General features: G+C 34.6%; 1 protein-coding gene across 2 annotated transcripts; it reads right to left on the reverse strand.

The window, feature by feature from the left end:
• Positions 1–27,017: 27,017 nt before the first annotated feature.
• Positions 27,018–90,312, reverse strand: LOC149578520 (P-loop containing nucleoside triphosphate hydrolases superfamily protein). 2 transcript variants are annotated; one of them, XR_016364498.1, is made up of 14 exons: positions 90,042–90,293; positions 89,850–89,967; positions 89,572–89,693; positions 89,394–89,485; positions 75,368–75,464; positions 60,690–60,770; positions 60,355–60,587; positions 43,121–43,315; positions 42,847–42,937; positions 28,989–29,111; positions 28,742–28,892; positions 28,300–28,548; positions 27,515–27,796; positions 27,018–27,310 (listed from the first exon to the last, which is right to left on the reverse strand). XR_016364498.1 is itself a non-coding variant. In XM_089829590.1 (12 exons), the coding sequence occupies exons 1-12, from the start codon at positions 90,114–90,116 to the stop codon at positions 28,325–28,327; spliced, it is 1,602 nt and encodes a 533-aa protein (XP_089685716.1). In that variant the 5' UTR covers positions 90,117–90,312; the 3' UTR covers positions 28,135–28,324. The 2 variants fall into 2 exon arrangements, 1 of the variants encoding a protein (XP_089685716.1); XM_089829590.1 differs by lacking the exons at positions 27,018–27,310; positions 27,515–27,796 and having other exon boundaries at positions 28,135–28,548; positions 90,042–90,312.
• Positions 90,313–144,179: the final 53,867 nt, after the last annotated feature.

Raw genomic sequence — 144,179 nt, forward strand, 5'->3', positions numbered from 1 at the left:
CCCGACGAAAGGAAGAAATGACAAAGGAATTTCTTTATCAGGAAGAAATCTTAAAACATGGATCAAGTTAAGACTTAATTCCCAATGTCACAGGGGGATATTTGAAGACCTCAACTCAAAATTTGGACCTTCAAACTTCATGCCTAGTGTGTACTTAGTATTTTAATTTCATTGACTTTCCTGAGTGCAAGCCACCATGAGTATTCAACAATTTCATAATAATATGTTGCTAACCAGAAAGAGTTTCAAAATTATTTTCATGAAAAAACCTTCAATCATTGTATGACCAAATGCAAGAATCCATCCAAAGGGATCTTGATGAGACATCATTTTTGCCTTTTATGTTCGATGATCTATTTTTCAAACTCATAGAGCTCGCATATTTCCACCTGATTCTTCTTTAAAGTTTGTTTAGTTTACCGAGGCAATAGTTGTGTCATGTAGGACTAGCTTGATCATCAAAAAAAAAATTATGAAGTCCCTTTTGTGACACATTTTCTCTTTTTTTACTTTTGTATTTTTTCCTTTTCTTACACCCTACCTGCAATTAGACTATGCAGCCAAGAAGTGGTGTTCTTTATTTTTGCACTTTCATTAATTGAATGCCTCTTGCATTCCTCTTTTAGTGAACTTTTAGTAAATTCACATACCAACATGTGGTCTTGGTATAATCATGGGGCACCCTTTGTTCAAACTAAGGAGTTTCAAATTTCCCTTGGTTTCTGCCTACTTGGGTTGAAAGCAACTCAATCACTCATTTCTTTATGTGAGTAAAGTGTTGAGAGAAATTACCCTAGAATCTACATCAAGAGATGAGAATCACTTGTTTCCTATACATAACACTAGTATTTATTCCTTATAAAAAACAAAATTATTCAATTTCTTTGATTAAAAAAATACATCTTCCAAGGGTCAAGGTCAATTTGGATGATTCACTTACTAGGGGTGTCCCTGAATACATGTTGACTCCCAATTCTAACTAAAACAAGAAAAACATAACAAACAACCTAAGAAAATGGCTTAAAAGGAATATTTCTTTTTATTTTTTAATAACTAAGGCTTCAAAATAATTTTTGAGGAATTTTCCATTAACTAGAAATGGAATCCATTCCCCTTCCAATGTGCATAGCTTGAAAGTATTATTCCCTAGAATTTTTGGTATCTGGTAAGGGTCGACCCATAAGAATTTGAAATTGGTGTGGCTTTTGGGTTTCTCCTTAGCCTTATCCCACATGAGAATGAGGTCAAAGATTCTAAAAGCTTTTATTGTGGTTCTTTTATCATACTAGTATTTCACAACAATTTGGTGCTTCGACATGTGCTCTAATGTAGATTTATTTTTCTTGTCTAATTGTAAGAGGTTTATTAATCTAACTTGGACCTTACTGACATTTTCAACATATCCTCTCATAAATTTCAGCACTAGAATCTTGAGGTTGAGGGGAAAATTAGGTTCTTAGCCATAGGCCAACAAATAGGAGGATGTTCCCAAAGCATTCTTCACTCTAACCATGTTGGTCCATAAGGCATATTTCAATTGTTTGTTCCAATCTCAGGTTTTGTATGAGTAAGTGTTTAATAATGATTATCAATTTTTTTTGTGGACTCAGTAACTCCATCTCCTTGTAGGTAGTAATTAGATGATAACTTGATTATCACCTGATTTTCCAAGGCTTTTTGAGTAAGAAAAGTTGATGAAAAGGAAGATCTATTATTACATACCACAAAGAAGGGCATCCCAAAACTAGTGAAGCTATGTTCTTCCAGAAAGTTGGTAACCACTTATGTAATATGATTTTGAAATATTTCTTCTTTGTTCCACCTCATGTAATAATAGTGTCCATCAATATGAATGTGTGCCCAGTAGAAGATGGTGGGTTTATAGACCTAATGAAATCTAGCCCCCACTTGGCAAAAGGTTGTACCTTGAAAGATGGTTACAATTGTATGGTTGGGTTTCTTTCTCTATTGGCACAAGTCTAACAAACATGACATGAATGGATGTGCTCATGTGTATCCTTAAAAAGGGTAGGCCAGTAATAGCCCATCATCAAGATCTAATGAGTTTTATTTTATGTTGACTCATTCTTAGTACCATTTTTATCATAGTATTTCTCTAGCACCTGTTTAGCTTCTTCATGGTTTAGGCACTTAAGTACATTCCTTCATAATTTTTCTTGTAGAGTTTTCCATCTTGGAGCATATAAGACTTGCATTTCATCTTTACATCTTTGCACTGTAAACTATTCATTCTATAGAGACATCGATTTCTCATAAGATAATACATAATATCTTGATATCAAACATATAATATAATCCCCTTGCTTCTATATACATAAGAAAATATTCCATGCTCTTCATTGGCTACCATTAATTTAGTTAATCCTTAGCCTCCTACTAACATCATAGGTTGAATTTCCAGATCAAATTCTTGCAAGATACCCATCCATTTCCCCCTTCTTTCACCTAGTTCATTTTGCATCAGAAATAACTTGGTTGCAAGGTCAATTATTACAATATACACCTTACTACGTAGTATTTACTAGCAAAGATTCTTGATTTGTTTTACTAGAGAAAATGATTTCTTATCCAAATTAGGATAATTTAATTCAGCATTTTTTAGAATTAAACTCATGAATGCAAGGGGTCTCTCATCTTCACCATCCTTCTTTTATGTGAGAATGTGTGTCCATTAATGTTTGGAGGCAAAAGAGTAGACCTTGACTAGGAGTTGATAATCTAGACTTATGAGAAATAGAGTGATATAAATGGCCACTTTGATATCCTCAAAATAATTTTTGACCTCAAGAGTCTATTCAATCTTCACCCCTTTCTTCAACAAATCATTCAGGGGTCACACTATTTTAGTGAAACCACTGATGAATTTATGCACAAAGTTAATCTTCTTGAAGAAAGACTTTAATTATTTATGATTGTTGGGTGGTAAAAATTTAAATATTTCTTTTACTTTCTATGGTTCAATTCAAATACCATCTTTTAAAATTATGTGTTTGAGGAGCTTCCCCTTTGTGACCCCCAACAAATACTTCGTAGGATTGAGAGATATGCCAAACTTTCTACATTGATTAAGAACTTGTTTCAAATCAGATATGTCATTGCTCCTATTTTTTAAGAAAGTTGTAAGGTCATCCATTTAGATTATGATAAACTTTTTTACTAGTCCTTTGAATGTTTCATTCATGGCTCATTGAAATGTAGCTCTGATGTTTAATCAGTCTAAAATGCACCCACCTATATTTGAATGTTCCCTACTTGTTGATGAATGTTGTTTTCAATCTGTCATCCTTGTCTACCATTACTTTATTGTATGTTGAGTACCCACCTAAAAATGACATCATCTTGGATCCATTCACTATTTGAAAGACTTCATCAAGAAAAGGTAGCGAGTAGTTATCCCTCTGAGATGCTCAGTTCAGGTTCCTAAAATCAACACAAAGCCAAAACTCTCTACTCTTCTTTCTTACATGCACAAGATTGGCCACCCAAGTAGAGTGTTGAATTGGGAAAATAATCTTGGAATCCAAACATTTAAGGACTTATTTCATTATGCATGGTTTAATGATTGGATTCATGGGTCTTTTCCTTTGACGAAAAGGTTTGATATCGAGCTTGAGAGGAATATTGTTTTTGATGATGTTGCGATCATAAGTCTTGAGTTCTTCGTAGCTCCATGCAATAAAATTCATGTATTCCACGAGGAGACATAAAATTTCATCTCTTTCATGGACATTGCATACTTTCCCAATTTTAACCATTTCAGGATCATCCTTAGTACCCAGGTTGTAAGAATCACGTTGATCACTTCCTTTCTCTTTCAAGGTACTTTTATGGTGTGTCAATTGATCATAGTCAAAAATGTGTTCCAACTCTACCACCCCTTTGTGGATAGTTTTGGTTCTCATATTTATGATGTCATCTTAATCTTCTTCTTCTTCTTTTAGGTCTTCATCAGACTTGTTGTCAATTGAGTGCCCTTCAAGCTAGCCATTGCACATGATGAACTCCAGAATGTGTTGGTCATCTTGGAAGACTTGAAAATTAGTAATATTATCCATGATGGATGGATTGGTCATGATTTTTATAGAGAACCTTTTAAGTTTTGTCTTCTCAATGGTTTGCAATATGTTATCCAAGATAACAAGTGCACCAAAAATTGCATTCCTCCTTTCTAGGGATATATTTAACATTTAATACCTCAAAGTCAACCATCAAATCCCAAACTCTCTTGTGATAGGCCATCAACCTTTTTTCATTACAAGAGTAAATTTCTTTCACTTGTCAAATTACCAGTTGTAAATCTCCTTCTATCGCAAGCACCTTGACATTCTTCTCAAGTGCAAACAAGTGTCCTCACATGATGGCCTCATATTTTGTCACATTGTTGGTTCATATGAGCTACAAGTGATAGGCAGTATAATATATTTACCTCTAGGACTAATAAATTCAATTCCTGCTCTGACCCCTTGTTTGCATTTGGAACCACTAAACCAAAGAGTCTAGATATCATCTTCTTTCGGTGCCTTGGACTTATGTTTATACATCATGGCATTTTCTTTCACCTATTTTTTGAAAGACCTTTTCTTGAGGGCCCATTCCATCCTTTCTCAAGTTAGGCTAGGCATGTTGTTTATAGTTGCCTTGGATATTGGGATAGTTTGTTCATGTTTCTTATCCTATATTTCTTCAATCAACTTGGTGGTTTTGGGAGTTTGGGGTTCAAGATGCACTACCACTCAAATCCAAGCTTGTCCTTTTACAAAGTGTCACCTCCTAGCAAACTGTGACTATTCCCTCAAGAGGATAAGGCCCCTCCATCTAAGGATGTATCATTATATGATGCATCAAGATCCTCTTCAATTTCTTCTATAAGGACATCATCTACTGGATTGGGCTCTTCTTGTTAAATCAACATATTGTTAGCCTTTTGGATCCTTAGGAGTGTCATATGTGGTCTCATTGTTTATCGCCAAAATATTTTTGAGCTTAATGTTTGAAGGTTGAGACAATTAAATCAATACTCATGTAACAACATCTTGAAAACTTGAACATTTAAAATTAGAATGACTAGCATGATGTAATCTGTAAAATCTGGGGAGCAAAAGGATATTTGGATCTACATCATTTTTGAGATACTCTAGGTTGGCAACCATGTTACCCACAAATTAAGTGAAATGTTGATGCAGCCAAAATTCCTTAAATATTAACAAAAACATCAAAGAGAAAGAATAGCAAAATAAATATTAGAGCTCCTAATTCTTCTTTATTATTCTTCCAAATCCTCCTTTCCTACAATGAGAGAAATTGCATTAAATACAAATCAAAAATTATCATTTTTGGCAATTTTTTCATAAAGCTATTGTTTTGCCATTTTTGGTAACTTTTTAAAACAACTCAAGAAAAGATGAATTTTTTTGTGAAGTTTCCTAAAATTGAGATAACATGAACTATCAACTAAATTCAAAATTTGAAGTAATAGTTTGAGGTTATTAATAAAAATCAACTTTCTAAAAACAAAGAAACATTAAAATCCTTTTTAAAATACTAAAATTTCTTGCATCCAATAGCCACTAAAAGCTCCTGCATCATTCTCCTCTAGTTGAAAGAACGTAGCTCCTACAAGATGTTTTTTTGAATGCATACTTCTTTTTCTTCTTCTTTTAATCTAATGCTTCTCACTATATTGGATATGAGTTTTTTTTATCAAGATAAAAGAAAATTCAAGTCTTCTTGACTAGATGTTTGTTTCTCCTTTCCAGTCTTCCAATTATGTGATAGATTATCCTTCAACTTTGGAATTTTCACTAGATCCCTCTTCCTCTTATTCTTCTTTGCCCATATTACATTTAGCATCCTCTCAACCTTTAGTATCCAAAATTTTGTTTCTTTTGCATATGTTTTTGTACCGTCACCACTTATGTCTTCAACATATAATATATCAACATATCAACCATTTCCATAATTAACATAATACCTTGGAAACATTCATATACCTTAGTAACAAAAAAATCTAAAACATCTTCATTAGAAACTTCATATAAACAACTATTTTTGTTTGCTCATTTTGAACATAAGGCTGAAAATGACAAAAAGACTCTTCCACAACTATGTTTACCTATGTTATGTATGGTTTAAACTTTTGGTTTTAGGTCCCTATAAAAATTGGTTTGGATGGTTTTTAACTTTAGATTTTAGGTCCTTATAAAACTTGGTAGTGCTTTAATGTTTATAATGTTTATCTTTAGTTTCTTATAAAGGGTTTTGGGTCCCTTCAAAACTCGCTTTTACCGTAATCTAAAACTATGTTTATCTTGACTTCTTCAATTCTTGATGTCAAAATAGTGATTGGTATACTCACCATTTCATTTTTCAGCTCTTCCTTTATATTTTGTGTCTCTTCTTTCCTTTTATACTTCTGAATAGGCCATGTGATCTTCATCTTGACTGGTAGGTACTATTTTTACATTTCTGATTCCATTAGCTTTCTTAATTTTTGAAAACTTTGTTGCAATTCTCTTAGCATTTCTTTCAACTCTAATTGCCTCATCTCTTCTTCCTTCCTCTTCCTCTCTTATTCTTTTATTTTATTTTCTTCATTCCTCTCCTGCAAATACTTCATCATAAATCTAGCTCTTCAAACAAGTCCATCCTTTGCCACAAGTGGATCTTTTCTCTTTTCTACCTTGATTTTTGGAAACTACTTCCTCTTCTCAACCTGCATAAACATAAACTCATAACCACAGAAATACAGAAATGTTATTTTCCAAGACCTTCTGAGCTTTGATACCAAATGATGCAGCCAAAATTCCTCAAATAATTAATAAAAATATTAGAGAGAAAGAATACAAAAATAAATATTAGAAATCCAAATTCTTCTTTATTATTCTTCCAAATTCTCTTTTCCTACAATGAGAGAAATTACAATTTTAAATACAAATCATAAATTACCAATTTTTACAATTTTTCCATAAAGCTATGTTTTTTCCATTTTTTGGTAACTTTTTAAAACAACTCAATAAAAGTTGATTTTTTTCATGAAGCTTCCTAAAATTGAGATTACATGAGTTGTCAATTAAATTTGAAATTGGAGGTAATATATTGAGGTTATTAATAAAAATCAACTTTTTAAAACCTAGGAAACATGAAAAAAAAAATTAAAATACTAAAAGCTCTTGCATCAAAAAGCCACTAAAATATCCTGCATCAAATGTTCATCTTGTGAAGAAATTCTTTCAATCTTGTAGTCGAGTTGTCATTAGACATCTTCATCTAAAGCATGTTAAGCACCATAACTCTGTAGGGTCCCAAGTCTGACTGAAGAAACAATACTTTGTTAGGGGAATTCTATTATGTGATCATCTTCTTCATCTTAGGCTCATCTTTGATTTTAATTTGGTTATTTATTCCCTTCCATGGTAACCATAAGTGAGTAAAATCCATAGAAAATCATCACCTTATACACCTGGTCCATTCCTCTCTTAGAAGCAAGTCGTACGTCTAAGAGATGTCCACCACATGGATATCAATGATATCCTAGACCCTAGGGTATGTGGTCAATTGTATGTGTACATATTTCAACATTCAGATGACCTTTACCTCTATTTTTATCAAGATGGATCACCACTCAATTGGTAGGCTACGTAGTAACCCCTAGCCTTTGGGCTATTAAAAGTGACATGATGTTGCAGGAAGTGCCAGAATCAACGAGGCAGTTATGAATATTTTTCCCAATGATTTCAATGTTAAGTAGGAAATGAGGGTACCTATTCTTTATCTTTGAACATAGTGGGCATGGCTTTGGTTGGGTTGATCTCGAGAGTAGATGCCTTTGAGTGCTTGTGCCAAATCTTGCCTTAGTGTGACCAAGTATCTTTAACAATGCTTCTCTTTAGCTAGGACAACTTTGTTATCATATCATACATCAAGAAATTTTCCTTAATTTTTTAGCTATTCTACTGTGTTGTACTTTTTATCGTCCAAACTGGGTTCTTCATCATAACGGGAGTTTTTCCTAGTACTTGAGGTTGTTGTGTTTGGATGGGTAGGTGCATAGGCACATGATTAGCAGATCAGGAGTGGGTTGTAGCCTTGGAGAAATTTTGTCAGCCAAAGGCTCCTTCCAATTGTGCAAGTTGTAATTTTTTTGAATGTCATCGCAGAAGGAAAACATTTCAGTTGGCTCAAGCTTAGCTTCTTGGTTGAACGGGAACACAAATTCTTTGTTGGCTAAGTCTTCTCCCTTAGTATGTGGTGGGGTATAATAAAATTCCAATAACCTCATGTTGAACTAAAGGGGAGACATGTCATTAACATCATATGAATTCTGGCTCATACCTCAATTTCCTCCAAAGAACATGGTGTTTCTATCATTGAGTACATTTTGGTTTATTTCTATTTGATTGATTTTAGTAAACTAAACATATTTTTTGTTGTCAACTGGGATACTCCCATTGTTTGGGTGACTATTCTACTACTAGTTTTTCTTAGGAAGTTCATTATTATGGTATAAGTATTGCAATTATTTCCCATGGTGCTATTCCCATCTAAGTTGAAATTCTTTGTATGGTTTCTCCCATAACTTTTTTTATTTGGGGTTGCATTGGATCGATGAAATTTTTTGTTCTATCCTTATGATAATTGAAGATGGGTGATCTCATATGTTATTTGGGACATGGTCTTTTTCATCTCCTCTAATTTAGTTGTCATCCTTTTTGCTACCTCAGTGGGTTGTGTAACCTTCTACTCATAAAATGCTAATTTTAGAGGCTCATATCTTAGATAAGTTATGGCATGGGCTAAGATAGCAAGCACCTATTGCAGCAATACAAGATTTAGTGGAGGAAATTGATTGGGCACCACTTGTGCCCCTATGCAATAAGGTGGGACTATTGTGGTTGTGATAGTTGGAACCACCATGCTTCCTCCACCATTAAGATTAGCTTGTTTGGTGAAGGTAACTAACTCTTCGAAGACTTTCTCTAGTGTGTTAATATCTATAATGGGAATCCTTCATAGAAAAATAGATGTGAGTTGATCCATAAAGTTCAAGAAAATATGTATCATAGCGCTCAGTTATATAATTTAAGGGGAGTCCAAACTTGACTTTGTTATATAAAAATGATGGCTAAACTAAAAGATGGCTTCCTCTTGATAGACAAAAACTGGTGATGTAAGATAATTAGGTTGATGAATGTCTTGAACTGACCCAAGAATGATTTCATGAATGATGCCCAATTTGTGATGGATGTTGGTGATACGTTCACGTACTAGTTGAATGCGACTTCTCCCAAAGTGTATGGAAACAAATGGACAACTAAATCCTTATCTTGAACTTGCTTCCTATTGCATATTTCTATGAAAACCTTGATGTGGTCTTACACTATTTGTGTTTCACTGTAGATGAAATTTGGGCATAAATTCTTAAGATTCTTAGGAAGATTTTGGAGTAGACCCTACAAGTTAATTGGTCAATCCTAAGCATTCTTAAATAAATCCATGGGTGGAAGCAGTGTTGGTTGACTTTTCTATTGTGGAAAGTTGTGCAAAATAGTGGGAAAAGATTGTGAAGTAGATGATGATTTTGGATCTTGTGGTTTGAATGGATGAAGTTGACATATAACCTTTTTTCTATGAGGCTTGTAGAAATGGTTGATCCAAGAACTTGTGTTTTTGGGTGAAGACCTCAATGCTCACTAAAAGGGAGATAGTAGATTAAGATTTTCCAGTTTGTGCACCTTCACAATTGTGAAATTTCAAAGTGATAAAATTGCAGAACTTAGGTCTTCCCTCTAGCACCACTTTTGTTGAGCAATTGTTTTGCATGATGACAATGGCAGAAATCCTTATCCTTACATATTTCTTTCTTGAGAAGTTGATTAAGTTAACCAAATCCAAGGTTCTAGATGGTTGTTTTTCAACCTACTAAGTATATCAATTGAAGATGAATGCTTTTTGTCACAAGGAGGCCTTTGCTAGGATCTATAAATCTTGCAGAAATTAAAGAAATGTGAGTGCAAATCGATATATTTTTTTATTTCAAATTTTATGATGAATGCAAATTCTAACAATGCAATTATATGAATTACTATTCTAGCCATATGTTAAAAAGTAACTTATAGAGATAGGGTAACAAGAAATTATAGAAAATTTCTAAAAAAGAAATTCCTAATGTGTATAAGTGTCAAGGAATTAAATTTTCAAAAGGATCAAGAAGAAAACCAATGAAATCGGGAGTAGCACATCCTTAACTCCACTAGTGTAATCGCCAAATTAACTATTACAACCTAAATGATGTTTCACAATTCATTAGATCATGCAATTATGAAAATTTTGTATACATGAGAAAAATCACTATGCAAGTATTCAAAGGTGATCATTTCTCCAATTTATCATAGTAGAGGAATTTGTTAACAAATATGAAAAACATCTAAACTAATTGATCACACGAGCATTAGCATACAACAAAACCATTGGCACTACCGCTATTTACAAACATAAAATTTGTAAAGGAAATGCAAATACTAGCAAGAAACACTACATTGAGAATGAGAGCACCAATAGCATACTTTATTGCATCAAAATACTAGCCTTGAATACATACTACATATATGCATTTATAAATCCCATTCTTCATGTAATTTTGGATCTAGGGCATTTTCCTTGCAAAAAGAATTGCAAAACCACTAAGTTTAATCAATTAATGAACAAGCTATCTGCACTACCTATACTATAATACTAGTCATCATCAAAAATTTCCACACTAGTTGTGCTAATTGTTCACACTACTTATCTTCTTCAAAAATTTGGGCCAAAGTTCTAGCTTACATGTCTTCAATGTCCACATATAAGGCCAACATGACCTCATTCCCTAATTGTACCTTCAATCCAATCGTCGATCTTATCTATCTCTTACCCTATATAGACATTACGTAACATCTAGTATCTTTGGCCTTTTATTATCTAAAATCCCTCTAGGTCATTATTGTAGGTGGACACTTCATCAATTAGCTCAAAATCCTAGTTGATTATTATCACAAGACTCTCTGAATTCCTTTGTATGATATGTAAAAATTTCATGTTAGCCTCTATAATCTCTATTCCTTGTTCCTCAAAAATGTGGTGTCATCTCTTGCACACATCCAAAAATAAATTTCACTCAATTTGGAGGTTGGAGCTCATTTTTTAGAGCAATTGTTTGAGAAATATAAGGGTGATATGGTTCAATGGGATCTACCACCTCTTTTACAAATTCCTACAAGACATCATTTTGTCTTCTCAAAATTCAAAGCTCTTCTTCATTATTGTCCAAGTTTTGGAATATCCATTTGAGACCCAAAGTCTTCAATGCTTTAGTGGTGTCCTTGGTATGTTTCCTCAATACAACCTCTTGGATATATTAGTCTTGAGGTGCAATGGCCTCTAGATCGACATGGAGTGGAGGAATGGCTATGTGTACCACCATGTCATCTTGCCTATTCTATGAAATAAAAACCATTCTATGTAGCTTTCCCAAGGGGGTCATTGTCGTTCACACGACTTGTGTCAAAACTCATAACCTCTCCTGCAGAGTTTGTATCTCTCATGTTGAGTATCTATCACCTATGTCAACCATGTTGAAGTTATTCTTATTGATGAAATTTCCTAGATGGATGATGACACTATCATGAATATGAATCCCTTCCCCTTTTTAATACTCTTTGGGGTCTCCTCTACCCTTGTTTTTTCTACACTAGAAGTGAGCATTATCATTGTGGAATGGAGGAAGATAGTTTCACTATTGAGGGATTTTGTTCCCCTATTTTTGCTACCTAAATCTTTGTTAGTGCTTCCTCTGTGTGAACCAATAGTGTCTCCCCCTTTTCAACATTCTAAAATGTATTTCTAGCATGGGAGGGAGCACTTTCACATGTTCCTGCCTAGTGGAGGTGGAGGAGGTGTTTTTGGCCTTGGAGGTATGCCAATTGGACCCTATGGGAGAGGAGGTATGGTATTCTATATATTTCTTAATGCCTCCTAGCATGGTGTGTCCCTTATATATCCTTGCTCCAAATGCATCTTGATGGGCATCCAATCAAAATTACACAAATCAAACACATCTAATCCACTGCCCAATGTAGAATTGGACCATCCTTCATACTTTTGATCTATGGCATTATTGATCTGGATGGGTTGAGCTTGGGTGGTTAGGGGTGTTTGTGTCACGCTTATTTTTCTCTCCTCTTTAGTGGCCTATGCTAAGTGTGTCCTCTTATGAAGAGTGAGAGTATCAATCTCATTCTCTTCATGTCCTTCCTCAACCTATGGAATGGTTTCAAGAATCTGAGGCAAGGACGTGCTTTTTTTCTTCAATTTCCTCCTTTTTACCCCTACTACTATCATCTTTATTATGCTTTGTTTTGAGACCAAAGCAGAGGCTTCAGTCTTGACTGGAGGTTTTTTAGCTTGTTCATCTTCTTTATTCTCAGTAAAGTTCCTCTTCTTCTTCCCCTTGATCTTAGTGTCCTTTTGGATGTATTCCACATCCCTTGCATGTTAGTACATGGTCTCAAGCCTGGTTGGAGACTTCTAGAAGGTAGGGATAGTAACTTTGGTCTCTTTCATCTTTTCTTTTCTTGCAGGTGCTTGTAGAGTTGGCACATTATCTACTAAGTCCATATGGTAAGGATTATTTTTCCATTATTTTTCCATCTTGATCACATGCCTAGCCCGATGTTGTATTTCATCATTCTCTTCTCTACCCACCTTTTCATTCATAATGAGGTGCTCAAATATCTTGTCTCTATTTTAGATGAGGTCTAGGATATTTGGGATATACTTATTCCATACCTTAAGAGTATATGCAGCTTCAATGCCTTCTCTACTAGTGATAGACACATCCTGCAGTAGTTCCTTATTTGAACTTTGTATTCATCTACACAATTCAACCAGTGACCTTCGATGGTGGCATCTAGGGTGAACTCCTTTCCTATGATTTATTGAACCATCCCAATATTGTCAAAACTTGGCTAGGGCACTAGATAGTCCTCTAGAGGGTACTTTTCCCATTCTACCTCATAGGTGATGATGTCTTTATTTTGCTTCACCTCATAGGGCCCAATGGTGATTGGCCACACCAATGTCTTCATGTGCATTTTCTAAACTCTTTCATATGTAGAAGTCAATTGTCTAGTGATCTCCAAAAGCACAAGCCTATCTAATGGATAGTGTGGAAGCTTCTTGGGGCATGGGATATTTCTATCTAGTGAGATGTATGTGAATGTGTTAAATTGGATAAAATATCCACCCACTTGTGTTACTATGGTTGTAGCTTCCATGGAACTTAGCATAATCCCCTTCAATGATCTAGGTTATAGCAAAAATGAAGGCATCATTCACCAATATGTATTACAAGATGGGTACATAATGTAGGTTTAGTACTTTGTACCAATTATGGGTACACAATTTAGGTTCATGCATTGGGGTTTTCAATGTTTCCTCTTCTCACTAGACCTAGATAGTTCATTGGCCTAGTGGCCAACAAGTAGATCACACATAATGTCATGTAGAACTATGGGTGTGCTTGTACTGAAGTGAGTTGTTCATCCAAGGAACAACTGATGATAGTACCCTAATCAATTCTAAGGTCCCTTTTCCTACTTCTCTCTGTAAAATGGACCATCCAAGTCTCCAAATGACTTGCTACAAGAAGTCCCATTACTCTGCTCAATAGAACTATGGTTTAGCCCATATCATTGATCATGTACCCTTGGGTCATGTATACATTGCCTACTATCTTGTTTCCTAGGGTCCCAGTGATCAAGTATCTTTCTTGCACCAAGTCTTTAATTTTTTCCATTCATTCTCCCTATACCATCTTTCGGAAGTGTTATATGTGATCTTTTGATACTAGTCTCTGACAGGTGGGAGGAATACCTTCTTGATATTGTCTGGTTAGATGCCCAAGATAATTTGACATGTTACACTTCTTACCACTTTCTCCTCAGGTATATATTGTGGAGCTAGTGTCATTATTATCTCTAAGGATTGCACCAATACTAGATTTGATATCGCATTCACCAAACTGCTCAAATTCAATTATGATATCATCGTCGTTCTCTCATGTAGTTTATTGCAAAGTATGAGGAACATGTTCTAGTCTATATGTCCTAGTTTTATGTCTCGGATCTCAAAATACAAATCTATAATCTTGGACTTCTTGGCACTCTCTGAAACTTGAATATCACTAGTTTGGGAATGATCTTTATTGCTAAAGAGGATGAGGATGCCATTAATACTTGCACAACAAATACCCATCAGTATACTACATCTTCGAAGTCCAAACAATGTTCAATGATCAAAGAAAACTAATGAAAAACTGACAAACTCAATTGAAAACTAACAAGAGATGCAAGGTGTGCACTAGCGCACCTAGCGCACTTGTACAGGTGCACAAATTGAACTAGTGCACATGTATCCATCTTAGGGCTCATTCATTGAGATGTGCGCAGGTGCACTAGGTGCAAAATTATGCACTTGTTTGTGCATTGAAGTTGAAACAATATAGTTGAGTGGGGAAGAGGTTGTGCACCCTATGCACCTTTGTAGGTGTGAAGGGAACACATGTGCACCAACACTTTACCTTGGTGTTGTGGAGTTAGCACACAAAGTGCAAATATAGAGGATCAAAGTTTGCATAGTTGCGAAGGTGCAAGGGTATGTTGATGGAGAGCTTAGATGCAACAATGGTAAGGTCTAAATGGGAGGTCACCATTTATAGGCACGCACCCTCAAGTTAGTGAACCATGCACACCCATTCAATTTGTCCACCTATATAGGGTGTGTAAGTGCAAACCTTGATTTTGATAAAGTGATGTTTAAAGGTGTGCATCATGTGCAAGTGGGCACTTTGTCCTTGGTGCATCAAAATATCTTTCCTATCTTCCTGATCCTGAATGAGGTGAACCCACCTAACTCCTAACCCTAACCTACAAAAGCTTTGCTCCCCAAGGCATCTCGAAGGGTTCCTTGTTCTAGAGAGTGGGTCCCTATGACTCAAAGCAAAGAGATGGTCCCCATTTTTTAGTCAAAAATGGGGTGTGTGTTGTGAAGCCACAATAAGAACCAAGATTCACATATCTGGTGGGAAGTTTCAGTCCTAATTATGAAGCTAACTTCTATCAAACTCATATAGACAATTTTAAGGTAAATTTGAGCAACCTAGTTCAGTACATTAATGAATCTAGGGAAGTATGTTTATAAGAAGAAAGCAATTGATTATTTTAGATGCATTTTGATGGCACTTGAAGCAAAGTAGGTAATGGTGCAAGAGTAATTCTTAAATCCCCTTCTAAAAAAAAATCAAATATTGTTTTTTATGGAATTTTGAATGCACTAATAACATTGTTGAATATGAAACATTAATACTGGGATTGAATATGGCTAAAATGCATAAGATTAAAATCCTATTAGTCTTGGGACACTTTGAACTAATAGTGTCTCAAATTAGAAGTCATTTTACCACTAAGAATTCAAGATTGAAGCAATACAAAAATTGTGTCTGGGACTTGATTGAATGCTTTGATGCATTTTCAATAAAATGGAATGATAGGAGTGAAATTTTTTTAGCTAATATGATGGCCATCCTAGCTATCAAACAAGTAGATAACACTCTACAAGAGATGGTGCAAGTCGAAATGAGAAATAGCCCATTTGTACTAGACATTGTACATAATTAGCAAGTCTTTTATGATGACAAGGATTTCCTTGATTTTTAAATATGTGAAGAACATTATTGGGATCAAAGCATAGACTACAAGATTTTTGTAGAGAATCGGGATGATAAAGAAACCTTGTTTGGAGAAGAAATTTCTTAGCTTAGATCTAATAAAATCCCTAAATGATTTTTTATGAACATGAGAATCTCAAAACTTATAAACCTACTACTATACCAGAAGAAATTGATAAATTTAATCTTGGAAATGAAAATTCCCCAAAGGAAATATTTGTTGATAAAATATTGACTCTTAAAATCATATCAAACCTTCTCTTTGTTGAGAAAGTATAGGCATCTATTTGCATGATCTTATGATGAATTGAAAGCATAGAGAGATGATTTTTTCCAACATGAGATACCTTTAAAGAGAGATGCTAAGACTTTTAGATAGAAGCAAAGACCTATAAATCTAATTTTGGCACCAAAGATGAAGAAAGAACTGATCAATATGTGAGATGTGTGGATCATTAAACCTATTAGATGATCAACATGGTTTCCAATCTAGTTCCTATAAGAAAAAGGAATGGGGATATAAGGTTATGTTTTGATTTCAGAAATCTAAACATCTCATCACTCAAGGATAATTATGCTATTCCCAACATAGAGGCATTGTTACAAAAGGTAATAGGGAATGAACTCATTTTTGTGATGGATGGCTTCTCTGGTTACAATCAAGTCAAAGTGAGGGAATCAAAATAGTACAAAACTATTTTCACTAATCCATGGGGAAAATATGTATATGCAAGAATGCCCTTTGGTTTAACCAATTTTAACCAATGCAAGGGCCACCTTTTAAAGAGCTATAGATGTTTCTTTTTAAGGACTAACCGATTGCATTCTTGTGGTGTATTGAGATGATCTCACTACTTATTCAAAAGGAAGTAGAGGTTCATTGTAATCATTTAGAAAAGATTTTCAAAAGAGCCCTTGAGTATTGGAGTGTCTTTAAATCTAAATAAGTGTCAGTTTGGACTTACAAAAGGAAAACTCCTTGGACATATTGTATCAAAGTATGGAGACAATATATATTCTAAAAGAGTGATACCAATTGATAATATAAAGGTCCCTAAAACTGTTAAAACTATTCAGACATTTTTTGGGAAAAATAACTTTGTAAGAAGATGTCTCTTGCAGAGAGGATCAAACCTATTTTCAACTTGTTAAAGAAAGGAGCTAAGTTTATTTGGGATGATGAAGCATTACAAGATTTCTCTTATATAAAAAGGGCAATTAAGGAAGCACTAGTGCTAAAGGCTCTTGATTTTAAGAAATCATTTCAAATATTTTCCTTTTATTCATATTGTACAATAGCTTATCATGTTGCAAAAGAATGGGGAGGGATATGAGAAACATGTTGCATTCTTTAGTAAAAGTTTGAAAATTTCTTAATTAAATTATGCCATAAATGAAAAGCAAGCTTATGCAATAGTAAAGGTTGTGAAATCATTTAGGCTTTATCTATTTGGTGTTGAATTTATTGCATATATACCAAAAAAATTGTTAAAGACATCTTCATACTGACAGAGACTACTGGGAGATGTAGATGGATCAATTAAGTTCAAGAATTTAGCATAAATATCCAGATTACAAAGTTGGTAAGAGGTCAAGGATTGGAAAATCTTATGGTTGATGTTAACTTGGAAGCAATACAAGTTAATAAACTAAATCTTGAAAATATCATGGTTAGTATTGAGAATTGCCCTTGGTATAAAGGAGTTCTTTAATATTTAAGAAACATGAAATGTCATGATAATCTAGATGAGAATTAGAATAGGACTATAAAAATGCAAGCATCAAAATATGTTTTAAGACAAGGAAATATTTATTGGAGGAATAAGGATGGTGTACTACTCTTCTATCTGGATACATACCAAGTAGAAGCCACCTTGAAAGAGTTCCATGAAGGACTTTGTAGAGGTCACTTCTCAACTAGGACTATTTCCCATAAGATATTGCTTGTAAGATATTACTCGCCATATATATTCTAGGATTTCCATACATATGCTAGAAAATGTGAAGCATGTCAAAAGTTCTCTAGAGAACTAAAGTATAATGGAGCCCTTCCTTTAACAACCTTGCAAGATCAGGAACCTTTTCAAATGTGGGGGATTGACTTCATGGGGGAAATCTCTAATAAATCAAGTGGAGGTCACAGTTGGATCCTTGTGGCTACTGATTATTTTACTAAATGGGTAGAAGCTATACTTACAAAGAAGTCTACTATCAAGATTGTGATCAATTTTTTGATCGATAATATTATTACTTGGTTTGGAGTCCCTTACAAGCTCATTATTGATAATGGTATGTGATTTAGATCATATGAATTCTCTAAAAAAATTCCACAAATATGCTATAATTACTTCATATTCCTCTCCATATCACCCTCAAGGAAATGGTCTACAGAATCAAGTAAAAGAATCTACTAAAAATTATCAAGAGAATTTTTTGACAATAAGAAAAAGACTTGGGATAATAAGTTAAATATAGCAGTTTGGGCTGACAGAATTATAGTAAAGAAGTCCACATGTTATTCCACTTTCAATCTTGTTTATGATAAGAAGGCCAAACTTCCCTTGAACAATTTATTGCCAGTATACAAGTTTATGACTAAAAAATAGCTTGGAGGCATTGACTTCGTGGAAGAAAGGATCAATGCACTAGTTGAGTTGAATGAGATCAGAAGATCGGTATTAGAACACAACATTCAGAAACGGAAATAGATTAAATATCTTCATGAAAAAAGATCAACTAGGAGATCATTTAAAGTTGGAGATTAGGTGCTTAAGTGGAATGTAAAGGATTGGGACAAAGGAAAACATGGAAAATTTGATGCCTTGTGGCTAGGCCCATTTGTTATTTCTGACATGGCAGGAGGAAATTCTTATTTCTTACAAGAAATAGATGGAACCATTCAGGAATGCCATGTGCACGCACTATTCCTAAAACCTTTCTTTTGTTGGTTCAAATGGGCCTTTACATTTTTGTATTACTAGTTTTGTGTTCTTCTTTGTATCATATTTTCCTAGAAATAACTGGATTCTCGTCATATTCTAAAGCAATACGTGTCCCCAGAAAGAGCCATTGGTGGAGCCTCCAAATTTATGCCAAATTTGTTTTTCTATTTTGGAAAGATGAGTATAAGAGGTCTATGAAATAGTGAAAAATTAGGATTTCACAAACATGTAATGAAGGATGGTGTGGAATGAAAAAAATTTGTCATATCAAAATGTATAAGCAAGACAAATTCCCAAAATGCGATTTTTTGCTATTTCGAGAGAAGTTTCACATGAGAAGTGTGAAGTCACGATTTCACATTAGTGTCATAATGAATCTTGTGAAATGGAGAATTTTTGGAACTTCGTGTGGATATTGTTATTGTACACTCAAATTGTGCACTTCTCTAAACCATTATATCCAAAGAATCTCATAGATTGAGAAGCTTGGATGGCAGCCTAGAGCTCCCTAGTCATGGACTGCAAAGGGATATAATGAGCAATGATATGGCTCTCAACTAAGCCTAAGTAATGCAAACCCTTGTGAATAAACCATAAGATGGGAGATTCTAAGACAAGAGAAAGAATGCTAATGTCAAAGAATTTCCATAAAATACAATGCAAAATACAACTATGTCAAATGAAATGCAAAGGATGCAAGTACACTAGCAATATTAGAATGTTACAAAACCATTCTGATTAAACTAGGTGAGCAATTCTATTGCATAAAGGAAACTAAGCTAATGCATTATGAAACTAGACTAAGATGCTATGCAAGAATGAGAGAGAAAAGGTAGAAGTTCTCCACAAATGCTCCAAGAAACCTACAAAAAAACTTGCAGCATAACAATAATTCAAATTCAGATCCTTAGATGAGGAGAGAGCTCTTCCTTTTTAAGATGTACAAATGGTAGAGATCAAGATTTAGAGGCACATGATCAAGGGTGGAGGTTTACTTTTAGCATTATCAATGTGTAAGATCATTTCTACTAATAAGAAAGAGTTGACTTTTGCATCTCTATGTGAGACAAAAGGTCTTTTCTTTTATTTCTAAGTTGGGGAATATGTTTTATGTGTGCAACTTAGGAAAAGGGGTGAAAGGGGTTTTTAATTTAATTAAAGGGGAACAAGTTCCTTTTAATTAAATATGAACTTAGGAAATAGTGGTCAAACTATAGGATAAAATCAAATAAGTTAATTTTTAAAGATTTGGTCTAGGCAAATAATTAGATAATTTAGCCAGAATAATGAAAAGGGGGCTAATGGTCTAGATGACCATTTTTGAGTGATTACAATTATGAGACTATGAATTGGCAAATTTTTGACATTTTGGAATGCATAATGAAGTGATTGTGCAAAATAGTGATTTGTCCCCAAATCGCAGATGAGTCTAGAATGTGCCTCGAAGTGGAAAAAAAGGGTTTTACATTGCATTAATGGTCATCGCAATTTCAGATGGAGTAGCTAGATAAGCATGTGAAACAGAAAAATGACCGTTGTCAAGATATCTTGGAAAGTACAGAGCAAATTTTACAAGTTTTAATTGGAAAAGGCATAAACATTGTACATACACAAACCAAACATGTGTTGAATGTAGTCGATAAGATTTTTGAATTAAAAATGCGACTATTTTATTAAGACCTCATTACTAGTCGATTTTACAAGAAAAGTTCTAATGTACATTCTTTGATAAGTTCTTCAAAATTGCAAAGTTTTGGATTGCAAGTGTGAAAAATGGGCTTACTAGTACAAGAGCATCCAACAAGCCAACAACCCAAGCAAGTAGCACAGCCAGATCTTTCTCCTAAGGAAGAACACCAGTTTGATATTATTAACAGCATGTATGTAGTTACATGGGATCTCAGAAAAAATTATGCTAGTTATGTGAGTGACTTCCATGAGCTTGAGTTAGAGGAAGACAAGGTTGAGATTGAGAAAATATTGCTAAAGCAAGAAGAGAAGCTAGGAGATCATGCCTACCTTAATGATATGTTGGACATGTTTCGTGGCCTTCTTCAATAAGTGATTATGAAAGTCTCTTTTTGTTAATATGAAAATATTATCTCTGGTTGCAATTAGTTTAGCTAAACATTTTTTGAAAGGGTCTAAAGCTTTTTTTGCACCTCTTCACTTCCTATAAGAAAAGGTAACAAGACTCCAAAAATATATCGATTATCATATAGAAGAATATAGCTAATATATATACAAATTAGGGCATAGCATGGAATTGAATAATCTATGCAAATTTTGAGTGGATATTGTGACTAGCCACCACTTTGTTGTACTCTTTTTGATGTTAATAGAAAATTCTTTGTTTCCTTGCCAAGAATTGTGTAGAATAATCGTTCATCTATATTTAATAGATTGTCCTCTTGGATTCACATTGTCATTGATAGATTGAAATCTAATACAACCCTTCGATACTTAAAATTCACAAGCATTGTGTTTTTTATTCAATTGGTCTTTGAGATTGAAGATTAAAATAATTGAACTATGGTTTGTATTAAAGTTCTATGTCTGGTAATTGATGGTAACTGTGTGTTGTCTCTAAAGGGTTTTTGATGATCTTGAAGTTCATATTGAATTAACTCTATTTTGACCATCTCGAATAAGGAACGGGTCTAATTTAATTTCAAAACCTATTATGAAATGAAGTTGGTGTTCTTTGTCATACTCATGCTTTGCAATTCTTAGATTTACACTCATTCAAAACATTGAAAAATATTTTAAGTACTCGAAAGGGTTTTATTTCTCCTTGAGAATAACTTGTTATCTCGAGAGCGTCAATTAATAAAATTTGCATAAGTGATATTAAGAAGTCTTCATAAGTTATACTCGCCTAGGTTAGCATATCTTAAAGAGAAAAGGATTTAATTATCAAGTATCAATCCTAGTTGTTGGCCAAAATGTGTTGGATTACCCAGCATTGAGGAAGCAAGGCTCATAGGTATTCCAACCAATAATTTGAGGAACCAAAAGGTCCATATATTGTTACTAAAGTATTTGTGTCAGGCACATGGTAGTTATCAACATCCGAATGAGAACAACTTTGGGAGACTATCGATACCCTTCTTCTAAGGAAATTCTATAGCTAACATTCTCATAAGCTTTTGTATATATATTGAAGTTTTGAAAAAACATAAAAATTAGAAAAAGTCCTAAAACAAATATTATCATAGTGAAAACCTAGCAATAAGTGCCTTATAATATCAAAGACATCGAAAGATCAAAAGTATCAATAAATTAGAAAAAAAAACAAAAACAAAACAAAAATTTGAAGAAAAGCAAAAGGTGTCTTGATGAAAACCTAGCAAACCAGCATTCTAGTAGAAAAAATAGAATCTCTACCAAGAAGATGAAAACCTGGTAAATAAGTGCCTCTTGCACCAAAATATTGAATCTACAAATGTGTCTCTAGGTTATTTACTACTTTCATTTGGTTACAACTTTCTCAATTTCAAGTGCTTTTGCTTTCATGCATTTCCTACATTCATCCACTACTTTAGCTTGTATATAGCTCTGAATCACTTTTGTGATACTGGTGGTTCTTCCTAGAGCCTTCATGGCTTGAAATCGATCAAAGTTGTAGTCTTTGAAAAAAAAACCTATACTAGGGTCGCAATGCTCTTGCAGTTGAATCAAGTCATCCTTTGTGTCAGTAATCATATGTCCAATATGATTCAACTTTTGTCTCTTAACCACTAACGAGTTTTACACTAATACCTTGAACACCAATTATAACAAACAACTGAATCTATGAATTGAAAACAAAACTAAAACATATTAGTGCTTTGCTAAAAAAAAATTGTGTGTTTTCTTTTAATTGTTTTTCACTTGTTATTCCCCTTGAGTGACTATGGGATGTCTATCTTGACTAGATAAGCAATGATTAAGGGCATAATATTTTCTTTATTTTTTACATATTGGTTTAGTTCTGATGATCTGTGGTGTTAAAATAAATCAAGTTTCTATAGTGAGAGCCTTCATCGTGATTAAATGTCTGCATATACCTCAACTCATTTTATTTGGAGATTGTGGTGATGTTGGATCTTATCCTTGTATGTTTGAGTGATTTCTCATTGCTATTGTGATATGGGTACCTACTCTAGGATGTGAACATACAGGTCACCATGAGTAGGCAAAGCTCCATTATGTCTCAAGTTATGAATGTTAAAGTGTCATTACAGATAGAACAATCAAAATTACATACCATGAAAAAGATATCTCACGTGTCTAGTCTTCTTATATGCAAGAACCATTCTGGTGATCCTGGCATTTATGCCTAGGTGGTTATGCTTGCTTGTTAAAGGAAGGGATATTCTGGTCATCATGGCTTCTTGTGCCTTGATGCTTATGTTTACTTCCGACAATAAATCCATAAATGTCATATTCATATCATCCCAGTTGCCTCATCGGTGAGTGTTGTATCAACATTCCATGTCCAAAAAAAATTTGTGATAAAAATAAGCCAAAAGTTTAGTGACTAAAATCCTAAGATTGCATTCATTTTAGATTTGCATTTAATTCATCCAGTATAATAAAGTTACTCTTTAAATTTCATATGATAAATGAGGAGTCAGAGTCCTAATCATGTTACATTTTCATCATTTTCTCACAAGACAAACTTTAGTCCATTTTTGGAATCAAAATCAAAACCTAATAACATTGAACAAATCAAAATTGTGATTTAATTTTGTTTGGACCGAAGAGGCCAATTGCTTGCACATGTAATTCATCCACGAACATTACCAAATTTATTATGAATCAATTGTTCAGCATTTTCATGACAATTCAACATGAGTCAAACTTGGTCAACAAAGACCTTAATGCAAAATGTACTCCAAAATCTATGCAAATGATCTAAAAATCAAATCCAATAAATCTTATATCATTTCTAATCATCATTCTTCTATCATTATGCTTCAAATCGTAATATCTAGTCATATTTTGATTTTGCTCCCGAGGGGGCAAGATGATTACATCATCTGACAATCTTTCATGCAATCAATCAATCTACCAACCTAATCAAAACTTAAATCATCACTAGGGGCATTTCATCATCAAGAGCGTCTTAGTTTTATCAACACCTATATCAACATGAGGCTCTATGATCATTTATGTGCTTATCTCAACTTCATTGAAATCCATATCAAGTTCAGGTTAGTTGATCTTTCCGAATGAGTGGTTTCATCATAATCAATATCAAATCCCTTTGACAGACATCTAATTTATTACATCTCAATCAAATATCTAGGGGCATATCAAGTTCATCGAGACCCATTTCAACTTGATATTGTTAATCGGGCATATCAAGTTCATCGGACATATCAAGTTCATCGGCATCTCAATCAATCCAGTGATTGGCTTCATCAAGACCCATATCAAGTTAATTATCTCAATTAGTAACTTGACGGCAATCAAGTTTATCAAAAAACATATTAATCTGATTATTAGTTCAAATCAAATCCATGATATTGATTAATTTCATCAAATCCATATCAAATCAAATTATTTCCTCATTGTCAATGGGCAGATGCTCAATTTCATCATAATCCATATCAAATTGAATATTCTACTTTCTTTTCAATCAATCTTTGCTCCATCAAGTTGAAAGTTATCAATCGGTCTTCGTCTAATCAAGGTCGAAGTCGATCTCATCTTTCGATCTTTTGAAGAATACCATCATCAATCCACATCAAGTTGTCCTACATTTAAAATCTGAATTTTTTTGAATCAATGCATTGCTCGCACATCAATTCAAAGAGGGGCAAATGCAATCACATCAAATTGGTACTCTAGACCAAGTGTCCCTAATCTAAAATATCAATTAAAAAACATAAAAGTCAAACCCAATTTATATTATTCATCTTATTTATATATCAAAATACATAAATCATTAACATTTGCAATAATCATTGAAAATCAATTAATTCTTAATATTGACATTAATTGAGAATTAAATCATCCTAAATCAATTCTTAATTAATCATCCTAGCACATTAATTAAAAATTCAACTCAATTAAATCACTACGCAATTATTGAATTAAATATTCATGGATAGAGAAAATCTAATAAAAAGAGATAAATATTTGATTAATGAAAAAATCATATTCAATTAATTAATCAATAAAACAAGGGGGCAAATCAGTAAACACAATTATGCATAAATCAAAAAAGCATGGTAACTGAACTATGCACAATCATGAAAAAGTAATAAGTTGTTAATTGAACTTCTTATCTTTTAAAAATCACTCAAAATTAGAAGTGCTAATTATGCTTCCACCTCATAAAACAATCATTCAATAGGAGGTGCATATTTGATAATTCAATGTTGACTCACCTTTGGATTAATCTCAATTGATCTTACTTGTTGATTTCTTTGAGATTCTATAAAAAGAGGACTACACTCATTTCTCATATGCAAGTAAAATGTACAATTATTGTGTTGAATTTGCTCTAGAAGCATTGTGCAAATGTACAATTATTGTGTTGAATTTGCTGTAGAAGCATTGTGCATTCACTTGGGGAAATTACTTATTGATTATCTAAAATAGCTACATCTTATTTAGATTAATTAATCATGTTTTCAATAATTGCATCACCGTCTGCTCATCTAGATTAATTTCATATTATTGCATAGAAAAATACACAAATGTACATTAATTTGCATACAGTCAAATACTTCATTCTAGTCCTATCATAAAAATAGCACTCTAGTATTTTATTTTGTTTAGTCACTGAAAGCTTTAAAAATCTGAGAGCAATTTATATTTGTATTAGATAGTAGGCAGTAGGTTGACTCTTCATGATTTTGCGTAGTAATTTATCTGATTATTTATCTAAACATAAATGCAATGACATATTGCTGCTGACCAATATTCACACTCAAAAACTTCATTTACACAGGTCACTATTGTAAAAGAATTATTAAAGTCCTGGTAGTTTCTTGCAAGTTTTCCTTGTTGGTTACTGGTCTATAATAACATCTCATGTTGCATTCTGAGATCTTGAACTTTGTAAAGAATTCCCTAAATGTTCTAGGAATGAATTTCTTAGTCCTATAAATTTTTTATTTAATTCTCAGATTTACTTTAGTCTTAACTGATGTTCTTCAAGCTTGAAGCTAGTATAATTGCCTGGTAGTTTTAACTTGTGTAGTATAATTGCAACAGCTAAATAAGGAGTGAAACACTAGAAATTTTCCCTTTTCAAATCATATAAACTCACCTACTAGACTGTTAGGAAACATATATGCAGCTCACGTAACAGCAACAGCAAATAAACTGGTAATAGCATATTGCACAGTAAAAAAGATTACATAAGAAATTCCTCTTATAATTCTTAAGAAACGATTTCCAATGGAAGTATGCCTTAACAAGGAAAATTAGTAGTGAAACAAAGACAATGCCTCTAAAGGATGTGTCAAAGCTTCAACTATTGAACTGAAAAATCTTGTTCTCTCTAATGTTCTAAATTATTTTCCATCGTATTTCCTCCGTAGAATTAAAAATACCTCCGTTCTATGCGTTGCCTTCTATGTATTTTTTCTCCAAAAATGAAATTCACATATATAAACCGAATCTCTTAAATGCTTTAAAATTCCCCTCCATGTAATTTTCGTTGAGTTCCGTTCTTGCAAGGCGGTTTCCCATTCCAATTTGGACTGGATTCGATAGAAAATAATTTGTCCATGTCATGAATATGTCATGAATACGCCTGCCATATATTAAGGGCACTGTTTAAGCTCTTTATTCAGAGTCACGAGAACACTGATTTTTTCTCAATTTTTTTTCAAAATAGTCAAACTTTCTAATTCCCAGATTTTTTTTCAAGATTTTTGTTGTTTTCAACCACGAAACATGTAGATCATAAAGAAGAAATACTGAAAATTTCAACAAAATCCATTGTATTTTTGAATTTTTGAATTTTGGTCAGGGGTACAATTTGTCTTGAGCTTAGCCCCGTCCACAACTTGAGCAATCGTCGTTTCCTTGTACATAGGAACTACCTCATGGTTACGTTTAGTTTCCCTTAAGCCTTAGTATGCTCATAGCATTTTTAATACACAAATAAACGTGCATTAATACATATTCTTCTAAGTATGTTTATTGATGCATACTTGGATATTAAATTACGTAGGTTTAATCACATCTTGACTATATAGATGTGCACGTGTGTAACATTTCCCACATGTCCGCATGTGTACATTTATATATGTCAAATGAACTAAAGCATGGGTAATCGCATATCCATATAGGTATTAATATCCAAATATTTTATTTATTTAAGATTTGATGTCACATAAAAAATGATGAAATTTATTTAACTTCGTATAAATCATTTTGGTTAAAGACGATGAATCTACCAAGCTTGCCTTAACAGATATAAGTGATGACCAAGAGTGGGTCCTTAAACCAAAACCAATCAGTCTCCCTAAAGAATAACCCAAGGCATGACTCAATAACTCAAACAGCTTTAAATCCCATGACCAAATGTACATCCATGCCTAGTGATATCTTCCCTCCCCTCTCAAAGGACGATCATCTCCTGCAACCACTCAGTCAAGAATTTGGCACATAATCATCACCCTGATCATAATATATATGCAATAAATCAAAGTAAAACTCACAATATAGACATTACATAATAACATTTCATTTATACAATCTGAATACATGAAATATGTACATCGACGGTAACATAACAAAACATAATACAGTTTCGGTGAATGGGATGTGACGAAAAGCATACCCATTCTATTTCACTGCAAATACTTAGAAGGTAGCAGCCCCTTGTAAAGTAAGTAGAGTGAGTGCAGGACAGCACACTTTTAACTGTTGGCACAGCTTGTTGCTTGTTTGGGCCGAGGAATATAGAGTTAGGTGGCAAAACCTGTGGGGCAAAACCTGTGAACCAACAGCCCCCCCAAACAAACCTTGATGGCAACACATAATTGTCTTAATTAAATTGACGATGGAGTCGATACAAGGAATTGTCATTAACATGCCCTCATCTTTCCAGTTCGTAACTGTGCTGTAAAATGAGAGCAATTCTACAAGTAATTGAAAGTGCATTTGCCAACAGAAAAAATTCATTGACAACAACAAATAAAAATATATATAATGGAGACAATAATTCTACAAGGCATTCTCATTTTACTTAGCACTCTTCCTCCCTCCCATTTGATAGACCCCAATAGATTATACTCAGTATAGAAAGCTGTGATTACTTAAAATATATGAAATCTCGCAAATCCCTATTATATGAGTTTTCACAATGTGTTGAAAAAATTCACGAGGTTAGCACTCTATCCAAAAAAATCCTCAAATTGGAAGAGGAAAAGAAAGCAAAATTAGGTTGTACTAGAAATATTTACAAACTTAAAAATTTATTGCCAACAACCAGACAACTGTCTTCAAAATCTTTTATTGCTATAATAGAACATAAGCAGCTATACATAATGCAAAAAGGTCCTCTGAAAATTTGATAGAAGATTCCTTGCACAATAGCCTCTACAGCAATAAGAAATACTATACCGATTGACACACATTCTGAGTTGTCTTATGCAACCTTAGTAGATATCTGACTTTTAGAGGGGTTTGTTGAAATGGAATCTCGTAGAGGGCAATGTTTTCTCTTCCTCAGCTTCGGCAAAGTCAAAATCCATGAAGGGACTTCACAACCAGAGGCTACCATGACATTAGCTATATTACGCAAAAAGGCAACATCATCTTCTGTATACATGGTTATCGCTTCCCCTGTTCGCCCTGCTCTTCCACAACGACCTGCAATGTATGAATGATTATCATATTTGTTTAGTAGAACATGATTATATAAAAATAATAAAATTAGCTTGTTTAAAATAGTGCGAAAGAAACAAGGCTATGGATTACAAGCATTTATAAGATTAAACATTGAAAAAAGGTTAAATACATGCCCGTAATTAACTAACTTGGCACTAAAATGCATAGAAAATACCAATACGATGGATGTATGCAGCAGCTGATTCGGGAAAATCATAATTAATGACACAGTTGACACCCTTAAAGTCCATTCCTCGAGCAATGACATCAGTTGCAATTAAAACCCATGTTTTACCCTCACGAAATTTCTCCACCGCGCTTTCACGCTGCAGACTCCAAATAAATGGGTTTCCTTAGGAACTTACTTTTCTAGCTGCTGCATTGAAGAAAAGATAAACAGATTAATGACAGCATGTCCATACCTGTGCCTGAGTGAGATCAGCATGGATGTTGCCAACTTTTATTTGATCAAATACTAGCTCTTTGTAAAGTTCTTTTGCTCGTTCTTTACTTTGGACAAATATCAATATAGGAGGTCTCAAACTCTGCCAATGAAAGACATCTCATCTCCATTATTCCGTTTCATTAGGAAACTCGCTGAAGAATTTTAGATGTACACAGTATCATCTAGCAGATACCTTACATCTTAATATAAACTAAATAAACCATTAAAAGAAACCAAAATATTCCCAACATGATATATAGTCAATACTGCTACATGATATGATCAACATTGGAGTAAAAACAAACACACAATTTTTTTTTTAAAAAAAATTCCTTTGATTTCTACTTATTTACATTATAGTTTCCATTTAAAATATTTCCTCTTCAAACTCACCAATTGAAAGTTGCATGAATTCTATTGAACTTGATATGTCGGATACTGGAATTAGATTACAATTTCCTTTTAGTTGACTGGTGATGAATTTTTCTGGGGTTAAGCTATGGTTTTTAACAGAATTGCACATAACACAAGACAGCCCAAAACTATGGATTGATGGTGAATATATTTTCAGGTAACATTCATATTGCAGCAGGAGCTCATTTTGAAGCCTTGGGCATGTGACTGTACTAATGTAAGAATAGCATCCCAGTAAATGAAATGCATGCACCAGTATGTACATGTATATTAAGGTTGATTTTATGTGATCTTCCTAGACAGGTGACAGCTTTCCTGTTCACAACTTTAATTTTGAAATTTGACATGGGATAAGTAGCATTGATTGGATCATATAAATATTTCTGTTAATATGTGTAGGCATTTAGTATATATATGTTGAGCAATTCTGTAGAAAGAAAAACCATTTTCCTGTTCTTTTTTATAAATCAACTGTAGATTGGAGCATAACTCCAAAGATCAAAGAAACCTCTACCAACCTATTAATTCTACTCAACCAAATAATAAGAAATTTACAGAAGTCCATTATTATCCACAAACAAGGTGTGATGTGGAGAGACGCAGAAAGTTTATGAACTTGAGACAGTAGTTATAATAATATTGGCTTGCATTTGTTTTTACATACAGCTTCTACCCACTTTTAAGCTTAGTTGCCGATTCAGAATACGAATCCGATACTGGCATTTTATATATATATATTGAGCAATTCTGTAGAAAGAAAAACCATTTCCCTCTTCTTTTTTATAAATCAAATGTAGATTGGAGCATAGCTCCAAAGATCAAAGAAACCTCTACCAACCTATTAATTCTACTGAACCAAATAATAAGAAATTTACAGAAGGCCGTTATTATCCACCAACAAGGTTTGGTGTGGAGAGAAGCAGAAAGTTTATGAACTTGAGACAGTAGTTATAATAATATTGTCTTGCGTTTGTTTTTACATACAGCTTCTACCCACTTCTAAGCTTAGTTGCCTATTTGGAATATGAATCTGATACAGGCACGTGAATCGGATCCATGGATTGACAATTTGTTTTACCCAATTAGGATTATATACATGTTGCCAAGTTTTAGTCTTACCCCTTTAAAAGCTTTAAGTCTTTGGTATGAAAGTGAGTGTATGTCCAAGTGTGATGTCTAAGTGTCCTTTAGGTCACTTACTTCTCATCTTTCCCGAAGCACTCTGCTTTCTTTGTTTTCCAGGTCTCCCTTGCATTATCTTTACCTAATCTTTCTAAGCAAGTTTCCTGTTTTTCCGATATGCACAGGTTTAGGTGATCTAGGCATGGTTGGGGTGTGTTTTGGCATCCTCCTGACGAGAAGTAAGTGTTCCTTATTTCATTCTCTACTATCTTACCCTAACATTTCATATCCCACAATTTCCGAGCTTTCAAGTTGTTTTTCCCCTTGAGCAAACTCTATCAAGTGAGTATCCGAAGCACGAAGTCGTGACAGTGATTAATAGACTGTGAATATGATTATGTCATGCCCAAAGGCCTATGAAGCTATAATTCGAAGCCAGGATGAATCCCATTCAAATTCATGAAGGTAAAATCAAGTGTTGTGAGGGAACACAGGTCTATGGTTTTTCTGTTGCATATTCATGAAAATGAAGTTGTTCAGTTATGTTTCCAAAGCTATATGAACTTGAGCCAAATCTGAAGCCCAATGATCAAATTGTGTGAGCACGACGTTGAATGAATCATTTAGGGCTTTAATTGAAAATGGGTATATATGATTTTATTTCTTGTTTTAAAATATAGATATAAATGATTCTTATTTCTTGAATATATATTATATTTGTGAAAATCAATATGGTCCTTATATTATTAGGAATATTGAATTTGTGATAATTTTGTATTAGTCGATAAGGCTAACATCATGGAAGATTAAAGGGATCCATATCATGGGGTATGAGAGGCATTAAGGTCTCCATCTAACTGCCATGACTAGGATCAATAGATAATCTCCATGTGCCAGAATATTCTCATGATGTCAACATATGCATATGTGATTGGCCTTGGATAGAGGATGTCCCGTCCAAGAAGAATCTTAAGGGTTTCTCTTTAAGGAAGACAGTGGAATAACTAAGGGTGTTAGGAAACCCAATTTGGATATGCATTTAAGATTGGGGTTTAGGCTAAAGGGTAGATTAGTGTAGTTAGATTTATTATTTAAGTTCTAACATTTATTTTGCAAGTATTACTTGTCCCAAACTAATCCTAATAGTGGGGACATTACATACCACTTGGTACGAGCTAGAGTCGTTGCACCAAAGATCGACCTATCAATGCCCGATACAACCTCTAGACTTATAGAACACGGGAGGCAGTTAAACCATGTCACGAATCTCTAAGGGAACGTTGGCAATTAGTCCAACAAACTCTCTATTTTAGCTCTCTATGTTTCTATGCTATGGAAATTTCTTTATGTTTCAAAAAGCAGTTTAATCTTTTTTACTAAATTGTTTACTTTTTTCCAAATCTGATTCTTTCCCAACTTTTTCAAAAAAAAATTGTACTTTTGGTTTACCAATTTTATCCCCAAAGCTACCAAGCTTTGTACCCTTCCCTTAGAAAAAAGATGGTTTTAATTTTAGTTTGTTGTATTGCATATCTAAGATCCTTAGCTTCTAGGTTGGAAAGAAAGTTTCCTCGAATAACTTGAAGAATAGTTTTACTATATATCTATTTCATATTTTGTCGCATCGAAAGGTGCAAATTGAACATTAACAACCCAATACTACTTGTAGACTAGTCAAGTGTAGGTAATGGATATATTTCTTCAATAGCTCCAGTATCTTTTGGATCACAGTGTCTTATTTAAGTTTATGAATATGTCATGACAAAGTGAAGAGGATCAAATGAGAAATGATGCGATCACCATTCATAAGAAGGTACAAAAACAAAAGACTTTGTAACGTATCTTCATAAAGAAGTATCTCAATTAGATGGAGATAATTCTGAATTCGGAAGAACATTTTCATGAGCAACAAAAAAATAATGAGCTTGTCCTTGTTTTTTCCTAAATGATAATTCATGCCATCCTAAAACGTGGAAATCCTTGAAAATTTTGTGAAGGTCTTTAGGATGTGAGATAAGATTAAAGTCCTAAATCAAACAAAGGGATGGGTATTTATTCCAAGCCATTAATAGTTTTGTTTAGCTTCTTGCCCATAGGTAGGTGTTGCCTTAATCTAGATTCCTGATGCGATAATTTTTATTTCATATTGTATCATTTAAGTTTCATCTACTAAATGTTGGATGATGATAGATTTGACTCTACCACCCACAAAAAAAAAGATAATCAAATCAAAATATCTACTATAGGCTCTACACTTCACCTAAAATTAAAGGTTTTCTTACAGTCCCTACAAAGAGCCTACTGTTGCGAGCCTAAAAACTCAATTTTCATACTTACCTTCGCTCACTTTCATTAAAGTGGGCATCATTTGTGGACGACTCCCCTGGTCAATTTGAAAAGGTTGTCATGTCATGATCTTTATTCTTCAAATGACATCCTCTGCAAGATGACAATGATCACCATCAACCAATAAAGAATAATAACAATGTTTGAGATGATGTCCATGGCATCAAGAAACAAAAAGAATGGGAATATGGTTGTCTATTGTTTTCTATGCCTTGGCATGGATGAGTAGGACTTGCACCCAGCAACATAGGCAAGATAAAGTACTATCAAAGTTCTAAAGCTTTAATTGTCACATAAATAATGGGTTATGGGTACACTTTCTCTATGCTTGAGCAACTTGAAATCTCTGCCAGCAGTGTACGAGTGGCAATGGTCTTGACACACACCACTTGGATTTCCACCGTAGATTCATAAGTTGGCATAAGTATGCAATTTTCTGCCTTGACAAAAGCAGCCCAAAATTTGGCCACAGATAAGTGAGAAGTGGCAAAAGTAAGGTTGACCACACTTCTCTATAGTTATACCCTAGTGAAGAGGAGGAACATGTATCTCAAACCAGTTCCCCTTTCACAACTTTTATTGTGGGTGTTGCTGACTGGTCAATAAAGTTCATGGATAGTTTGTTGCAGCAATCACCAATATGAATCCCAAATTCATTCAACTTGTTCATTTTTTATACTACGATAGAACAGCATAGGGAACTGAAGTCAATAGAGGTAGAACATTCCCAGCATCAAAGATAAATGTTTCAATTCTATGCATAAAGTAAATAATTGCGTTGCATTTTCTTTTGCTTTGGATGTGTGCAACAGATTGTTCACAGCCATGCTGCAAATGAGATTTATAGGTATTGAGAGAAAAAAGCAAACTAATTGAAATACACATAATGTACACCTTCGAAATACTATGGTAAAATAATGAATGTGTTATATAAGACCAAGAGCTCAATGTATACATAAGAATAAAACAAAGTTTCCTTAGGAAATGATCGTAAAGAATAGAAACATTCTATTCTAGTGAAAAGAAAGCTAAAGAAAGCTAACGGATAACTACAGACCAACTAATATTAGAAACATTGTAATATTTACAATAGATTACAAAATAGATAACCATTAACTAATAATAGAAGCTTATCTACTATCGTAATACCCTTCCGTAATGGTTAATCTATCCACAACACCAGGCTGTCCTCTAAATTTAACAAACTTATCAAGACCAAGAGGCTTGGTGAGAATGTTTGCAGTCTAATCCGTGGTAGGAACATAATGCAAATCTTTTGTCCCGTCTTCAACCAGCTATCGTATGTATTGAAAACGAACATCCACATGCTTGTTTCGTTCATGGAAGACTGGATTATGTGCTAATTTGATAACGCCTTCGTTATCAACAAACAAAGTGGTTGGTCCTACAAGTGACATCTGCATATCCCCAAGCATCTGATGATGCCAAACAACTTCACGACCTACCTTGATTGTCCCTCTATATTCAGCCTCTGTAGAGGAGAGAGAAATTGTTTATTGCTTCTTGTTCGTCCATGTGATGGCACTGGATCCCAAACTGAACACATATCCAAAAGTTAACTATTTGTCATCAACAGAGACTGTCCAAGCTGAATCTGTGAACCCACTGAGTCTAGGATTAGAACTTTGAGAGTAAAGAAGTCCAAAATCTTTACTGCCCTTCACATAACGAAGCACACGCTTTGCTGCCATCCAATGATCAGCCTTAGGAGCTATCATAAAACGTGAGATATAGCTCACTACGAAACTGATATCAAGCCTTGTAACAGAGAGGTAAATGAGGTTGCCTACTAGTTGCTTGTATGTAGTATCATCAACGAGAGAAGAATCAAACTTGGCTAATAACCTGAGACCTTTCTCCATGGGTGTAGATGCAGGCTTGCAATCCTGCATATGGAATTTTTCTAATAGAGCCCTAGCATATTTGGACTAAGAGATGAATATACCAGAAGATTGTTGTCAAACTTCAACACCTAGGCAATAGTGCATGAGCCCAAGGTCAATCTTATCAAAAGACTGGCATAAATTTTGTTTGATTCCCTAAATCAAAGATGTCGAACTACCAGTGATGATCAAATCATCCGCATAAATAACTAGAAGAATGATGTCATTGTCGATAGTCTTGATGTACAAATTTGAGTTTGAAGAACTCCTCTATAAACCTTGATCACTGAGATACTTATCAACTTTCATGTACCATGCCCTAGGGGCCTACTTCAAGCCATAAAGAACTTTCACTAATTTGAGAACCTAATGTTCTTTACCGGCAACCATGAAACCAAGAGTTGCATCATATATACCTCTTCACGAAGATCACAATTCAGGAAAGCACTCTTGATGTCCATCTGATGGATCTTCTGGCCAAACTGTGTTGCCATGGCTAGGACTAATCTAATTGTGCTCATTTGTGCAGTAGGAGCAAAAGTCTCCTCATAATCAATGCCTTGACGCTAAGAAAAGTCCTTTGCAACTAAACGAGCTTTGTACTTATCCAAAGTACCATCAGATTTGTATTTGAAGTCTAACTCCCAAATCATGAACCTTCATAGGTTGGTCTGTTGGATCAAGAACAAGAGAAAAAAGAATGAATGGTCCCCACTGCTCATCAAAGACTACACGACCGTACAGGAGACAAGATGTCTTGGTGTCAATCAAGCAATGGGCTTTGTAAAGACTATTGTATCCAGCAAGCATGAGTTTTTTACTCTTAGTGTCCAACTTGATGTGTGATGCATCAAGGATCCAAACAAAAGCAAGAGAACCAAAAACCATCAGGTGAGTGATTTTGAGCTTGCTACCTGACCAGGCCTCTTCCAGAGTCTTACCTTTGACCACTATTATGGGTGACCGGTTCAAAAGATAAACTGCAGTGTTAATTGCTTCTATCCAGAACTTCTTCGAAACATGTCTATGTTCAAGCATGGATTGAACCATCTTGGTGATTGTTTTGTTCCAACATTCAATTAAACTATATTGTTGTGGTGTGTGGGGTGTGGTTAACTATCGTTTGATTCCATGAGTATCCAAGAAGTTAGAGAATTTATTAGAAAAAAAATCTCCCCCATTGTCTGACCTAAGAGTAATAACAGATTTCCCAGACTCTTTCTCAACTAAAGGTTTAAACTTCTGAAATACAGGAAATCCATCTAATTTCTTTTTAAGAAAATGTACCCACATTTTTCTATTGAAATCATCCACGAACAACAGAAAATACTTGGACCCAAGAAAAAAAGGAGTAGCCATAGGGTCGCAGATATCGACATGAAAAAGCTGAAGTACCTGAGAAGCTCGCCATGAATCGCCACTAGTGAGAGGTGTGCGATGTTGTTTCCCAGTCTGGCATGCATCACAAACTCCAAGTTGTTGGGTCTGAATCTCTGGCGAACCGAGGACAAGTGCTTCCCAAGCAAGCTAAGAGAGATAATGCACATTTAAGTGCCCATACTACTAACGCCAAAGTGTGATAACACAAGACCATCGAGCAGCCATAGCTAAGTGCTGAGAATCACCAAAATTAAAAAGTCAGAAAAGACAATGATCCTCACAACCCACTGTAACAATAGACTAAGTTGCCCTATCAGTGATGGTACACTAATGTGATCTAAAGGTGACATCAACGTGTGGAGAATGTTGCAGGGACTGACTAACTGAGAGTGGATCTAGTTCCATCCCTGGAACGTAGTATACATCGACGATAATCAAATTCCTCCCGATAGACTGAATCTGAATGTTGCCTTTGCCAACAACAGTGTCCTCTTCTCTGCCACCAAAAATAACAGAATCTGAATAAGGCCGATAGTCAATGAACCAATCTCTGCAGTGGGTGAAATGACAAGAGGCACCTGAATCAATGTACCAAGCTAACGACTTCACATGATCTACGAGTCTTTTAGCCATGAAGGCGTAAAAGGCAGATTCCGTCTACTCGGTGTGCTCTACACTATTTGCTTTGGGTTCTGAACCTCATTGCTTAGATTGTGAAGCTAAACGTTTCCGACATTCAACCATCATGTGACCATTCTTGTGGCAATAGTTGCATTGAATGTTCTTTTTCCTAGAGACTTTTGAAGCTGGAGCAAAAGACTTCTGCTAAGAAGACTATTGAGACTAGTCTTTATCCTTCCAAAAGGATTTTGCAGCACATGCTTGCTCTGTGGAGTTGGAGCTGAAATTGCTACCGAAGAGTTGTTTCCACTGATCTTGTTGAAGCAGAAGTGTGCAGAGATTTGTGAACTTCAGATCAACACTAGTAGAAGTGATGTGGAGAGTCTCGATAAAATGCTCGTACGACTTGGGTAAACTTTTGAGGGTTATGACCACAATGTCCTCTTCCTCCATCTTGCGTCCAATGGCAAGCAACTGATCACGGATTTCTTGAATCCTATTCAAGTGTTCCTAAAGTGATTTCCATTCATCCATGATAATAGAAAACAGAGCTATCTTGAGAAAGAAGGCTTTGCTTTGTCTGAAGTCTCATGAAGTTTCTTGAGATACTTCCATATCTCAGCAGTTGTCTTGTCAAATGGAATCTCACGGAGCTAATCATCGGCTATAGATAATTTGAGAAGCATCACCACCTCCCAATTATTTAGATCCAATACATTTTTATCAATACCAAGTGCAGTCAGACATTGTCTAACACCCAGAACAATCTAATCAATATCCTGATATTCAAAGATTGCTAGTATCCACTGCTTCCAAGTGTCATAATTCTGACCATTGAGTTTTGATTTGCTCTCAAGCGAAATATTAGTCAAAGATGCCATAGCACGCTTTCCAATGAAAAAGCGTGAAAAGTTGTAAAGGTGTGTACTTTGAGGCAAAAAACGAAAGACCCAAAAAAATTGAATGGGTACCCAGAAGAGAGCTTGAAAAAACCCAAAACAAATATTGTCAATTTCTAGATACGCTGGCTCAAAAATTGAGGCACCCAGAAAAATCTAATGAAACCCCAATTGAGCTATCAAAAACCCCACCAAGAACCTATGTTCAAAAAAAATTGAGCCCAAAAATTAGGGTTTCAAACAAAAACCTCCTGGGCTGGAAAAAGCTTGAAATTAATGGCAAATCTGCAACAAAAAACACAATTTATGGGCGCGAATCTGTTACTGAGGATTTTGAGAAACCCTTGGCATCACTCCCAACCCTAGATGTGCAGAAAAAATGGACGAAAATGCCCAAAAAAAGTCATGTTTATTCGAAAATGCTCAAAAAAGATGTGAATATTGATGATCAATATTCTTAGACAAACCCTAGTGCGAGGCAAATATTTTAGAAAAATAATTTTAAAAATAGGGTCTGATAATTTCAGAAGAAATTATGATTTTCAAAAAAATTTAAAGAAATGGCTCTAATACCATATTATGGTAAAATAATTAATGTGTTATTAACAGAGACTGAGAGATTAATATATACAAAAGAATAAAACAATGTTTCCTTAGGAAACTATCATAAAGAATAGAAACATTCTATTCTAGCTAAAAGAAAGCTAAAGAAAGCTACTAGATAACTACAAACTCACTAATATTAGAAACATTCTAATATTTGGAATAGATTACAAATAGAAAAACCATTAACTAATAATAGAAGCTTATCTATTATCTTAATACGAACTAGCTAAAATGGAGACCAACTAATTATTGAAAACAAGAATTGAAGGAATAACAACACATCGATAACACATGATTCCGTAAAAATTAAAATGTTAGGATGTACGCAAAGCAACAACCTAAGTAGATGGATAACCTCAATACAAAGCTTGATGGTAAACCCGCTACTAATTTAATTGATTGTATTATAAACATATGTTCAATAGTCAATTTGGCTTGAACAACAGTTTTCATAACAAAGCGTAGCATTCACTCGCATGTTACGATGAATAGATTTAAAAGATTTGAGGATAATAAGAAAAACATTTGAAGCAACCTCTACGTAAGCAAGAAGGGAGAAATACTTAAAAGCAGAGCAGTATTTTAACAAAACATCATAAATAAAACTAACTGAAGTGGCCCTAAAAAGAGCGCCGATCCACTGCTTGGAGATAGAACACTGGAAATAACCATTATCGTAAATAAATACTGTTAAAAATAGCAACATGCAGATACATCACTTTTGGATTATGAAATACTTCTCATACTGAAAATTTATGAATCCTCTCGATGCATTAATCACACTTCTTATTTCTTTGCTCACGCTATTACTTTGTTTCTTTGTTGACCAAATTTTAAAACAAAATTTTTCATGGACAAGAAAATTGTTTTTAGTCTTTCATCGAAATGGCTGCTACCAAAAAACCTCTTCAGACAATATAGTATGTCTTTACTTTAAGAATTGTTGCTTCTAGAAGAACAAACTAAATGAACTTGAGAGGTGTTTTAATTCAATAAAAATAAACTCCGAAAACAACAAAATTACCTTGCCTATGGGGGAAAAAACTGTCAACTGACAATAAAAACCAGCCAAATTCAAAAATGGCAGCTCACAAGATCTAATGACAAAACATCAATTTACATTGAAACTGGTGTGTCCCTGCTATTTGTGCAAATGAAGCCCCTCAATAGAAGCTCCTAAAGAGAAACAAGCACAATCTCCGCTGTTCATGTACACAATCTCTGATGCTAATGTATAAGTAGTTTGCAGACTCTGTGAGTACTCTCCGAATTGCGGAGTTCTCTCTAAGTTTTTTTGTTGGGCAAGTATTGACAAGTTTAACTCATGCTTTTATACGTGTACAAAAATATAGGTAAAAAATGTCAATGCAGTTAAAACACTGGTCAAGATGCATTTTCCACATGTTTGTTAGTGTTATTAAACTATGCACTTTCTCTATTGAGATGTCAAATTCTAATTTAATACATTTTGTAATTCAATTTTACAAAAAGAATGTTCCGTTAGGAGATTTTAGTACTTTCTAAGTTGCCAAGTTTATGCTAAGTTTTTGTTGAGTATATGCTGAGTTGAAAATTTTGGGCTTGTCGAGTACTCTCTGAGTCAGAGATTGCAAACTACGCATGTATATATTGCCCCTGGTAGAAAGTTGATCACTGCTGGATTCATGGAAGTTTAAGAACAGCTAGAGAAAATGCAATCACCAATGGAGGGTGAAAATATCAATTTTGAGTGTTTGCAGAATTGATTTTATATGACTTCAAAGAACTTATTTTTATCCTGGTTTGTTTCTTTATCTATATTTTAATGTCAGGTGCCTTATTTTTGAAGAAAATTCATACAATATTTATTTAAGAAACTGGAAGGTTTACACATCAGTTCAAAGGTAGGGTTTTAAAGACATCCTTTCCTATGAGCAACAGTAAGTAGCCCGACATGAGCCTCAATAGGAAAGAATCGTCATCTTTAAATAACAATACCAGTTTAAGTTTGATTGTCAAAGCCAAATTTTATTTGAAAGCCTTCAATTTTCATTACCTGTGAGGGAATGGTGCCATCCAGAAAAGTTGCCTTAAATCTATACCTCCATAAGACAGCAGTAGCAGAGAGACAGACAGTTTGATGAAAAGTTTTGCAGCTATCTCTAAGCAAAAAGAATTTCCTAAAAGAAAATTTTACCAAGAAAGAGGAACAACTAAAAGAGATTGGAAGCTAACTTGAAACCAGTTTCAAAAGCTCCTAGTAGTAGGAAATTTCCAGAAGATGTACTCAATCATCTTATCACCCCCACAAGTAACATGAGCAATGGAATAGACCAGCTTTTGCAAAATCTAATTATCACTAGAAAACCTTGACTTGCAAAGAAATGTCCCAAAACTGTGTTTGAAAGTAATTCTTTATTTTACTGGACCAGAAGCATCTTTGTCTACTCATTTCAGAATACTTCAGTTTATATTTATTGTTTCAGCAAGGGGTAATTGCTGTAATGCATCTCTTTAGTTATTGATAAACTTTGATTCATAATTAAGGGTGGTCATCCTGCCATTCCATTTCCAAAACCCTCTAATTTGATCCCACTCCTTGAATCTGCAACGTAAACGGCAACTTCATATTAATCATTCTCAAATGCTCCTAAAAAGCAGGTACATCTCCCATCATTGGTTAAGATAGCACTAAATGTACAACTTCTGTTTAGCTGTGTTTCTTCATTGTGCAAACAAAAACAGTCCTTTCCTTGCCAACCTAGTACCTATAAAGAAAGCATAATGACAACACAACCAACATAATGACAGAGCATAATTGCTCTAATGCATCTCTTTGGTTATTGATATAGTTTGATTCGTAATGAAGGGCGGTCTTCCTTACATTCCATTTCCAAATCCCTCTAATCTTGTCCCAATCCTTGAAGCTGGAACCTGAAAAGGCAACTTCCTGTTTATCATTCTCGAATGCTCCTAAAAAGAAGGTACATCTCCCGTGCTTAGATAGCACCAAGTGTACCACTGGTGTTTATCTATGTTTTTTACATTGAGCAAACAAAAACAATCCTTTCCTGCCAACCTAATACCTATAAAGAAAGCACAATGACAATGCAACCACAATAAGCCTGCAAAGTCCATACAGCTTATCCAGGTGAATAATCATTGCATGGCCCCTCATGATATCATTTGAAAATTAAGGATTTTAGAAAAAGGTTTCCACACATCCCATATTTACTTGTCATGTTGGTCTGATAGGTATAAGGCATTGGCATTGCCCATTATTATAATATCACAGATATGGTGGCACAAGAATCTTCCATGGAGCTTCACCTCTATCATTCTGACTATCCAAGTCCATTTAGAGCTGTTCCTCATGCTCTAATTTCAAGGTTTCCTAGTGCCTCATCATTCCTCTGACAAGTGAATTTATCCAAAGTTACACAGCTGAACTTTTTAACCCTCTTTGTTCAACCTAAACAAATTTCATATGAAACTATTCTAGTAGTTTATAAGCTGATTGAAAGAGGAAAATGAAAAGAGTAATAGTGGTATTTTCTCTGCTAAGATTCTACCAAATTAACAATCATAACTTTACAGGCAACCCAGGATCCAGGATATTGACAAATTACACCTTCCTCTTATATCTATCCATTATCCAATGCCCTTGATTAGCTACTATGAGTTCAATGCCAAAGAGACCCCTAAAGAGCATATAATTCCACCTGCCTTACGAGTATCCGGTTATGACCTGACCAAACTGGAAAGTCACTGAAGTTAACATTAATAAGTTGGCTATGTCCTGGCAGAAAAATGCCTCTTATTCTGTCCCTCAAGTCTGGCTGTCTCCAAGAAATGGCATACAGCAACAATCACACATAAAAAAGAGGACAACAGCAACCCTGGAAGATGGATCTTTGTAAATGCATATAACAAAAGATTTCCTATTGACACTAAGATATTGATTACATGGTAACAGAAAAATGCCTCTTAGGTGTCCTTCAGTCTGGCTGCCTTCAAGAGATAACCCAGTAAATCAAAGGCAATTATGTATAATTAATGAGGATGACAGCAATCCTGGCAGATAGAGCATTGTAAATGGATAAACCGACAGATTTCCCATTGACATTAATTTTTGTAGTAGCCTGTTGAAAGAGAATCATTACTCCATGGCCAATTTTAGCCAATCTGACATTCCAAATGCAGTTCCATTCAGTTCTTTCAGGATTTTCCATGATTTATATTAAAATTTTCAAATTTAAAGCCTTTCAGATGAATTAATGTATCGTTCTTCCCTCTGATTTAATGTCATTGCTGAAGGTTTTTATTTAAGGGCACGGCCGGTATACATAAAATGATAAGCATGCACCTTGTACAGTTACATCATATAAGTGCCTCATTAAGGCAGGTTCATGCACCCTAGAAATGCCTAAAGCTAGTGATTTACAAAAAAAGGATAAAAACAAAACCACAAAAGAAGATATAAATGCAGAATATAGAGAACACAAAAGATGGAAGTGCTGCACATCAGCAAATCAATTCCACTAATAAAATCATAATGGCATACCTCCTTGAAAATTTGCCTGAGGGCAAGAAGTTTGCCTTCCTCACTTCCAACAAATAGCAGTCTTTGTTGTATCAACTGTGAAGCTGAATTTCTGGAGTTTTACATGGAGCATAGATCAACAACCAGAAATAGTGCATAATGGAAAGAAACCTATTTAATCCTTCAGAATGTTAAATGCTTATAACTGATTTAGTGTGATATCAAGATGCCTTAGAAAGACCGAACATAAGGAAACTGGAGAAGAGTTACTGAACACTGACTAAATATAACTCACTTTCTACCAACAAGTATTCGAATTGGATCATGCATGATGGTCCGAGCAAGCTCCTCAACAGAATCAGGTAAAGTAGCACTGAATAACGAGCGGACAACTGAAGGACTCGAACAAGCGTTTACAACTGAATCAATTTGTTCAACAAACCCAAGTTCAAACAACTTATCTGACTCGTCAAGAATAAGATATTCAACACTGCATCAACAGAATTACAATCCAATCACTGATTATTTGGACAAAAAGACTTTTAATAATGTACACTTCCCTATATCATCAGCAAACTAATCTACTTGGTAGGATTTCACCAATAAGTCAAATATTCTACAAACACAAGCTAGAATGAAACCTGGCAATGAAGACAATAAATAAAGCATTGTAATTCAAAAGTCAGAATTGGAACCATGGAAATTAAGGTTCCACTTTGCTAATTTTAAAAGAAAGGTAGATCATAAGGACCACAGCAATTAAGAGATAATAATCAGACAGCCCAAATTAATGCCTAAGAAAATAGTGGTTTATGAAGTGCCAAACACCTACCTCTAAATTACAATGGCTCTTTATTGGACCCCTATTCTACATTCAATGTCACAATGAATCAAACTAAAAAGTAGTCATTAAGGCAATATCAAGAAGTTACTAAGGAAACCATTTTCAACAATTTGGTAGAGGGAAGCACTATAAGAGTTGCAGATAAGCTGTAGTATTACTACATTTTGTCATTTTGTTATCCCCACTATATATAAGCTGGTAGCCAGATGAAGCAAACAATTGTAATTAGCAAAATAATTATATTAGTTTTGTTAGTCGGCATAGTTAGTTCACGGATGTAGGTGGTCAAAAGTTTCCAATAGTTGATAGTTTTCAATAACCGTCAACCACTTTATACATTTTTGCTAAACAAAAAAGGGACTGATGTATGTCTCCTTAAAATAATTATGTATGGACTCGTGAATGATGTAGATATTGAGGGATCTTTGTGTAACTGTTATCACATATTCTTTATTGTTTCCACATTCATTATAATACATACTCTGTGATATTTAATCAATTAGACTTTAGATAGTCAACATTTTGCATCATTGCATTCAGATACCCCAGTAGAATACAAATAGAAATTGGTGAAAATGGCTATCTAGCAGAAGAACTAGTACAAGCCAACAAAGAAAGAGAAGACCTCACATGGGATCTTGTAAACCTATGGAACAATCAAGAGGCATATGAGAGGGGAGTTGTAAAAAATTCCATCAATACATAACTTCGTACAACTTGCAAATAAACAACAAAGTAGACTGTCTCTTGAGCCAACAGCAAAGACTCCTTCCACAAAATTTTAGAAATTCAACAAGATCTTCAAGCAAAGAAAGAACAACAAAAGCATCCTTGGCATATACTTCAAAGATAAGAAGAAGGTAATCAAAGGGAAGAATGTGACAACTGACAACTCATCCAGAAATCAATCCCTTAAATCCAAATAAGGATGGAAAAAGATTACAAAGCGGTCAGGAACCATTAGAGCAAAAAGTGAGGTGGTCCCTGAAAATAAGAAAACAAAGAAGACTAAAGGGAATAGTTGAAGAGAATCAAGAGTTTTTAACCCAAACATTAAGCCCATCTCAGAGCACTCTCTTGGAGCAAAAACTAAAGAGTAAGTCAAACTGTTGTTGGGAAGAGAAAAGACTTTCATAACCAACAAATACACAAAAATAGACTAGGAAAAGATAACAAGGCAATAGCCACTACACGACAACACATGCATGGATCTTTCCAATCAGGTTTAGACAACAATTACCACTTGATGAAGATGATTGTGAAGAATCCAAGGACGTTGCTCTGAAAGTGTACAAGAAAAATATCCAAGATATTTAAATAATTGATACTTATTGAAGAACCAGTAGAGAGGAGGAGCTGAACCTCAAAGTCCATACCAAAGGGCATACAAAAAAGGTTATGAAAGTAGAAAATGTGGAGAAAGGACAATTAGAGGATTTTCAAGTGATTAAGAGTGCATAAGAAGCACCAAAACATACAAATCAAAACCCTTCTAAGTTCAAGGCATGAAGGTTGCATCCAAGAAAAAGATAGTTACTCCCCTGACGAGTCTAAACATGGAGACATAGAAGCTCCCAAAATTCACAAGGAATAGATAGGAGGAAATGTGGAGAGATAGAAACTCCAAAAGTTCCTTGCACTAAGATGTTTAAGTCAAGCATTCTACTTCATGTACTTGAAGATGCTAGATGATCACATTTTCATGCTTAAATGATGTATATATGTTGGTTGTATGAATGCATGTGGTTGTACCTCCACTGTAAAGTTATGTTATGCTTCAGCTATCATGTACATGTAGCAAGAACGCCTAATGTGGAAATTGAGTATGCTAGAAAGGGAATTCATTCATGTGAATTGGCAAGTTTGAGGTATTATGCAATGATGGTTGATTCTAAGATGTAACAATTGGTTGTTTCTTTATTATACTCAATCATAGCATGGTATGTGTCATGTTTGACCCTATGTTAACTTTGATCTTAATCAAAGGTGATTATGGAGTTTATTTATTTTATGAATTATGATCTAAGATTGATGTGCATTTCAAGTCATCTCGTTATCCTCAGAGTGACCAAACCCTGGTAATTCCTATGGGTTTAGCATGTCTTAGTGACCAAACCTTAAATTGGATTGTGCTAGCCCAACACTATAATGTTGTTTAAGACTACAAAACTAGTGTAGGACTCTAGTGCCAAATCTAGACACAGGCGTCTAGGTGCTAGTGTCACTAGTGTCCTCTCTAAGCAACATTGCTCTTAAGTACCCCATTTTCCATTGTTTCTACTAGAATAATATCTGCAAATATCTTATTTATTATTCTTTTAAAAATCAACATTGTGTATCTTGTAAATATTAGAATGTTTCTAATATTCTTTTATTCTTTCATTATTAGAATGTTTCTACAAACAACAATTGTTTTGTCTATCATTTGTCTATCGAATATTCTACCAATTACCTCTATAATATGGTATAAGAGTTAATGTTTTTTTGGAAAAACACTGATTTCATTTTGAAAATACTTCTCTAAATTTTTTGAAACTTTTCTTTAGTTCAACCTACAAATCGTCATTCTTCTACTCACAATTAGGGTTCTTGCAAAAATATGGATTATCTTTCATAAATTTGTGGCAAATTTTTTTGAAAGATTTCATTTTGCTTTTCGCATTGTTGTAAAAATGCACGTTTTCTTAAGACATGTTCGTTCAAACCCAACACTTTTGTGAGTAATCTTTTGTCGTTGCTGGTGTTTAACATTTTTTTGGCACTTTAAAAAAATACACGCAATTTTCTCAAAACTATGAGATCCTGCAATGCCATTCTTTTGGTCTCAAAAAGAAGCATTGACCTTTGTCTACAATGTTTTACACAAGATGACCACTTCTACGGATGTGTTTTGTTAAAAATAGTGGTTATTTTCTTGTTTACAACATGATTTGGCCTCTTTCCTTCAACTCCTAACCATTTATGAGGTCGTTTAGGGCCTCCTTCAACTTTCAAGTTGTTTTGGGTCAATAGCCTCTTCAAAACTCGAAGTTTTGTTGCAACATTTTGCTTTTTCGACCATCAATGTGGTTATATTTGTTAAAAACAACAATTTTTTTCCATCTTCGAAGCTTCTAATTTGTTCCAACTTCATTGTTAAAGCTATTTCAAGCCTTTTTCTGTCATTTTCAATCTTTTTCAGTTGGCTAGGGTTTCTTGAAAACCCTCTGATTTTTTTTATCATGTTAAAATTTTATTTAAAGATTTCTTGGTGGGTTTTTCACGATATTTTTTGACTTTCTCTCAAAAAAATTGAGTCTACTAAAAATTTTGCATTGGGATCATGCCCAATAATGTGTAATTCAATCTAAAAATAAGCACTTGCTTTCTGCCTTTGTCTTCTTCAAAATGTGATTTTCACGTGTTGGTCATATTCAGCCTCAATATTTGTGTCATCTAATCAATCACCTTCGACCTTATTATTCTACAATGGCATTTGTTACAAATATTCTTTCGAGGGCAATTAAAAAGTGAATGACAGAAACTACAACACTTGGAAGTAGTGTATGATGACAATTTTTTAATACAAATGTCTTGACAAAATTGTTTTGGGCAAGACTAATTGTCTCAAGGAAGAAGGCAAAAGAGCAAGATATATTTAAGCAAAATCAAGAAGTTATCATGCTCATCAAACTTTTGGTCACTGATGATCAACTACGCGAGTTCTTTCTGCAAAAAAGCTTCTGAAATTTGGATCCATCTCAAAGGTTTGCATGGAAGCTCTGCTAAAAGTCATGCATTCTTCTTGTAGAACATACTTTTCTACAAGTATGATGTTGCAAGCAATCTCAAAAAAATCAAGAACATTTGAGATCAATTGGAAGTCATTAGACGCAAAATGGAAGAAAACATGGTAGTGCTCACCCTAAAAAGTCTATTGTCTTCCTATAAGCCTTTGTTAAAACTCTAGGAATTGCTTCTACTCATTCTAATGTTTATGGCAAGATCACTGGAAACAACAATTCGGCAGTAGTACCAACTTATCTTCAAACACACAATCTTTCTTGGCCAACTTTGTTCATAAGGACACGCGACTATTAGTCTTCTCTATCTTCTCAGTAGAATCTCTTTGCCTAGTCATCAAAAGGCATGCAAAAGAAAAATATGCAGTGCAACTACTACCGTAAGCATAGATATGCAACTACTACCGTAAGCATAGATACAAAACTTGAACTTGGCAAGCTAGATTTAGGCTCGAGCTCGGGCTCAAACTTGGCATTCGAACTCAGCAAGGACTTAGTAGATTGAAAAACCCAAGAAATTCAAAGATTTTTAAGGATTTTTCATTCATCATTCAAACAATTAACATCAAAAATACAATAATTGAGATAAACACAAGCTACTTTGCAAACATACAGAAGTTTACATTGATCACATAAGTATAATACAAATTTTTGAAGTAAATAAGTTAACTATTAAAGTAGTCACTAAATAACACATTAGAAATCTCAAATATAAATAGTGTCACTATAAGAAGTCTGCAGTATTCATGGAATAAGAAATCCATGTAATCAGAGTTCAAAACATATATCAAAATAAATGCTAGCGCATAGAAGACTAAGGCCCTATATCTTCCTATGTGTAAACTTGAAATAGCTTGAGGAAGATACTGCAACCATCTTTTATATCCATGTCTCAGGCTCAGCCTCAGCAGTATCCTCATCCTCATCACCTTCAGATCACTCACTCTCAACCTCAAAGTCTTCCACTAGGTTTGCTCGCGCTCTAGCCTCCTCCTATGTCATCACTTCAACCTCTATCTCTCGATCCATTTGATCAACCCATTCCAAGTCTTCATCACCGAAAAGGGGATCATCAATCTCAATGTTCCATTCTACTTGTGGATCAACCTCCTCTAAAGTAATAGGAGATGTGTCTGCACTCATGACCTGTCTATGACGAAGGTGAAGGTTGTAATGCACAAACACAAGATCGTTCATCCTTTTCACTACCAATATATTGCGCTTCTTCGAGTGTATATGCTCGAACATACTCCAATTGTGTTCACATCTTGAAGCATTACATGATTGGTTTGCATTTCATATCTCTTTCAACGAGCTTGCATTTCACGAATAACATCCTAAGGGGCTTCTAGGCATGGTTTAGCATCATGCCCTAGTATGTGCAAGGTGATATTTCAATATTTGAATACCTCCCCTGTTACATTTAACACTACAATGCCAACATAAACTACTCCTTTTTTTGGGTCCAGGATGGCATGTTTCCAAACCTTATCCATTGCTACATGAATAGGGTTTGCACCTGGGTTAATTAGAGGCTTAGATGAGCTACCCTCATCATCTACAATAAAGAAAATAAAAGACTAGGCCTTCTTACTTTTCTAGCTTTTTCATCAACATAAAGTATTACAAATCTAAAATTTTAAAGATAAATGTAAACAAAATGAAGATTTGAATGAAAAAAAAAAATATCAGAAACCAACACAAAAGTGGAACCCACTTGTTCAAAATTGCTCCAAAAATGAAGAAATGCAACTCAATTTGTGGCGGCCTCCTCCTAATGCTTCTTTTAGCTCCTCTCAATGTGTGAATACAACCTAGAAACTAGCACAAACAATCAGCAATCAATATATGAGAGACAATTGATTTGCTAATCCATTTTTTAAAACCCTTATATTCTTCTCCCATGCCTTTTCGCTCTCTTTTAAGTGTTTACAAAAGATAGTATGACCTTTTTAGGTCTCAGAGAAGGCATACAAGACAGAATCAATAATTAAAAACAACAAAAAAAATGTTCCTTTTTTCCTTATTAGCATTAGTTGGTTATAGCAGAGTCTTGCTAAGCGAAATCCTCGAAGGAGTTTCCAAGACCTCAACTGAGTTGGCTGGCAAAGCCAAAAAAACCCCGCAAGCCTGACTCAACTCAAGAGTCATAGAGTCCTACCAAGACTCGCAGAGTCCTATAACTATTGCCATAAATTTGGTCATATGAAGTTGAGGTGTCACAAACGCTTAGCTACTCAGGACAAGCAATCTGGTTCTCATCTTAAACCACATATTGCAAAGCACAATGAGCAGGGTATGTCATCCTTTCGCACCTTCATGACTAAAAGACTTGCAGATCATGTAAGTCTTTTGTTCACACCTTCTTGTATATTGATTCAAGTGCCTCCTGCCACTTCACTCACCGCCAAGATTAGTTCATAGGTTTTCAATCATGTTCCGATTCAATTGCTTTTGGAGGAGAAGAGTACATTGTTGTCAAAAAAGGCAATATACAATTTTAGAGTAGATGGAAACTAGTTTTCCTTTATCTTTTATTAGGACTCTTGGTCTACTCTTGTTGTTGGTCTTGAGAATCATGATCTACTCAAACTTGTTGATTGTGGTGATTCTTAGGAGCTTGCTATGGCAGTTCATCACTCCTCTGTTAGTACACTTTGGCATCAACAATATGGGAACTTAAATGTGCACTATCTTTCTCAACTTGTTCAGGAAGATATTGTCATTTGGTTGCCAGAGATTCAAAAATAAAACCTTGGATTTTGCAGAGCATGTCAAGTTGGGAAGTAACATTGCACTTTGTTTTCGAATGGTGACTCCTCAAGAACTTTTGATGTATTACAATTGGTCCATGATGATATCTATGTTCCTATGGCTGCTGCTCTTATATGGTCCGGGTATTTTTTTTAAGTTTTTGTTGATGATTTCAGTCATAAAATGTGTGTATTTCCTTCTTAAATAATTGGAGGTCTTTGTTTTGATTCAGCTGCTCAAAGCATTTGTAGAAAGAGAATCTGGTCAACATATTGTTACTCTTAGAATTGCCAATAGAGGAAAATTCTATTCCTCTACTTTCTCCCATTTATGTGAACAACATAGCCAATAAAGTGTTGATTAACAACATCCTACAGCCCTCAACAAAACAGTGTCATTGAGATTAGAGACCACACAATTACCTAAATGGTCATATCTATGCTTGAACACAAAAGAGTTCCAAAGAAAATTTGGGCTAAAGTAGTCCACAATGTCATCTATCTTCTCAACCACTATCCTACAGTGGTTGTCAAGAAGTAGACTCTGGAAGAGGCTTGGTCAGCCGCAAGCCCTAAAGCGGTCATCTCAAATTTTTTGGTTTCACTGCTATTATTTGTATTCTTGATGCTCAATACACCAAGGATGCCAAGAGCCAGAAACTCATGCTAACCGATTGCAGCGATAATCACAAAGCCTACCGACTAGTTGACATTGAGAGTACTTGTCTTATCTTTAGTTGTGATGTGGTCTTTGACAAGGAACAAGGGTCATTTCAGCTCTCTCCTCCAACTACAAATTCAGAGGATCAGTCTCTCAAGGCTAAAGACTTGGGTATTTGTCTTTTATTAGGTCCACTTGATGATAGAGCTTCAGCTGAAATGGCTCTAGTTCTTGTTCATGCCTCTCCACCATTTCTTTCTCTTGCAAGCTCACCCATAGATGCATATATACCACCTGATTTTCCTCTAGAGTCCTCAAATCTTTCTTTTGATGGTGATGATCCCGTTCCTCCTCTTTCTTCTAATGTTGACACTTCTTCTCTCCGGCCTAAATGGTGGGCTAAGACAATTGGTGATCTTCACGATAACGAGCTCATTGAGGTTAGAACTGCTCAAAAGAAGAGCAAACCTTCAGAATGTGTAGTTCTTGCTCTCATGGCCAACATTCACATTATGTATAAGCCTCAAACATACACTGAAACAAAAGGGATACCTAAGTGAGAAGAAGCTATGAAAATTGTGCACCATAGTCTATTGAAAAATAACACTTAGGTTTTGTTAGATCTTCCTTCAGAAAATAAATCTATCAAATGCAAATGGATCTACAAAGTCAATACAAGGTTGATAGTACTTTAGATAAGTACAAGGCTCATCTTGTTGCCAAATGCTTCTCTCAGCATAAAGGGATTAACTATGAGAAGACATTTGCTCTACCAAGAAAGATGAGCAGCATTATTTTAGTCCTAGCCATGACAACTCTATGTGACTGGAAGGTCCATCAAATGGACATCAAAAGTCCCTTCCTAGATGGTAATTTAAAGGAAGAGGTGTACATGACGCAACCTCCTACATTCAAGGTTGTTCGTAAAGAAAACCATCTAATCAAACAAGTGAAAGCACTCTATGGCATCAAACAAGCTCCTCGGGGATGGTACATGAAAATTCATAAGTACCTCATAGATCAAGGTTTCTAGAGGATTCCTAACTCAAATTTGTATGTCAAGACTACTAATGGTGACATCATCCTTCTAGTAATTTATGTTGATGATTTGACCACCATTAGTAGTTTGGCATCTTTGATTCAAGAAATCAAACAAAATTTATGTCAACCTTTTGACATGACCAACCTTGGGTTTCTACACTACTGCCTAGGTGCAAGGTTTGGCAGTGGTTACATGGCATTTTCATCTCTCAGCTAGAATACGCACGGGATCTGATTGAGAAATTCAAAATAAAGGACAGCAAACATACATCTATACATATGAAGTTTGGTCTAAAGCTGTCAGCCATATCTAGTTCTCCTATTGAGAATGATTCACAATCAAGCAACTAGTGGGTAGTTTGATCTATCTCACCATCACTACACTGATCTCAGCTTTGCAGCAAGTTACATATCTCGCTTTATGAAAGCTCCTACTTCAGATCATTGGGTTGCAATGAAGCACATCTAGCATTATGTTAAGGGCACACCAAACTTTGTTATCCTCCATGGACAATCCAAAGATCCCCAACTCATCGGTTACACATACTCGGTTAGGGAGGCATTGTTGATGGCAAAAAGTCCACTTTTGAATGTCTTCAATTTGGGCACAAGTTCTATCGCTTGGACTAGTGAGAAGCTGCAAGCAATATCTCTTTATTCAATGGAAGCTGAATATCAGGGAAAAGTCAAAGCAAGTTATGAAGCAGTTTGTGTTAATGTTTGTAGCTTCTCTTGGATAAACTGTAGCAAATACAAATATATATATATATATATAGTATACATAAGATGTATGTATATGTATATATAATATTAGAGATATTGTGATTATATTAATAAATAGACATGTCCCATTAGGGATGTGTCTATTCTTTACTGACTTTCTTATATAAATAAGAGATTGCTGCAAATTGGAAAACATATACCAATATACATGGCAGTGCTAAGTAAATTTGCAGCGATCCCAGAAAACCAACATGGTATCAGAGCTAGGCTGCAAATGTAAATGTGAGAAATGAAAGAATAAGATTGAAAGAAATATAATCAGCAACAACTGTGTTGGATATTGTCTCGCACTTTATGCTAGGAATTTGGTCAAAAAATAACAATTATACACCATTCTATATTTTATTATGACATCAGAGCAAAGTAACAAGAATCGGAATCGGATCGGAATCGGCAAGGCCGAATCAAATCGTGAATCGGCCATGAATCGGAATCGAATTGGCCATGAATCGGAAAATTTAAAAAACCCTTGAAATTTAGTGAGTAACTTATTTCATAAACCCTTTATCACTGATTCGATTCACCGATTCACAAAAAATCGTTTGGCTTGAATCGAATCGCCAAATCGCGTGAATCGCATGAATCGCCGTGATTCTTGGAACTATGCATCAGAGCAAGAATGAACTTAGATTGCAAGTCCGTTATTTGGAGGAATCCACATTTGCTACATCATCTACAAGGTCTCTATGTCGTTGAGCAGGATGAGATAAAGCAGTAGGTGTTTGTTGTGCAGGCAAATTCAACATTACAATATCTATAAAAGTGATTGTTGTATAGCACTGATTTATATTCTCATCGATTGCGAAGATATATATTTGTATAGTAAACTATTTATATTTGAAGAAATAAGAGTTTTATTGTGAGTGTTATAAGATCGCAAAAGATAACCAATCTATCTTTGACATGAGCATAAATCAATGCCTCATATGCTGAAAAGTCTAGGGAGCTAGGGAACACCTCGAATAATCTATTGCTCCTTATATATATATATATTGGGTGATTTAAACATTGATGCCAAACTATTATAATCTTTGTGTGGGGTCACTCTTATTTCTGAAAACCAATTATAAATACTTGGTGATAGTTTTATCAGTCTAAACATAAAAAACTGGAAGTGCCCATGATTATAAATTGCTAAGATGATAATTGTTAATGGTGTTGTTAGACCAAATCCCAAATATGTACAGTGAAAGATTACCATATTGTGCAGAAACATTAGTGACATGAAATAAATCAAGGAAATAAATTCTGACTATCGTCATTGCAAGCGAGAGCCGTCAATTCTTTATTGTAACAAATCTTAAAGGATTTCAAATTAAAAAAGATTTTTCATAATCCTTATTCATCATTCATTGAATTAGTATTCTAGGTATTTCATGGTCATCCTTATAGAAGCGTAAGGTAAAGGATACCTTAAGGTCTTCGAGTCCCACACACCCAATCATAGTTCAACTTCTCACCATTTTATCACGAATAAGTCAACTTCTCACGAGAAGTTCTATGCGGCAAGAAAACTTGAGGTTTTATCGCCAATTTCAAGGGCCAACATTTTGCACTTATCGCCAAGAGAAGTTGGTGATATATCGCCAATTACTCGCAATAACTTGCAATCTTCTCACGAGCGGCATCCAATAAATACCTGTGCCAAAAAAATGACATTGTTTTGTTTGCTACATTCGGCGTCTTGGGTTGAAGAGAAGGGTTTTGGAGCAGCACCTAAGTGTTTGGCAATGATTTGTAGCGATTTCTAGTGGGTTAGGAGTGGATTCAAAGCTCTTACCAAGCATATTCAGATCCACAAGTAAGTTTCTCAATTTTTTGTTCTTTTGACTTAAAACTTATTTTTATCTTCCTATACTTGCATATCTTGCATCTAACTTAATTAAGACTCTAGGAATACCGTTTGTAATGTTCTCTAATACGTTTTAGAGTGTAATGATTCATAACAAAGACCTAACACCGTCTTTTTGCAATTTTTCCAAAAACAATCAAGTTTTTCTCAATAATTTCAAAACCTAAAGGCTAATACATTTTTTGTTTTATTCTCTAATTTTCCAGCAAATATGGCTTCCTCTACAAATGCATCAGTTGCATCATCTCCCAATGGTCCCGTAGCATGTCCATTTGGATTCATAGGCACGCGCCCTAAAGGGGCTAGAGACTTTGCATGGAAATATGCCTTTGAAGGAATCGAGTATAATAGTGTCATATGCATGAAATGTGAAAAACAAATCCGTGGAGGCATATCTCGTTTGAATTACCACCTTCCTGGTATAGAAAAGTGTGACACAAGGATTTGTGATGCGACTACGGAGGAAATAAAAAGGGAGATGATTGCTTTTCTTAGTGCCGAAGAAGAGAAGAAGTTGAAAAGGGAAAGGGCAAAATTGGCCATGAGGGCAGCCATTTACAAATCGCAAGGTATGTTTCCTTTTAAGAATCATTTATTATTTTCTAATCACGACTAACGATTGTGCTAAAACAATTATCATGATTCATAATGAAATGATGTGGGTTGTGTCATGTGACTAGGTATCCCAGTCACCCTTGATGAAGAAGAAGAAGCAGTTGATGGGATAGTGGGCTCTTTTCATGGCCCACAGATCCGCACACGGAACACACCTACCCGTAGCAGGTCCTCAGGCTCAACTTTCACATCTGCTAGTTCTAGTAGACCACAAAACTCTTCTATTGATGGTTATTTTGTGCACAGAAATACACATGGAGCACAATCATCATTGGAGGGTACTGGATGGAACCGTGATGTGCATGAGCAACTTGACATTCAATGTGCTGATTTTTGGCTTTTTAACAAGCTCTCCTTCAATGTTGCAGCAAGTCCATATTTTCTAAATTTTGTGACTGGTTGTATGGTATCGGGAAAAGGCTACAAGCCACCTACTCCTACAGCCTTGAGTGGGAGGTACTTCACTTGTTTCAAACTTTAATACTTTTATAGTTTTACAATTTACTTGTTTTTGTTGAAAAAAAAAAATTTCTTAATCAAAGTTGTGTACTTAAAGTAAATCTCTTTTTTTTTTGTGCTTGTAGATTGTTAAAAGATGTTGTTTCTAGGGGTAAAGATGTGGTTGAAGACCGATTGTTACAATGGAAACAGCATGGCTGCACCATACTTTCAAATGGATGGACAAATGAAAGAAACTATACCATCATCAACTTTTTACTTTCTTGCAATATTATATATATATTCATAATGTTTGTAGCTTCTCTCAGATAAACTGTAACAAAGATATATATATATATATATATATATATATATATATATGAGATATTATAACTAGAAGATTGTGATTATATTAATCAACAGACATGTCCCGTGAGAGGACATGCCTATTCTTTACTGACTGTCAAATATATATAAGAGATTGCTGCAAATTGGAAAACACATACCAATATGCATGGCAATGCTTAGTACATTTGCAGCGGTCCTAGAAAACCAACAGTTTGGCATTAAAGGATGTTTTCCGACATCCATATGTATCAAGTAGGCCCATCACCCCTCTTATGCGACAATCAAGGGATATTGAAACTTGCAAAAAACCTATGTTACCCCAAGTTTCCAGGACGAGGAGACGGGGGGATGGGAAAACGGGTTTCTGGGACGATTTTTTTTTTGCTGAAATAGGGGACGGCAGGGGACAGCTTTATATATATATCCGAATTTTCAAATATATTCGTCAATTCTACATTCATCACAGCAACATAGTTCAAAATTATCAATTTCATTAATCAAATAATGATTCATCAATGATCATAGAGCATAGCAATCAGCATCTAATCGAATCATCATAGAAAATTATAAATAACATCATTTTCAATAGTCATTCAAATACTTAAAATAACATTAGTACATAATGAAATGAATCAAATAAGGGAATGAAAAACATCAACTCTCAATAAAATGGAAACATTGAATAGATAAAGACTCAAATTTTAAAGTTTTAAACTTTTAAAGTATCAACTATAGTGTATCAATGATCATATTGATATATAATCATTCCATCAATATATCAACTATCAATGATCATATAATATTATAATGTCAAGACAAAACACTCCAAAGTCTGAAACATCAAAGTCAAAATGAAAACAAAAGATACTAAGGCAGCTGCCCCTAATCATCCATATCAAAGTCACCGTCACTATCATCCCGAGCTTCAAAATGAAAACAAAGATACTATGAAAGCCGCCCCTAATCATTCATTTTATAATATATTTTATAAAAAAATTGACTTCAACAAGTCTGAGCCCGCAGATGACTGGAAAATCATTTTTTTAATGTTTTTTTTGAGTTTAACAAATTTTAATAGTAAACGTTTTATGCAATCCCCAAGACGTAAGAAAACGGAAAAATAGTCCCCGAAACGGTCAATGTGGTTTGGAAACTCGTTGACCGTTTTCGAAGTTTCGAGGACGCGTTTCCTATTTTCTTCTCTAAGTGGGGACGTCTGGGAAACATCCCCTGCCGACCCCCCGTCCCCGAAACCGTCGCCATTTCCGAAACTTCGGGTTTAGGGGTGGAAACGTGTCCCTAGGTAACATAGCAAAAAACCCAATCTTCCATGAGTGAACCAAGCATATTAACATTTATTGTCACTTCATTTGACAGTTGTTTGAAGATGGATCCATGGATTTGCAATATGTTCCTACATTAGACCGAACTGTTGATATTATCACCAAGTCGTTCCTTCGAGATAAATTTGTTTAGGGGGTTCCATGGTGTAGTTGATAGATTGACCACAAAGGGAGAGTATTAGAATAATATTTCTAAATATTTATTATTCTTTTGATGATCAATATTGTGTATTCGTGAAACTTGCGAAAAAACCAGTCTTCCATGAGTGAACCAACCATATTTATTGTCACTTCATCTAACAGTTGTTTGAAGATGGATCCATGGATTTGCAATATGTTCCTACAATAGACCAAATTGTTGATATTATCACGAAGTCGCTCCTTCGAGATAAACTTGTTTAGGGGCTTCCTTGGTGTAGTTGACAGATTGACCATAAAGGGAGAGCATTAGAATAATATTTCTAAATATCTTATTTATTATTCTTTTAATGATCAATATTGTCCATCTTTTAGATATTAGAATGTTTCTACTATTCTTTTATTCTTTTGTTACTAGAATGTTTTTAATAACAAATGTTCAATAATAGAGAAATTGTCTTTGTAAACTATTTATGAGTGTCCTGCTCATTCATAAATTTATTGAATATTTTACCAATTACCTTTATAATACTTTCATCATTTTGGGGGTTTTTAGGTTGTTTCTTGGGAAACTTTGTAGGTGAAAGTTGATTCCCATGGGTGTAAAGAGTTTTGCCATGTGGTTGTTTCAACGACAAGTGCTCTACATCAAGATTTGTGGCATCTCCTAGTCTTGAGATGCATGTTGCTTGGAAGTGACTCATCAACATTCCCGTTCTCGGAGGATTTGTACTAATTAGGCAGCTTGCTTGGAGGTGATTTATCGTCATTCATGTTCTAGTTTAGGTGTAGTTTAGAGTGGTTGTTGAGTGGACTAGAGGTGAGTGTTCCCTCACCATGTTCATTAGAAGATCATAGGGTATTCACGACTACCATGTCTAAGCACAAGACTAATAATAATATTTGATTGATAATTCTTTGACCCAGCAATTACAACCAGCAGGTTGCTGTCAAGCTATATAATTCTAGGCTTGACTTTGGCCAATGCAGTTTCAAGAAATCTCCAAGGATTTCCCATAAGCCTATTTGGTGCATATCTTGAATTGACTGCACTGCATGAAACCAGTCTAAGCAAGCATTTAGTAGAACTGGTCATGTTAAGCATCCAAATTCTGAAAATCGATTATTTTGGGCTGACACAGATGCAACGGAATTCAAAATGAGCCACAAAGATCCACAAGTTTCCTAACAAAGAGACAGAGAGATAGATTTCCAACATGGGAGGACTAAGGGCCTAAACTTGGAGACGATTGCAGAACAGCAGTGGGATAGAACTTGGGTGACAGACCTGATACATGGTTGAGGTGAAAATCTTCACTATACCTTTTCTAAGAGTGCCCCATGAAAAGTAACCTAGCTTTCATGGAATTAAAGGTTGCAATCAGTATGTAATGGCATGAGTCGTATAGCTGACCCAGTCATGTCCCTGACAAAGGTCACAGAAGCAATGGTTCTATGAGGAGATGTTTCCCCCAAGTCCCCAAAGTATCAGAAATATGCCTCTGCCAAGGATGTGGAGTTTTTGGAGGGTATACATCCCCATGGAACAGATGGAGTGAGTTTGTGATACAAATCAACAGTTTAATATATAATTGCTAATCATGCATAATCTTGAAAAAGCATGATCAATATATAATTATAAGACTTGTCTTTTATGCATCTTTTGTTGAATGTCAATTCTTGTTAACATATTTTTCGAAAAATATTTGATATTTTCAATCTCTTAAATGTGTTTTGCTGCTACAAATTGATTATTCCAGATGGCACAAATGCAGTTTTGACATGTTACAAAATCCTTCTTTTGCAATAGCCAGTGCCTCTTGATTTATCTGTGAGATGCGTGCTCAAACTGTGTCATGGTTTTCAATGTTAGGGGAACCTTTGTAGGTGACAAAATTTTAACTGTAGGCAAACACAAAAAAGCAACGAGATGAAAAATATCAACATAAAACATTCATCATCTTGTATTGCCATCTCTTAAGCGACAACAATATCTGTTTTAAGTTTTAACTCACCAACAAAATGTGGCAAATCTTATGAAGAATCTTCATTATCATGAATACTATAAATCCTTCAACACATTACTATCCTGGATTGGAGATTATTGATTCCTTGCCCCTGTACATTATTGGTTTTGAGTGGATAGACAAGGCCGTCCAGCTTTTATACTTTTTAATATTATTTTTTAATTATTTTATGCTACTTTTTCTTAATAAGCATTTGGATTTTGGAGTGAATTGGTTTGTCAATTAAAAGAATTTAGGTTAAGACCAATTTGTTTAAGGTGTGTCAAAAGCCAATATCTTTTGTTCAGAGTTTGCTTATTGTCTGCTTCATATGTTACAATATTCTACTTAAAGTTTATTAACATTTTAGCATAAAAACAAGAGATCTTAAGAGCTCAACTAATTGTTTGACATCCTCTCTGTATTAGCCACATAAAAGTGCCTTAAATCTAAGTGGAGATCTCAAACAGAAATTAAAGAATAATCGGACAGGACTTTTCAGGTGGGTCTGTTGGGCTTGTAAAATTTCGAAAAGAGATTAGCGCTCTTGAAGAAATGCCATCTGACTCAAATTAGTAAAAATTAAATCAACGAGTCTAGGACACATGTCTTCATCTAATGCTAAACAAATACAAAAATGGAGAAATATGCAGATAAAAGTAGTAGTACTGTTTTCAGAATGCATATGTAATAGATACCTTTGCAATGTTTTATATATGTTACAGACTTAACCTTACTTCAGAGGCAACTTAAAGCTGTATTCTGCAATTAGAACATTATCCCTAGAAATACTATCTGCTACTGTCACTAAATAAATGTGTTGTGTTCCCCTGAATTGTTCATTCTGTGCCATGTGAACAAATTCCTCACAACAATTGAAAAAATACATCAGAAACCAGTTCTAGGAGAACAAATAATTACTCACCTGCTGAGATTGAGCTTCCCCTTTCCCAAAACAAAATCTAGACGAAGCGGTGTTGAAACCAGGATATCAACAGGCAACTTCTCAAAGTCAGTACATCTTGCCAAAGACTTCGTCATTAGTTTAATACGAAATTTCCTGCCTTCAATAAATTTTTTGCATTCCCTTGTTGTTTGGGTAGCCAACTCGCGTGTTGGACAAAGAATTACAGCTCGAATGCCATCTTTAGATGCTCTCTATTTCAAAAAGATAGTGATAAGTCTATGCATGTGACAGTTACAATCATTTTATCTTTTATGCTTCTGAGATATTAAACACATAATTGCATGACAAAATACCTTCAAATTCATAAGAATGGGTATAAGGAAGGAGAGTGTCTTCCCTGAACCTGTTGGAGCACAAGCAAAGCATTCCCGGCGCTACAAGCACAAATTAAAATAAGTTCTATGAGAAACATAACTTATTTCTGAAAAATAGCTCAAATATATTACAAGATCAAATGTCAACACATGACTGTTCATACATCTATTCAAGGAGTTGTAAATTTATGTACTATCTGTTTCTTTACATCAATGAAATTAAGCAGTATGCTTAGTTTCCTCTTCATCCTTATCGTTTGTTCATCCATTGCCTGCCCTTTCCATTTACACATCCTAACAGTAGTATAAAAGTGCACCAAGCAATATATGGGCATATCGTAGTTGATCCCTCGGAGCTATGAGCTTGAATTTCGAAAATTGGAGTCAAAATTTTGCTCTTCTCCTTGCTGAAAAAATAGTTTTCAGCTCATCATATACTCATGGAACCTATATCCTATTTCTAGTTCCTCGCATATAGAAATTTCCCCTTGATATTTCTAGAAGAAGTATGGCTGAGATGGAGGAATCTATTACAGATAGTGTGTAATGATTAAGGGGAAGACTTGAGATAAGAAATTCCCTATCAGATGCCACTAATAGAGTTCGAGCCATTTGTCTATGAAAGATATGTGTGAAGTGCCTACCAAGTGGATGGAAGTTTAACAGCCAGAGATATGTAGGACGAGGATTTTTTTGAGAAGGAACTGACCAAAGAGGAGTGTGATGACGGTGAGGTCATGTGCGTGCACATGCATAGGCAGTGTGTGAAGGAAGAGGACAACAAACTTGAAGTGCCAGCATTTCCAACAATATCAGCAATTTTTAATATGTTCTGTTTTTGAAAAAGGTGCTATGTTTGAAGACCACTAAAAGGGAAAAAGAGTAGTATATATTGTATGAGACTGATATGTTCGAATATGTGATTGTTGCCCTATAGTGCTGGAAAAACGTACACTCATCACCATATGAAAAGTTGTAATGTCCCCTTTTTGGAAAATTAGAAGTCAATCTAAATAATTAAGTTTAAGAAATTAAATGAGAACTTAGTTTAATTATTTAATAGAGTATTAAAATGACTTTTATGGAGCCTAGTGAAAATTTGATAAAGACATTTTGATTCGAAGAGGGGAAATAAAGAGACTGAGAAAAAGAACACCAAGAGTCAAGCAGAGGGAAAACGAAGAGTCATGGGGATGGACTATAAAAGAACATTGAAAGGCTCATTTTGGATATGCTTGGCTTATGTTTGGTTATTGTTTTCTCTTGGAGAATTTTTGAAAGCTTTGGCTTTCAGCTCTTAAACCTAAAGACAGAAACTTTCAGGATTTATTGGTGGATTGGACGGAAACCCAATTCATGATTTGCAACAAAGTTCACAACTAGGCAAATTTGTGAGGTCTTCTTCTGAAGACAAGTTTGCAATATTAGAGCTATTTCATATCTGTTGAAAAATAGGGCCTGTAATGATTTATCTTCATATTCATTCCAGATCTCTATTCCAATCTGATATTGTATGATTTCCAGTTTAATCTGTTGGATTAGAGAAATCAGTTGCATGCAAATTGTTTCTTTAAATTCTTGAGGTATAATTGGCAAAAATCTGGTGCAAATATCCTAAAGGGGGTATTTCAGTGGTATCAGAATTGGCTTTCCTACCAGCCTGTAAACATTTCATGAGTAACAAAATTTAAGAGAACATTTTGCAAGTCGCAATTATATGAATACTGTGATTCTCATGAAGTGGGGTATATATATGTTTAATATATTTATTAAAGTGAATTTTTATAGCTTTCAAAAGTAATAAGGTTGTGTCTGTCAAATCCAAAATCAGCAATTAAATGCGAAAAAACATCATAGCAGGGTTTAATTCCATTTTTCCATCGCAGTGACAGTTATATGAAAGAAGGAAGTTTTAGGCCCTACTAATATTAATACTAAGATTGAAATATTAAAGTTTGGAACTTTACTGGCGATGAAAGGAACTATGGATACATATTAGCATTGATATTACCTCATTGCAGAAAGCATAAATTTAATAATCGAGGAGACCATGGTAATATCTAGGGGAACAGCTTTATTGAAACCCGAAATCGTTTTCAAGTAAATGATCAGTATGTGAATATCTGGAGTATATGAAAACAGCAAGTATATGGTTATACCTGGCATGAATATTATACATTTGTGAGAACATTGTCGTGAGTCATATATGGGGATTTAGCTTCAATGTGCTAAGGATAGAGGATATTTCAAGTAATGGGGAAAGCAAATTGATGTTTCAGCTAACCTGTGGTTATTTCCATCCTGTCCAAAGCCATTTAGAAGCATTGCCATGATTGGAATAGAGTCCACGCTATCAGTATTCTAGGATGCGTGTTCTGAATGGTCATTTGGTTGCAAATTTTGAAGACCACGGCTATTTTTGGAGGCATTCATATTAATTGAGGTGAGAGAATATATATATATATATATATATATATATATCTTAGCAGAATGAGTGATTTGGATGAACAAATATCTGAAAACGTTTCCAAAACTACGGCAAATAGAGCAAGCTCGAGTATACAGTGACTCTTATTCAAAAGTCTATGGTTGGAAGTTTGTGAAGTTCACTGCTTACATGACAAGATGTTGGGAAGTGTACATGATTGTAAAGGAAGAATTGGGTTAATTAGTGCTGCTACCTAATATGTGGAACTTTGTGATCATTGTGATTGTGTTTTGGATCGACATTCCTATAGGCTACCTTACTGGTGTGTGGCCCGGGATCTTGGAGATTGAAGCGGAAGTATTCAAATGCCTAAAGCGCGTTAGAAGCCCTACAAATGCACACAGGAAGTGTTACCTAGGCAACCAAATGCTCATGGAAGCGCAAGTATGCACTTCAGTAAGCATCTGGATGCTCGTGAAGTGCATCCTCTCCGCTTCTACAAGGTTTATGGATGCTTCCAGCAACTTCCGAGTAATTGGACGCTTTTTGGAGTTCCCAATTCACTTAAAACACACATTTGTATTTGCAAAATGTTATTTTTTATTCTTTTTTGGCTCCTAAACCCCAAAATGGATCTAAAAGAGGCCGTTCATTCTTTAATCTTCTCATTGTGTTTGCAACTAGGCTCTCTTCTCATTTGATCTCCATTTTAGCATTTTGAAAATAGGTGATTTTTTTATGAAGAGATTTGTTCATAGGGTGTTAGATAGCTTCCACAAAGGAGTTCTAAGCATCTACGGTAAGCATTTAACCCCATTCTTGAGTCCTTTTACTAGAAAGTTTTGAGATGATAAAAAAATTCAAGTTTTGGAAGAATTTTTACCCTAGTTATTGGATTTGCAGCTCCTAGCCTCAAACCGGGTTCGGGTCAATATCGACTTCAATCGGCGAATTGGTTTGTGCTGGGTCATGGATCCACAATTTTGCACGGACCCACAAGGTCAAACACGGACCATGTACGGATTCCGTGCATACCCGCGAGACAACTCACTCGTGGGCCCAAAAAAAAATTAAAAATAAAGGTTTTTTTATGATTTTTTTTTCAACCCAACCCTAAAACACCCCTTTTACTTGATATCTAATTCATTTTAGGCTCATTTGATGTCTCATTTTGCTCTCTCATTCTTACAAGAATGAAGTGAAGTGATTGAATACCAAGGAGATTGATTGTGGAGTGCTAAATTCTTGCTTCAAGGTTGATTTGAGTGTTGAAAGTATGTCTTTGAATCATTTGCTTTAGTTTTTCCTAAAGCTCCAAATTTATTCCATGTTTTGTACAAGTTTTGAAGATTTTTTTTTAGTAATTTTTGTTATAGATTTCAAGTGCAAGAATGAGTAGTCAAAGCTTAGTGGGTGAGGAGGGTTCTCAACAATTTAAAATTGATAAAAGGTCTCCTTTATGGAGACACTACAAGAATTGCACATTGTAGTGGAGGTGGGGGCTTCATTTGGAAATGTATTTTTGGCCAGGCACAATATAGAAGCTCCTACTCTAGAGTAAACTTCATTTCTTCGGCCCTGGGGGTAAAAGTATTAATATGTGTGTAGGGCCTGATAAGAAAGGCTTGCCAGCTAAGCAAATAGCAGCACTTTTAAAGGAACAACAAAATGCTAATAAGATAGTTTCAAAAGGGAAACAAAGTTCTTCTAGTGGGAACGAAACACTAACATCACGATAGTTTCAAAAGGGAAACAAAGTTCTTCTAGTGGGAACGAAACACTAACATCACCCACTCACCAAGCCGCTACACATCCTTTCTTGACTATAACTTCTACAGAGGATGATGAAGATGTACAAGAGCCCAAAACCACACCCGCAAGAGAGGCCCTGACGGAGTCATGATTTTCACAAATTAGGACCTCCATTCTGATCACTCCCCATAAATTTCAATTTCCATTATTTATATTACCTTTTATAATCATTATAGCCAAGGCTTCCTGTTTCATATCCTGGTGGTTGTGAAAGCTCTACATTGGGAGCGAAAGATTTGTATCTCTTACACTGAGATGAACAGGTTTTGAAAGAAGATATTCCAGACAAAGGAAAATATGGTTTGCTGCAGTCATGAAGTTCTGTTAAGAATAACATCAGAAAACACATTACAATGATTAAATGGGATTGTATCCTTCTTCAGACAGGATACATGGAAGCCTTGAATAGCTGTTCGTTTATGGTCCTCCTGGTACTAGAAAATCACACTTGGCAAATGCTGTTGCTGCAGAAGCAGATTCAATATTTTTAGTATATCTTCCCTTGACCTTGTTTCAAAATGGATGAACGTGAGTGAGAAACTTATTTCCAATCTATTTCAACGACTCAGGAATCTGCTTCTTCAACTATTTCTGTTGATGCAATTGATTCTTTGTATGAACAACGAAATGAAGGTATTGAAAGCAATGGTATCAGATATATGAAGATTGCTTGCAAAGGACGAGATGCAGTTCCTAATAGTTTGCCTGTGAATACTTTTGTGAATGAAGTAGGATAGCTTATGCAGTCTCACATGATGAAGAAGCTGAGCAAATATGTGCTGGTCCACCGCACCCATGGTTTCAGTGATTGTAAATTATCTTCTTCAAATTCAAGGCATAACTGTCAAAGAGGCTGTGGAACACTTAGCTGGTGCAAGACCCCCAGGAATTTACATACCAGATTATATTGATGCATTGCTATAATGAAAGGAAATCAGAGATGGTTAGGTTGCCAGTTCATCAACATAAAAAGCCCAATTGCAGTTTCTAATTTGTGAGGCTATGCAGGAGATGGGAGTTTAGATATGAATAATAAGTTTTGGAAATCAAAGACAAACAAGGATTATGTTCAACAACATAAACAAGAGGATCATATGCCATTGAAAGTTGATTGAAAAGCCATTTGCACATCATAAACAAGGAGAGAACTCAGAGAAGTCCACAATGAAGTGACTATGGCAGGTATCTACTATCATAAGCAATAAAATTGTAAGGACTTTGTGAATCATTGCACTAAGAGATTACAACCAAGATTATTTGTGTCTACTCATGGAATGAGGGTCATCAGCATGTAAGGGGCCATGCAAGTGAGAAAAGAATATTTAAAATATATAGCATCAGTGATACCAAACTCCAGTTGATGAGAGAGTCAATAAAAACTCAGATTTGTGGCCAGCGTCAAAACGAAACTGCAGAAGAATATGTAATGGATATATACAGTGATAATGGTAGACAAGTGCAAGTTTAATCTCCTGGCAGCGCGATGGCTGTGGTTGTTGGTAGCAAATGAAACAATGTGTCCAGATTAATGGCGTAGCTTTTGACATGTCAAACAAGTGCCATGTCATGGTCTAAGGCAAAGTGAAGAAAGGAGGACCTGTATATACAATGAGGGAACACAGCGATATATAAACAGGACCATGGTTCGAAGAAAAAAAGGGATTTAATGTCCAGAACATACAGCCAGCGATATAAATACATCAACAATACACGTATGATATAATTCTCCAAACAACATAACAAATGTCATTATTCCAATCAGCAATAGGGATTAAATGGAATGGTGGAGTTTATTCAGCCATCTTCTCACAACGATGATTCGGGGGTTTCTGATAATTAAATATTATAGAAAGAATAAAAGACCGATCATCTTAAATTAAAAAGGGAAACCATACCTGTCAGCAATGAGTCATGATATACAATGGAAATAAAAATATGTTGTCAGAAATACAATGGAAAATAATATAAAACTGAAGCTGCGATATATTGGAGTGTGTGTTGGAAGCCTATAACTCATGTTCTAATAAAAATCGATTGGAAACTTATGATAATAATAATAAATAATATTAAGATTCCACAAGGTGCCATTAAATTAATTAAAATTGAAAGGTGTGATTTATCTCTGAAGAAATTTAAGTCTTGATTTGGAAAGTCGCATCAATTAAAATAAAAGAGCTAAATAATAGAAGAATGAGGGACAAGAAGAATAGAAATATTACAAGCATGAGCAGTATGGGGAAATAATAAGAAGAGTAAGTTAAATATTTTTTGCAGTTGTGATATATTGGATATTGTAATAAAGCACAAACTATTTGATTCACTTCCAAATTTAATGCAGTAGCCCTGTTTTCCTTTATTTATCTTGAAAATTGAAGTTCAGACTATTTTGTCCAGATTTAACCCTTGTGATATTTGATTTTAAAATCAATTGCAGCTAACGGCAAATAATTTAATTTAAATACAAGTCTTTGACTATCAGAATTTGCATATCAACCGTTGTTTATGTTAATTTTTTCATTGGTTTTCCAAATAAGTTAAATTCCATTAGACTAAGGTTTGTGTTGTCAGTTGAAGCCTCACTCTATAAAGTAGTAGATGGTATAAGCATTGTCTCTCGGGGTTGTATATAAGGGTTTGGAGAAAGTTTGACTCTATTTGCCCAAAGTCGGATAAGGAACTGGTCTGGATTTTATATTGTGAAAGTGGGTTAGTGTCTCGAGTCTTGAAGTTCAATATTTCATCATATTTATAACTCATAAAAACCATTATTTTCATTAATATCATACTCATTTCATAAGTAAAAACATCCAAACATTCATATGATTTTATTTTCAACAAGTTTTAAAGATATTGCCAACTTATAAAGTTTAAATTCGCTATAGAAAAGCTTTGAACCGAGTCATAAGGGTTTAAGGAAGGTTTGCGCGAAGCCTAAAGTGCAAGGGAATTGAGTGAGGAGATCATTCCCGTTTGTCGACCAAAACTGATTGAGTAATCCTATTGGAGAATTGCCAATGCCCTTGGATTTCCAATCTGTGGTTTTGGGAACCAACAAGCCCATTAGATAAGACTTTTTAAAATGAGTTGAGAGATCTAGCTGTTGAAAAGTTAGATGTTGCCTCTTTGCAAATGGTGTTCCATTCAACGTAATTAGATCACCTTATTGGAGGGAGATGGTGGAGGGAATAAATATTGCACCTACAAGATACTATGGCCTTGGATATGAAAAGTTATGCACCACCTTATTGCACAATGAGAGAAGAAATGTAGAGAGAGATTCTTGGGTTCAAACAGCTTTGTCTATTATCTAAGATGGATGTAAAGATTGTAAAAATTGTCCGTTAATAAATGTTATTGCTATGTCTCCCAAAGGGACAATGTTTTTGAAGGCATTTGATTATGAGGAGCAAGTGAAAGATGTTGATTTTATTTTTCGCATTCTCATTGATTCCATAGAAGCGGAGGGTACTAATAATGTTATCTAAGTTGTGGACAATGCAAAAGTGTTGCAGGTGCATTGGTTGAGGCTAGATATGATCACATTTTTTGGACACCATGCACCTTCCATTCTCTCAATTTGGTGATACAAGCCATTGGCACCCAAATAGAATGGGTGAAGCAAACATATGAAGAGGGTGAAGAGATTCAAATGTTTGTGACAAACCACCATATATCACAAGCAATTTCTAGAAGTTTTTCCAATTTGGAGTTATTGAAGGTAAATTTTAAAATTTAATTTGTTTAGTTTACTTTATGAAATATCAATTTATGAATGTGTCGCTAACTTTCTATTAACATGTTTTTAGGTGGCTGAAACCCACTTTGCATCACATATAATCGTCCTTAGAGGACTTGTGAGGGTGAGGGAAGCATTATCACAAATGGTCATTAGCAACCAATGTGGCATTTGGAAACAGTCCAATACAACAAGGGCCCAAAAGGTCAAGGCAATGATATTGGATGATGATTGATGGACTCGAGTAGAATACATGATAGAATTCACCGATCCTATCATGGCTATGCTTAGGTTTGCCGACACATATCAGCCATGCTTGGGGGACATATATAATGCCATGGACACCATGTTGGAGAAAGTCAAAGTGGTAAGTTATAATACAATTGTCAATGCTCTATCCAAGTTTATTATTATTAAGATATAGCTAAATATAAACAATTTTAATTTACATAACTTAAATAAACATCATTTGTTATTCATATCCTAGGTCATTCAAAGGAGAAAGTATGACCCTACAGACACCGTATACAAAAAGGTGGAAACAATTGACCTTCACTGTTCGAACAAGATGACTACTTTGCATCTCCTAGCTTATGCTTTCTCCCCCAAGTATTATATCCCAGAGGTACTTCCTATTCCTAGTAGAATGGCACTTTATAGAGATGTTGAGGTTGCTAGTGGATATACGAGGGCGTTCAATAGGATCGTCAGCGAGCCAGAGGTAGGAGCAAATGTTAGGATAGATTTTGGGTTATTAGTCTCAGGGAAAAATTTAGATTTTGTTGTTGTGAATGATCAAAGCAGAATAGATGGTATTACATGGTGGTACCTCCATGGGCAAGATTATATGCACCTTCAGCCTCTTGCAATAAAGATCCTATCATAAGTAAGTTTTTTAATTTTATTTTCTATCTATTTTTCATTTGCTTTGGCCACTTGCAATGTATTATTTAACACTTAATTTTGTTTGTTTTCTCTCTAGGTTTCTAGCTCTTCTGCCACTAAGCAAAATTGGAGTTCATACTCCTTTATCCACCCAGTGAAGCATAACCAATTGGGCTCCAAAAAATAAGAAGACTTGGTGTTTGTGCACAACTCACATCTTCTATTACGTAAGGACCCAAAATACAAGAAGGGCATAGAGAAGCTTTGGGATGTTGCACCCGAGTCTACCAACTTGGATATGACAATTGATGATCTTGCTAGAGCCACATTGCTAGATATAGATGATGCAAAGGACGATGCAACACCCTCTATTGTTGGTGGAAGCACCTAGGTTCCAATGATGAAGATAATGAAATACTTGCAGCCATTGATGACCCCAATGATCTACATTTTTTAGATAATGCATTTGATGACTAGGAACACTTCAGCCTTTCATGATTATTGAATCATGTTTCAAACATTATTGAACTATAAGTTAGATAAAGCATTTGATGACTAGGAACACTTTAGTCTTTCATGATTATTGAATCATATTTCAAACATTATTGAACTATAAGTTAAAACTATGTCTAAGTTTTGTGAATTCAATATGATGATTTTCTTGATGAATCATTATGTTTATCTTTGACATTTAGCATTGATATATGGTCAAGAATCAAAGATTCATAGTATGAAATGATCTAGTTTTAATATTATATATATATATATCTCTTTTTTTTTAATATATAATGCATATGTGTGTGTGTGTGTGTGTATACACACACACACTCACGAATCATAATGGGAAAAAAAATCACGAATCCACAAACTAGATTCTCAAATCCACATCCATCACCGAACCCAAAGCAGCAAAGAAGATTTGTACAATTTTTTTTTCATTTTTTATAGAAAAATGAAAAAACAAGTTTAACTATCTATTTTAATATTTTGTATCATTTTTTTGCACTTGTATGCTTGATGTTCATAATTTATTTTTAATTTAGATTTATTATTTTCTTATTAGATTGTATTGTGTAAGAATGGCCACTACCAGTAGTCAAAATTCGATGGCAAGGCAAGGAAGAGACAATTCCAAAACTGATGTAGAATCTCCACCACAAGATTAGCACAGGTTTCAAGTTGTGGGTCATAATTTGGAAATGTAATGAATGTCATAGTAAACCATTCAATATCTCATATTCTCATGTCAAACTTCATTTTATGGGCCCTTCTGGGAAAGGAATGAGAATGTGCAAAAGAAGCAAAGATGGAGAGGGGATGACTAATGCACAATTAGGAGGATTTGTAAGAGAATAAGAAATTGCTGATAATTTAGTTAAAAGATTAAAAAAAAGCTTCTATCAACCTCCATCCGCACAGAACAATTGCCCTCTGACCTAGTTGTATCCTCCAAAGATCCACTCATGCAATTACTTGTATCAAGAGAGGAAGAGGAAGAGGAAGAAGTAGAAGCTACCGTCCGCAAAAGAGGTCCATCAAGCATCGCATTTAAAATGGAGGCAAGAGAGCTTGGTAATCAAGCTATTGCACATTGCCTCTATGTCAAATGTCTTCCATTCAACTTGATGAGATCACTATATTGGAAGGAAATGGTGGCAGTCATCAACAAAGCACCTACCAATTACACTAGCCTTAGGTATGAAAAGGTGCATACTACTCTATTGCAAAAAGAGAAGACTTCTATAAAGAAAACTCTTCAACCAATTAGAACTTCTTGGAAAACTTTGGCTATATCTATTGTGTTTGATGGATAGAAAGATAAAAGAAACTGATCATAGATTAATGCAATTGCAGTGTCCCCCAAAGGGCTAATGTTTTTTAGGGTGGTTGATTGTTAAGGAGAAATAAAAGATTCACATTTCATTTCTAGAATTCTCATTGAGGCCATAGAGATGGGTAGTAGTGAGATTGTAGTCCAACCGGGTACACACGATGCCAAAAATTGTAGGGGTGCAAGTGCTTTGGTTGTGAGTCAATATGGCCATAATTTTTAGACACCATGCATTGTACACTCCCTAAACTTGGTCATGCAACAAATGGGCACCCAAATAGATTGGGTGAAGCAAATATACCAAGAGGGAGACAAGATACAAATGTTTGTGACGAATAGCCACATGTCACAATGCATAATCAAATCATTCTCCAAATTGGAGTTGTTAAAGGTAATGATTAGAAAATATCATTTATTTATTTAATTTGAATAAGTTTTATGTTCATGTCCAATTATCAAATTGTATATAACTTAGTTTATTATTTATTAACATATTGTTAACTTGCTTAGGTTGCTAAGATCCAATTAGCATCTCATACTATTGTTATGAGACAACTTGTCAAAGTGCAAGGGGCATTGAGCCAAATAGTTATTTCGAGCTAGTGGGGTATATGAAAGACTTCAAGTTCAGAGAGAGCCCTAAAGGTCAAGGTTTTAGTCTTAAATGACAATTGGTGGCCTCGTGTGTAATTTGTATTAGATTTCACCAAGCTTATCATGATTGTGCTCCGCTTTGCTGATATAGATCCCCCTTGCTTAGGGGATGTGTATGATGGCATAGACACCGTGGAAAACATGAAAATGACCCCACAAAAAGTGAAGTCATATGAAATAAGTTGGAAACAATCATTCATCATAGTTGGGAGAAGATGACTACCCCAATGCACCTCCTTACATATGCCTTATCTCCAAGGTACTATAGCCAAGAAATACTTAATATGCCAGAGAAAGTTGCACCATATGTAGATGAAGATGCTAATGGGTGCTATAAAGCATTTGCAAGATTCTTCCAAGATGATGAAATGCACAAAAAGTTAAGCCTAGAATTTATCATATTTGCTTCGGGATCAAAACTTACTCCATATAAAATAAAGGACCAAAACAACATGGTGTTATATATATGGTCAACCATACAAACATCTACAACCTGTTGCAATCAAGATCCTCTCACAAGTAATTTTTTTATTTTTGTTCACCACTTGTATTCTACAATTTAGTGTTTAACATTCTTTAAATTACTTTTCATTTGTATTTTAATTTTGTCAACATCGTCCAGGTTGCAAGTTATTATGCTGCTGAATGGAATTGGAGTACAGGCTCCTATATCTATTCAGTGAAGTGCAACCGGTTACGCTCAAACAAAGTTGAGGACTTGGTTTACATTCATACTAACTTGTGTCCTTTGTCACACAAGGAGGATGAATACAAGTAAGGGTCAGCCAAGCTTTGGGATGTAACCCCTAAATATGCAAACTTGGATGCAATGCTTCAAGATCTTACTACAATCGCAGATGATGATGATAGCATCATGGCACATGGTGTATCTAGCACAAGTGGAACCATTTTGGTTCAAATGAGCTTGAACTTGCACCAATTGGAGATGATGAGAATGTGGATTTTCTTGAGAATCTTTGTGATTCTAAATCTGATTAGTGAATCTTGAGTCTTGACTCTTGATTGATCAACATTGAATCACGAACTAAAGTTTTCATTTTGTACTTCAAGTTGCATTGGAATCTTGAACATGAGTAATTTACTAATTAGTTATTGAACTTATTTCAATTCGTATATTAGCGTTTGTGAAGTTTGAAGTTGAACTATCAAATATAAAACATCTCAAATCTTGATCAATGGTGAAGTATCATACTATGTAATTAATTTATTTTGTATACTGCTTGCATTTCTTTGTATTTCTTTGCAAATATATATATATATATATATATATATATATATATATATATATATATATATATATATATATATATATATATATATATATATATAAAGACATCCAAAATCAAAAAAAAGCACATTCGGATACTTGATTCTTGCATCCACATCCACATCCAAATCTGCAACTCAGTTGCTCACCATTGCAATGAACATCTTGGGATCATTGGACAAGAGCAGAAACTGTACAACCAACATATTGAGATTATTTTATAATGGTTCGTGGTATACAAAATTTTAGACATTTTGCTTGCACATTTTAATTGCAAACAATGATATTTTACATGTCCTTGTCGTTGGAATTGGCCCAGAAAACAGAAATAAACAGCAATAAGGAAAACCAAAATAGATACAAGGGACACATAAGAGCATAATTAACAAAGAGATAACAAAGTGGACTAAGAATCTTGACCCACTTATATTGTGACACGTCATAGAGCATAGTTCTAAATAAGGTAACTAACAAACAATGGAGTGTGAAGTATCTGGACTTTTATCGTCGTATTTTGGAAACTTTTTTCGCCTCACGGTAATGTCTAATGGTAGTTTTTTGGGCCTTCATGAATCAACAGATTGAGGACTAGCAATGAATATGGAATTTTTTTTAAAGGTTATGCTGTCAAATTTCTTCAAGAGAAAAGAAGAAGTTGGTCTCCATGGAGGCAAGAGCCTGATATTGTATTGTAATACATTTTTCATTGCCGAATAATCCATTAGTTTGGTACAAAGTAATGAGAATCGAAATCAAATTGCAAATCGGCCATGAACCGGCCACGAATCGCAAATTTAAAAAACCTTTGAAATTTAGAGATTTTAACAAGTTTAAACTTATTTCTTGCACCCTTAATTGAATATAACTTAAACACACTATAACCTCATCAAATAGAAGCTAACATACATAAACATGAAACATAAATGATAAATCCATCACATACGTCGCTACGATACACATAAAATGTAAATTGTAGCTTAAGTAAATAGAAATCATAGGATCATAATGAGTCAAATCATAGAATTTATGAATGTATATAAGATGAAGATCCATAAGACATCAAATCATAAATGTATCTAAGATGAAGATCCATGAAACATGTCTATCAATATCTATAAACAAAAAAAAAATTAAAAGATGTGTTTTTATTAAAATTTGACTTGACTTTTTACCTACCCGCGCAGCCGACTTTTCGCGATTCACAAAGGTGATTTTGGCAATTTTTTCCATGAATCACATGAATTGGCGATTCATGCAATGAAATCGCTGGTCTGGTTCACCAGTTCAAAAAAAATCCGGAACCATTAATCGAATTGCCAAACCGGCGATTCAAGCGATTTCATGGCAATTCTCATTACTGTGGTTTGGTGATCCAAAGGGTGGATTTTCCAAAAATATATGTGCCATTCTTTCTCTTGCAGTTGATTTCCTTTCTATCTTTGACTTCATTGAGCTGTTTTCATGGCACAATGCTGCTGAAGTTTTTATAGGTTTGATTACTATAATATTTTTAGGCGGTTCTCATTACTATGGTTTGGTGATCTTAAGGGTGGATTTTCCAACAATATATATGCCATTCTTTCTCTTGCAGTTGATTTCCTTTCTATCTTTCACTTCATTGAGCTGTTTTCACGGCACAATGCTGCTGAAGTTGTTATAGGTTTGATTATTATAAAATTCCTCTTGGGAGGTTAATGTGGAAGTACCTGCACTTTTTTATAGTTATGTTTAATCTGGTATAATTGATAAGAGGTCTGCAAATACTTTTCCTAACATTTGGATCCCATGGGATGCATCAAATTGATCCAACGAATAACAATAAGATAGTATTTGTAAATATATTCATTACACATGACCATTAAGTTCTCCTATAAAGGAGTTCAAAAGTACTAAATGTTTGTTTACAATATGATATTGAAGCACTATGCTTGTTTTGCAGCTTACTCTTTTAGACCATCATTGTTGAAAAGGAATAGATGCAAAGTCGAGAATCCTAAAGCAAGCAGCGGTTTAGATTACTTACTGAAAGAAGAACAGGAATAGCCTGACGTTGAATTGGTGTAGGCTCCTTGAAGCCAAATTTGGCCAAATTTTGCATCAAATATGACTTGCATCCGTATCTGCATGTCCATGAATCACAGGGAAAAACAATGAATTATATAAATATAAATCACAACATTATTAGCTCAAATATAAACTGCATTAAAAAGAAGTAATAACATTTATAGGAGCAGGACTAGTTACTAACAAAAGTGATTGAGAGCAAAAAAAATCTTCAAGTGATTGACCTTCAAGTTAAACAGCGTAAAATCATATCTAACGTGAACTCATAGAAAGGCATATCGATCCACTACAAGAACATAAACTTCAGAACATCCATGTGTTTTCATGCAATCACTATTGACTAAATTTTAAGCTCTGACTTTTATATTAAGATGAAAGAACCATGACGATGAGGTTCTTGCAATATTATTTAGAATAAGACATACACTATTTGCCAAATCCACAATTCAAGCCAAGAAATACTACAACCAAAAATATCAATTGCATGGTTGTTAATTTATGAACTCCAATAATAAAAGCCAAAATGTATTTATGAACATCCAACTTTTCTATGTGATCTTTGTCTCTGTCATCCCCTAGCATTAAGCTGATACAACAAATCAAAAAACTTGTGTTTTCCTTGATGGTGGACAACATGCATAGTTTATTTGAAGGGGATAAGATAAAGCAGACTGCTGGTTTTTCAGTTAAGATACATACCAAAAGATTAGAAATGGAAAGGAATTCGGAAATTATCTAGTGCAGTTGTTCTTCAATCCCTTAGACTGCTCTGGTCTCATGGACGTCATTAAAAAGCATTCAATCATTCATTCATTCTTGGACAAAAAGGCACGTCTCCCATATTAAAAGGAAAATTGACTCCGAAGGCGAAAACTGGCATTGCATGTAAACCAATGTTCATGAAGAAGACAGAAATGCAAGGACCATAAGCCAGAGAAAGGAAAGACAACAATACAGTAGCATGCACCCTGACAGACAAATACAAAATTGTAGAGTTGATGGTACAAAAATATTATTTTCAATCTCTGTAATTAATTTGTTTTTTACTTCAACATTTATTTGTGACATTTATCTATCATCTATCATAACCAATATCTTACAAATATGAACCTAGGATATCTGAAAAGAAGAAACGAGGGCCTAAATCTGCTAGAATTAAGCTTGCTATGGCTGGTAATGCAGCGGATCAAGCCAAACTGTTGAGATCGAGAAGAGGCTATATCTCTTCCCGGAAGCAATGAAGCTCCTTTCGTGGAATGTCAGGGGCTGCAATGCTCCTAACAAACTACGCTTGATCAAGCAGGTGTTCGATCAAGCTAAAGCAGATGTGGTGTTTTTACAAAAAACAAAGCTTAGTGGTCATAACAAAAAATTTCTTTTACAGAAGCTCATGCCATGGATATCACTAATGGTTGATGCCGATGGAACCTCGGGTGGTATGGGAGTGTTTTGGAAAGATGCGGCAGTGAATGTGTCCTTGGTTGATTGCAATGTTAATTGGCAATTGGTGTTGATCTCTTCCTTTCAGCTCCAGATTAGTTTTCTAGCCTTTAACATCTATGGACCCTGTCAACAGAATCTGAAAGTGCAATTTGGCAAACTATATCTGAGAAGTTGGAGTTATGGAAGGAAAGATTGGTGGTGTTAGGGGGGGATTTTAATGCAATCCTATCCCCGAATGAAAAGTTAGGTGGCTTGGTGAAATTGCACAAGAGTCATCAGGGGTTTGCTGATTTTGTTCTAAGTAACAACTTACAGGATCTATCCTTTGTAAATGGTGATTTCACATGGACAAATCGGAGGAAAGGTTTCACTAACATTGCTGAGAAGATAGATAGATTTTTGCTGGGTGGTGATTGGAGCAATACAGATTGTTTATGCCACGCTGACATATTGCCCCTTACAGGGTCTGATCATTTCCCAATTTGTTTAAGTATCAGGAATGAGAATGCTCTAGAACGTGCTCCGTTTAGGTTTGAAAAAATGTGGTTGAGGTGGGATGGTTTTTTGGATTTAGTTAGAGGCTGGTGGTCAACAGCTCCAAGTTAGAAAGGTTCATGTGCCTTTATCTTTTTCAAGAAACTGCAGTACTTAAAAGAATAGTTAAAGGTGTGGAATAGAGAAGTTTTCAATAACATTTTTGCTGAAAAACAAAGGCTGGAAGATCAATTAGAGGAGTTAATAAGGTGGTGATGCAAGGGGGAATGGATGAGGTCTTATTCATTAAGGAACAGCAGTTAAAGAAGGATTATGAAGAAATTTTATATAAGGAAGAAGTATATTGGAGGCAAAAGTCACGAGAGCTATGGTTGAAAGAAGGTGATAGGAACACGAAGTATTTCCATAACTCAGTGAAGGAACGTAGATCTTCAAATAAAGTGTTCTCTATTAAAAATGATAAAGGGGAGATTCTTACAGAGCAAAATCAAATAAATGAGGAAGCAGTTAGGTTTTTTCAGAATCTTATAGGATCCTCTCAGAATATGGCTGAGGAGGAAGACTGTTTAAAATTGTTAAAGGGAGTGCCAAAGCTTATTTTGGAAGATCAAAATAGGAGGCTCTTTCAACCGGTATCATTGTAGGAAGTTAAATCAGCGTTATCAGGACTAGGGAAAGATAAGTCACCAGGCCCGAATGGGTTTCCAGCCTTATTTTTTCAAGCTGCATGGGACTTTGTTGGACAGGAGCTTTGGGAAGTTGTGGAAGAGTCAAGGAGAACGAAGTTTGTTTTTAAAGATTTGAATAACACTTTTTTGGCTTTGATACCGAAAAAAGGGGAGAGAGAAACTTTTAATGACTTTTGTCCCATAGCTTTATGTAATACAGTATATAAAGTTATTTCAAAAGTAGTAGCAAATAGGCTGAAGATTGTGCTCCCATTTATTATTTCCTCGGAACAGAGTGGTTTTGCTCCAGGTAAATCTATTTTTGAAGGTATCATCATTGCACATGAAGCTATTCACACTTTGAGGTTAAACAAGGAGCCGGGAATGCTGCTGAAATTAGATATACGTAAAGCTTATGATAATGTTAATAGGAAGTTTTAAATGAGAGTTTTGGATAGTTTTGGTCTTAGCGCTTCTTGCTGTAGTTGGATCTTTGCTTGCATTAATTCTCCTCGCATCTCTGTTCTGGTAAATGGAAGCCCTCAAGGCTTTTTTGACATGGAAAGAGGCATCCGTCAAGGTGATCCTCTTTCCCCCTTTCTTTTTATAATATTAGCGGAAGTTCTAGGCAGAGCAATAACTAATGCAAGATTGGCTAGAAGATGGAAAGGTTTAAAAGTGGCAAGGAATGTGGAGGCTATAACACACTTACAGTTTGTTGATGATAATTTTCTAATGAGAGAAGCGGCTGTTAAGGAAGCTGAATGTATTAAATCAGTGCTGGAAGATTATAGCAAGGTAACAGGTCAATGTGTAAATTGGCACAAATCAGAAGTTTTCTTTTTCAACATAGCAAGTCGAGTACAATCTAAAATCTGTAAAGTGTTGGGAGTTAAACAAGGGGTGCTACCTAACAAATACCTAGGTATACCTATGTTTCAGGGAAGAAATTGTGCAAATCTATGGAAGGAATTGGTTGATAGTTGCATCAAAAGGCTTGATGGGTGGAAAGGGCGATGGCTGACATTTGCAGGAAGAATTTTGCTCCTCCAAACTGTTATATCAGCAATTCCAACTTATTCTATGAGTTGTCTGAAGATCCCAATGGAGATTTTGAAATATATTGAGCAGAGAATGCGGAAATTTGTGTGGAATGGATCACAAAATGAAGAGAAGATTCCGCTGATAGCATGGGAATCTTTATGCATGCCAAAGAAAATGGGGGGTGTGGGCCTTAGGAGATGGAAGGATGTCAATAAAGCATTGGGAGCTAAATTGATATGGGAGATGTATGAAAACCGAGATCAGTTGTGGGTTAAAATCTTACAAGCCAAATATCTTGATTCTAAGGAGTCTATGCGCATTCTAACAGTCAGAAACCCCCCTAAAGGTTCAACTGTTTGGAACTTTATGTTGGAATGCAGACCTATTATAACCAAGCATCTATCTTGGCAGATTGGTAATGGGGAAAGAGCATCTTTTTGGCATGACTCTTGGAATGGATTAGGTAAACTGTCAGATATTGAAGGCCTGGAAAATTTGATCCCCATTATGGAAGATATATTGGGAACAACAATAGATTGCTATGTAGAGAAAGTACAGATAGAGTTGGGCACAAGTTGGGCATGGAAGGATATCTCATATTTGGAAATATCAGAGGATTTGAAACTAAAGATGAAAGGCATTTTTAGTGAGCGACAAATTTTCTTGAGTAATAAGGAAGATAAAGTTATCTGGTGTGCTTCAAAAAGTGGCAGGTATTCAGCTAAATTGGGCTATGAACTTAGGGGTGGAGTGCATAAAGCTGCAGGATGGCCATATCAGCTTTGCTGGAACAAATTATGTATGCCTAAGGCGGGGGCTTTTGCTTGGATAGCTTTGCAAGGAAGAATCTTAACTGATGATAGAAGATATAAATATGGTTTTGTTGGCCCTTCTAGATGTTCTCTATGTATGGAGGCTGTTGAGAATGCAAATCACTTATTAGCCCAATGTGAATTTGCACAATATTGTTGGGCGAAGTTGAAACAACATTTATGCTGGATGGCCCCTCTACCAGACTCAGTGAAAGGAATTTTTCAGTGTTGACCTAGTAATTTTAAAAAATCCCTTTATTCTAATATTTGGAAAATAAGTCCGGCTCTGGTTGTTTGGGAGCTCTGGAAAGAACGGAATTGACGAATATTTCAGAAGAAGATGGAGAATGCAGAAGCTGTGTGGAATATAATTCATAGATCCATCGAGGAATGTATCAATGCCAAAGGTGTGCCCCAAAATCCAAAGAAATGCTTTAATCATTGGGATAACCGAATTCAAAAGTTTTGGACGGGTATCAAAATTAAATGGGCTAATGATGGAGATTTGAATAGGATTGTAAAGGTTGATAGAAAAGAGATCAGATGGAGAAAACCTAAGAAGGGTTGGGTCAAAATCAATTTCGATGGTGTGTCTAAAGGCAATGGAGGCATCTCCGGTGCTGGAGTGGTAGCTCGGAATGATAAAGGTAAAATAATTGGAATTGCAGCGAAGAGATTGGCGGATGGTTCCAATAATATAGCTAAGGTGGAAGCGGCATTGATTGCAGTATCCTTGGGTAGGAAACTAGACGTTGCAAATTTGCATTTGGAGGGGGATTCAAAAATAGTGGTTGATGCGATTATGAAGGGGGACAACAAAAGTATGGTTTTATAAAAATCAGATTCAAACTATTAAAGAATTGTTGTGTACATTCATGAATTTCAAAGTAAGCCATGTGTATCAAGAGGGGAATGTAGAGGCAGATAAATTGGCTAACTGGGCAACCACCTTTAGTTGTATTAATTCAACAAAAATGGAGGATTTACGTGTGATGGGATAGCCAGGCTAGGTTGACGGCAGAATTTGGTTTGCAAGATATGACAGTCATTATGACTGCCAAAATAAGAGGTGGCGCACAGCACTTTGTACTATTTGTACAGAGGTGGCGAATGTGAAGGAATTGGACAGCGATTGCCTAGAGATTATGGGGGTAGATACATACGGAATGTGATAGATATAACACATCGTATGTGCGAAGATTTACTAATAAAGAGATGGTATAGGCCGGTTTAACATAAAAGTAGTTTGAAGCCTAAGTGTTTTCTTTACAGAGGGGAGAAAAACTGAATGATGGAAGCAACCATTGTGCTGGACTCCAATAAGGAAATGAAGGCCTTCAAAGGGCCGGTAAGCAGGGAACACATGAAGGGGCTCCTAAAGATTAAGACGGAGGTCATGGTGGATGCGGTACTGCAGGTGAAGAGAGGGAAGTGAAACGGCGCTCTAACCTTGACGTGATAGCAATGGTGGTCGCCTAGGGTCTAGAGATAAATAAGCCGGTTGACGAAGCACGGTATGCGGTCAAAGCTTTGTTCGCAGATGAAATGCTTGGTGGGTTGGATCATATACTTGATTGGTCAATCCCTGGAGTAGGCGTTGATATCGCTGAGTGCTTTGAACTGGAGGATGCCAATCGAACATTTGGGTACGTCCCTTTCCTCAAGTGGAAAGCGAAGGTTGATAAATCTGCTCTATATAAAAAGATGAAAGAGGCATGGGACCGGATGTGGGAAGAAATCATCCGAGTTGAAAGTGGAGCGCTGCAAATAAGGAACGAGTGGGCAACCTATCCCCGCCGCCAACGAAGTCCACAGGGCTGCCGAGCATCATTGGAGAAAGGTGGAGGATTTCAAGGATAGAGAAGGCGCGGGCTGCGCAGCGAGCAAGGTGTGGATGCGACTAATGGGTTATGGATAGTTTTTTGGAAAGGAGTAATGCTAAATTATTGTTTTGATGTATGAAAGAATAGTAAGTAGGGAGGGCAGATTAATGAATTATGGATAGATGTGGTTTTTTGTATGTACGAAGGTTTTGAACTGTGAAGCATGGATGTAACTATTACTTTTATTAATATAATACATATTATTACCGATCAAAATATATATATATATCTTACAAATATGGTGGCCTTTATTCATAGTCCACATGGGAGGATATTAAAATTGATTGTTACCATCCTTCATGGTTTCATTTAAACAATCAATGTTTACTATAAAATCTGCACTAATAAATACAACAATGATATGATTAGAGGTGTTTACAATGATATCATATTTTAACTATCAAAAAACCCAGCAACAAGTTTTTGTAAAGAGTAAAAGCAATGAACTCTAAGTGATTGCCAACAGGAAGCTAATGCCTGCATATCTACCTAATTTGAGGACAGGAATTGTCATAACAGGCCCTCAAAATACAATAATGAGAATGGTGTACTCAGATCCAGAAAAGAGCTTGTTTCTATTGCTACTCCAGCCAAGCATACACCTCTGTACGCATTCTTTTACAGCTTAGACTGTCAATACAGATAGGGAGTAAACACCTTGGTTGCATTCAGAGTCTAATTCGCCCCATGAAGACTGAGAAGAAATATGAGGATGCTTTTGGAGATAATGTTTTAGCTACTGCATAATAGGAAAGATGCTTGAACACTAAAAACTGAAATATCCTAAGATATGAAACTCATGTTTAGAAGCAACTATAGTCACCTTATTTCACCATGCGTGGACACATTTTACAAGATGCGGTAGCCATAATATGGATGACTCTTGGCTCTCATCAATAATGGATAAGGAATCTCATGTCTAGAAGTAATGATATTTATTTTAATTTCACCGAGCACAAACATGTTTTAGGATATGCAGACACCATAATTATCAATAAGGACTCTTCACTATCATCAATAATGGAGACTCTACTGTAATTTTTGGATAGTAATTGTTATTATAAATTGGTATATACAATAGAGACAAAAGGCTCTATTTATAAGAGATTAAAAGACAATGTTTCTAAATGAAACAATATTGAACTGAAGCCAGAATTAGAAACTAAATGAACATTACAAAATTATTTTAATATCCTCTGCAGGTCTTCTTTACCAACCACGTGTCCAAAATGCATTCTATTTGTGGCAGAGCAGAGTTTGTTCCAAGCACATTCTCAGCAGATGGGATTGTTGTTTCTGTTTCACCATCTTCAAAATCTCCCTTGTATGGATACAAATCTGCTAAATGGAAAATGGGAGAGATGTTTAAATCAGCAGGCAAAGATATTCATATGCATTATCAGAAAATCTCTGAGGACTTGCACGGACCAAGCTTTTTCATCCTTGGTTTATTGTACGTCCCTGTGGAAAACCTCTCATTCTGAAGGTAAGCCAGTACAAGGTCTCCAACCAGGAATTGCAATTGTCTCCACTTTTGATCGGCATGCTTCTTGTATTGCCAATTATTGTCTGTCATGTTTTGTTTCACCTGCTCTTGAATATCATGAATGACAAGCAAAATCTTCTCCATCTGCACTTCACTTCTCACTCCCAGCAAGATATTGAAGTTCAAACACACCTCATCCACCACACAGAAAGGACTGAAACCTGTACTTTTATTCGAAGAGTCATTAAAGTTTAAACACAAATTTAGCCTGTGCCAACATGAGAACCAAATTTCCAGGTGAACTACCAACAAGACAATTCAGGTTTGTGCTTAACTTCTTTCATGGTGTCCTACAAAAATGACCCACAAATTTAGAAACCCTGTCAATTTCTATACTTTTTGGAATTTCATGCAACCTCACTGCTTCTTTAAAGAACAAGTTTGCAATGTTAGTGGCATCATTAGTTCTTGCAACGTTAGTAGCATCATTAGTTCTCTTACATGGTATGAAATGCACCATTTTATAAAATCTATCTACCACAACAAAAACAGAATCACTGCCCCTTTGTGTACGAAGCAAACCCAACACAAAGTCCTAAGGCGGGTTTAGAACAGGAAGGGGCTGATATAAGCCAGCAATCGGACTTCTTCCCTTGGTATGTTGCCGAATGCTGCACCTTTCAACATATCTTCTCACATTTGCCTGCATCTTGGGCCAATAATAATAAGTACTCAACTGCAAATAAGTTTTACCTGTGCAAAGTGACCAGCAAGATTACCACAACATTTCTCCTTTAGCAAATTGTTCCTCATGGAACCCTTGGCAATACATAATTTTATTCCCCTTCAATAACAGACCATCTTGAACCAAAAAGCCCATCCATGGCTCCTTATTCTTACAAATTGGATTCTTGCAAGATTCAAATGCTTCCTTAAAATCTACATCCTCTACATACAACTTCCAAAACCCACATTTTTAACTTGCATTTCATATAACAACAAATTCTCTCCACTCAAAGCATCCACAACTTCAATCATTTGTCCACTCTTATGTTTCAAAACAAAATCAAAGCTTCGGAGATGCTCAGCCCTTTTGGCATGTCATTGATTCAACTTGTGTTGGTTGTTTATGAATTGCAAAGCATGGTTATCAGCTAAATCACAAGGTTCAAATTGAAATTCGACTTCATTGATTATAAAAATCAAATGTAGTACAGCAAGGGTAAAAATTCGGAAAAAAAAACGGACATTAAATTTAAGTTATATATATTTAAGTATTTTAAATTATTAGTAATATATCCACAAAATTGTCAAAATAGTTTAATATTGCTAAATAATAAAACCAAATAACTCTAACATTATTTTAAAATAAATTAATATTATATTAAATAACAGTATTATATTAAATATCATAAAATTTGGATGAAGTTTGGAAAGGGTAAAAATACGCTGAAATTCATATCTCATGGATGAAATTCGATGTATCCTATGACTTAGGTTATCTGTGTATACAATGAATTCCTTTAGAAGTAAATAATGACTACATTTCTTTAGAGACTGAACCAAAGAATAAAATTCTATATAATAAGAGTACTTCTCTTTGCATCATTTAGTCTTCAGTAAAGAATGCTACTGGTTTACCTTTTTGACTAGACAACCCCAATAGCCAACCCACTAGCATCACACTCCACTTATATACTTTATTAGAATCTAGCAAAGCAAGAATGGGCTGCCCACTTACTTTGTGTTTGAGAAATCTAGAACTTTCTTCAGCCTTCCTCGTCCATTCAAATGGTTTCTCATTCCCTTAAATGGTCTGAAATTTCTAATAAATTTACTAATAAAACTTGCTAAGCCATAGAACCTCCTTGCCTCCATACACTTCAGATCATTCGAGGACGGCTTGGACTTTTTCTTTGTCCATCTTGAGCCCATCCTTGGACACCGTAAAGCCCAAGTGGATCAGTTATGTTTGAAAAAATACATGCTTCTTAAGATTTACTTGCAACTTCTCTTCCTGCAGCCTCTACAATACCTATCTCAAATGTTCCACACGCTCCTCTATAGTCCTGTTAAATGTCAAAATGTCATCCAAACGATGGAACAAATTTCACAATACATGTATTGTCAAACATGTCAGCAACAATGTAAGGAATAAATAAGAAACCCAAAAACCTAAAATGCTTCTCAAACAGAATACCATCTAAAAGTGAGAAGCTAACTTAAGATGATGGAAATCTTCCATCCTCTTGTCCCACTAGCCTCCAAAAATGAAGGCTCAAAGTACCAAAGAAAGATTAGCACAACCACCAAAACATTCATCAATAACATGCTCATGTTGTGACCATCAAGTCCATTAGATTGCATTCTACTGTTGATACCATTGTTATGAAAAATATATAAAATATTCTTTTATTCCAATATATGTGATAGTTCATTTGATTTGCATTTATAAAGTGGTAGACATAGTAGAAAGCAGTTAAACAATTCAACAATGCAAAAACTACCTCTCTAACTGTCTACCCTAATTATTGTTGGGAATGACAAGTCCGTACGATGGTTGTTCACCGTACGGTGAGATACCGTACTTGTACAATGAAAAACTGCACATGTGAATCCACCATACAGTGAAGGGTCACCAAAACGTTTCAGAGTGACGAGCATCTGTATGACTGAAACATTTTTAGAGTGACAAGCATCCGCGTGACCGAAACATTCGGAGTGACAAGCATCTGTGTGAACGAAACATTTCGGAGTGTCAAGCATCTGAGTGACCGAAGGTGTCCGAGTGACCGTCACCGAAGGCATCCGAGTGACTGAAGGTGTCTGAGTGACCGTCACCAAAGGCATCTGTGTGACCGAAGGTGTCCAAGTGACTGGAGGCATCTGATACCTAAATGAGTAACTGTTGGATGGATGAGTACCAAGGCTGCCAATAACCGTTTTGTTCTTGACAGTTAATGCACCGGATTTCATAATGAATTGCAAAGTGTATAAATGTCTGCGGAATTTGTTGGGCTAAGGAGGCTGTGACTATGAAAGTCAGGTTGATTGTAAAGGCAATCTAAGCTTGTGAGCCTATCAAGAAACCAGAGTTTGTTGTATGTAAATTGTTTACCATAATACAAAGTTTCGCGGGGGTTTTTGGGTGGTGGATTTTTCCCGAAAGGGTTTCCCATGTTAAATTTGGTTTGTGTTTATCTTGTGCGTATTTGTTTTTCAATGTTCTTGTTTAAACTGTGCATCTTAATGTTTTAAAGTAGATTTACAATCCTTTATTTTTCCTCTGTAAATTGGCATCTGGAAGGCGTTTTCCGCAAGTAGCTTTCCTAACAAGTGGTATCAAAACTTGGGTCATCCTTGTTAGGTAGGGTCGTTTTCCGTGTCAATTTGTTTCTAGTGGGAGTTTGAAAAGTGTTTATTTGGTAATTGAGATGGCGAGTATAGGGAGAGTAGAGATTGAAAAGTCCAATGGCATGAACTTTGAGTTGTGGAAACTTGAAAATATTTTGGTTGATCATGATTTGTGGGTTGTTGTATCTGGTAACAACCCTTCAGGCATGAACCAAGAAGATTGGGTTTTAACAGATCGAAAGGCCAAAGCACTGATGAGGCTATGCCTTGCGGATTCTATTCTCTTGAATCTTCATGAGGAGAAAACTGCACATTCTTTGTGGAAGAAGTTGGGAGATATTTATCAGGAAAAATCCTTGGTAAACAAGCTCTTCCTAAGAAAGAAGTTGTACTCTTTGAAGGGTTGTGGCAAATCATCTAAATGCGTTCAATATGGTGATTGCACAACTGACATCTGTTAGTGAAAAAGAGTGTTGCATGCTACTGCTATGCTCGTTACCTAATTCATAAGATCATCTTGTGATGGCCATTGGAAGTACTATCACCCAATTAAAAATGGATAAAGTGGTTGCTGCACTTTTGTCAGAGGAGATGCAGAGGAAATCTTCTGAGGTGACTAAAGAGACTCTCATCGTTCAAGGCAGAGTGAAGGACAAAAGCAAGAAGGACATGAAGCTTGAATGTATTGGGAAGAAGTCCAAAGCAAAGTATTGGAACTGTGGGCAGGTTGGTCATATCTGAAAGGATTGCAAAGCGAAGACAAAGAAGAATATGGAGAGTTCTTCTGATTTTGAGTCTTCTCAGAGTGATGATGAAGATGCAAGCAGTGTTGCTTTGGCTAATCGCTCATTTGATAATGACTGGTTAGAGTAATTCAATCTTTGTGTCGAAGATGTTTGTCATGATGTCATGTGTGACTCGGCACCACCGTACAGTGGGAGTTGTTGGCAGTGACGTAGATGTCATGTCTAACTCGACACCATAGCTTAGTGGGAGTTGTTGGCAATGATGGAGTAATTGATCTTTATTGGTATTGTAGCTATTGAAGGCGCAAGATTTTGAAGTTGCAGAAGCTTTTCACATTTGCTGAAGTACTATTTGGAGATGTTAATCTTTATGTAACTGAAGATGTTGACATCTTGAGGGCTCAATAGAGTCTTTGATAAGGGTGTGGTTTATGTTTTCATTTAACATGTTCTGATATGTTTAAATAGAGCACGTAATCTCTCTAGTTGAGATTGTTTAGATCATGTTTATGTTCCTAAGACCATAGTTGGAATTTTGACATGTTGATCTTGGTTTAGTTTCTTTGTTTTGAGTACATTGATCATTTGTTGGATACTTCATAATATTGTAATGTTGCATTCGGAGTTGGCATGGATTGATCAGTTGCAGGTACTCATGGAAACTTAGAGATGGAGATGATGGTGTTATCTCTTCTAATTAGAGATGTGTTTGTTCGAACGGTTAAAGGTTTCAACAGGAGGACTGTGTGGTTTTTTAGAGGTGTAAGTCGGACATGGTCATGTTAAGTATCTCTGCGAATATCAACACGTACTTATCAAGTGGGAGATTGTTGGGAATGACAAGTTCGTACGGTGGTTGTTCACCGTACGGTGAGATATTGTACTTGTACAATGAAACACCGTACATGTGATTCCACCGTATGGTGAAGGGTCACCGAAACGTTTCGGGGTGACAAGCGTCTGTGTGACCGAAACGTTTCAGAGTGACAAGCATCTACGTGTCCAAAACATTTTGGAGTGACAAGCATCTGAGTGATCGAAGGTGGTCGAGTGACCGTCACCAAAGGCATCCGAGTGACCATTGCCGAAGGCATCCGTGTGACCAAAGGTATTCGAGTGACTAGAGGCGTCTGATACCTGAATGAGTAACCATTGGATGGATGAGTATCAAGGCTGCCAATAACCATTTTGTTCTTGACAGTTAATGCACCAGATTTCATTATGAATTGCAAAGTGTATGAATGTCGACGGGATTCGTTGGGCTGAGGAGGCTGTAGCTATGAAAGTGAGGTTGATTGTAAAGGCAATTTGAACCTGTACGCCTGTCCAAAAACCAAAGTTTGTTGTATGTAAATTGTTTACTGTAATACAAAGTTTCTTAGAGGTTTTTGGGTGGTGGGTTTTTCCCAACAGGGTTTCCCGTGTTAAATCTGGTCTGTGTTTATCTTGTGTGTATTTGTTTTTCTGTGCATCTTAATGTTCTAAAGGAGATTTACAATCTTTTATATTTCCCCTATAAAATTGGCATCTGAAAGGCATTTTCCGCCAGTAACTTTCTAGCTTTCCTAATAATTACTGTACTACATTTATTAACATTGTAATACATTATACTAACTGTGTAGTCATACTACATTTATTAACATTGTAATACATTATACTAACAGTGTGGTCGGTTTGTAACCATCAAACTAACTGCACAACTAACTTTCTAACCGGTGACAAGAGACCTGAAACTGCGATGGGAGATTTAAAAGAAACAAACAAAATTGAAACTAAACTAAAAAAATTAAAACAAAAGAACAGAACGCTGACTCAAGCAAGTCAGACAGAGAAGCATCAGGAAGATTGGAGAGTCTGATATGTTGCTCCTACATCAATAATAGATCTCTCTCTCAGTTGCCACTAATCAACTAGGTGAATGGTGGCAAAAATGAGTAATTCTTTTCCTGGACTGGCGCGGACTTCGAGAATGAGGCAATTTTAAATTGAAATGAAATAAATCAGCAATGCGGCTCAGCTGGCTATACTGTCAATGGGAATTTTTTTAACGATACCTGGACTTTAACTCGTCGAAGCCTTCGAGTGGTGAAGGAACATCTTCACCTGCCACGTATATGCCATATTTCTTTCGCAGGGATACGCTCACCTAAAAACCATTAAACAAATTAAATACTGGATACTTGGTAGGTAATCAAGACAGAATGGTGTTCACACATTGATATTAATCTTCACCTCTTGCTTTCGAAAATGCTCCTTCTCCTCAGCCCGAACTTGAGCTTGCACCTGCGTCTTCTCATCCGCATTCTCGCTTAAAGCCTTGGGCCTCTTAAATACGTTAAAAACCTCACTGATTTCTGAACATTACATTACATAGCGGAGTGTGAGGTTAAATTATATGGGCAAATTGCACAGAAGTTTTTCTCCATAAGTTTTGAAGCATTAAACTACACTTGTGTGATCAGATACGGCCAACTCGCCACCAAAAAAGTAAGCAAAAATGACAGATTTACCCTCGAAAGACTTGAGCTTTTGCTTCTTTTTCTTCCTGGTCTCCAATTGCCGCACCTCGTCTTCCTCCGCCTCCTCGAAAACTTGTGGCGGCGTTACATCTTTATCTTTAGGTTTTACCTGCACAACAAAGTTTAAACATCCCCTAAACCCAACCGCCTCCTTTCCACAGCGAAGAGAAAACTAATGATTACCTCGAACTTATGGAAATCGGCTGAAAATCTTTTCTTGTTAAAATGAAGACCTGCAAAGAGCAATGAATCGGCCATAGCTGTTGCAGCAGAATACTGAATGACAATCAGCGGCCAAGATTTTCGTATCGGTCTAGTTAAACACACTCTCACGATCTTCTAAAAATTCTCGACTTGGAGGCAGATCCCTGTGCTTCGGCGGCCGGCACCAGAGCACGGCGTTCCCAAAAATTTATAGGGAGAGAAATAGAGCGCACCTCTTTAAATCAAATAATTTATTTTATTATTATTTTTCAAAATTTATAGGAGAGAGAAATAAAGCCAAATAATTTATTTAGTCAATAGGTTATTTGTGTCCGTAAAAATTTTTGATAAAAAAGTTGTCAATTGTCGAAAAAAAGCTTATTTTTCACTACACTCTTATTTTAATATTTATTAATTGTTATTTCCATTTTAACTATTGTTTTTTTTTTCTATTTATTTTAAAAATAATTATTTGTAATGTTCACATAATTAATCGAAAATTATTAAATTCAAAAAATTAAAATTGATTGATTTTAGTTTTTAATTTATTTTTTATATTAATTTTTTTCTTTAAATATTATTTTTTAGTTTCTATAATTTATTTAATCAATACAATATTTGTTAGAAACATCGTTATTTTTTCATATTTTTCTGAATAAGATTTTTTGATGGAGTTTTTTTAAATAATTTTTTTCCATATTTGATAAATTGAATTTAAATAAATAATAATTATAAATCTATTTAAAAGATTTTAATAAATATTATGTTATTTAAATTGAAAATTATTAATAATCTAATTTATTCACATAAAAGATTATATGTTAAAAAATAATTTTATTATTGAGCAGCTATCGGCTTATTGTTGCAAGCACAAAAGCGTACAACTACTAGTTTTATTATTATTTTGAAAATTTTATATGAAGGAAAGATTTTAATGACAATTCAATGGACTAATTTTTTTTAATCTTTGATTGTAGATTTTGACTAGACCATATCTTGGCCAAAGAAAGGTGTGTGTTGTTAGCTATTAAGACAAATTTGTACTAAGTACTAATATATTCATACATTGTGCAATCTATGCGAAAATGTCATTCCATCTCTCTTGTGGATAAGGTAAGTTCTCTCTTCCATGCTTATTTAGACCTCTTACACCTACATGTCTCATATCTACGATGATGTGAATTTGTCCTCAATTATGCAACTAATTACCTTATTTTTCCTTTAACTAACACTTGCACCTTGAGAGGTGTAATAGTTATGTTGATAGTAATATATATCAAATAACAATATTGTGACATTGATATGAGGAGTTTGGTCATATAACATTTAGTAGAAATTTTATATTCTTACTCTTCAATATGTTCAGAATAATTACATTGTGTTTGGAGTGCCAAGTATCAATCAAACCGAAAGCAAGTTGAATATGGAGGTCAACACCTATGACCTAAATGCATGCATATGGGAAATATTGAACATAAATAATGACTTAGTGATCACCTATAACTTTCGGCACTAATGGACTCGAAATGTAGACTTGGATTCAAAAAATTGCAACTACCTTATTCTAGGCCCTTAAAATAGTAGGGATAGAAAATATTGAGTGACCCACACAATTTTATGGGCACCCCATTAGAATAGTAAGGCCCTACAATTATATGGGACTGCTCGCTTACACCATAATATATTATTTTTAGAGTAAAAAGTTATCTTTATATTGAAGCTATATTGAGTAGCATCTACAAATGTGGTCACATTACCGAGACACAAGGCATTAAAATTGAATTGTCCTCCTAATATTAACAAACCGATAATTACAAGATGGTCAAAATCAACCTCTTAGCTTTTAATCCCTTTGAAATGGAGTAGATTCTCCCAACACCATACACATATTATCATTTTCTAGTTAGCATCTACTTTTTTACATTGTCTTAGTTGAGGTCATAATACCTTTGTCCATTTAGGATAGATCAACCGCTAACCTATTTCATATGACTAATTTTAATTAGTCTCTCAATTTAGACTTGTCTTATTTCTCATTTAACACCATATTTTTTATTTTTTATTTATGTTCTAGGCTAAAAGTATGACTTGACTCAACCAAATTTGATAATTAGCTCATGGTTATCTTGAATCAATAATTTTGTTGTGTTCTTTTGAGACCTTACCTAATGCTCTATCTATTTAAAGCATATTTTACTTGCTATAAATAAGTTTTATAGATTTAATTTTGCATGGGAACCCTTGGACAAAAGTTCATATTTCTTGATGTGAATCTACTCACATTCGACCTGTACAAAATCATACATGGTAATTCTCTAATATTAATAGCTATAAGATTGCCAATGTCATTTTTTTATCGACAAAAGGTTGAGGCTAGGATTTCTGTTATTAGTCAATAAAATTTATACATTATTCCTTCATTCAAGCAAGTATTTGGTAGAAAAGAATGGAGTCAAGAAAACCTCCAGTCTTGCCCGAGGACTTACATCCAGTAAAGATATGAAAATATAGAGACATTCCCCTATTTACAAAAATAATGAGATTATGAGGATTGTTCTTCATTTACACAATTTAAAGCATTTTTATTTAACTATCTTTGTAATATCCTTTTTAGTAAGTGTTCTTCTTGCTACTTTGACTTTCGATTAGATTGTCTACTTTATTTATCCTCCACACCCTCACCTCTTTGACCAAGATCATTGTTGGTAGTAATCAATGAATATTTTATCTAAATTGAGTATAAATTATTTATCTTGACAATTAATGTGTTTTATTAGGATAATAAAAGATAACCAATTAATCTTTATATTGCCTCTGAGGGGATGCTCCCTATGATCACTATCATGATGACTAAGTGTTTTAATATTTAGTTTGTCCTCTTAGTTGGTTTAATTAAGTTGTGCTATAATTAATAAACCCTTTATTATTGTGATAATATACCACCCTTACTAATTAGTTCTCTTAATTTGGAATTCTCATGAATATTACTATAATTGATTTATACCTTGTGATGGTGAATTTAGTCTAGTCAATACAATTGAGGAAATTAGTATCTTGATGTTGTTCATCTAGCTTAATAAGTTACTTTATAACTAGCCTAGTTGTAATTATATTATTCATTTTTATACATTTAGTAGTATATCAAATTTGGCTAGTTTTACAATATAATAACTATTGATTAAAAATAAAAAATGTGTAGTATCTAGATATAGAATTTAAGATTAGTTTGGCAACTGGATAATCTAAGTAAAAGGTCATCTCCATCCACACCTTTGTTTGCTAGGTTGTCTACATCTTTATTTCCTTCTCATAAAATATTTTTTATGATTATTTCCTCATTGATTAACTATGATTAATTCATATTCAAGTTAAAGGTTGAGAATTCGATTAGAAGTTTTCCTTTTCCTTAATGCATTTAATATTATTTGTGAGTCACCTTCTATAACTAGTTTATTAATTCCCAATTATTTGTTGATATTTAAAGCTTCGATCAAAGCCTCTAGCTCAGCTGGATTTTTGGACACTACCCCTAGAGTCTTAACATGTTTGATTAAACAAGAAACTTTAATTGAGTTGATAAAATACCCAAAGCTAGTGGGACCCATGTTACCCCTAAAAGCCCTGTCAAAATTTAATTGTTCCCATCCTATTGGGGGAGGTCCCATTTGCTTTCTACCCTTGCTAATTTTTTTTGATTTTGGATAAGTCATTGGTGGATTGATTAAGTTGAACTAGTTCTTGCGCATCTCTACATCCCATTCAGTAAAAGTCCCTTCCTCCTTATATGTATCCCAGAGTTTGTTGTTAGCTACCTCTATGATACTAACCTCCATCTTGTTAAGGAATGTTGTTTGATCCATTTTTTCATTGCAAATTATTCTTATGTTTCTTTCTTTCCATAATTCCCATAGGAGAATAGAAGGGGATATTTTGCATTGATTATTATAAACCCTAGATTCCCTATAACTAGGCCAACTTCTTAGAAAGTTTGATAGATTTTTTGGATATGTTATTTTCTAGTTTAGTTCCTAACATAACCATTGTCAACAATTCCTAGCATATGGACAATGGTACAACAAATTCTCAATCATTTCAGGTTTATTTTCACATAATGAACATCTTGATGGGCTCTTGAAACCCATCTTGGTAAACCTACCCAATGTTAGGATTCTTTTTTATATGGCAGCCTAGAGAACGATTCCTACCTTCAGAAGGCATACTGAGTCCCAACACAGGTTAAGGGGAATATCTATCTTTTCCCATTATTAAGAGTTTAAAATATTTCCATATCATATCTTAACTTTGTAGTTTTCATCCTTTGAAGCTCCTCATATTAATTTATCATCCCTTTCTTTGCGATTGACTTGTCTTTTGTTTAGAAATTGAGTGAATTTGTGATTTTTTCATGTGGTGATAGAGATGTGTTTTCTAGAATTTTCCATTGCCATCCTCCATATTGGGTATCATTTACTATAATTTTATAATTACAAACTTGATGTCCCCATATAATAGTTAGGATATTCTTGATATTGGTTAGTAAATCATAGCTATCTGGAGAAGGAATTACATCCCATGAATCCTCCCAAAACAAAGTGTCCTAACCTATCCCAATATCCCAAGTTCGGTTATTTGTTATTAAAGGGTGACATTTAATCATAAAATTCTTGTTTATCGATCCTTTAGGAGTATTTCTCATTCAAAACAAGGAAAGGGGTTTAGAGTTATTCAAGTATTTATGAAATAAAATTTCAGCCCATTTACTAATATGTTCTTTGTACATTCTCCATGATAGTTTTCCTCCTAAAACCTTGTTTTCCCAACACAATTTTTTAATTCCTAGGCCTCCATAATCTTTAGGTCTACATATATTATCCCATTTTATCAATGTTTGTTTTTGTTTATTTATGATATCTTGCCAAAATAATTTTTTTAGTTTTGAGTCTAATTTCCTTTTGACTGCTTTGGGTAGGGGAATACATGACATTTGATATGTAGGAATGGCTAATATAACTACTTTAATCATAGTTGTCCTACCTATTTTAGTTAAACATTTTCTTATCCAACTCTGCATTTTCTTCTATTTTCTCCATAATCATATTCCAAGTTTTTCCTTCTCTAACTCCTTTTTCTAGTTGGATTCCAAGACATTTACATAGGAAAGTTCCTTTCCAATATCCCATTATATTGAAATTACTTCTCTTTGTTTCATCATTAGTATTAATAATGAAAATTTCTTATTTGTTTACATTTATTTTTTGGCATGATGCTTCCTGTTGATGTTTACAATTAAAATCATTGAATACCAAGCATAGGAAAGGATTATCATTGTGAGACTACAAACATTGAAAGGAAGAATATTATAATTTGTATCTAAGATATATGCACCATTATAAAAGTATAAGGGAATCACTATTTGATAAAGTCACAGTAAATCAAGGACAATTTATCTTCCACATACAATTGAACATTGAAATTCCAGAGAAAATTGCCTCTAATAAAAACAATGACATGTAATAGAAAATTTCTAATTAGATGATTGTCCTATGTTTTTTTTTATAGAAGAATCATTACGGCTTTGTACTGAGATGCCTACCTATCAAGGATCTGGAGAATCAACTATTATAAGTGGGACTGGATTTTATGGATATTCCTCTATTGCATGGTTATCAATTATAAATTTCCAATTTGATAAAACTTATTGATGCATTTTAAGAGGGATAGATATTATTGACAGAGTAAGAGATCTTCAATAGCTTTACCTCGCAATTATCCAACATAATTCTTATTTTAGGGAAAGGCTTAGTGATGATGGGACTATATACATATCTGCAATAATCATGGAAGCATTTAATTTTATTTTGTCTAAAGTGGTGCATAGATAAGAGACTCCTTGCAAGACAAATGAGAGCAAGGATGGAAATACAAAGGCCAAGAGCATAATTTCAAATTTGGTTTCCTTTCCTTCATACAAGGATTTCTATTTCTAGATATATGATTTGAATTATGAGGTAGGAATGAAGGGATGCTACTATAAAGGGATAACGGCTTCGAGCATCACCCCAATAAAGATAAGTATTAAGTCTTATATTTATAATTACCACATCAATGATGGCGAGGACAATCAAGGATGTTGATATGCAGATAAGTACTCATTTTCATTGAGCATTGCAACTATCCATTTATAGTAGTATTTCTCTTATTTTAATATGCACTATAAGAGCTATATACCTTGATCTTTTCCTTTGAGAGTGTTATTGCGGGAAAAAGAGGGAGATTGAGATGGAGACTGACATTGCATTAGAGGCAACCTTGAAAGAGAGGGAGTGAGATACAAGATATGATTCAGTCAACCTTCGGTGATCTCGATCATATTAATTCAAAGTGAGTAAACCATGTTTTGATGGATTCTCTAGTGATGAATAAACTATAGCAATCAAGAGGATTGTGATTCATGTATATACATGACCATGTGATTTTAATTGGCCTACCCCCTATGTACATCATGAGGAAGTGACGACATTTGTAATTGGAGTAATTGTTGTAAGGTGACGCTCTTAACTTGCATTAGGAGATCAAACAAATTGAGTAAATGGTGAATGTCTTGCATCTCAATATTTTGGAAGACCATTACTTAGAGTATCTGGTGAATATCAGATGTCGATATTCAGAGAGACCAATACTCTTGATATCAGATGTGATATCAAACCTTATTTTTAGTACTTGGCGAATATCATTGATATTCTAGGATGCCAATACTCTTGATATCAGATGTGATATCAATTTATTTTTTGAGTAATTGGTGAATATCAATATATTATGGGAGACCAATACTCTTGATATCAGATGTGATATCAAAACCTTTTGAGTACTTGGTGAATATCAAATGTAAATATTCTTGGAGACCAAGACTCATGATATCAAATGTAATATCAAATGGTGGATATCTTATGATCAAATATATCATACAAATTTCTATACCTAATATTACTTATGGTGTAGTACATGTCATTTGTTTATCCTCCCTAGCTAAGAGGGAGTGTTAATGTTTTGGTAGCTTTAGTAGGATAAATGAGTGAGATCAAAGAGAAAATAACTAAAATGATATATATATATATACAATGACATTGCCATTTGGAAAACACATACCAAATATCATGGCAATGTCAGTACATTTGCAGTAGATCCAAAAGTTTAACACTTCTATATAAGTTTTTATTATTTTCTTAAAGTTTCAAGCCTCTTTCAAGGTACTTTCTCCTGGAAAAATGGTGTCATTAGCAAAATGTTGGTGACTTATTCTAGGGACTTTCTTTGTTACTGTAATGTCTCTAATCTTTCCCTTTATTTGTGATTTTTTTATGGCTCTGCTAAATGTTTCATTCATAATGATGAAGAGGAAAGGTGATATTGGGTCCCCTTGTCTAATACCTCTAGAAATATTGCAGAAACCTTTAGGCGTATCATGTATGAGTAGAGAAATTTTGGGTGTTGAAATACAATTATATGTAAATTTTATCCATTGATGAGAGAAGCCAAAGGCTTGGAGTGTTTTACAAGTCTATTGCCTATTGCTTTAGATAGAATTTTATAAATGGTATTGCATAAGGTTATAGGCCTCAAATCTCATAGCTCCTCAAAATTAGTTCTCTTCAGAATTAATGCTAAAAAAGTATTGTCAATTTCAGTTAATAGGGATCCAAAGTTTCTAGTTGCTTCAATATCCTCCCATAGATCGTGTCCTGATATATCCCAATATTTTTGAAAAATTAAAGCTTGAAAATCATCAAGGTTGGCTAATTTATCTAGATTGAGTTGGAAAAGAGCCTCTTTTATTTCCTCTTTTGTGAATTTCTTATTTAAATTTGTATTTTCTTCTATAGTGATTAATTTGGGAATTTAACCTAACATATTATTTTGAGCTATTATAATTGAGAAGTTAAAGTTATTTAGGGTGTCAGTGAAATAATTAACAAAAGTTTCTACCATCCCATTTGGGTTTTTAATCATATTTCGTGCATTATCCTTAATTCTAATTACTATATTTATATTTATATAATTAAGTGTATTTTTATTGAAATATTTTGTGTTTTGTCTCATTCTTATAGTCATGTCTCTCTTGACTTTTGTTGCCAAGATATTTCTTTTTTTGTTAATTTGTTTTCTTGTTTAGCCAACCATTCTTTTTCTTTGATATAACTATCATTGTCTATTTCTACCTTTATAATTTATTTATTAAGCTTTTTCAATTCTTCTTCAATTTTTAATTTTTCTTTAAATATGTTATTAAAATAGTCTTTGTTTCATTTATTATTTTTTCTTTTAGTGTTTTTAGTTTTGCTATGAAACAAAACATCTTAGATGCTTCAAATTTCTCTTCATGTCAGCATTGATTTATATTTTTCAAGAATTCATCATTTAGGAACCACATTTTTTGCACTTGAATGGGTTTTTGGTTGGTTTATGAAGTTCTCCCATCTGAAGCCTGATTGAGTAATGATTTGAACCTGCACTTGGTATAATTGTTGAAATGAAAAGGTAGTTAAATGGGAATAAATTACCTTTGAATATAAATATGTCCAATCTTTCTGCTATGTTATAGAAACCAAATCATTTTTTATTCCATGTGAACACCCCATTAGAGGTTGGGATATCTAGAATATTATCCCTTTCAAATAATTCTTTGGAGTCTAGCATAGTCTATGAGATTGCTTTCATTCCATTTGTGTGCATAAAAAGTGTCACACTTCACTAAGACATTATTTCCAAGGGATCCAATAGATTAGGAACCTTGAATGGTGACTTAGAGCTTCCTATCTATGATGTGCAGTAGTTATGAGCATGTGTCTCTCAAATGAACCTAGCTAAAACAACCCTTGCAAGATGTACCTCTAGAATGGAAGATTCAAAGAGTAGAGGCAAGAAATCAAAATTCAAAAATTATGAGTGAAATGCAATGCAAATGCAAGCTACAGTAGAATGAGATGCAAGGTGCAAGATCTAAGCTAATAAGTATGAAGAGTTGCAAAGCCACCTAGTTAAATTATGTGAGTTAAGTTATGAATAAAAGGAAACTAAGCTCAATGCAATTGAGAAAATGATGTGCAAGATGAGTGCAAAGTGAGTGCTCCAAGTGCTCCAAAATCACTAAGAAAACTTGCACCATAATAATAACATAAGTGTGTAAGAGATGAGAAGGTGAGGAGAGAACTTTCTTTTAAAGAGAAATGGACAGTAGAGACTAAGAGGTAAAATCAATGGTGAAGAATGAGTCTTGAGTGATCCATGTGCAAATGAATCTCACCTAAGAAAGATCAATGGTAGTGTTTAAGAGGAAAAATATATGTGGAGGAGAATAAAGATTCCACCCACCTTGGAAAGTGTGCCCCTCATGTGAGACAAAAATGTCTTTTCTTATTAAAAAAAAGGAGTGATGCTTTTCATGTGCACACTTAGGATAAGTGGGACTTTGGATATTTTATTTAATTAAAAGGTAGAAAACTCTTTCAATTAAATTAAAGGACTTAGGATAAGGTGGTTAAACCATAGGTTATGATCGAATAAATAGAAAAGTAATGATTTGATCAAAGATAAGTGATAGATAAACTAAGCAAAAATTCTAGAAAGGGGGCTCATAGTCTAGATAACCATTTTTTGGTGATTAAATTTTCTCCTCTTCAACTAATGTGTGGTTGATCTAGGACCACATTAAGTAAAATAATAAAGAAGCCAAGCTGATAGAGAAATCTAACTCCAAAGATCGAAGCATAGAGAGATAGTTGATCCTGAATACTCAATCGATAAGTAGCGAGACTAAACATTAGGAGAGAGAGAGAGATCTAGAGAAAATAGAAAGGTCAATCATATGCCCTAAAGAGATAGATAGATCAAGAGAAAATGGAAAGGTCAAGCATATGCTCCTAAGAAATAAACATAGCTAAATCAATAAAAAATAATGATAACATACTTGTGCCCCCTCGGGATCAAAATTAAAATGAAGTAGATGAGATGAAAAAATAAGATAGATTTGATCAAATTGAGATAAGCCAAAGTTCATGTGAAAGATAAGACATTAAGACCAAAGAATGACCACCAAGCAATGAAGATATGCCCTAGTTTGACTAAGTTGATTAGAAAGGTAAAGCATTAGAATTAGGTCTAAATGAGGAAAATTTTGAAATGATATGAATAAGAAGAGTTGAAGAGAGTAGAAATGATGAAGAAGATGAAGATTGTCTCATGAAGATTCAAAGATCAAGCCTCAACAAGGTCATTCAATTATGTAGAAGAAGGAAGAATTTTTAAATGAAATTTTGACCAACAAGATGAACCCAAATTTTGATTTTGATCCTGAAAATGGATCCAGGATGTAAAAATAAGGCAAGAGTGCAATTTTTGTGGAAATCTAAGGAGATCACAAATTAGGTCAAAAAGGTTATATAAAGGATCCACAAAAGTAGATAGATGTGATGATAAGATTAATCCTTTGTGATGACAAGAAAAGAAGAGAAGTGATGAGATGAAATGATTAAAAGAAGAAGAGAAAGACATAATCAAGAAGACCCAAGAGGATAAACATAGTTGACCAACGTGCCCATGAAAGATAAAAGAGACTTGCTTGACACCCAAATGCAAACTAAGCTAGAATAAACCTTAAAATGTAAGATAGTATGCAAAGTGCAATTGCAAGGGTTATTTAAATAGGTACTAGTTTTTATGATTGAGCCCTATTAGGGACATTGGAAGATCATACAATCATCACTAATGGAAACAGTGAGGATATGAATATGATCTATATTAGATAGGAGTGTGGGAATCCAACCTATTCATCAAAAACATAAAGGACAAGATGATGACGTAGCTAGACACTCTAGGTTTAGTATGGCAAGATTATGCTTGCATCAAGACATAAAATGTCAAGATGGCGATAAGAACAATCTTGTGGAAAAATAGACAATGATGTAACTTTGGAGATCTTAAGTGTTAAGTGGGTCAAGCAAGTAGCTCAAGACACCTATGAACTAACAAAGTGCACCTTCAAACAGAAATCAAAGGAAAACATACCCCCATGCCCCCAATCCTCTAGTTCATGACATCCTTGAGAGGCAATTACAGGGGTAAAACTCATCAAATAAATCATCACAGATGGTACACAAATAAAAAAAGTCAACAAGCCTCAGTCTATAATGCCCTGCTTAGGAACCCAAGAGAAATTAACCTCCTATGTTACAATGTTTTACCCAACATTAAAAAATAAAATTGTATACCATAAGATAACAATGTGGACACATACACATGGAGTGCACATAAGCAATTACAAATATAGTTCCCATTCCTCAAGGGTTCAATTAGTTTTAATCTTAAGCATAATATCCACAATCACGAATGAATACAAAATACATAATTTCATAAGAAAATACATAAATACAAATGATATGATAAAGAACATCCAAATAACAATATCCATTGTACATGTTGCAAGGTATGCAATAATAAATACAAGTAAATCAAAATACAATAATACATCTTGTAGGATCTCAAAATAGAAGACATCATACATATATACATCAACTAAATAAAAGTATCCAAGATAAGAACAATATTGATAAAGATACAACTGCATCAACAAACATTCAACATCACTGTCAATCCATAGGGGACTCAAATGGTAAAAAGTCATTACCTCCTAACTGCGTGGTCACCTAATCAAGCTCACAATCTCATCGTGTAAAGGAGATAATGTATGATACACATACAGATATCAAATCATAAAATTAATCATAGGAAAGGAATCCAAATAGCCAAATCTACCTCAAGTGTACAAAAACTATTGATAAAGAAAGATAACCAAAGTCAAAAATATACTCAACTGGTTCTAAATCTACATACCAAAGAAAATAAAAGATACCAAGTACACAAGTATTGAAATAAAAGAAATACTACACTGAAAGGAAACCACTTTCAAATCAAATGGTGAGTGTAAAAAGAATAATAACAAACAAATAAATAACTATCATTAATAAATGTACACCACCTACAATAATTAAGATCCAACAATGACTATCAACTCACAATAAATACATTTGACAAGTACACCACCGGAGGAAAATATAAAAATCATGAAGAAGACTTAGGATACACACTAGAGAGTGTCATCACATGGTCAAACTACTTGAGTTACCCTAGACTGGTCTCTCACTAGGCACCAAACCTTTAAGCGTTGAGTTACCTTGGACTAGTCACTCTAGACCCTAAACCCTCAACATGATACATGCGAAACTAGAATATCCTCTCATGAAAATGAGAAAAAACTAGTCATACCTCTCACTAGGTATCATACCATTCCCATTGTTAGCCTATACAAGCACTCAAGGCATTGGTGATACAATATCTCTAACTTATCTTCTTTTTTTTGTTCTCGGAGGGTATCCCTGCAACCCAAGCTCAACGAGTTCTCTTTATGAGGTGAGCTTAGAGTGAGACTAATCCCTTCAACCACAAGATAACCAACACGTCCTCCAAGTGTTAGTGGCAAGGTAGTAAAGGGCAAGGAATCAAACTCGAGACCATGGGGATCTACCCACAACCTCAAACCAACTCGCCTAAGCCATGGGGGCACTCTAACTTATCTTTTTAATATGTTTCTAAATATTTTAATTATTATATTATCACTTATTACACAACTTACAATGAGTTACCCTTGCAACCATTTTGGGCCCTTGCCTCCATTGTAAAACACTCACATAGAAATGCACATAAACAACCTTTCCAAAGCTCACAAACCATAATTGTGTCCCATACCATAAAATCCATAATGATCCAATTCAATTTTATAATAGGAAACCCAAAAATAATAATTGGTTCTCCAAACCCAAGTTTACATAAATGCTCATTAAAGATAAAACCCATAAACATAATTCTCAATTTGAATCCCTAAATACATCATGGCATCTAGTCAAATTATCACCATAAAAGAAATCACAAAAATCTCTAGTCCACATCCTAGTTTAGCCAACTATACAAGTCACATAAAACCATCACAAAATAAATATCACGAGACTTTAAACAAAACATGAGAAACACATATTTCTAAACCAAATGATTTAATCCCATCATTGGCTACGTTTAGATTGATCCATAAGAATGTGTTACATAAATTGTTAAGCTAATATACTTATTTAAATGAATAAGTATTTAAATGTCAAATCTCTTTGTACATATAAAATGCCATGCAATATTATTATGTTATTAATTTAAATAATCTTAAATCATAAATGACTTATATTGTTAGATTAAATATTAATATCAATTTCACTTTAAAAATATTAATTTGACTTCTATTTAAGTCCAATATTAATATTTACTTTTTCCTTTAATTCATAATGCAACTACAAATAACTCAAACTTGAAATTATAATTTTAATCAAATTATTTATAATTTCTCTCGTAATACTAAATATTCATAACTAGATGATTACATTGTGAACTCCACCATAACTTCTATATATATAAACTTATCGCTTGCATTAATAAATATATAATCACTTATATGCAACTAATAGTTTAACTAGACTTAAGAAACCATTGATACGAACATACATATTACAAATAAATGAGTTATATTTATTTAATTTTTGAAATTAATAAATAATTTTTTGTTTATATATATATATATTGAAAATTTGATAAATATTAATAATAAAATATTTTATTTTATAAAAAATCTAAAAAATTAAATTATATATTTTTAAAATAATAATAAACATATAACTATTATTTTTATGTCTATGATATTTGGAAACATACAAGCATAATATACTTAGTTTTCTATCTTGAATGTATCTATTTTTGAGAAAGATTTTCAACTAATAATTCTCTTTACATTTGAGGCAAATATATGTATTGTTTGATAAATCTTTACGTGGGTTTATGTTGAAGTTTTCAAATAATTTATTTCAAATCCTAGCTAATAATAATCATTTCCTCTAAAACTTAATGTTGAATTTTCATCGATTGCTCAGATATGGGTTTTCTACATCAATTTTCAACATCATAATCCTACAGTTTACATTTGACAGTTGTTTACGAACAATGCATGAATCAAATTCTAATTTTTATGTGCAAATCATAATTATTCTACACATTTCATTTCATAAATTTTAACAAATAAATTTCAACAACATGGTAGACACGAGGTAGACATATATTCCAAAATAATTTCTACAAAATAGTTCTCAAACCCTAACTCAATATGATAGCTAAAATTTTAGAAAACTAGTGAATAAATGCAATCCAAATACTCTTAAGCTTTCAACAATTCTTAAACTTTCATTCCCAAATTGCTCTCCCAAAATATGTGTTAAAAAATGAACCACAGACCCTCTAATAAAGAGTCATAACCCTAACTAGTGTTTCTATTCCCTAATTTTCTAAAAGCCATTTTCTTTATTAAAATGTAAATATTCTAATTGTTTAATTCTTTCATGCACACTTAAATCCTTTTTTAATTTTAAAAAATAGTTTTATCTTCTTTTCTCTACATTATTATTTATACAAAGCACTTTTAAAAGCATAATTTATTATTTTAATTAATAATAATAACTAAAGTTCATTATTTCAATGCAACTCTAATTTAATCATTATTAATTAAATACTTACAATAAATTAATATTAAATCTTTAATATTTTAATTCATTTGATCTAATTTCTCAAATTATATTTTTAAATAAAATCTTTTAAATTAGAGTACATGTTTAAGTAATTTCCAATTAAATGAATATCATCACATTTTAATATTTTATTTTTAATCAAGTAATATTTAATAATTTGAACATCATAAGATTAATCCAAGCATCATAATTGAATCATTTATCAAGCAAATCACATAGTCAAACTGATATAAAAGCAACATAAGTGAAACTCACCAAAGTAAAAATCAAACAACTCGCACAAAGAAAAGCTCATGGGTTTCAAAAAGGGTAGGCAGTCAAATACATGTTCTTTTAAAGAAAATTAATTAGGCTTTGGCTAGGATTGAACCTAAACATTATTTCCCCATTCTTACATGAAGGACTTTCCTTAACAAAATATATTATTTCTTGTTACGGTGCTCGTAAAGGAGTTGTAGATACTTCTATACGAACAACAAATGTTGGATATCTCACACGTAGACTTGTTGAAGTAGTACAACACCTCATTGTATGTAAAGTAGAGTGTGGTACTATACAAGGTCTTTTTGTAAATCTTATTCAAGATATTCAACATGTGTTGTTCGTATAGAAGTATCTACAACTCCTTTACGAACATCGTAATAGGAAATAATATATTCTGTTAAGGAAAGTCCTTCACGTAAATTTTCTTGAATGGGTAGATCGACAATTTTTCCTTGAGGATCTGACATTAATCCTCTCATACATATCAATTGGTGAACTTGAGATATACTTCCTCTATATATACATATATATGTATATGTATATATATATGTGTGTGTGTGTATATACATATATATATACACACACACACACACACACACACATATATATATATATACATGTATGTATACATACATGTATATATGTATACACACACATATATATATATATATACATGTATGTATACATGTATATATATACATATATATATATGTATACATATATATGTATATATATGTATATATATACATATATATACATATAAGTGTGTGTGTGTGTATATATATATGTATATATGTATATATATGTATATGTATACATATATATATGTATGTATATGTATACATATACATACATATGTATACATATACATATACATATACATATACATATACATACATATATGTGTGTGTGTGTGTACTCATCTTTCATGTAGGTTGTAGGTACTTGGCATCAACTTCCCTGAAATGCAAGGATGAATGTGCCCTATCGCAATAACTCAGTGGTAAGAATGGGAAAATAATGTTCAAGTTCAATCCTAGCCAAAGCCTAATTAATTTTCTTGAAAAGGAGGACATATATTTGACTGCCTACCCTTTTTAATGTTTAGGTTCAATCCCAGCCAAAGCCTAATTAATTTTCTTGAAAAGGAGGACATGTATTTGACTACCTACCCTTTTTGTAATAAATATATAATCACTTATATGCAACTAATAGTTTAACTAGACTTAAGAAACCATTGATACTAACATCCATATTACAAATAAATGAGTTATATTTATTTAATTTTTGAAATTAATAAATAATTTTTTGTTTATATATATATATATTGAAATTTTGATAAATATTAATAATAAAATATTTTATTTTGTTTTGTTTTATAAAAAAATCTAAAAAATTAAATTATATATATTTTAAATAATAATAAACATACAATTATTATTTTTATGTCTATGATCTTTGGAAACATACAAGCATAATATACTTAGTTTTCTAGCTTGAATGTATCTATTTTTTAGAAAGATTTTCAACCAATAAATCTCTTTATATTTGAGGCAAATATATGTATTGTTTGATAAATCTTTACATGGGTTTATGTTGAAGTTTTCAAATAATTTATTTCAAATCCTAGCTAATAATAATCATTTCCTCTAAAATTTAATGTTGAATTTTCACCGGTTGCTCAAATATGGGTTTTTTACATCAAATTTCAACATCATAATCCTACAGTATACATTTGACAGTTGTTTTTGAACAATGCATGAATCAAATTCTAATTTTTATGTGCAAACCATAATTATTCTACATATTTCATTTCATAATTTTTAACAAATAAATTTCAATAACATGGCAGACACGAGGTAGACATATATTCCACAATAATTTTTGCAAAAGAGTTCTCAAACCCTAACTCAATATGATAGCTGAAATTTTAGAAAAGCTGGTAAATACATGCAATCCAAATACTCTTAAGCTTTCAACAATTCTTAAACTTTCATTCCCAAATTGCTCTCCTAAAATATGTGTCAAAAAATGAACCACAAACCCTCTAATAAAGAGTCCTCACCCTGACTAGGGTTTTTATTCCCTAATTTTCTAAAAGCCATTTTCTTTATTAAAATGTAAATATTCTAATTGTTTAATTCTTTCATGCACACTTAAATCCCTTTTTAATTTAAAAAATATAGTTTTATCTTCTTTTCTCCACATTATTATTTATACAAAGCACTTTTAAAAGTATAATTTATTATTTTAATTAATAATAATAACTAAAGTTCATTATTTCAATGCAACTCTAATTTAATCGTTATTAATTAAATACTTACAACAAATTAATATTAAATCTTTAATATTTTAATTCATTTGATCTAATTTCTCAAATTAGATTTTTAAATTAAATCTTTTTAATTTGAGTACATGTTTAAGTAATTTCCAATTAAATGAATATCATCACATTTTAATATTTTCTTTTTAATCAAATGATATTTAATAATTCAAACATCATGAGATTAATCAAATCATCATAATTGAATCATTTATCAAGCAAATCACATAGTCAAACTGACATAAAAGCAACATAAGTGAAACTCACCAAAGTAAAAATCAAACAACTCGCACAAAGAAAAGTTCATGGGTCTCAAAAAGGGTAGGCAGTCAAATACATGTCCTCCTTTTCAAGGAAATTAATTAGGCTTTGGCTGGGATTGAACCTGAACATTATTTCCCCATTCTTACCACTGAGTTATTGCGATAGGACACACTCATCCTGACATTTTAGGAAAGTTGATGTCAAATACCTACAACTCGCATGAAAGATGAGTGCGCACACACACACACACACACACACACACACACATATTTATGTATGTGTATATATATGTATATGTATGTATATACATATATAGATGTGTATATCTATACATGTATATATACATGTATATCTATATATGTATATATAGATATACATACATCTATATATGTAGATATACATGTATACATACGTGTGTGTGTGTGTGTGTGTGTGTGTGTGTGTGTGTGTGTGTGTGTAAGCTAAACAGATAATGACAAGGAGTGGTACATCATGTAGATCGTAACTCGCAGGTGACTTTGACTCCCCCAACCACATCAGGCACATCAGGAATAAATATAAAATAGATACACACACCATACACATGCAAGTATGAGGTATTATTATCAATAAATCATGAGTATAAGTAGCATTACATTAAAATATAAACAACTCATCATCATCATTTGAAGGCATGTCATATGACATCATTACGGAAATGATTATATTTACTAAGAGAAATTTACAAAGGTAATCATAATCATCAACTAGACACATGAAAGTATCACCATTATAAGTAAATAACCATTATCATCTAGTATAATCAATTACCCTATGCATCAAAGTACCATATTTCAAATATTAGTTAAGGATTAACTTGTCCACATAAGAGTTTGATAGAACTTTAACAACAAAGTCTACAATGACAATAGAGGAGGGGTATTACACAATGTTGCCCTAATATTTACTCCACCAAAATTTGAAGTCAAATGGGCAAATATACATCTAAATTCAAGTTTTAAAATGGCCAGGAGTTTACCCAATTTTTTGTAGTCTCATAATTTCAATTACTCTGACTCGTTGCCAACTCTACATTGCACTTTTAGTTTTTCAAATCAGTGTTAGGAGTCAAAAGTTATGGTATTTTAAAGTTTAGAGATTATTTGAAAATTTTAAATTATAAAAAGGCAAAAATTTAGACTATAACATTTTGGAAAAGTTAAGGTTAGAAAGTTGGAGTTGGGGAAATAAAGTTAATGGTCAACCTTTTGTCTCTATGGGCCAACACCCTCTCTCTCTCCCCAAACCTATATATGCACCCTCTCTCCCCGAACCACAACTTTTTGAAAAAGTTATGGTTAGAAAGTTGGAATTGGGGAATTAGAGTTAATGGTGAGTCTTTGCTTCTATAGTCACCCTCTCTCCCCAAAACCTATGTTCACTCTCTCTCCCTATACCTTAACTTTCTAACAGATGTGAGCTAGGATTTGAACTTTGTCCAAAATGCATGCCCTAATCCTAACTTGTACTTTTCAAATTCCTAACCCCTAATCAAAATGGGACAAGCTAATCTCCAAACAAAAAGTGCATGCTAAGACCATACATACTACCATACCATACATATAGTGTTAGGGTATTAGAGTGAGGGTGTCTGTCTGATCCTTGTTAGTTTGTTTGCCAGTCGAGAATATGCTAATACTTAGGGGAATCATTAGTCTAATTCATTCAAGATGGGTCGTCATCCACTGGAAAAAATAACATAACCAAATCATTAAAGAGATTGTCTGTGGACTCCTAACTACTTGTCATTACCTAATTTTGCTTATGTAACTCGAGGTTGTCAATTTGAATGGGGGATTGACTATTGGTTGGTGACCAACAACTGTCCATTTGACAGTTAGGTAGACGATTAGTGGCTATCATCTGCCTAACTATTAAGATTAGTAAAATAAAATACAATGCATGTGGCTATTGTGTGATGTTTGGTGAATATTATTCATGTTGATTTGTGTCCAAGCTTAATATTTCCCTTATGCAATTTGCTATGGCATTTCCAAGATCAATGAGCTCTTGAAGATCAGTGATAAGGTTCAAATCTTTACCATCTTCCTAGCATTCTTCAACCTGGGAGTATTGCAGAAATCGACATACAAAATCATTTTTGCAACATTCGTGTATGTTGAATTTCATCACATCGAATGAATCTGCTTGTAGGGTTTATTCTATTTGAAAATGTAGATCACTGGAGTCATTTTTTATTCTTAATATAATATTTAAATGTTGCAAATCTATTTATGTTCTCTGCTCTTGTAGGGTTTATGTTTATGTTCTTTGCTATTGTTTTGTTTTCTTCTATTATTGTTGCATTTACTTATATTTGAGAAGGTAGAAGTCATTTTTGTTTGAAGGATATGATTCTAATCTTTGCCATCAAAATAATCCACCCCCTTTTCTAATTTGTCCCCTGTAAGATTCAAACTAGAGACTAGATTAAATTTTAGACCCTAGTCTCCCCAAAAAATTGGCCTCGACAAGGCTTGAACCGTAGAAAATCTCCATCTTGCTTTGTTGTTTCTTCGTCATCTTCTTCTCCCTATCTTTTTTATTATCACAAAGACAACCATGCAATCTCTAATCTTTTTAAAAATCATATACAAAATCGTATTATATTCATTGTTCATTTCCTTTTTGGCTAATATAATTGACATCTATATTAAGCATATTGAATGAATATGTAAGGTATTTCTAGTCTTGACTATTTCTTTGTGTGCTCAGATTATATCAATTGTATCCCTCTATTTTTCGTGCACTTCTCTTTCAAGGTGATTATATGTTTTCCCATTAAATGATTATTATATTTCGAGACTAGCTAATCTCCAGACAAAATTTTCATGCCTAAGACCATACTACCATACATACCATACATCCAGTGTTAGGGTGTCAGAGTGACAGACATGACTAAAATTCTAGTGGAATCCCAACAACCATCAAAACCACAATTGTCCCTCCTAGCTACATGCGGATATGAAAAGTCGATAATTAACTGTGCATTAGGGTTGACTGGTAGGTTCGGTTTGAAAATTTTGGTAAACTGGTAACAATTATGGATTGGTAGGTGTTGACTTCACATGATTGCTTTTCCATGGTTGCAGCAACTAATAATTTTATCAATAATTTCATTTCCATTATTCTTTGGCTTTATCAATCATTTTAATTTATATTGTTCTTTGGCTTTATCAATCATTTTAATTTATATTGTTCTTTGGTTGTGGCTTCTTGGTTGCTGGAAATATGAGGTAGGAAAGGTTACTGACTTGGGGGGGGGGGGTTAAACCGATAAAACTTCAACTTATTTCATCAATTAATCCTTCATATAATATTTTGATCTAATTGCATGCATGAAAGAATGAAAGCAATAAAAAATTCATAATATTTTGACACTAGATATGGTGACCCAAAAAACTTCCAAATAGAAAGTAAAATTGGGGTTGGGATGATACCCACAAGCTTTAGTACTGCAATATAAAGTTGGTTGATTAAGGCTTACAATTGATCACTTATGATGATCTACCCTATTAGGAGCAATAAAGACTACTAGGTCTACCTTGTGAAAAGATTTACAAAACATGCAATGAACTATGCACTCGATAAAGAGGTTTGTCAAAGAATATTAAGTCTACCCTATTAAAGGATTTGATTGATGCACCTGTTAGGATGAACTAGTGGTTGATCTTTGATCTACAACTCTAATTTGTTGGTCGAGATTCCTTTGAAATGTAAAGATCACCTTGTTATGATAGATAAATCTTTGTTGTCCCTTATACTACTTGTAGCCTTCTTAATTCACACTCCTTATCTTATACTTTCTTCTTCTATATTTGGATGTGATACAATACATTACATATATAACAATCCAAAACACAATTCATCAAAGTCAGCTACAACATAGATTTCCATCAAGATCATAAAGTCGGCTCAACTATTGGTACTTGAGTTCTGAAGACAAACTCGGTGAGGTTCTGATACTTGGCAGCCATTGTCAACACTTGACATTGTCATGCTCTTGATAGACGTAGAAGCTCAATTCATACTAATCACTTCCAAGTAGCATGAACTTGGTCAACACTTGTGACTCAGTGAACATTGTGAAACTCGACATATAAACTGAATCACTTGGTTGACTCTCCTTAGCTGGGTCAACACTAGATTCACATCACTAACATTGCGAACTTGGTATACACTAGAGAACACACTTGACACTGTGTAACTTAGTTAATACTATGAAGCTTAGTGTGCATATTTAGTATCATCAAGGCCCTTTTGATAAAGGAAAAATGTGTACTAGTTAAGCCAAAAGAGCTACTATATCTTCAACATTGTTTTTGGATTGAAAGCCCAATTCAAGGAAAACACAGAAAATAAGTCTTCTTTGTTGTTCCTAAGCATTCCTTCCATCGCTAGCCTGCTCAAATTTCCTTTTTAATGTCCATAAGAATTATTATTTATAATGAAATTTTACAACTACTTATATTTGGAAAATTGAAATTGTTAATTGTGATCTAATGTGGAATCAAAGTTATCAAATTTCTAAAATTTTCACAAGTAGTACTTTTCAGTCAGTCTATTTTTTTTTGTTTCTTCGTATTTTTAACTCATAGTAGTATAGTAACACATAATATTTCTAAAATTTCATTTTACTTTCTACCAATGCTTTAGACTTAATTATTTTTGATCTTTTGATTTATACATGGGAGTTGACCAACTAATAGTTGGCCAATATGTTGTAGAAGAAATTTCATTGTAACCCAAAACTAGAATTAAAAAAATGAAGCGAAGAATTAAATATAGAAGAAAAATGTTAGAAAATATACCATATAAAAACCAAGGAATTAGTTAATAGAGTATTTGTACTTCTTCATAATGAGTGGGTAGATATCCATTTATGTGGTTTTCTTGCACTATCTTTTTTAGGATGGCCCCATTCATATCATGTTGGTGTGAGTTTGTATGTAGTTATTCATTTTCTCCATTCCACTGCTTGTTGTTTTCTAAGATTCGTGCATGACATGTCAAGCCTTGAGGTTCAACAATTAAAATATAACTATCATTTATTTAACATATATTTAGAGTTATATAAATAGAGCCTGCCTTAAAAAATATGTCGCATAGAGAGGGAGCGAGAGTAAGAGTGGGAATAGGCAAGATCATAAATTTGAATTTAGCATTAAGCGATCTGTCTAGGATGGTACAGAGAAGGGTTTTAGAGCCTGTCAGGAGGAGGATGACTTGGGGAATAAAGTTTCCTTTGGGAATGAGGGCCCACATGAAACAAGGTAGATCATAAGGAAGGAGGCTTTGAAAATTGGTTAGACTATGTTGGGACCACAATTTGCTCGAAAAGTCCTTGATGTAGGGTTGAATAGTCAGTGGTCATCTCTCTTTGGTATAAAGCCCATAGATATGTCTCCCTTCCTAGAGATAAAGGACATCTCAGACAAAGAAAAGGGGAAGTATGCTATTGAAATCCTAGATGAGCTGGTAGATCATAACATTGCTTCTATGGTGTCCTCCTTGGTTGGGAAGTTCATAGGCCCAAGGCCGAATATTGATATTGTGAGGTCCTATGCAAGAAAAAAATGGGACTTGAAAGGTCATGTGGAGATTGCGGCTATGGCTAAGGGTTTTCTCTCCTTTGAGTTCTCTTGCCTAGAGGATCTCACTAAGATTCTATGTGCGAGGTCTTGGTCCTTTGGTTGTTTGACTCTAGCCTTGCAGAAATGGACCTCAACGACTCTTTCTTTGTTCAAGTTCCTATTTGGGTATGCCTCCCTAAACTTCCTATGGAGTTTTGGTATGAGGATGTTTTTGATGGCATAACTAAATCTTTTAGGGAGCTCTTATCCATTGACCCTGTCATGGTGTCAAGGAGCCAGTTAACATTTGCAAGAATTTGTATAGGGATCAGTGAGGGTAGAGGTATGCCAGAGGTGGTGTATCTCCATTTAAAGCTAGGAACCCACATTCAGAAGCTGAACTTTGAAAGTGTCCCCTTTGCTTGCTTTCATTATAAAAAAGTTGACCATGTTGCTAAGCTATGCCCTAAGCTCTAGGAGGAAAAATCCAGGAAATAATTTCAGAATAAGAGTAAGGCCAAGGGTATTACTAAGGACAAAATCAATAGCTCCAAAGAAGGAGAGAAAGTATAGAGATAGAAGGAAATTTCCAACCATGAAGGTTCTCTAGAGAAGTAATAGGAGGGTTTGGTGGCTACCCAACCATTGGCTGATGTTGTGATCTTAGGGGTAGAGTTTGGTGGAACAACCACCAAGGAAGCTAAATCACTGAAGATTGTGGTTGTTTAGCAGTAGTTAGGAAGTGAATATGAGGATTTATGTAACAATTTGATATCTTGTCCAACCAAGGAAATCTCCCAAGAGGACCTCTTATCTAGGATTGCAAGCACTAATCTAGGAGTAGAAGGGGAAATATCTAATGTCCCCAATTCTCAGGTTTGAGCAGAGAGTGTGGATGCAACTCTATCTAGTGGGCCCAACCCTATGGAAGTTGGCATTCTTAGCTAGAGGATAGCTTCTCCTAGGAAGATTTCAAGAGTGGTGGATTTGGTAAGATCCTCATTGCCAGGCCAATTAACCAGAATGAAGGTTCTATTTGCAAGTTATATTGATGAATGACAAGGGGAGTTAGAAAGAAAAAGAAGATTTGAGACCATTCTCTAGTCTCCCCAGCTGCAACAAGAACTAGATTGAAAGCTGGCGTTGGAGAAAAACCTAAAACTCCTAGAAGGAATAGTCCCAGTTAGAACAGGAAAGAGGAGACCAGAAGGAATCTAGCAGATGGGAGCCAAAAGACCATCCAAGAGGCTTGCCTTGTGAAGAAGAGATGAAGGCCATATCCTGGAACATTCATGGGCTAAATGAAGCCCACAAATAAGAGGTAATAATAAAAATGCTTAGGGATCATAGACCAGATTTCATGATAATTCAAGAAACCAAAATGAGAAAGGATGTCATACCCAAAATTCAACAAGACAAAAACACAACTATTTTTTTTTTTGAAAGATATGTTAATGTTATAATTTAGTCAATGATTTGATGTTAAATTTGAATGGGTTTAAACTCAAACTAGGTTGTGATTATTCTTGAATGGTACACTATTATAACTGATTGTGTAAAGGTAGCATCCTAAGGTTACAAGTTACGACGAAGATGTTTTATGTTTGCACTAAATGTTTTTCAAAACACAAGATGCTCTACCACAACATACATGTGCATCTTCCCATATATCTTCCATTTTCGTTTAGCTACATAAATATGTCCCCTTTGATGAGCTTCTTATTTCCTACCTTTTTAAATTTTTTTTACTTTGATCTTTTGGTAAATGATTGATTAAGCACTACTAATTAGGTTCACATTATTAATTATTTGAATTGATTCTCTTTTATTTATTTATTTGTCAATCTATTTATTTATCATTATTGTTGTTATGAATCTTTTAAATTTACTAAATTAAGTCCTACCATACCATGCCTATTCCCCTACAAATCTATTAATCTACAATTTTCTACAATACTTTTCCAAACTGATCTTATTATTCCTACAACTTTTAACAAAAGAACATTAGACCTCAACAACTCCACAATCTCTCTTTTTTTTAAACAAATAACAAATTATCTTTCTTTTAATTATCCTAACAATAAATTACATTAAAAATTGCATTCCCACTAACCATGACTTAATTTCCTAAGTTCACTAATTAACTAATTCTATGTCCTATTAACCCATCTAACCTATACCACTCATGTCCCATCCTTTATATTTATTAATTCAACATATCTCCCTTCCCAAGTCAATTTCCTAACTCATGGGGCCACGTGCCACTAAAACTTCCTTCCCTAAACTATGTCAAAATTCAATCTTTTTTCTAAGCACTACATACTTCCAAATATTTACTCCCTAGGTGGATGTGAATGACATCTTAACCAAGATGGGACACTTAGCAAAGTCTCCACTTATTTTTGACAGGCATATACTTATGACATGGGCTCCCAAGAAGATTTCTTTGGAAGGGAGTAGGTATAGTTAAGTTGATTTTGATTTTTTATTATTTTTTAACTAAAAAGGAAACTCCACCCACTTGGTGCCTAGGGATCAACTTGAGGTAAGTGGTTGTGGGTACCTTCATTTTCCAATGTAGTTGAAAAAGAAGTAATTTAAAGCTACTTGAGATTTTTCCCAAGTACTCCCACTTTTTCCTAGGCATGGGTAGATGTGCTAATTTGGGTTTTCTTTATGTTATTTATTTTTAACATCTCCCAAGCTAGGCGCCTAGGGAGGATGTCTGAGTCATTTCAGACAAGGCATACTTTCAATGTTTGAAGTTATTCAAGTCAACCACATACATGGCCACATAGTGGGACCTCCACATACCTTTTTGCTTGGGATTGCATTTGCTAGAATGGAGTCTAGGATACACCTTGGTAAGAGAAAATGAGTTGGAGACATAAAGGTATTTTCCTTATTTATTATGTTTGGTCAAGTTAGGATTATAATAAATTTATTTCTTTTCTTGCTTTTTATTTATATATCTTTTGTAATGAGTCCTATCATGATCTAAGGACACCATCACTCAAGTCTGACACTTCATTATTGAAGGGGAGTGTTTTTGGAAATGATTTATTTCTAACTTATCAATTTCAAGATATTATTATTTTACTCAGGGTCTATTATTTTATTGACTTGTATTGGATGAGACATTATTTGGTTTTACTCATACATTTTTTAGAAACTAAATATTCATCTATAGGCACTTTGTTTCTACGTTGAGTTTATTGCCTTATTTGCTTCACAATTTCTCTATGGTTACTTATAACTGAATTGTTATAATTTTGAACATTACATTATGAATTCCAATGCTCATTCCATATAGTTAAATCTATGATTGAAATATGAAAAATGCCTTAATACTATTAAATTAAATTGCAAGATACTTTTGCATGAGACACGATACAATCTTTTACTTGTAACTTCATGAACTTCCATTATTCCAATTTTATTGTGAAGTATTCATCATGTCTACGAATTCATTATCAATTAACAACAAATTCTACACTTGATATGATTCGAGGTTAAACACAAATACATCTAAATTATTCATATGAGACTTCAGGAAATAAGAATAACAAAACGATAATCTCCTATTCATCCTTCTAATGTCTACTATGACACTTAATTCTTTTCTTCAACACGTTCATATCCAAGAAAATAAAACTACAATTATAATTCAATAGAATTTTCTTTCAAAGTTCTTTCATTCCTTCCATACTACATTCTTGTCATACATGAACATAGGGTGGTGAAGACATTATTCTGAAATATACACAATAGAAATATCTTTTCTCACTACATAGATGACTCACAATCTCTCTATTGACAAATAGAATAGAATAAGACTGCATTCTCACAACACAATATAATCACATAGCAAATTTGATTTGCCCACCATTTTGATACAAAAATAATAGTGTCCTCTACTCCTATGAAATGGAAAAATTACATGAGCTTCAAGCTTCCAAGATCATCAAGTAAAAACCTCCAAAAGAGAGACAAAAAAAATGGGGAACCATGGAAGCTCACTAATCCGGTGGACAATTTCAATAAAAATTGAAGTATCTCGTTTCTCTCCAAAATCTGCACCATCGAAAAGATCTCAACGTCCTGATTCCAACGCAACTTGAACGGAGCAAAAAGGAGTCTGTTCGTGCAAGTTATGGCCGATCAAAGATGGGTCAAACTAGGCTCAGGGGGTGGCCAAAAGGTGAAAAAAATAATTGTCTCAAAAATGGATGAAACCCATGTCATCGCAAAGAGCTCGTCGAGACAATTCTGACGGCGTTTGTTTCGTCAAAATTTGACATCGTATGCTCGAGTTACAAACATTTAAAGTTTGGTTGACTTGGGGGAAGTTGATGACATCAGCATCCGTATGTGATGACATCAGTAGTAAGGGAAACATTATTGGACCAATCATGTGCTGACACGTGTCCATTTTGTAAGCAGGTGGCATCCAAATCAGCAAAGACGTGGCAGGCAGTTGTCGGATGACGTGTCTCTTTTGGTGAATCAAAGCTAGCGACGTGGCACCCTCCTGGTGCAACACATGGCCCCATCTTCATAGCAGTCGTCTGGGTTGTTAACAGTTTGTTGGGGGAATTCGAACCCCGAACCTGCCGTTCTTAATATAGCGGCACTGCCGTTCCGCCAAATCTGCGTTTCCTTATTTTAAATGAGCACCGGTTGGTTTTGCTGTATAAACGCCAAAAATTGGCTAATAAAAACTATCGATGGGGTTGGATCCCGCAACCGCCGGCCCACGAAAAGCTCTTGCCACCATTGTGCTATTGGCACGGTTTGCTTTAAGATTGGCATCGGTTAATTTTGTTATGATTTAAAAACCGATTGCTTTATAACTCAAACAAACCCCACTATTTTTTATTTAAAAACTAATTCCTTTAAATAACTAAAGCTCGAAGAGAATAAATTTAATGGGCTTAGATTAATTAGGATTATTAATAATCCTAATAAAGAAGATTTGTTATGTAAAATGGGGAATTATGTGAGATTTAGAAGATATGGGGAATTTTTATAAATCTTTTAGTTTCACCAAATTGGGTGAATTTTCCTATATAAAAGGGGAGAGTGTGAGTGAGTTTGGACACAGATAATTTTTCAAGGGAAATAGGTGACATAGTGGAGAATTTGTGGAGAGTTTTTTTTTAAAAGGAGATTTTTTTTGAGCCATTTTCGTACTTTGGAGGACTATTATGCTGTCAAAGTGCTAGAAGAAATGGACTTGGTGCATTTGTAATTGATTTCTGGAGATTAATCAGATCGGTCGTACTCTATTAGAGTCGACTCGGAGACGTAGTCACGTTTGTGGCGAACTCCGAAATCAAACTTGTTTGCACTTTCTATCTTCTTCTCTCTCAATTCTGTTTATTTCACCTTAAATTCTTAAGTTTTAATGCATAATTTCAGTTATGTATAAATGTATTAAGACTTCCGTTAAAATGTGATTTATTTATTTTATTAAGCATTCAATACTGCAATTAGTCTAGATCAGACCAATCAGATCACTCACCTCCCAACCTAGGCCTCAAGGAGGCCACCCACTGAGCTTAGGGAAACAAGGCACAAATGGTTGCACACCTTGACATTCACATACCATGTAAACTATAACACTATTATTCAACACAATACACTACAACCCATCCCAAGGCTTGCACATAGATTCTACCATAGAATCAAGATATAGGGTGAAGGTGGGCTCTCTCTCCATGAGGAGAATTTCAAATCCATGAATCACATATATTCACATATTGATATAATCAACATGCCCCTTCAAGGCTCAACAATGTCTTCCCACTTCATACACCTCCTTATACCTCCCAAGAATGCAAGTAATCATGAAGTCCATACTCCATTGAAACACATCAAAATCATCTCCACAAATGGGAGAGTTTTCTCAACTACATGGGTGAGCCCAATTAACCCCTTCACTCAAGCATCTCTTCCCTCCCAAGGGTGAGTGATGCTTCACACCCATTTTACACAAACAATCAACATGAACAAAACAAGATTCAAGAAAGAAATCCTCATAAAACTTCTCACATTCAACACACATATCACAAGATTCTTCACAAAACAACATCTACTCCGTAACAAAACTACAATGAATTGAAGAAACACCATATCAAATCTATAATGAAATGAAGAGACACCATGGATCATGGGTACCAACCTTACTCCAAGAAATGGCAATGGAAGTTGTAGTAGATCTCCTTATCCTCTTCCTCCAAACCCTAAATGTCTCTAAAGTTAGAGAGTGGGCAAGTGGGTTTCTAGTTTGGCCATGCCCTTATTTATGACCCTCATTTTCGGATTCAATATAATATGCATTCTTTTTGGGGTCTCCTAGGTCTTCTAGGCACCCTATTGGCCACTATTAGCTCCCTAACTTAAAGTATTATCATGGGTAGGGTTTATTTTGATCACAAATTCACCTTAGAGCTACTTTTGGCCCTCATAATGCTAGGTAAAGCCAATTCCAAATTTCTTATGGGGTAACCCTTGTTTCCCTTACTAAATCAAGGCAATTACATCTAATTCTCAAATAAGGAATTTAACTTGAGATAAGCTGGCTACATGATCCATCTTCAGAGAACATGTCATTTTCACATAATGAGTACAAGTGTCAAGTGACACACACAAAATTCACTATACATCACACATGACATGTTCTAAATCTACTCATGAAATACATACTACACACATACATCTCATGTTTACAAAATAAACACATCACAATGAGGTTTACAAATCTTCTAAAGATTCACCTTGGCATTGTCATATTAACATGTGTTTTTACCTTGTTTTCCCATTATATTTCCATGGTTCCTTTTCTGCACACTAAAATCAAGCATCAATAATCCAATGCAAAGTCATATATAAAATACATATGAAAGTAAAGATACATGATTATTTCATTATTCTACAATTCACATATAACACATTTCATAATTAACTTCCTATTCTCCAGCATTTGCTTACACACATTTAATCATTAAACCTCAAAAAATCTGCATATTACTAACTTCTTAGCAAGATAAATTTAAGCATTTGAATCACAACAAAATTCCATTTTCTATCATAATAATGAAGTACTGATTAAACATCCATTAATTCATCGACTATGCCTATTAAATCCTGATACAGACCATAATGGAAAATTACAAGGTAAATATCATCGGATAAGTACCAAAATTTACTATCCATCAAGCATCAAAATATATGTCAAGATATCTAATCATAAATAACAAAATGAAAATACAATATTTATGCTATGATGGGTTGGGGAAAGGCCTCACATCCTCCCCCTCTAGGCATGAACTTCCTCTTGGAGTTCATAAAAAAGATAGGGGTATTGTGCTTTCATTTATGATGCATCCTCCCATGAAGCCATGACCTCATCATAACATTCCCACTAGACTCTAACTTGGTCTAGCTCTCTCCCTCGAAGTGAGAGGGTCCGCTGAGCCAATATGCAAATGGGCTCCAAGGCTATTTGTCTATCTGACTCCACCTACAAGGCATCCCAATCTATGAAGTGAGACTCATCGTAAATATATTTCTGCAATATAGAAACATGAAATACACTTGTTATGAGAGGATGCCTCCAATTGGTGGCAACAGGAGGAGACCATAGGGAGAGTAGACATAGAGACACTCACATGGGAGTCCTTTGTGGACCGTTTCAGAGATAGATATTTATGGGAGCATTTTAGATAGAGGCAGGTTAAGGAGTTCCATGATCTTCAGTAGAGGGGTCTCATGGTGGTCTAGTATGAGAGTAGGTTCTTGAAGCTACTTCCTTATGTGGAGTACATGAGAGATGAGAAGCTATGCATCTATCGGTTCATTAAGGGCCTTAACTTATCTCTCCAGGGATCATTATGGTTGGCATTTCCTATGACATTTAGAGAGGCAGTTGAGATGGCATTGGTTGCTGAAGACATTCGTACTAAACAAGAATCTCAAGATAGGTCCCATAATCGAAATCCCTCCCATCAGCCAGCACAACAAAAACCCTCTTGGAAGGGTAATCATAGTCATTCAATGGGGTCCTCAAAGGCCCCACAAACACAACAGAGATGTCAGTAGGACACTAGAAAGAGGTCATCTCAAGGCTATTAGGGCTCTAAGCCCAAATAGTGGTAGACATAGGGCCCTAGATGTGATTAGAGGCCATAGACCTAGTATACTCAGCCAGCCAGGACTCAATAGTCCTCTAGGGGAGGCTTTAGTGGATCTAGCAAGACTGAGGGTTAGTAGCAATCTAGGCCACAGGGAGTGCAGATTCAGATTTGTGGGCCATGTTATGCTTTCTGTGGTATGGGTCATATTGCGAGAGAGTGTCCACATGGTCCCACAATAGGTAGTTAGCGAGGAACCACCTTTGAGCCTATAGTAGGTGATATGGGTAGATTCCAGAGGTTGTTTGCAATAGGCGACTGGTCCTATCCACTCCAAAATCTTGATGGGTTTGACAAAACAAGGTGCTAACTTAGAGCCCTTTCCATAACATATTGGACTCTTATGAGGTCACACCCTCAGGAATAATCTATCACCACCATATACTCTCTATCTATCCTCTTGGCATTTGTATACTTCTTCTATCTATCTTGGGCCCCTCTGAGTCATTGCCTAATCTATGTCACTTGTTGTTCCATGTCCTTGACCAACTGCGATCCAATGGATACTCTATCCTTGATCCTATCCCAACTCAAGGGTGTCCTGCAAGGTCTATCATACAAGGCTTGGTAGGGTGGCATACCGATGGAAGAATGATGCCCATTATTGTAGGTGGACTTGACAAGATGCAAGTATTCTTCCCACTTAACCTAGTTATCCATCACATACATCTATAACATATCCTCTAAAATCTAATTAACCCTCTCTGTCTGGGGATGATAAGTGGTGCTGAAGTTGAGCCTGGTGCCCAATGTTGCCTGCAATTTCCTCCAAAAGTATGATGTAAACAAGGAATCTATATTCAAGATTATCTTACGAGGAATGCCATGAAGTCTAACAATGTCTCGCAAGAACACCTATGCAACTATAGGGGCGGTGAAACTAGTTTGAACCGGTGAGAAATGAGAAACTTTGGTGAAGGTGTCAACCATCACCATGATGGCATCGTGGCAAAGAGAAGACATTGGGAGACCAACAATGGAATCCATGGAAATAATGTCCCACTTCCACTCCGGTATCTCATGGGGTTGCAAGAGTCCACCTGGATGTCCATGCTATGCCTTAACCCTCTAACACTCTAGACATCTAGCTACAATATTAGCAATCTACATCCTCATACCCGACCAATGATATAGCTGTCTTAAGTAGGCATGGAGTTTCTTAACTCTAGGATGTGTTGCATAGGGTGCTCAATGAGCCTCTAAAATAATGAAATCACACAAGTCTCCAGTGGAGGGCACATATATGTGCGCTTTTATGTTGTAATAATCCCTTAGAATCCAATGAATAATCAACAAATTTACCATCAAGGGGTCTCTCAGAGTGGACTATTTGGCAAATTTTTGCATAGAATTCATCCTCTGGTAGGTGGTGCATAATACGCTCCCTCAAATTTGTGCCTGTAACCATGGAAGCGAGCTCATGACATCATCTACTCAAGGCATCCACCACTATGTTCTCCTTACCCTTAATGTAATGCACATCAAAATTGTACTCAAATAGGAACTCCATCCATTACCTTTTCCTAGCATTAAGGTTTGGCTATGTGACAATATACTGCAAGCTCTGGTGATTTGAATGAAGTTCAAATTGTCACCCTAGAAGAAAATGATGTCATCGCACCAATGCATGGACCATTACTACAAGCTTGAGATCATGAGTAGGGTAATTGAGCTCATGAGCCTTGAGTTTCCTAGACTTGTAAGCTATGGATCATCCCTCTTGCATAAGAACAACTCCAATTCCATCCAAGGAAGCATCTATGCATACTATAAAGTCCAATGAGGGGTCGAGTACTGCTAAAATGGGTGCACTAGTGAGTGCCCTCTTGAGCTTCTAAAAGGCCTCCTCAGACTTTTTTGTCCACTCAAACTTCTTTCCCTTTCTCTAAAGAGAGGTAATAGGGTGAGCTTCCCTAGAGAAACTTGCCAAAAACTGCCTATAGTATCCTGCCAATCCCATAAAACTTCTGACCTCTATGACACTGGTAAGTGCTGGCCAATCCATGATGGCTCAGTTCTTAGATGGGTCCACTGAGATCCCACCCCCCTGATCCTCTATAAGTTTGGGTGGGGGACTCCTACTTCTCTCCTTGATATTGGCCCCATGCCCCTCAGCACCCTGTTGTCTTGGCTGTGGAATGATAGGTGGTAATCTCTGCTGCACTACCCCAATAAGATTATTGATAGCATTCAAAACCTAATCAAGATTTGGAGGTTGCCCTAGTGGGGGTCCTCACACATCCTATCCTATCCCCTCTTGGCCTACTGGGTTTGCTCTAGGTCACCTAGCCCTCCGACGACTATTGCAGGTGACTATGGGCATCCTACACAAAGTTGTAGTTCATAGGTTAAACGTGATGGGTTAGGCTCCTAGTGTTGTAACCTAAAGCTCCAATAAAGGAGTTAGTGGAGATAATCTCTTTTAGTAGGATTTTGGAGGGGTTTGTTATGAATTTGGATGAGGTAGGAGGTTTGCTTACTGTTTGCAACTCTAATCTTTCAAGCCCTAAGTTTTATATGGTGAAGGTAATATTCTCCTCATTCAAGTTGTTAATATCAAATATCATGATTGATGACATCTTTTTAATATTTACACTCCCAACTCTAAGATTGGTAGGAGGAACTATTGGGTCAAAATTAAGAATATTTTATCTAGATTCGAAGTGGGGAACTGTATAATCATGGGGGACTTCAACACCCCCTTAAGGGATGATGAAAAATATGGGGGCATGGCTCTAGATCTAGACATTAGGTAGGACCTTTCTAACTTTATCAGTGATTTGGAATTGTTGGATGTTGATCTTTAGGGAGGCTTCTTCATTTGGTCCAATAGGAGAGTGGGCAAAGAATGCATTCATGTTTAGTTGGACAGGGCTCTTATATCTTTAGATATAATGTATTAAAATTATTGCAATCTATCTTTAATGACCAAGATAGGATTTGATCACTCTCCTATCTCTCTCACTTTGGACCCCATTGCTATTAAACATAACTTTCCCTTCAGATTTGAGAGAATGTGGACTTCCCACCCAGATATTTCTCTTCGTATTTCAAAGTGGTGGAACATTCACATTAAGTGAACTGCCATATTCAAGGTGGCAAAGAAGCTTAAAAATATAAAGCTAAATATCAAAAAGTGGAAAAGTTCAAATTTTGGTAACATTTTTCATTCCAAAGCATAGATCTTGGAGGATCTCAACATTATTCAAGATGCCATTCAAAAGGAGGGATATAATGAAGAGAGGCTGGAGGAAGTAAATTTTATTCTAACTAAGCTTCACAATATAATTGGTTGAGAGGAGGCCTACTGGAAACAAAGATCTAGGGTTGTTTGGTTAAAAGAGAGGGACCAAAATACTAGATTTCTATATCTTGACTCTAAAGCATAGAGTTTATAACAAAATCAGTAGAATCAAGGTGGGGGATGTTGTCTTCGAAGAGGAAAATGATAACTGTTGAGGCCATATCTTTCTTCCCTAATCTTCTTTGGAGAGATCTTAATCTTGCGGATGAAGATCAACAGGATATTATTTTGAATATCCCAGCTTTGATCAAACTAGAGGAGAATTTAATGATTGAGGCTATTCCTTCCCCTCTAAAAGTTGAGCAAGTTGTCTTTTCCCTTACTGCAGACAAGTCTTCGGGCCCTGATGGTTTCCCTACTTTTTTCTTGCAAATGTTATGGAAAGTGGTCCATCAGGATGTCGTTAAAGTGGTTCAAGAGTTTTTGGTGCCAAGAGTTTGCTCAAGGAGGTTAATGCCACTTTCCTTATGCTTATTCTAAAAGTGGCAGGAGTGGATTCTTTGGACCAATTCAGACCTATCAACCTTTACAACTCATTCTACATTATTATTTATAAAGTTTTGGCTTCAAGGATTATCAAGGTTCTCCCAACTATTATAGCTCCTCAACAATCAAGATTTGTCTTGGGGAGACAAATCCTGGACTCTATCATGATTTTCCATGAAGTCATGCACTCTAGAAGAAGGCAAGAGAGAAGGTTTCCACCTTAAGCTTGACTTGTCCAAGGCTTATGATCAGGTGGACTGGTCCTTTATCTTCAATGTTGTAAGAGCCTTTGGTTTTAACTCAAGGGTCATCAGACTCATTAACCAGTTGGTTTCTTCTACCTCTTTGGTTGTTTTGGTCAATGGCTCCCCCTCTACATTCTTCAAACCCTCAAGAGGGTTCACGTAAGGAGATCCAATTTTGCCCATTATTTTCATTATTTTGGTTGAATGTCTTGAAGGATGATTTTTGCCAACAAAATTTTGGTGCTCTATCTGGTATCAAACCTTCTTCTAGTCCCCTAGTTTTCTCTTATAAATAATTTGTTGATGACACTATTATGGGGGGGGAAGACTCGGTTGGGGAATCCAGGGTGGTGAAATAGATCTTGAGCTCTTACTCTAAGGGCTCGAGGTAGCTTATTAACTAGAACAAGAGCTTTGTTTTCTTCATTAACACTTTGATTGAGAGATGGAGGAATATAGCTAATCTTCTAGGTTGTGACTTGGGCAACCTCCCTTCTATTTATTTGGGTCTCCCAATGGGCCTTAAACCCCCTAATTCTTTTTGGAATAGCCTTATTGACAGGTTCAATAAGAAATTGGCTGGTTAGAAAGGAATCACCCTTAGCCAAGCTAGCAAAATTCAATTGGTCAAATCCACTCTCTAGATCTCCCAACTTATATGCTGAGTCTCTTTGGGATTCTTGGCAAGTATGCTGACCATTTGGAGAAGACCCAGAGGAATTTTCTACGATCCGTATTGGAAGACACACAAGAGATTTCCCCTTGTGGTGTGGGATAATGTATGCCTCCCCAAATAGAATGGGGGGTTGGTTATAAGAAAACTAAGACGTTTCAATAAAGCTCTCCAAGAAAAACATATTTGGAGAATCTTTTCAAGCAAAGAGGACTGGTAGGACATCATGGAAGACAAGTACCTTTGTAGACATTCAATAAGAGACTTATTCTATGGAGGTTCCATTCCTAATGGATCAAATATATGGAATGAAATTCTTAGAACTAGAGAAACAACCATATTTTTGAGGATTAGAATACATTCCTAACTTCTATTTTGTCTTATGAAGAAATATCAATGGTTGTTTTCTCCTTCGACAGAGACAAGGCTCTAGGGCCAGATGGATTTCCTTTCCTATTTTTTCATAACTATTGGTGTATCATTAGTGATGATGTTTGTAATGGGGTTAAGGAGTTCTTTGGTTCTAGGAAAATGCTTAAAGAATTGAACTTTACCTTCCTTACTTTAATTCCTAAGAAGCCGGGTGTTGATAGTATGGACCAGTTTCGATCAATCAGTCTTTGTAATTCTTTTTATAAAGTTATTTCTAAAGTGCTAACTCTCAGAATTTTGTCCTTTCTCCCTAGTTTGATTTCTAGGTAGTAGAATGGTTTTTTTCTTGGTAGGCAAATTTTGGATTCAATTATCTTGGTGCATGAAAACATTCACTCTCTAACTGTTTCCAAGAAAGAGAGGTTTCTCCTTAAACTTGATCTATCCTAAGCTTATGATAGAGTGGATTGGGCTTTTCTTCAAAGAGTACTCGAAGCTTTTGTTTTAGCAAGAGATTTAGGGATTTGGTCTTTATGCTAGTGTCTTTGGCTACTTTCTTGGTTATTGTAAATGGTTCACCAACCCCTTTTTTTTGAGATTTGCATGGTTTAAGGTAGGGAGATCTGCTTTCTCCTATCCTATTCATTCTAATGGCTAAATGTCTGGGAAGATGTGTGGAAAAATGGTGAATGTGGGGTATTTTGTTGGCCTTAAACCCTCTTCCAAAGAGCTGATCTGCTTGCATTAGAAATTTGTGGATGATTCTATAGTTATGGGAGAAGCTTTAGCTAGAAATACTAGAAATGTAAAGAAGGCTTTGGAGAATTATGGGCAGGCTTTGGGTCAAATTATTAAATGGAGAAAAAGTGTGATGTATTTTATCAATGTTAATGATTATAGATAGAACAAAATTAAAAGGATAATTGGCTACGAGATTGGCACCATATCGGGTTCTTATTTAGGATTGCCTCTTTTTATGGACCCACTCGAGATCTTTTGGAAATTGTTGATTGAAAAAATTCATTTGAAGTTAGTAAGGTGGAAAGGCTCCCTCCTTAGTTAGGTTGGTAAGATTATTGTTATTAAATCCATTTTACAAAATGTTTCGCTATATGCTCTGAGTATTTTTAAGATCCCTAGAAAGTTTGCATTGGTAACTGAAAAAATTTAGAAGCTTTTTCCTATGGACAGGTATGGAAAAAAAGAAAAGACTACCCCTGATTGCTTAGGAGAAAGCTTACATGCCTTTTAATAAAGGTGGCCTTGGTCTGAGAAGAGTTACCACTATGAATGATTCTTTGCTTGCCAAGTTGTCATGGAGATGGCACAAAGAGGAAGGTGAATGGTGTGATATTTGGACCAATAAGTATAGTAGAGAGAACTAAGGTCTTAGATACTTTCTTAATAATGAGTTAGTACAAGGGGGTTCTATGATTTAGAAAAATGCTCAAAAAAATAAACTGATCATTAAGGGGTCAGATGGAAGGTGGGAAATGTAAGGACTATTCTTTTTTGGGATGATATTTAGATTCTTGATCATCCACTCAGTATTGATCAAAGGTGGAATGGTTTTATGGAGCAATGTAAGAATCTCTTTGGGATTTTCGGAGAAGAATATTGGGAGGAGAATAATTGGTTAGACTTCAAGAGGGTTGATAGAAACCTAATTGATCTCAACAAGATTCTGAATGTTATCTTTTTAAGTCACGAGGAGGATGCACTCATCTGGAAATATAATCCTAATGGGCTTTTTTGTGTGTCTTTGGTGTATGTTAATGCTTTTGAAGAGCATCCTGAACCTTGTTGGGCTAAAGCATGGTTTAAATATTTGACCCCCAAAGTTAACATATTTTTTTGGATTCTTTTGCAAGAATTTTTTTCGAAAACAGATAACTTATTGATGAGAGGGTTCAACATTGTTAATAGATGTTACCTTTGTAAGAATGATGTTGAATAAATTAACCATATGCTTTACAATACTCTTATACTAAAAGGGTTTGGGATAGGGTGTGTGGTTTTCTGAACATTACTTGGGTTTTCCCTGATACCCATTCAACTTTTTTTCAATGGTTGGAAGCCACCTTCTAATAATGCCTTAGTTTTGAGATTGTGGGATTTTATTCTCTTGTTCCTTTGTTGGGGTGTTTGGAAGGAACGTAATGATAGGGTGTTTAGGGGTTTGAATTGAATCCAGATCAGGTTTTCTGTAAGATTAAGAATTTGGTGACTGAGAATATCAGATCCAGTGGAAAAGGTCAACAACCTCAAAATGAATGGGAAGAATTGGTGATCCAGAATTGAATCTAGATGGTATCAGCTTGATGCAAACTGGTCATAACCTTAAGGATCTAGCTAGATGGGATTGTCCCTCGATGGACTGGTATAAGATAAATTTCGATGGGGCCTTGAAGGGCAACCCAATAATTACTAGTTATGGTATTATTATTAGGAATGTGAATGGGGATAGAATGGGTGGAATGGCCATCCCTATTGGTATTCAAACAAACCATGTGGCTGAGGCTAAGGCTACCCTCTATGGTCTTATCTATGCAAAGAGTTTGAATTTGAACAAAATATAGCTTGACGGGGACTCCCTTAATATTATTAATCGCCTTAATAGAGTTACCAAGTCTTCCTGGACTATTAATAATATTATTAGTCAAGCCATAGATCTTATCAATTCCTTTGAAATATGTGTTATCACTCATAATTATAGAGAAATGAGTCAAGTTGCTAACTAGGCAGCTAATGTGGCATGTAAGAGTGACAAAAAGGTAATATGGAATAATAATGATATAATACCTATTGAGGTGTGCTTGCTGATTAAACATGACAAAGTTAGAAGTGAGCAAAACTGTTTCATTAATGATGATTATGTCAAGAAAAAAGAATTATTTTATGGACAAAATTGGAAAGCAACGAACTATTATGGGAAGGATAGAGTATTACCATTCAATAACATAGAGATTGTGGGTCTTATTTGCCACTCTGTGCCTTGGCTACGATATCGATTACGACATTTAGTTGCAGAGGGTTTTTCTGAGAAGATAGGTAATTCATTTTGAAGAGAAAAAGATGGGAGGAAAATGAAAAAGAATTGAACCAATTAGTTTTAAAGAGTGGAGGAAGAAGAAGGAAATCCGAGAAATTCTTGAACAAGGAAACTTTACTGGTTTTATGGAAAAGTTAAAAGGAAACAACCCTGCTATTACTCGATAGTTCATTAAGACTTGGAGAGATGGGACTGGTCTAGTGGGAAATCAAAGGATGGAGGTTTCTAAAGACATCATTTCTGAAGCCATTGGACTAGAGATGGAGGGCATTACTTTTTACTAGGATAGAAAGCTCTTTGATAAGGCAGTCGACAAGTTTGCAAATTCAGCCAAAGAACGCAATACACTGGTTAAAATAGGTAATTCCTACTTTAACCCAGCTTCCATTTCACACCCTTGGAGATTTGTTGTGTTTGTGATTATTGAGTATCTTATTTTGGATGGACACTTCACTAAGATTTATGGTCACCATTTCATGTTAGTCAATCATTTTAGGCATGGGATTAGGATAAATCTGCCTTTTTATCTTAGACAATCTTTGTGTAATTCCATTCTAGCCTTTCAAAATGACCTTGATGGAGATCATGTTTTCCATGAGGGGTTAATGGTTCTCATTATGAACCTTCTAAAGTCAAAAAAGGTGGATAGGCCTAGGCAGAGTAAGAAAGCAATTAATTATGAGACAAAGGGCAGTGATTTAGAGGAGGACTTTGATAAGGATACCGAGGATGAAGTGGATGAGGTGGATGTAAAGAAAAGCATGAAAGGGGATTTTGGTAGTACTTCCAAGAAGAAAAATAAAGGAAAGGAGAGTGAGTCAGATGAAGATAGTGACTACGAGGAGGAGATGAGAAAGGGTTCTCAGAAGAGAGGAATTGTAGGGAAGGTCTCGGGTAATAGGGGCAAGAATGCAGATAGGGTCTCTATCCCCTCTGATGATGAACCTTTAATTTAGAGGATGGAAAGAAAAAGAAAAATGTTGTCAGCTTAGGATGAGGGTGATGAGAAATTTCCCAAGGAGGTTGAATTAGACAAAAACAAACAAGGGGAGTAGGAGCACTATTTCCAACATAACAGGGAGGAGGACGAGAAGGGGTTCCTTAAGCGAATCATGGGTAACCCAAGGTTAATTTTGAAGGATCTCGGGACCCTTAAACAACAAATGTAGGTGATTTCAAAGGATTTTGAGCAGCTCAGTAGGATGGCAAGGGGGGAGTGTATGCTGGGTTAGCATGCTGACAAGCTTTCTTAAGTCATTGGCAATGCCAAAGAGCTTAAAAACTTAATGAAATGGGTATAAAAAATTGAAACCAAAAACAAGAACCTAGAATAGGTAAATAAAGAAATCTAAAAAAGGATGGAGAGCCTGGATCCTAGAACAAGTAATATGGAAAAAATAATCAAGAAATTGGCTGACCAAAATTGCAGCATTATGAAGACTGTGGTTGATAACTTCAATACTCTGTTGAACAAGATGGATCAGGCTAAAGGACTTGAATCCTCTATTATGAATGAGGACCATGAATTGAGCAAGTGTACAAGGGCCAACTCCAAGAAGAATGATGGAGTGGGAGTGAAAAAACTAGATGAAATGAAAGCCACTGCAGAAAATATGAACATTCTAGTAGATCAAGCTATGGATTTGTTGAAAACTCTGTAGCTGTCCAGATGCTGTCCTTTTGCTTTCTTTTTGCTATCTTTTTCTGCATAGCTATACTTGGCCTCATGTTTCTATGTTTGCCTATTTGTTCACTAAGGCCTTTTGTTTTTGTTCTCTTATGTTAGTTCTACTATGATACTTTGTTGAAGGTTTCGGGTCCTTTAAAACCTATTTTTAGATAATCAAAATGATCGATAGCAAGGCAAAATGGAGTGTGGGTAATGGAAAGGACACTCTTTTCTGGCAAGATAACTAGTTGATCTAGGAGCCTCTTCACAATATTCCTGAATATGAAAGATGGGCTAATATTTGTATTCAGAGGTATGGAAGATTTGTTAGTGACTATAGACATGGCTAGGAATAGAGAGACCTTTCTTTAATATTTGGGGACCTCAAACCTGTGATGACTATTCTTCATTCAGTGGTTTTGAATGACCATCAGGACCAACTTATTTAGGAGAAAACTTCTAATGTCATCTACTCGGTGGCTTTGGGGTACCAAGCTCTTACAAGGCAAGATTCTAGATCGGATTTGGCTAAGGCCTACTTCCCCGACCTTATCCCTAAATCAGCATTTTCTTCTGTCTTTTACTCCAGAACATGATTCTCACAATAGATAGTCTAAGTAAAAGAGGTCTTCTTATTCCAAATAGATGTGTCTTATGCAAAAACTAGGATGAGTCTATGGATCACCTATTTATCCATTGCTCCTTCACCATAGAGGTGTGGTCTATTTTCAGTCAAGCTTTTGGGATGAACTGGTGTGCTCCTATCTCGACCATTGAATTCTTTAGGTAGTGAGATGAATCTTGGAAGGGATCTAGACTCCAAGCCATTAGAAAATGGGCTCTACCTCACTTTGGTTGGAGAATATGGAAGTAATGTAATAATTGTATCTTCAAGGATACCTACCTTTTGGCTAAAATTATCTTTAGTAAAATTCTAAATGCCCTATTGGAGAATTATATGTTATGCAAATGATCTAATCCATTTGTAGGAGATACCAGAAGTAGCAATGATACTCTAAAAATTGGTCTTTACCCCTGGAGGGATGGCACAAAGCTAACTTTGATGGTGAAGCTAAAGGTAACCCTGGAACTATAGGTAGTGGAGGGGTGATCATAAATTAACATGGGTATGGTATAGCGGTGGTTACATTCCCTTTGGGACACCAAACTAATCACACTTTGTAGAAGCTTGTGCTGCCCTTCAAACTAGTAAATTGGCTAAAGAAATAGGTGTAAAAAGCCTCTATCTTGAGGGGGATTCTAGCAACATCATTAAATGCCTGAGGGGTGAACATCCCTCATTATGGAGTTTTAAGAATATGATGGAAGAAACCAAACACATATTACTCACCTTTGATAGGGTCTATGTGTCACATGTATACTGAGAGGCTAATGCAGTTGCTAACTAGATGACCAATGAGGTGATTATAAGGGACACATCAATTAGGTGGTCAAGTGGGGAGGGGACTTCGATAGCCACTAAAAGTTTAATAGAGATTGAGAGAATCCAGGGGAGGATGTGAAGCATAAAGTGTAATAATGAAAGTTAATGATGTCAGTCCTACATTTATAGTGATGAAAGCTTGGCACGGGCCAAAAAAGAGTTATCATAATTGGGGGGCTTTGTGGCACATTTTTTGGGTGATTGGTTATTGTTTTTCAATTACTTTCTTGAGGAAAAAGGCAATAATTATTTTGGTGAGAAAAATCAGTTTTCGGCTCTTTGCATTTGGCGGACACTGAGTAGTGATTCAAAGCTTTTCAATAACATGATGGATGAAAGGCATCGTAGAGAGCCAGAGGGAGAAATAAAGAAGTGGAAGAGGAGATTGAAGGTTTGGGAGAAGCTAAGGGAAGGTGACATCATGAGTTTCATATAGAAACTTCATGGTTGGAATCTTAAGATCATTGATCTTATGGTTAGGTCATGGAAAGATGGGAAGGTAAAGATTGACGATATTGAATTTTAGGTCAATGAAGGGGTTATTACAGAGGTCATTTATTCTCCTACTCATGGCATTAAGTTCTTTAGGGACAAGAAATTTTCCCTCAATGTTGTTAAAGACTTTGCCAAGGATGCCAAGGATATGGAAGAGTTAGTGAAGTGGTGCATACTATGAACCTACTTCAATAAAGAAACTTTGGAGGTTTGCTCTAAGGGAGATTATCTATTACATTATGCTTGACACTAGGTATGATAGAATCTGCACCCACCATTTTGTCATCTTAAACCACTTTAGGTATGGGACACAAATCTCCATCCCCTATTACCTTTTCTTCTCTACAAATAAGAATATCATGGGTTTTAAGAAGAAAGCATATACTAACCCAACCTTCCATGAGGGTTTGTTGTTACTTATTTATGAGCATTTCAAGGCTCGAACCCACAGAAGAGCTATTGCCCACAAAGCGGAGTCCTAGGAGGAAACATAAAGCTCTTAGCTTCCTTTGGATATTGAGGATAGTGAAGGGCTGCATTCAGATGACAAAGAGAAGGTGGCCAAGATCATGAAGGACTTGGGTAGGAAAAAGAAGAAAAAGACTGGGAAAGGCCCAAAGGTAAGAATATTAAGCCTGAGGTTAATTTTGCAAAGGATTACAATGAAGAGGATGAGGGGATGGAAATAGATGATGAGGATGATGTGAAAGAGGTAGGAACCAGTAAGGTACAGGTAAGCGGGAATGATGAAAACCTGACCAAAAGGAGGAGGGAAGGAGATAAGGAAGCTGAGAAGGTGCATGCTAAGGGAAAGAAGACCCATCCCGATGCTTAGGAGGAGACTAAAAAATATTATGGTTCGAAAAAAAACCACTTTTACTCTTTGTGCTAAGGGCAAAAAAATAACTTGGAGGAACTTTGTTACTAGTACTGTGAAAATGGGCTTGGTGAGAGAACATATCTAGCTGGAGGTCTTGGAGGGAAGTGATGGTAGGATTCGTTCGAAAGAACTCATCGACCTAACTTTGGTGATTCTAAGCGATAATGCAAGGAAGGTGGGGATGAACCTTCTAAACAATACCCATAACAATATGGTGGATAATTTCTAGTCTATTAAGTGGATTTTCCATGGAATAGAAGAGATTAAGATCAGGATGTAGGGGAAGGAAGGTGAGAATGGGACCAATAGAATTAGCAAGTTGGATGCGAGGGTAACTAAGATGGAAAAAATAGTGGAAAGGATGAAGAGCTCCCTCCACAACTTGGCTAACTAGAGCCTCAATATTATCAAAGGTTTGAATGATACTATAAAACAACTACACTTGATGATGGAGTAAAGCACTAGGGGGAAAGAGGATAAGGAAAATGAGGAAATTAGGGTCACTGAAGAAGATGACTACCTACTAGTAGAGAACCCAAGCAATAGAAGGCGAGCAGACAAGAGGAAGAGGGAAAAGAAGGATTCTTTGAATGAAATTCATTTGATGACTGTTGTGGCTGAGACCATGGGAAAGTTGGAGCTCAAGGCTACAGAATTGGTTAAAGAAACAATGCCTTGATCAAAGTTCTTGGTTTTTTATCTTGCCCTTGGCTTTTGGTGGTTTGGGCTTGCCTGCTCCTCTTTGTGGTTATTTTTTCTTTAGTTATGATGGCCTAGTATGGCTTGATGTTAACTATTGTTTTGTAGCTTACTCTAAACTTTTTATCGTCTTTTATCGTTAACTGGTGGGTTTTAGGCACCCTCTAAAACCTATTTTACTTAAATAAAAAATAAGTACAACACTCAAGACCACATACTAAAGTGAAGTGACTACTGAGCTTGTCCCTATAATACCCCAAAATTGGCACATTTCCATATTAGCCAACTTTGGTTTATTCAGTTATTCCTAAGTCCTATTTTACTAGGCAATTCTAATTTTGATAATCACTACTTGACCTAGGTGTCAAATGTAGAAAACCCTAATTTGCATTAATCACATTTTTAATTTAATTCCTAAGTATCGACTCAAATTAGCTACACAAACCTATTGATTTAATTTAATTTAATTATAAGTGTTCTACTTTAATTAACTTAAAATTACCTCTTTAGCTAATGTACAAAGGAATTAAATACATTTAATTTAATAAGATAGCTCCTCTTTTTAATCATTAAATTTAATTATTCAATTAATTAAAGTTATCCATTTATGAAGACATATCCTATTTTATTAAATTAAATATTCTTGAAAAGGGATTAATTTCTTTTATCACTAAAAAAGGAACCAGTTAATTCCTTTTATCACTCAAAAGGCAGTCAATCAACTCTTTTTATCACTTAAAAGGCAATCAATCAGCTCCTTTTATCACTCAAAAGGTAGTCAGTCAGCACCTTTTATCACTCAAAGGCAACCAGTTAACTCCCTTTTCATGAGGAAGTTTCCTTTATGGCTGGCTTTCCTCTTCAATCTTGATCGTTCATTTTGATTAATCTCAACCGTTGATCACCTCTTCGATTCTATAAAAGAAGCTCTCCATTCCTCATTACAGATGTTGAAAATTGGGAATTTGCATCAAACTTATGCAAAAATATTGACTCAATTTATTCTTTCATACTTAGTTTAATTCGTAGATTTTAATCTCATATTAGCTTGAAAATGCATTCATTTAGCATAGCATGTTTCTTCATTTCTTAGATTAACAATTGCATCTCTCACCTAGATTAATTGCACTTTCATTTAGTTGTATAAATCCTTCATTCTAGAGGTTTGGTTGCCTACTTCTCATTCTGAGAGCAAAGGCATAATCCTTCTAATTAGAAGGCAACAAGTCACTCTGTTAGACTTTTCAAATAAGCAATCCAATGTTTATTCTAGGATAATCTCATAGGTAATGACCATGTTGAAGTGTTTGTGAGAATCTGAGGCCCGCATTTCACACACACAATCCCTAGATGATTTGTCCATGCCTAAGACTTATGCATGCCATACATGATTTGTATTAGATTGATCTAGTCAGTAGTTGTCATGGGTGTTAGAGGAGAGTAGTACAAATTGAGGGACACGAACATGACTACTTTTTCTAGCAACTCTTTCTCACCACCATCCCAACATCAAAACCATAATTATATTGAAATCATAACTGCATTGAAACCATATTTGCATCGAAATAGTAATCGCATTGAAATCATAATCGGGCCCATGTTGATCATAGCATTCCATACACAATTGGGAAACCATGTTTTGAATCCAACCATGTTGTTACTAACCATGGTTAAGTCAATTTGATAACTTGACCATAAATCAACATTTGTAAAGGGTTTTATCATTTTTCATCTATTGGTTATGCTTCAAGAGTTCCTCTCTAGATTCACATATCAAGATAGGGTTATTAGGGAAATCGTAGATCTTGGACCTATAAGAGTTGGTCTCACAGATATCTTATAGATTGCATCAATCACATATCCTGTGGACATAGAAAATTCTTTTTCCACCATCTCGGTATGTTAATGTTTCTTGCAAGGTTTTTACAGAATCTTCTTGTAGATCTATAGAATTTTTTGCTAATTCAGTAAATTGTATGTTGTTTAACTCTTCTTAACTAAAGAATGTTCGTAGATCGTGTATAGACTAAGTGTTTTTAGGGAGATCAAAGACCTTGAACCTGTGAAGAGTTGGTCTCATAGATCCTATCGACATAGAAAATGATTTTTCTAGCATCAGGGTATGAGAAATTTCCTTTTTTATTTGAATGTTGTAGGGTTATTTCAAACTCTTGCTTCTAGATTAGTAGAAATTCTTACAAATCCAGTAAATTGTAGTTTTAAACATTTGAAATCTAAAATAATTTAAAAATGGAAAAAAGGTTCCAATCACATCATTGCTAAAAAATGCTTAAGTAGAAAAAATGATTTTTTGTATTTTAGGGTAAAATGAAATCTAAGTCATATTTAGCAAAATTAAATTTGAATCTATTTTACGATAGTTTGTAGATGGAAAGAGGGTAGTCTGTTTGAATTGTTTGATAATCCAATAGACAATGAAGAGGCATAATTGTTTATCTCGATGCTTTGATAATGGGGTATGGACTATGGACGAAGCACCATGGGTGAAAATTTATATTAGTAAAAGGTTAATAAGATCCAAACCAGTGTTGCCAATCTAGATTCCTCACTGCTTTTAGATATTTGTGTTGTCAATTTGTAGACTATAGGCAACCTTTGCACTCACACCATTTTAGCCCATCTCCTAGAGATAAAAGTTTAGAAACTAGCACGAATCAAGATTTGAACACATTTCAATTGGATTTTCACATCACTATAACGAATTTTCAATTCATTTTGTGCCAATGATTTAGGATGAGGTAAAGTCTATGATAGATATCTTCATGTTTATAAATGTTCTTTTAATCTGAAGCCTTTTAAAGACTATGCAATAAACCCTTATATGTGGATTGCAACAGGTAATGTAGATGATAGATAAACTTCACTACTTAGATGATGAATCCTCTGTTAGTAATAGGGTGATATTGAAGGACAGGTGGGGAAAACTTTATGGTCAAAATTAGGACTTCTTGATAGATTTGTGTTATAGGAGATGCATAAAATATTTCCAAAGGGCATATAGAAGGTATTGCATTATCAAATTCAAAAATTTATACTATGTTGTGATTCCAATTCAAAATGGTATGGGTGCTTTTAATGTTTATTTCTACAAAATGTTAAAGCATAGACAAAACACCAACTATTTGGCAAAATGCTTAAAACAAATGTGCTTTCATGAAATATCATGGTTGTAGGATATGAACAAAGTGGTTATTTTTTATGAGTCTAGAAACTTTTGATCTTAGTAAAATGTCAAACTATCCACTCAATGTTGAATAGAGGGTGTCATGATTGTTGTTACTAATCAATAATTTGACTTTAATGTCACTATCTCATGGCATTTCAACTGACATGTAGGACCTAACAAAATTGCTGCATGAATAACAATTAAAATAAAGGGGAATCACTGTATTTGTAGAAGCTTATATTATTTCCCCTCCCTTCAATTAATTTACAAACCCAAAAAAGCACAAAAGGGATTAAAACCCAACATTACCCACTATAATAACCATTAGCACTTTTATTATTAATTTTTGTAATTATTTCTTCGGGTATTTGATAGTAGCCATGGGTTTGGGATGTATGAATATGGATGATATGCTGGCTAGAAAATTTGTTTTCTCTGGTTCAAAATTTGGTAATGAATAATATGTGATGGTTCATTCACTATCTATAATACTGTTGCTTTAACCCTACTAGGCTTTGGTCATCACTTGATGCATGGTTGCCCGATCCATCATTCGAGCTCTTTTAATATGAGGTTTTTTTGTGAAAAATTATTCACTCTTGAAAAATGAAACACATAGATTGGCTTGATACCTAACATATTGATTGCTATTGATGGTTTCTTTTACTAGCTAGAAGCTCACTGATTTTCCCTTGCAAAACTATAAACATCAACCAATGCAATGACTGCCTAGTAGATCATTTATGCTCATTAAAAATGACTTCTTGTGAACAACTATTTGCTTTGACTTGATATCAAACATAGTGAATGCTATATGAGGTTTTCTATTAGTAGCTTTAATCCCACTACTTCAACCATATGAGGATATGAACAACTCCTTATGCAATGGAAATTGGTTCTTGTGAACAACCATTTACTCTTGAAAGATGGGATTGACTTGATACCAAACATACAATTATCTACTAGCAAGACAATGACTTGCGTAATGATGTCTGTGAGGACATATGCCCATAGGAATTAGTTTGTCTACTTCTTATGTCCTATTTCTAAGGGGTGTGTGCATACATATTGCATTTAGTTTGATCCACTTGTAGGATTGAAAGCTAGCTAATGGAATGAAACTAGCAGAGATGTGAGATAGAAACATAGAGGCAGGGACAGGGAATAAAATTGGGGAGAGGTGGAGGTGGTAGGGTGGAAAACTAGGACGGGGGAGGGTAGAAAACTAGAGAGAGAGAGAGAGAGAGAGAGAGAGAGAGAGAGAGAGAGAGAGAGAGAGAGAGAGAGAGAGAGAGAGAGAGAGAGAGAGAGAGATGATGATTCTATCATGTACCAAAGTTTAGTTTTATTTTAATATTCATTTATAGGGTCTGAAAGGAAGCTATATCCAATACACATTTATTTTCATCCCTACCTAAGAGTTGTGGTTCATTTCAAGTGAAGGGGGATGCATCATTTTCATTGTATTAATGATTATATATTAAGTATGATGGAATGTAGAAGGTGCATATTCCTCACACAGAAAGCTACAATCATTTATTCACATATTTCATTTTATTTGTCCATTTAAATCTTCATTGAGAGACAGTAGAAATGCTTAAAACATCATTATTGCAATCTTGTAAGAGTAAATCTAGGTTTCTTTATGGTATTTCTTAAGTTTCAAATTGTGTTTTTTTAATGACATTATTGAGGAAGATAATCTGCTAGTGTACTGAAAACCCAACTAACCTATTCCAAAAGATTGAAATGTGTAGAATTTTCTTTTTTATCCTTATTCTTGAAATGTTTTGAAGGATTTCTTGATTGACCTGCTGAAGAAAGTATTTTCCATTTCATTTTTACTTTCAATGTTTACTTAACTATCAAATAACTAAAGAAAAAATTCTCAAAGATAAGCATTTCAACATTACAGGGGAAGGATGCATGAAAATTGAAGTTTGACTAACAAAAAATCGAATGTAACATAAGTTTTATCTTACCAATTTTATTGTCTAAGTTTTGGCTATTATGGAAGGGATTTAGTTATTTAGAAACTCCAGTTGATGAGAATTCAAATACTCTATCTAACACAAATACTTAACGGAATGCATCTTCTCAAGTAGCTAACATTTGTCAAATGACATCTTTAGGATATGGTGTATTCTTATGAACAATAAATATTGGGTCATGGCGAGTAAGAACATGCAATTTTTGATGATCTTTCTCAATCTATATATATCTTGATATTTATTTCCATTTCACTCCTATAATCTAAATTATTACTCTTGGTACAAACATGAGTATGAGTATCAAGCATGATGGTATATTAATTAATTTTCCTATGTACAGGTATGGGTTCAGATATCCATACATACATACATGTTTAGATATACATGCATGCATGCATACATACATACATACATTTATACATACATACACACTCATTCACTGATGATGTGGACAATCTATGTGAAGATATTAAAAATTTATTTGAGAAGGAGATGAGGTTTGCATTTGTATGGTACACTATTATAATATTCAAAAGTTTAAATTTGTATAGGCCCTATAGGGTTTAGGAAGGGTATGCAATTTTTTTTCTTTTTTTTCTTCATGGGCTCATTTGATAGATGTGTGTGTGTGTCTTTATGTGTGAATACTTTTGCATGTGTGCACATACTTGTGTGTGTCTATGCACACACATAAAATTCTCTTATTTTGAAAACATTGTTTAGGTGACCTTAAGACTAAAGAGACCTAAATTTTATCAAATTTAAATTAAATTGCTCAAGGAAAGGTTTTACGAGAGCTAAAACAAAATAAAATATGGTTTACCTTTTATGTTGAAATTTGATGGAGATGCAAGAAATATTGTTTTTGTAAAGGCCTCATTTTTTGAATACCAAATATGGAGTTAATTAGATTTAAGAATTCTTTAGTAAAAGTGTAGTCTTCACTTTGAAATAATTATCCTTCATGGCTTTCACGAGCATAAGCTAGCTATACCCTGCAATCAACTATGACATGGCCCAATTTAGAATACTTTTGATAGTGAACTACAAAATTCCTATAAAGCCTAGTTTATAAGTTTTGATTATAAAGTAATTAAGTTAGGGAGAGTAATATAAATCATTATATTTACATAAAACCTAGCAAAGACTTGGTTTAAGTGACTACATGAGAACTAACATATTCCCAATTAACTTGAATATTTACTCATCCGATAACTCCAACAATAGTCTACAAAGCCTAACCTGCATGAATTCTCCTTTGCAATGCATGGTAACTAAACAAACAATAGTATGTATATTCGAACTCCCTCTAATCCTATTTTCTTTATAAAATTCCATTCTTTTTAATGGTTCCATGGTCACAAACATTCCTAGGAATCTCACCTGGACTGCAAGCATTGAGGGAAAAACCCATTTAGGTTAATGGTATCATTGAAAAGAAAAATGTCCTCCATCAAAGAAGTAGAGTCTTCCCCTGCTAGATCACAAACTATGACAATATTCCATGAATCTTGGATGAAGTCTACTCTAGGATCGTTGCATTCAACCATAAGAATCCTATCTTTCATACACAATCTCTTAGCAAGAGGGTAGAAATTGGCCAGAGCTTCCAAGAGGCTTTTCTTTAGAGCCTCCACCATGGAGGAAAACCATTTTCTTGGGAAGAATAGTTAATCACCTTCTAGTTGCAGTGAAAAGTAACATAAGGAAGATCACATGTTATGAGATCATAGTACTTACACTCAGCTAGCCTGCTTAGTAGTACAACGATCTTCTAAAGTTGACTGAACCCATGCTTCTCCTTCCCATTATCTGTCATTCTAGTGGCTCTAGCATCCATGATTAACTAAGTAAAAGTACTATTAAACAAAGTATACAAAACTTCTTCAAAGTTCCTCTTCCCTTCTTGGGTTTCACTCAGAAAAGCTTCAAGGCATCAATCAATATTTGTACTACAAGAGATTTAGATACATTGGTCAAGACACTAATCTACTTTTTGGTGAGATTATAATGGAAAGAAACTCATATGCCTATTTGTTACCCTTCCAACAAATATTTGTGAGGAGTTACAACTGATAGCACATATATGTATACATGTGGAAAGACCTTAAATGTAAGCTAGTTAAAATGTTACAAAAGCATAGAAAAACTTGATTAATTAGGCGTCGGTGGGTTTAAGTTTGAGATAATGAAATAGTTGAAGCTTAATTGATTGAGTAAAATTGGTGATCCCAATAATGATATTCATTGATTGTATCTTTTATAGAGTTCAAACAACTCTGATAGAGTTAGAATAATAGATGATAAATACATGGAGCTCTAAATGTAGTTTAGTTAAAATGGTGCATGAAATATAAAAAAATTCAAATAATGAATTAGGTATTATTGTTTTTAAGGTGGTGAGAAGTTTAATGGTTTCAAATAAATCTATGTCAATCAAGTTTTATTGAGTGTAAGGCTCTGACATTATAAGAGATAATGTCAGGTCATGTTTCAGATGAATTTGATAGAATTAATACCTCTCAACCCTTGGCTCATAGTTGAAGAGGTCAGCTCATTGACTTGGACACTCGTGCTCTCCTATTGGATAACAAAAATTTTGTGGTAACCCTCATTAGATTTGTTTACTCATAGAATTCATGCCTCTATTGAGCATTCATGATCACAAGTCTAAACCTCCAAAAAGAAGAAGTTATAATTATATTTTAGTGTAAGTTTTCTATAACTCTATATTTGCATCGATTCAATACCAAAAATAAAACTGAAAAAAATTAAGTTCTAATATAATCAAAGGTTGTAGTTTATTTAGTTGAGTGTAATTAGTGAGAGCAATGCTTTGATTATGTCATCTACCATAATTCAAAAGATGATTTATTCATATTTTGTGCTTAAATCTTGGTTCATGAATACTCTCTACAACCTAAAAATATATATCTCATATTTTATGATCTGTCATCCACATGTTTGAATGGTTTAAAGCCAATGACAATACACCATATACACACCAGGTGTAGTCTTAGAGACAATGATTATGATTATACATTATGCAACAAAATTTCATCAAGAATGTAGCTCCATATAGATAGATAAAAATTCAAATAAGTTTAAATATAGATAGATATAGAAGATTAGATGAACTCCATATTTAATGTTGTAGATAATGAAGCACTAATTTGTACTGTGTTTTGTTAAAAGCCCAACATCACAAAATTATTAGGATTTGCAAGGCGCTGAATGTATCAATAAGTTGTGTTTAGTAACAGTCTTGTTATATTATTGTAGACTATATAAGATGTTAAATTAAGTGAGAAATTAATAAAAAATAATGATTCATTTGAGGTGCCCTATATATAGGAAAGAGTGAAGCCTTCTAGATAAGAAAGAGGTGCTCTACAATAGGGAAAGAGTGGATACAAAAAAGAAGCTGGTAAGATGTAGTGGTTTGAAAACACCCAAAAAATAGATTATCCTCTGAGTATAGAGAATGGTGTTGAAAATGTCGAATTCTTTTCATTTCCTTTCTCAGGAGAGCTAGGTTGTTGTGTGGAGGACTTCTCCTAGGTTTTCTAGAGATGGCCATGTAAGTGTGACAATTCAAGTCGTTATAATTTATAGTCATTTCAACATTGTATAGTTTGAGTGAATAGTGTGTGGATAGTTCCATTGACTTATAGTTAATTTTAGATACAAAGCTAGAAACCTAGAGTGGTGATTTTTCCATCGAGGGAAGCAATGGGAGATACTGAAATTCATGAGTGTGATACTGATGTTGCTTTATAAAACATCTATGATATAAAAGATTCAGTGGATCTGGTGTACTAAATGATTTGGTCTTAGAAACATACTATTTGTTTTCATGGTTTTGGTCATTACTATATTGGTTACATTGATGTCAGTCTTGTGCATTAACTCTTGTGGTTTGTGTGTAGGGAAACAATGTTAGACACAACACAAAAGCAAAAGGGAAATCACAAAAATCATGGTTTGGTCCAAGGAGGATTACACCAATGCATACAACTCATTTATGGTCATCAGGGATATAGAATGAGGGTGCAAGTTAAAAAATGCATATTTGGAGTTCACGCGAATGTAGGTCATAGCATGTTATAATTAAATAGTCTTTGTCCTCCATGCATGTGTAGTTATAATTTTAGTAATGGTCTATAAAAACATGACATTTTATTGGACAATATACATGGGACTAAAGAATGTGAAAGAAACATCTCCACGCATAGAACTGATGTGGCCTCTTATGTTTGTAATTAAGTTAGTGTCATGTCCATAAACAAGTTGTAC

Source organism: Cupressus sempervirens, chromosome 1 (genome assembly GCF_028749045.1).
Source record: "Cupressus sempervirens isolate cs-2001-9-10 chromosome 1, ASM2874904v1, whole genome shotgun sequence".
Taxonomy (NCBI): Eukaryota; Viridiplantae; Streptophyta; class Pinopsida; order Cupressales; family Cupressaceae; genus Cupressus; species Cupressus sempervirens.

Excerpts from the sequence above, each read along its gene's own strand:
- LOC149578520 (XM_089829590.1), bottom strand. The coding sequence starts at position 90,116 with ATGGCCGATTCATTGCTCTTTGCAGGTCTTCATTTTAACAAGAAAAGA. Across the intron at positions 60,771-75,367 it reads CTATTCCTGTTCTTCTTTCA|CGCCGGGAATGCTTTGCTTG; the intron begins GTAAGTAATCTA and ends TTGTGCTTGTAG. Across the intron at positions 29,112-42,846 it reads TCAGGCAAATTTTCAAGGAG|AGTTTGAGACCTCCTATATT; the intron begins GTATGCCATTAT and ends TTTCATTGGCAG.